Below are 144,179 nucleotides of genomic sequence, written 5' to 3' on the forward strand. Positions count from 1 at the left end.
GCACCTGGAGGAAACCCACACAGACACAGGGAGAATGTGCAAACTCTACACAGACAGTGAGCCAAGGGTGGAATTGAACCCAGATCCCTGGCACTGTAAGGCAGCAGTGCTAACCACTGTGCCACCATGCCACCCACATATTTCCACAGCCTTTTGACTATTAGTACAATACTCATTAACTTCCTCCCCTCAGAAAAATATTAACCATAATTTGAATTATTTTTATTCTCATTTTTTGAGGACATTTGAGTCAAGGGGCCGAATTTTACCATTGCGTCGCGCCCGCTTGGTAAAATCGGATGTGAGGCCATTAGCGCGATCCGTGCCTGCATCTGCGCAGATGCTCACTTTACCAAGGCCCAAAAAGGCGCAACAGCAATTTAAATGCATTTGCATGCATTTAAATTGAATTAATGGGCTCCCGCTCAACTTTACCAGCAATTCCCTCTTTACCATCACGTTCGCCCATCCAGATTCGATGCAAAATAGACATGCTCGGCAAAAGCCTGTTTTGGGCGCTCCAGTTTCTGAAGAGGTAAGTTCAGAGCCTCCAACGGCTCTCTCACTCAGATCAGTGGTGTGGAGGGGCGGGGGAGGAGGGAGGGGGAGGGAGGCGGGCCAGATCATACTCTGGTGGGGGGGGAGGAGGAGGCAGGTCAGATGTATCTCTGGTGGGAGGAGGAGGGAGCAGGGAGGCACGATCATTCTTGGTGAGGGGGGGGGGGGAGGAGGGAGGCCCAATCGTTCTCTGATGAGGGGGGGAGGGGCAGAGGGAGACCCGATCGTTCTCTGGTGGGGAGGGGAAGAGGGAGGCCAGATCGTTCTCTGGTTGGGGGGGTAGGCCCGATCATTCTTTGGTCAGGGAGAGGGAGGGAGGCCAGATCATTCTCTGGTTGGGGGTGGGGGGGAGGCCCGAACGCTCTCTGGTGGGGGCGGGGGAGGGAGGCCGGATGGATATCTGGTGGGGGGGGGGGCAGGGGGGGACTGCTGCCACTTTGTGGGCGATCAGTGGGGAGGATGGGGGGTCTGCTGCCACTCTGCGGGCAATCGGTGGAGGGGAAGTGGGGCAGAGGGTTGCAATCAGTCTGGGTAGCGAGGGGTGGGGTGGGTGGATAAGGGGGATAGTTATGTTGTGGGGGTGAGGCAATATCTGTGGGGGCCATCGCTCCCGCTTTTTGCTCCCAGGCTGCTTTATCCGCTTTTTGCGGCCCAGGAGTGATGTGACAGGGGCGCATTTTTCAATTTTATTTCTCACCGTGCATGCACAGTTCAAAGCTCCAATCGGAGCTGCAGCATTTCGGGCGCGATAAGCCCTGCTCACAGTGCAATTCAAGACACGTGATTTCTTTTTTCAGGCTAAGTGAGTATAGGGGCCCCTGAGAACAGTTTTCCAAGTAGGATCTGAATTGCGTCCAGATTCAGCACTTAGAATGAAAATAGTAAAATCAGGCCCAAGGTGTCCTGTATTTATTTTGAATGATTATGTAACATATACTTTATACATAAAATCAGATGCATATATTTATACAGGATACATAAATAGGATTCCCGTGCCGAAGTATTTGGATCCAGCAATGTTTCCTGTCCATTACTAAAGAAAAAATACTGAAACAAACATCCATTAGTGCTGTTCCAACCAAACTGATTTTCCAACATTTACATTTTTCATTTTGTGGGTCAGATGAAAATTGCTATTTGTATCCATTATAATGTCTTGCTAATTGTTAAAAAAATTAGCAAGAAATGTTCAATACGTTTGTGTTCAGCATTATTGTTATGAAAGGAGAGCTTAATTTTTGCCTCAGAATTTTTAATTAATTTTTGTGATACGTCCTTTATCAGAGCAATAGGTCTTTAAAACGGAGTTCCCTTTAATGGTGTTGAGATGGAGTTCTTTCATCCTGGTAATGAGAGAGATCAATTTGGTTTGGTGTTGTGCAAATGTGCAACTCTGGCTCATTAACTCTGTGTTTCCTATGGGGGGCCATTTGGCCTCGTCAGCTCCCCATATTATTATATCTATTCAGAATTGAATAACAAAAGGGAGCACCTTGCCTTTCCTGAATACCAACCTGCAGATTTATTTCACAGGTTCCCATTGATTGGGTGCCAAGAGCGAACAATTCCACAAGAACCTAAGCTTCAGCCGTTCACATTTTATGCGTGACTGCTATTATATGATATGTCTGGCCATTGTGAGGAGGCTGTCTGATCTACAGAGGGCAGCTGTCGTTGGAATCCCAGAAAAGGGTATAGGAACTGTGAGGTTTTTCTCGGATCTTCAGTTCCCTCCTACAAGTGCTTGTTCCAACAAAAGCATCCTGGAGGTGCTTTCGAGAGTTTTCACTGTGTGATGGTTTATTGAATTGAAAAGCTATTGAAAGTGGATTTCTAAGGACTGAAGACTCTTATTGTTTATGAGTCAGTTTTTGTACTGTGCCAGTATTGTGCTGCCGTTTTCTTACTGTGCATTTTTGCTCCTGTGTAATTATCTGCTGCAAATAATTAGCCTGGACAAAATACTTTAACCTTGTGATTAGCAATGTAGACTTTCATATAATACTGGATTTGGAATAATGGAAGGATTGCCTATGGTTCTTTATCTCACCAGCTCTCTCCCTCTCCATCTTTAAGTTGCACTTGAAAGCCCAGCTCTTTTGACAAAGCTGTTAGTCCCCCGATCTTACATCTCCTTCCTTGCTTTAGTGACATTTTTTGTCCAGTCATGCTCTTTTGAAACATCTTGAGAAACTTTACTCTGTTAAATGCCAGTATTGTTAGCTCACGAAGTTCACATTTTAGTCAAGATTTAGCCAAAGAGGGAAAGCCCTGAGTAGACATACCTGCTTTCCAAACCAAAACTCCCAATTATATTGATATCTGACCTTTGACATTATGTATATGTGCCGGGATTCTCCCAGCCCACTGCACTACTCAAGTAGCACAGCGGCCCAGGATTAACCGATCACAAGCCTCACAGGCCCTTTTTCTCAGAGTAATCAGCTCCGCGCCGGAAATTGGAGCAGAGCTGATTAGCATATTGAAATCTGAATTTCGTTATGATTACTGGGCCCAGGATTGCATTTTCTGGGCCCGCTAGCATCTCCACCCCGCCTGGAGAGTTTCCCACCAACAGGGTTTACCACTGCTCCTCATCAACAGGGAACAAGCCTGGCACCCTGGCACTGCCCAAGAGGCACACTGGCACTGTCCACCAGGCACCAAGTGTCAAGGGTGGGGCCAGAGGGGCTGGGGCATAATGGGAGTGGGGCCAATTGGGGACATTTGTTGGTGAGGGAGGACCTGCTGCTACTCTGCAATAGGATTGGTGGGAGTGGGAGAGAGGAGGGCAATCGAAGCTGGCCATCAGGGGCTAGGGGGTTAGGATGACCATTGAGAGGTAGACTGGGTCTGGTAGGGTGGGGAGTCGCGGAGGCTGGCCATCGGGGGGGTGGGGGAAGTGGTGTTGGGAGGCCAGCGATCGAGAGGGGGAGGCCAGCAATCAGGGTGGGGTTCAGGAATAGACAGGAGGCCAGCAATTAGGAGGTCACCGCACATGCGCCGATCTCCCCACTACAGTTCGGTGCATGTGCAGTAGCCTGCTCAGCACTATGCTGCCAGCCTCTTGAGTGGCATAAGACCCCGCCCCCTCCACTTAACGGCGCGAATCCCTCTGAGGCACTCTGTGATGCAGTGTCGGAGATTCATTAGGTAAGTATGCCCAAAAAAATGGATGGGAAATTCTCCCGTTTTCCCGCTCATTGAGCACTTAGGTTTTTTTTGGGGACAATTGCGGCCATGATGTGTGAAGAAAAGCAGAGAGGTTTTCCCTGTGTCCTGGCCAACATTTGTCCCTCGGCAAACACCCAGGGCTAGATTTTCATGTCAGAGATGGATTCAGGAGACAGGACCAATCACACATCCCATTCTCGTCTCCATCTTGAGACTGCCAGGATTTTCCAGGGGCCCATGTTCTAAGTGGCCTAGAGACTGACCTGCTGAGTCCAGCATAAATGGAGGCTGGTCGAGTCCGCCTCCATACCCAAACATCTCGGCCTATTTCTTCCAATGCAAATGGCAGCTCATCTGTATATGGTTGAAACCTCTGACCACTTTAAATTCTCCATCATCTCATCCCATCACCCCTCTCACACTCACCCTCCACAAACATTATCCACTGAATAGATGGAACTCACAAACCTAATTATAACAATTGGAAGCCATTGAATAGCCCATAACTCACCCCCAAGTAAACAACCTGTGTCTTCAAGCCAACTGTGTGAACAGAGCCAAACATTTGTAAAATGATCTGTCAGTTGGATTGCACCAATGCTGATAGTTCTCACAAGGTAAACAAATTAACTTCCGAACTGCTATCTCAACAGATATCTAGACTGAATACATAAAAGCAATGGGAAAAATATAAGCAATTAGACATTGAGTGGGATTTTATGGCGTCGCTCAGGCAAGACCAGAAATTCCCGCCCGAGGTCAGCGGACATTCCTGTTGTCCGCCACTTGCCTGCTCCGATTCCGTGGCGGGTGAGGGAGCAGAAGTTTGGCAGTGGTTGCCATACTAGGCTGCACTTTCAATACTGTAAAATGTACTCTAACATCTTATACATCTCATGAACATTTTTAGTTCATCTGAAAATATTTCTACATTTACAATGTTGATCTTGACAGCTCCCTAGTTGGCAGAAGTAACAATCTGGAAAACACACTGTTTAAGTGGTAATTGCAACTTCCAATCACTGTCATAACTCAGCTCAATGAACATAGGTACCATTCATGTTACAGCATTTTTTAATCCATCATCCACACCTCCAAGAAGCTGATATAAAACTGGACAGCTGCTAAAGTCCAGCTGCTTACCTGAAATTTTAAAAAATCTTACTGTGGACAGGTTCTCAATGAAGGGACTAAGACCTCATCTTGTACATTTTCATAAAAAATACATTGTTCTTCTCATGGCTATTTGTAACATTTGAAAAAAGTAGACAAAGACCTTTTTAAAATGGCAGAATCTATGACTATCTGTGACCCCTGGACAAAAGGTAATATGGTAGTATTTCAGAAACGTACACTCATTATCTCTGAAGAGACACTAATGACCCTATGTGGGCTGCAGAGACTAAATTCAAGAAGAGCTATACAAAGACAGCTGCATTTCACAAGCCAGGTTGGCTAATAATCTGCTAGGACAAATGGCTCTGCCACCTTGCTTTCAATTTGTAATAGTTGATACATTTAACCATCTTGGGGACCAGACGGGGGACACATACTCTTTGTCAAAGACACTGTAAAGAAGTGGTTGTCATGTGACATGGACCGCTTACTTTTAGTAACAGTTATATTGCTTTGCTGCCCCACAGCAAATTCAGTCTACCATTTTATATTTACAAGCAGCCTCACAGAAAAAAATCTCTACCCAGATTGAATATCTGGCCCCATCTATACTGTTTCCACTGGAACCACTGCCTAGAAGATTGATTTATCTCTCTGTGCCTACTTCATTGTGTGAAGTCAACTCACCAGAAAAGTGAATGATGCAGCATCAGTTTTCAGCCTGCTCACATCTGTGAAAGAATACCTTACTGGATTTTGATTCTGGAATCTGCGACCCACTACAACAATAATTATTTTTATCTGCAGTCTTTATCCTGTAAATCTTTACTTTCCCTATTCCTCTTTTACTGCATCAGTGCACAAGAGGCATCGTGATGGTCCTTCTCCAGTGGTTTGAGTGCGTGCAAATAAACTAACCCTTTGAGTTCATCCTATTTTGGGTTATTAATAGAAAATTAGATTATGCCAAAAGGGAGGGTTTGAGAAATATGTCACTGTTTATAAAGGGGAAAGCAAATCAAAACAACTGAAGCAACCTGTTCCAGGGCCCCCTCACACCCCACCTTTGAGAAAGTGGCCAAAAGTGGAAGGAAAAAGAGGCAGGATCTCTGGGTGTGCTACGCAATGTTCTTTTTTTTAAACCATCTCTCCTCCATTTGAATCTGATTGGGACCAGGAAAATCACACCCTTGAGACAGATTACCTGGCCATTTATCTCACTGTTGTTTAGGAGGTCTTGCTACGTGCAAACATTCTGCAGTTTTTGCTTGCATGACAATAGTGGCAATACTTTAAAAAGTAATTAATTAACCAGGAAGTCTGCTATGTATTTAAAGTGGTTGCATCTCTGCTGGTATAACATCATGTGACCTGTAGTGAGGTAGCAGAGAGATTTGTGGGCTTTTAGAGCTCTCCCCCCCTTGGACCTGGAACAAGCAACATTTCCTTACTAAACCTGCATCATGTTTAACCTTACCTTTCTCTTTGCTAATAATACCTGGTCAATATGTAGCAAAGAGGAAACTGGCGATGAGAATGTTATTTTAAAAAAATGACCAGACAAGAAAAATCAATCCAGCACTTTGAATTGAAAAGATATCTGAAGGCAAGGAAAAGAAACCTCTGATGCATTACAAAAAGGTTTAGAGGAAAAAGAAACAGGAGTAAGCAAGAAACAAAGGTTAAACTTACTTACCGTTAAGTAAAGTGGGTGTACTTCCAAGCTGCAGAGAGTGCGCACATGGCGAAGTGAAATGGGCTGCGGAATGGAGACTCAGAGAAACAAAAGGTCTGTGGGATCTTAAAGGGAAGCCACTATCTGGAAGAAAGGAAAAGTTTCAGGCAAAAGAAAACTGTTACATTATCGGATGGGGAGATATCTGTCTGGCATTGCACAAGGAAGAGGGGAAAACTGAAAAAAATCTGGGAGCCAGGAAATGAAAATGGCAGGAAAAGGCAGTGCCATGGATGTATTTGATGAGAATTGTGAGACTTGGAACTCATATGAAAGATTCCAATAGTATTCCCAAGTAAGCCAAGTACCAGATGACCTAAAGGTTGTAATATTTCTCGGTTTGGCAGGACATAAAACTTCTTTGTTACGACAAAGTCTGGTCCATCCAGCAAGACCAGGAGTTAAAACGTCCAAACAACTAAAAGGTTTTAGAAGAGCATTTCTCACCAAAACTGCCCATTATTGCAGAAAGATTTAGGTTTCACCATTGAAGCCAGGAGGAAGGTGAAAGCATTTTGCAGTTCATGGAGACTTTACGAGGGCTGGCTAAATATTGCAAATTTGCTGCAATGCTTGATGATACTCTTCATGATAGATTAGTTTGTGGACTCCAGAATGAAGCTATTTAGAGCAAGCTGCTTACTGATTGAAGACGTTTTTGCTGGACTATCTGGAGGCTATGAATTCAGTAAAATAGATCTATCACAATTATATTTAAACATGAATGTAGCTGCAACCATTACTCACTATTTTGACACACAAAGGTCTGTTTTGATACTGGAGACTGCTATTTGAAATAACATCCATACCTTCTCTACTCCAGACATCATGGATCAAATTCTAAGTGGGCTAAATAATTTACAATGTTATCTAGTCGATATTATTTTCACAGGTTCAAGTGAACAAGAGTATTTGGAGAATTTGAAAGCTACACTGGAACGTCTGCAAAACCATAGGCCAGAATTTTACCGCCCCGCCCACCACGGCAATCAGAGCAGGTGAGGGGTGGGCAATGGGAAGGTTCGTTGACCTCGAGCAGGATTTTATGGTTTTGGGATGAGCGAGGCCATAAAATCCTGCCCATAAGCTCCAAGTCAAGAAGGAAACGTGCAACCTTTTCAAAACATCCATAAACTACTTGGGTCACACCATTGATAAAGATGGCTTGCATAAGGAACAGAAAAGATGACAGTGATTTTAGAAGCACCATGACCTCAAAATGTGACACAACTGAGATCGTTTATAGAATTGATTAACTATTACGGTAAATTTTTAAAAAATTTAGCAATGCTATTGAAGCCATTGCGCACTTTGGGGCCGATTTTACCAAATCGGGACTAAATGCCGGGTCCGGTCGTCAAACGGATCCGAGCCCGGCAGCCGCGCTCCAGCGCGCTCATACGCCTTTTTTTGGCGCCGGTCTATTGGGCGGGGCTTAGCGCTGTTGGAGCAGCCGGAGCTCCAGCTGCACATGCGCAGTTCGGAACAGACCGTAGGCAGCGCGCCCGGGCGTGAAAGGCAAAGCAGCTCAGACAGCAGAGAGGATGAAAGGAATTCCCTTTGGAGGATAATGTCCACCTTATAATCACAGGGACTAAAACCCTGACAGTCCAAAATCTGGGACAATATTACAGGACAGGGATGGGGGGGATCTACATTTCGAAATATTGTCCCAGATTTTGGACTGTCAGGTTTTTAGTTCCTGTGATTATAAGGTGGACATTATCCTCCAAAGGGAATTCCTTTCATCCTCTCTGCTGTCTGTGCTGCTTTGCCTTTCCCGGGGGGGGTTGGGGGGGGGGGGGGGGGGGAACGGAGAAGGGGAGTGACGTGTCTCCCCTTGGGGGGGGGATGGAAAAGGGGAGTGACGTGTCTGCCCCTGGTGGGGGGGGGGGGGGGGGGGGGGGGAGAGGAGATCCCTCCTCCAATCCCTCCTCTGGTGGGGAGGAGGGATCGGCCGCAGACTGGAAGCGCCCCCCCGTCCCCGTCCCCGTCCCCCCACCCCAGGGGCAGACACATCACTCCCCTTCTCCATCCCCCCCCCAGGGGAAGACACGTCACTCCCCTTCTCCATCCCCCATCCCCCCCCTCCCCCCCCCAGGGGAAAGGCAGAGCAAGGCCAGGAATGTCCAGGAGGCTGTCGACGGACTGCAGATCGGAAGGATGGTGGAGGGAGACCAGCGATCAAGCTAGGTCGGGGGTGTGCCTCCCAGGGGGGTCCAATCCCGGGGGGGGGGGGGGGGGGGAGGTGGGCTGCCAGGCTGGTTCGCGGGGGGGGGGTCCGCGAAGGATGGTCGGGGTGGGATTGGCTTCAGCGGTTCCCCTGCTGAATTGGAGTCCCATTCGGACTTTTATTTAGCAGGTCGTTTAATGCGCAGACACAAAATGGGCCGCAACCTGGTAAAGTCTGATTCGTCGGTAAAGTTGGGCGCGAGCTTCATTAAGTCGATTTAAATGCATGCAAATGCATTTAAATCGTCGCGCCGGCCGATTCGGGCGCGCGCCAGACCCGCGCCCGGATCGGGGCTCGGTAAAGACGCGATCTGCCATGAGTCGGGTGCAGATCGCACTTTAGGCCCGACGCCCAACTTTACCGCGATTTCGCGCCCAAAAGCGGGCATGGAATTTTGGTAAAATCGGGCCCTTTATGTATCGAACAGGCATGGCACTGGACTGAAGAATGGCAAAGAGCATACGAAAAGGGAAGAGAAGCCTTAAAGAAGTTAGAGCTGTTGGTTCAGCTCATTCCCAAGTTTAAGTTGTGACACTCACTTTATAGGGTAGGTGCAGTCATCTCACACATCATGCCCTAGGGAGAAGAACGTATGATAGTCTTTGCTTCACAAACCGTTACCAGCACAGAAATGAATTGTGCTCAGCAGGAAAAAGAAGCTTTGAATAGTATATTCGGAATAAGGAGATTTCAGCACTACCATTATGGGTGTCATTTTACACTTTTGGCTGATGACTGACCCTTGATGACAATTTTTAGGCCATATAAAGATATTCTTTCTTTAGTTGCTAGTAGGTTACAGAGATGGTCTTTGATATTATCGGCACATAGCTGCAATATTAAATATTGTCAGTCAGAACAACATGCTGATGCTTTGTCGAGATTGCCTTTACAAATCAAGCAAGAACCTGAAGAAAAATTTGTCACCATCCTATATTTCTCACAAGTGGATAGTTGTACCAGTGACTTCATCTCAAATTCAGAGACAAAAGGGAACTGATTCAGTGATGGGGAAGTTTATGAATATGGTCCTTAAGGAACGATAACAGAAGAACATTGTAAAAACTTGGACCTCAAGCCTTACATCACAAGAAAGCTTGAGTTGACAGTCCATAGTGGAGTTCTTTTATGGGGAATCTGAGTGATTATTCCTCTATGCTTGCATGGTAGAATCCTTGAACAGCTGCACAAGGGTCATCCAGGTGTGGTAAGAATGAAGTAACCAGCACATCATTATTTTTGATGGCCAGGATTAGATGCACAAATCAAAGAGAAAGTGGGCAATGTCAGTCATAGAATAATAGAATCTCTACTGAGCAGAAGGAGGTCATTCGGCCCATCGAGTCTTCATCAAACAAAACAATCCCACCCAGGCCCTATCCTTGTAACCCCACGTAATCCCCCTGACACTCAGGGGCAATCCCACCCAGACTTGTTCCCCATAATACCAAATATTTACCCAGATAATTCCCCTAACCTACACATTTTGGGACATTAAGGGACAATTTAGCATGGCCAATCCACCTTACCTGCACATCTTTGGAGTATGGGAGGAAACCGGAGCACCCAGAGGAAACCCGCACAGACAAGGGGAGAATGTGCAAACTCCACACAGACAGTCACCTGAGGCCAGAAGTCAACGCAGGTCTCTGCGCTGTGAGGCAACAGTGCCAACCACTCTGCTGCCCTGACTGTGCAAAACTAAGAAATACTTCACCCCTACAACTCTTACATCCATGGGAACGGCCAAAACAGCCATGGCAGAGGGTACACATAGATTATGCTGGTCCAATAGTGGGATACATGCAGTAATTGTAGATGCACATTCTAAATAGCCGGAAGTAGCAATCATGAAATTCTCAACAGCAGAACAGATTATTGAGAAGCTGAATGAAATATTTGTGAGATTTGGTAGACCAGAGCAAATTGTAAGTGACGATGGGACACAGTTCACTTCAACAGAGTTCAAAGGCTACTTGAAAGGAAATGGCACATCAAGTCAGCTCTGTGGCATCCATCTACAAATGGATAAGCTGAACAATTCATACAGTCACTCAAACACTCAATCAAGGCATCAAAGGACCAATGTACATTGTCAAGACAAGTAAATAACTTTTTGATACCATACAAGAACACCACACACAAAATGACATAGAGTTCATCAGTAATGATGTTTTTGAAAAGAAAGCTAGGAACAGGAAAGTCAGGTCCTCTGAAACCACCTGACATTTCAGATGTGAAGATGCCGGTGTTGGGTGTGGGGTGAACAAGATGAGAGGTCACACAACACCAGGCTATAGTCCAACAGGCTTATTTGAAATCACTAGCTTTCGGAGTGTTGCTCCTTCATCGGGTAAAGAAGCATCGCTCCAAGAGCTTGTGATTTCAAATAAACCTATTGGACAATAACCTGGTGTCATGTGACCTCTCATCTGATATTTCAGAGATTACCAAATGACAACAGAAAGCATAGATTGCTAGGAAGGAACAAAACTCTAAAACAAGAGTATTCACTCAGGGAGAACGAATACTAGCAAGAAGCTACCAATGAAAAATAGGTACCTGCCATTATCCAAGCAAAAACAGGGTCCAATATCTTACACCATACAAAAGGATGATAAGAGAGTATAGTGACGTCATACTGACCAGATACTAGCCTCATAAAGTGAAATAATTGAAACTTCACAAGTAGCACTTCCATCGGAAATGCTAAGTAGTGATACCTCTGAGCAAAGACTAACCACAGAGACACTCCCGGATTCTGGTTCTGAAGAATCTTCCACATCAGTGAAAACTGATACCGAGATCATTTCACATGGAAGAATGATGAACAGAAGAAAAAGAGGACAATTCCATGGTCTTGAGAGCCAAATTCCAGAACACCGAGTACAACCCAAGAGAAATAGATGTCTGTCTGAGAGACTGTCTTACTAATTATATAAATGGGGTAGCAGGGTTGCACAGTGGTCAGCACTGCTGTCTCACAGTCCAGGGACCCGGGTTCAATTCTGGCCTCGGGTGACTGTGTGGAGTTTACATATTCTCCCCGTGTCTGCGTGTGTTTCCTCCCACAAAGATGCGCAGGCTGGATGGATTGGCCATGCTAAATTGCCCGTTAGTGTCAGGGAGACTAGCAGGGTAAATACATGGGGCTACAGGGATAGGGCCTTGGTGGGATTGTTGTTGGTGCAGGTTTTGATGGGCCAATTGGCTTCCTTCTGCACTGTAGGGATTCTATGATTCTGTGGGAAATAATGATGCAAAATAATGAATCTACTGTTTAATTGGGTCTGTCGTTGAAACTTTCAGAAAAGTTGTCATTTGGGACTAAAAAAAGTAAAGAGGGAGGGATGTTATGTATTTAAAGTGGTTGCATCTCTGCTGGTATAACATCACATGACCTGGAGTGACATAAGCAGAAAGATTTACAGACTTTCAGTCCACCTTGGACCTGGAACAAGCAAGATAGATATCTTTAATAAACCTGCATGGTGTTTAACTTTTACCCACAAGTGTGGCACCTAGTTATTTTCTCTTTGCTAATAACACCCAGTCAATACGTAGCAAAGGTTCACTAGATTGATTCCTGGGATGAGATATTTTCCTATAAGGAGAAATTGAGGAGAATAGGCTATATTCTTGGTAGTTTGGAAGAATGAGAGGTGAACCCACAAAAATAATCAGCCCTGATGAAGGGTCGTCTAGACTTGAAAAGTTGGCTCTATTTTCTCTGCACAGATGCTGACAGACCTGCTGAGATTTTCCAGCATTTTCTGTTTTTGTGTGCAAAAAAAATCTTCATGTGTTTTTTAATACCTGATTTAATTATCCTCGCTCTTTATTTTAATTCTTAGATCTCAGATCTCTACCTCAATACTTACCATTGATTGTGATCTTAGTTCCCTTGGGTTCTGCCACTCTTCGCTATCTGCACCAATATTGATGTCAGGAATTCATGTCCATGCTGAGTTACCCCGATCTTGTTCATCTTCATAAACTGGACGTGGGTCAGCTCTGCTGCTGTGCTTTATATCCCATTCTACTCATCCTCCTTCTGGTCTCTCAGCTTCCTCCTATTCTGGTTAACTTTCTCTGATTCGTGTACAAAGACAACACCAGTCCCTCTTAACACTAACATGTCTCAACGTCTCACCTTTTAAAAAAACTCTGATATTCTATTCTTCCAACTGAAGTAGCTAATCTCATATATAAACCTAAGTCTAGACCATATTATATTCTATCTGCCACGTTCTTGTCCATACACTCAATCAGTCTGTATCATTTTGCATCCTCCTTGCATCCTCCCACCTAACTTTGTATCATCAAATTTGAAAGTAGTAAACTCCCGCCATTCACACGGGGTTCCATTCCCATTAATTCTCGCGAAGTGTGAAATCACGAACAGTGAACTTGCGCATGCGTAGAGTGCACAATGCACATTTTCTGCGCAAGCATAGAGCCAGTGCATGTACAGAGTCAGTGCATGCTTTCTCCATGAGAACAACATAGGAAAGGTGAGAGTTCAACATTTTAAGTCATGGTGAGTGAAATTTTGGGGCCACGAAGCGCAATTGTGTGCGCAATTGCGCATTTGCACGGGGAAACAAATTTGCAATTGAGGGGGGGTGGGGGTGGTCACAACTGATGGGAGTTGACTGCATATTGCACTTGATCCTCTTATTTAAGTCATTGATACAGATTATACAGTGCTGAGGTCTAAGCATTGATTTTTGTGGCACCTTGCTAGTTCCAAATTGTCCACCTGTAAGTGGTCTGTTTATTCCTACTCCCTCTTCTCTGTATAGCCGATCCTTAATCCAGGCTGATATATTAACCTCAATCCTACCTTATCGAATGCTTTTTGAAAATACAAATATCCAATATCTATTTATGCCCCCTTATCAATCCTACTAGTTACAAACTCAATGACCTCTTAACTGACTTCCCAAACAATTTCCCTTTCATAAACCTGTTCTATACCAGGGCGACCGCACAAGGGAATTGATCACCTGGTTCTCCAATCACCCCTTGTGCATTCACCATGGCAACATCTTGACCAATCAGAGCCAACCTGCCAATCAATCAGTATGTCTTTTCTCATGTCGCATAGATTATTGGTCTCTTTGAAGTTTTGCATTTTTGTGTCTGTCCTGAGTACAAGATGAAAAGCTTCAAGTGCATGTATCCTTTCAGCAATATTGAAGTTCTGTACTGCCAAGCAACTATTTATGTATTAGAAACATATTATTCATGTTACTACAGATTCCAGCAGCTTATATAACTCTAATTATTCAGGAGTAAGTGACAGCTGGCTCCTGAAGCAAATACTTGCAAGTCACGTTACTCCAAATCAAAGCACAACAAATGCAATCCCCATGTGTACATCACATCTCCTACTCCTGCAGAACGCTCTCTCCTCTCATCCATTTGTGAAAACTTTAAATTCTTATCTCCGCTGCTGATAGCAGGTTATAAAGGAGTTTGATTGCCCAGTAGAAGAAAGCTGCATAAAGTATGATCTTTTGAGAAGGAGCTTGCTGCAGATAAGAATGCATGTTAATAACATATCTTAAAACATGACATTTTAATTCTGACACAACCAGTTGGAAAGCATTTTTGAATTACTTAGGTTTTCTTTATATCTTAAGATACCTTAACTCCCAAAAATGGATCATGTCAGAAGTTAAAATGCAAGAAATCCAAAACAGAAATCCAACTGACTTTGATCCTGTCCACTTTCAGTTTTAAGACAACTAGGATGAGGGGCAAGCGACCAATCTTCTCATAGGAAATGGGTAGATCATTTAGATATTATAATAAAGCTATATGCTCCTATTTTAGTCGTTACTCCATTTTCAATCATCGGCCTTAGGAAATCTGGTAGTCTATAGGAGATGAAAGAGTCTGAATTCATGAAGTTAGTGCTTTTACAGCATGGCTTGTGGGCCAGGAGAAGTAGGCATGTTTTCTTCAGGCCTAACAAAGTTACCCCCATCTTACCCCCATCTCCATTGGATGCCTCTCTCTGTTTTGGCCAACTAAGGACTGGCCCAACCCCACCATCTGTTCCGCATAACCATCAACTGCTCCCCAACTGCACCCAGATCAGCATCTGTTCCCCACAACTATTGACCTCTCCCAGATTACTGTGGTCTCTGGACCACACAACAACCTTTCACAAGACATACACTCCACCTACTTAATGCTGGCAGGAGACAGGATCAATTTTGATGGTCTAGCTTCCTTTGTATTGATTAGGTGAGCTAGAGGGCTACTAGAGTAACAAGGAGATGAAGTAATGGAACAGTTTAAATGCAGAAAATGTCAAAAAATAATAATAATAATAACCTAGTGTTACCAATTAAGCTAAGCTGATGCATCACAGCAGGCAAAATGAATAACTGGTAAACTGACTGGTGATCCTCCCAAAATGGTGACCTTACATTAAGGGTTTATTGTCATCTCTGTAGACAAAGGAAAAACAGTTGCCTTGTTAAAGCAGTAGAACTAGTCAAAGTCTGTAGTTTCTTTTGTTTTATTTGACGTTAAAATCAATGATTTTGAATTGAAATTTGGATACATAGAGGGGATGATTGGCTTACATACTGTATTGCTACTTATGTGTTAATGTGCTATATTTAAATGTGCTTCTTATGAATTTAATAAGATGCATTTACGTTATCCTTGTGAACTGAAACAGTTAAAAGGTCTAACATTACCTAGGTGACTATTCATTATATAGATTCCTCGTGGTAATAAAGCTGAATTAATTGGCTCAAATGCTAAGTGAAGGATTTGTTCTAACTGTGGAAATTTGGTTCAATTATTGAAATCATAAAAGGAGCAAGATAAAATTTGATGTGCAATCATTGAGCTTGTGATGTTTTTGAAATTCAAACCAGAGTTCGTATTAAAATCTAATTAAAATGTCCACTATAACCGGTCTTAGCATACAATAATTTCGCTGCCAACAATCTGATCAATGTTAACACATAGATAATTCATTCCATCCCTTCACAGGGAGAGTTAGAGAATAGCAATGTCACACAATACTACCTGTGTAAATAGAAGCTTGTTTGACCAAGGAAGAGGGGAGGTCAACAAAAGCTGCAGCAACAGCTGAGGATGCCGGAGTAGTTGAAGCTAGAAGAGCTTCAATAGCACATCACTTATGATTCACACCCACTGTGTGTGTAGACAGACAGCAGCTTGGACTCCGGGGGCTGGGGGTGGGGTAGGGAACAGGTCACGCAGTTGGTTGGATGGCCAGTGTGCCAACAGCCCAGGGTTTAGCGTCCATTCTGTCTGGTGTGCATTTAGGATCTGCCTCTTTGCCCTACCCATGCTGTGTCTGGTGTGCACCGTGGATCTGACCAGTCTTCAGGCAGTGAACTGAAGAAGATAGGTACAGAGTATGCTACCATTAGGTACATGCCCAATCATCCCGTAGAACTGCAGTCCTTCTAACCACCCTAAAGCCCTGCATTAGCTCAAAGGAGCAATCTCACTTCACTGTCGATTCTGTCCCACATTGCTTAGTATTATAGCATATCAACTCCTGATAGAATCTTAGTAAGTGCTCTGTTTGTGTCTTAATGGTTCAATTCCTGCTTCTGTGTTCTCTAGGTCTATTTTTAAAGTTATGTGGGAGTCTTGTGATAACTACTTCAGCAATGCCTGAAAGTATGTGCAAGAAGCACATACTTCCTCTGAGGAGGAATGTGGAGAATTATTGCTGCAGGTTTTTGGGTTAGGTACAGCTTAGAGCCAAAAACAGAAACGTGTAACCCCCTTCTCTCTGCGTATCTGTTCTACCCTAAACCAATTCTTATTCAGTCATTTTTAAACCCGTTGTGAAGAATGTTCTTATGGAGAAACATGTGGTCATGTTTTGAATTACAGGAGACAATTCCACCTAGATCACCAGTCAGTTCAAATTCACACCCACCTCCATACATTTGACCTGGTCTAGATTGAAGAATTGACCTGAATTGATTTAAGTATTTAGATAAACTAGAAAAATGCTGCACTGAGAATTACAGGCACTTACTTACATTTCAGAGTCACTTAAGATGGCAAACTTGAGCATCAATAAATGCATTAGTTTGGCGATAATTCTTAGTTGTGTCATGCAAATTAAATCTTAGGGGGAGGGAATGGCTACTCAGAAGAATAACTGACTGGGATTAGATCTGCCATCATGCACATTATCTTCACCTAAGCACAAATAATTTCCAGCATTGCGGTAGTATTCTTTGGCTTTGTCCTTTTGTTACCCTATCCGCTTTTATCTGCATCTGCTCTCTTTGCGCCTCTGCTTCTCCTGTGTAAGGAGAAGGTGTTGACAGGTTGGAGACAGCACAGCAGCAGCATCACTGCAGGTGACTGTTAAACTTGAAGAAGCTGCAGGAGAAAGAACCAATTGGTTTTTGGGGAAAGGGAAATGAAAGCAGGTAATTGCTAGAGATTGAAGGAGTGTGAGATAGGTACAGAGTCAATTGATGAGAAAGCTGGAGACTGAACTCACACTCTTTCTAGTTCATAGAGTTCAACCACTATCAATATTAAACGCAGATGCACAACAACCAAACAAAGCAGCATTTAACTTGAAGTGCTATAATCCTATCAATAAAATTCACAATTCTGAATTAGCTTCCTTTTGGGCAAAACTCAATCACAGTCTTTACAGCTGATTAAATCTGGTTGAAATATTTATTTATGCATCAACTGTGGTCCAGTTAGTAACATTCTTGATTCAAGTCAGAAGGTAGTGGGTTTAAATTCCGCTCCAAGAACTTCAGCACCAAAATCTGGACTAACACTCCAAAAAACTGTATTATCAGAGTGTTGGCCTTCAGCTGAGATGGTAAAGCCAGGACACATCAGCTCTCCTGAGTGAATGTAAAAGATCCAATGGCACCATTTGAAGAAGATCAGAGGAGTTAACCCCACAGGTACAGTAAGTCACAGTCCGCACAATGTGATAATCAATGTGTCCTCCCCCACACCAGATTAACCAGCAGTATTCATACGTTGAAAAGGCTGTTCAGCTGGTATGCAATGACCAAAAGGTCATAATTTCTGTCTGTGCAAGATATTGAGGAAACTGCTTTCATTCTGTCAAATCTCCCACAAATATTCACACCTCCAAGAAAAGTCAATGGATCATTCTTAGGAGTCAAGGTTGATGACATCTGTAAGGAGTCCAAGCACAGGGGAGGCCCAAACAAAACCTCATGGACATGAGCAAGCCACTGAGATGCTGAAGATGCAGCTCAGCTGCCTAGGCAGATCTCGGGGTGTCCTTCTACTTGCAACAGCCTGGGAGTCTGAGGTGATAGTGGTCTGCACTAATTTGCACAACGTTGCACAGAGGTTAGGACTGAGGGGCGGTATGGTGGCACAGTGGTTAGCACTGCTGCCTCACAGCATTAAGGACCCGGGTTCGATTCCTGGCTTGGGAATTGAACGGCATTACAATTAAATAAAGATAATTACAAAGACATGAGGGAGGAGCTAGCCAGAGTTGATTGGAAAGGGAGCCCAGCAGGGAAGACAGTGGAACAGCAATGGCAGGAGTTTTTGAGAGTTATTCGGGAGACACAACAGAAATTCATCCCAAGGAGGAGGAAACATGCCAAGGGGAGGACGAGGCATCCATGGCTGATGAGGGAAGTCAAGAACAGCATAAAAACAAATGAAAAAGTCTACAAAGTGGCAAGGATTAGTGGGAAGCCAGAGGATTGGAAAGCCTTTAAAAGTGAGCAGAGGACAACTAAAAAAACAATAAGGGGAGAGAAGATGAAATACGAGTGTAAGCTAGCTAGTAATATGAAAAAGATAGGAAGAGTTTTTTTTCAATATTTAATAGGTAAGAAAAGACAAAAATAGCCATTGGACCACTGGAAAATGAGGCTGAAGAAGTAATAATAGGAAACAAAGCAATGGCAGAGGAACTGAATAGTTATTTTGCATCAGTCTTCACAGTGGAAGACACCAGTGGGATGCCAGAGCTCCAGGAGAGTCAGAGGACACAGGTGAGTGTAATGGCCATCACTAAGGAGAAGGTTCTGGGGCAACTGAAAGGTCTGAAGGTGGATAAATCAGCTGGACCGGATGGACTACACCACAGGGTTCTAAAAGAGATAGCTGAGGAAATTGTGGAGGCATTGGTGATGACCTTTCAGGAATCACTGGAGGCAGGAAGGGTACCAGACTGGAAAGTAGCTAATGTAACACCACTGTTTAAGAAGGGAGGGAGGCAGCAGATGGGAAATTATAGGCTGCTAGCCTGATTTCGGTCATGGGCAAGATTTTAGATTCCATTATTAAAGATGAGATTGCAGAGTACTTGGAAGTGCATGATAAAGTAGGACTGAGTCAGCACGGTTTTGTCAAGGGAAGGTCATGTCTGACAAATCTGTTAGAGTTATTTGAGGAGGTAACAAGGAAGTTAAATAAAGGAGAGCCAGCAGACATGATATATTTAGATTTCCAGAAGGCCTTTGACAAGGTGCTGCATAGAAGATTACCAAGAAAGAAAGAACAATACAGCACAGGAACAGGCCCCTCGGCCCTCCAAGCCTACCCCGATCATGTGTTCCTAACTAGACCATCCGTTTGTATCCCTCTATTCCCAGTCTGTTCATGTGGCTATCTAGATAAGTCTTAAATGATCCTAGCATGTCTGCCTCAACCACCTTGCTTGGTAGTGTATTCCAGGCCCCCACCACCCTCTGTGTAAAATATGTCCCCCGCATATCTGTAGTGAATCTTGCCCCCCTAACCTTGAACTTGTGACCCCTTGTGTTTGTCATTTCTGACCTGGGAAAAAGCTTCCAACTGTTCACCCTATCTATGCCCTTCATAATTTTATAAACTTCTATTAGGTCGCCCCTCAACCTCCGTCTTTCCAGGGAGAACAACCCTAGTTTACTCAATCTCTCTTCATAGCCAATACCCTCCATACCAGGCAACATCCTGGTAAACATTTTCAGCACTCTCTCCAAACTCTCCACGTCCTTCTGGTAGTGAGGCTACCAGAACTGGACGCAGTATTCCAAATGTGGCCTAACCAACGTTCTACATAACTGCAACATCATATGCCAAGTTTTATACTCTATGCCCCATCCAATAAAGGCAAGCATGCCATATGCCTTCTTCACCACCTTTTCCACCTGTGCTGCCACCTTTAAGGATCTGCATACTTACACACCCAGATCCCTCTGTGTGTCTATACTCCTGATGGTTCTGCCATTTATTGTATAGCTCCCCCCTGCATTAGATCTACCAAAATGCATCACTTCGCATTTATCTGGATTAAATTCCATCTGCCATTTCTCCACCCAATTTTCCAGCCTATCTATATCCTGCTGTATTCTCTGACAATGTTCATCACTATCTGCAACTCCAGCAATCTTTGTGTCGTCCGCAAACTTACTAATCAGACCGGCTACATCTTCTTCCAAGTCATTTATATATATCACAAACAGCAGAGGTCCCAGTACAGAGCCCTGCGGAACACCACTAGTCACAGACCTCCAACCGGAAAAAGACCCCTCCACTGCTACCCTCTGTCTTCTATGGCCAAGCCAGTTCTGTACCCATCTAGCTAGTTCACCTTTGATCCCGTGAGGTTTAACTTTTTGCACCAGCCTGCCATGAGGGACCTCGTCAAATGCTTTACTAAAATCCATGTAGACGACATCCACGGCCCTTCCCTCGTCAATCGTTTTTGTCACCTCCTCAAAAAACTCAACCAAATTTGTGAGGCATGACCTCCCTCGTACAAAACCATGTTGTCTATCGCTAATGAGATTATTCAGTTCTAAATGTGTATAGATCCTATCTCTAAGAATCTTCTCCAACAACTTCCCTACCACGGACGTCAAGCTCACTGGCCTATAATTACCCGGGTTATCCTTGCTACCCTTCTTAAATAACGGGACCACGTTTGCTATCCTCCAATCCTCTGGGACCTCACCTGTGTCCAATGAAGAAACAAAGATTTCTGTTAGAGGCCCAGCAATTTCATCTCTTGTCTCTCTCAGTAATCTAAGATTGTTAAATAGGTTAAGAGCCCATGGTGTTGAGTGTAAGATCCTGGCATGGATAGAGGATTGGCTGACTGGCAGAAGGCAGAGAGTGGGGATAAAGGGGTCTTTTTCAGGATGGCAGCCGGTGACTAATGGTGCGCCTCAGGGGTCAGTACTGGGACCACAACTTTTCATACTCTACATTAACAATTTGGAGGGAGGAACTGAAGGCACTGTTGCTAGGTTTGCAGATGATACAAAGATATGTAGAGGGACAGGTAGTATTGAGGAAGCAGGGGGGCTGCAGAAGGACTTGGACAGGTTAGGAGAGTGGGCAAAGAAGTGGCAGATGGAATACAATGTGTAAAAGTGTGAGGTTATGCACTTTGGAAGAAGGAATGGAGGCATAGACTATTTTCTAAACGGGTAAATGCTTAGGAAATCAGAAATACAAAGGGACTTGGGAGTCATTGTTCAAGATTCTCTTAAGGTTAATGTGCAGGTTCAGTTGGCAGTTAAGAAGGCAAATGCAATGTTAGCATTCATGTCGAGAGGGCTGGAATACAAGCAGGGATGTACTTCTGAAGCTGTATAAGGCTCTTCGTCAGACCTCATTTGGAGTATTATGAGTAGTTTTGGGCCCCATATCTAAGGATGGATGTGCTGGCCTTGGAAAGGGTCCAGAGGAGGTTCACAAGAATGATCCCTAGAATGAAGAACTTGTTGTATGAGGAACGGTTGAGGACTCTGGGTCTGTACTCTTTGGAGTTTAGAAGGATAAGGGGGGATCTTATTGAAACTTACAGGATATTGCGAGGCCTGAATAGAGTGGGCGTGGAGAGGATGTTTCCACTAGTAGGAAAAGCTAGAACCAGAGGGCACAATCTCAGGCTAAAGGGACGATCCTTTAAAACAGAAATGAGGAGGAATTTCTTCAGCCAGAGAGTGGTGAATCTGTGGAACTCTTTGCCGCAGAAGGCTATGGAGGCCAGGTCATTGAGTGTCTTTAAGACAGAGATAGATAGGTTCTTGATTAATAAGGGGATCAGGAGTTATGGGGAAAAGGCAGGAGAATGGGGATGAGAAAAAAATCAGCCATGATTGAATCGCAGAGCAGACTCGATGGGCCGAGTGGACTAATTCTGCTCCTATGTCTTTTGGTCTTATGGGTCGCTGTCTGTGTGGAGTCTGCACATTCTCCCCGTGCCTGCGTGGGTTTCCTCCGAGTGCTCCGGTTTCCTCCCACAATCTGAATGATGTGCTGGTTAGGTGCATTGGCCATGCTAAATTGACCCTCAGTGTACCAAAACAGGTGCTGGAGTGTGTCGACTGGTAGATTTTCACAGTAACTTCCTTGCAGTGTTAATGTAAGCCTACTTGTGACTAATAAATAAACTTCTGAAGGTGAATGAGGTGAAAGTTGAAGACCATTCTAAGTCTGAGGAGGAGGTGGAGGGAGTGGAAGAGGAAGATGTGACAAGGGCATGTGCAACGACAAACAGCTGTTTGGGATGCACAGACATGGTTCTGCTGTCCTGAGACAGCTCAGCCATCTGGTACAGCAATTCTGAACCCAGTGCCTATTCCCAGCCCTCAGCACAAACAATTCCATAGTCAATAATCCATCCCTCTCATTGACACCTATTGCTGGTCATCTTCTCTTGTCATCTTCCTCAAGGTTGAAAATCACTTCACAGGCGAGAGGCAACAATGGAAATGATAGGACAACAGAGCTTCGGGCGCATAACATTGACAATAAAAGTAGCAATTTAACAAACTTTTAAACACCCAGGCATTTCCCTTCTCAAATTACAAAGTCATTCTCTTCTTTTTCCCATTATTCCTATGTGATGCAACTTCCATGGCTTCAGAAGACTTAGAGGTAGTTGTTCATTCGCCCGCTCTGACTGCTCAGGTGAATGTGGCTGACATCCTCTGGGTTTTGGATTTATGAGGGCCCCGGCAAGCACAAAAGCAGACCCGGCCATCAGGCATGTGAGGCTCTAGGGTGAGTGTGATGGGGGATGGGGTGGGGAGGAAGGAGTTGAAGACTTTGAGGTGTGTGTCCCCCACTTCTATATCCCTTTTCTCCATCTTCACACTCGAAGTCCAGCCACACTTCCCCCTGCTAGCCAAGGAGAGTGAGCAGAGGTGACACAGAGCAGAACAGACTGCTGCTGGAAAAAGGAGGAAAGGAGTGGTCAGGGGATCTCACCAGGGCACCCTTTCCACCCAGGGCATTTAAGGCACGATTCACAGACCTGAATCAAAGTGAAGAATGGTATTACAAATGATTTCATTTCACAAAGGATGTCCTCACTGAGATGTTCCCCCTGATGCAACTGGAAGTGCAACTTCAGAGTGGTATGAGGATCGTATTGCCAGTGGCTGTGAAAGTGATTATGGACATGAGCTTTCAATACACTGGCTCCTTTCAGGATGAGATCCACAACATCTCAGTTTGTCATCCCACTGCTGTGTAAGGCAGGTCGCTGAGGCTCTCAATTCCAAGAGAGCTGAATACATGTCAAATTCTATTGCCAGGGAGAAGCAGAGTGAACATGCTACTTCACAAAAATTGTAGGCTTCCTCATGTTGCAGGAAACCTTGACAGCAAACAGTTTCTGAACACTACATGTCAACTCTGGGATGTACAGCAAACAAAAGAGATCCCTCAACAGATACCTGGTGTTACACAATACAGACAATTCAAATTACACAATTCAATGCTCTAAATCCTGGGAGAAGTCATGATACCTTCATTCAGTTGCAGTCCACGCTGCTGTTGTCATATGAGCTATCACAACAAACCAATGGGCGGCCACAGGCCAACATGAAATATCCTTTGATAACATGCATCATAAACCCGGTGCACAACCCAGGCACAGGTGGGCAGCATGCATGAATGTAGAAGCATTAAAAGCACCAAATATGTATAGAACAGACCACAGGGCTGTTGAAACAAAGCTCCTGCTCTCTGGATCACTGCGAATGTATTCAGAGAAGTGGGTGCCAAGAGTCATGGTGGTCTGCTGCGGCCATGCAACCTGGCATCATGAGGCCACGACAGTGAGAAGATAAGCTGCAGGAAGAGGAAGAAAAAGTGGCAAGGGAAGGAGGAGGAGATAGAGAAAGAAAAGGAAGTGACAAAAGACTTTCCAGACAGGCTGTCTGCGTTTGACTCATCCGACTTGAAAACCCATGAACATAATCCTAGTCACCAACAATACCAAGTCTTCCTTCTGTCACGGACTATCACAGCATCTATTTGGCCACAATGCAAAAATTGGAATCACCTCAAAATAAATATTCATATGATCATAGAATCCCCACAGTGCGGAAGAGGCCATTCAACCCATCAAGTATGCATTGACTCTCTGACAGAGTATCTTACCCAAGCCCTCTCCCCGCCCTCTCCCTGTAACCCCAAACATTTATCATGGCTAGTCCCATCTATCCTGCACATCTTGGGACACTAAGGGGCAATTTAGCACCTGGAGGAATCCCACGCAGAAATGGGAAGAACATGCAAACTCCACACAGGCAGTTACCTAAGGCCAGAATTGAACCCGAGTCCTTGGAGCTGTGAGGCAGCGGTGCTAACCACTGTGCCACCGTGCCGCCCCAAACCAAATTTATAAATCAAATCATGCCAAATTGCATACAAATGGCAACTCAATCACCCTTGTGCATTTCTTTATTGCCTATCTTCTGTTTGTCTTTTCTTGTCCGAGTGTGCCCATGTGGTGTGACCCCAGTGGCTGCAGCAAGTCTAGTGGAAGATACTGAACTCTGACTGCAGAAGGCTGCAGCTGCCCTTAGAGGATGATCTCGAGCAGCTCTGGGACGAGAAGGCATGGCTTCAGACTGCACCATCACAGCATGGGAGGCAGCAATCTGGGCTGGTCGGCTCACAGGCAACAGCAAAGGTACTGGCAGAGTGGCACAGGTGAGAGGATGAATGCTGTCATCCTGAGGGACGACAGCAAGTGTGTGCTCCACAGAGACACTGCTATTTCCCTGGGGCAAGCCCTCAGCAATCCTGCTTGGGGATGGATTGCTTGACTGTTATATCTCTGAAGCTGCTTTGACCTTGGTATCTGCAATGAATATGACAGCAACTTGAACTTACATAGCAGCAAGATGAGCAGTATGACCGAGCATTTGATTGTGCATGCCCTTCAGCTTTCTTCTGGAGATTTACCCACTGAAGTCCTCATAGGAGTTCTCTGTGCAGAACTCACATTTGACTATGAACTCTGGCAAAATGGAAGGTGTGCTACACTTGCGCACTGCCCTGGCTATAATCACTCATGCTCAGTGACACAGTTCTCCAGCCCCTGCAGCAACAGCATCTCAAAGGCCCAAACAGGAATGGCACCAGGAGGCCTGACAGTAAGTCTGGGAACAGGAGGTAAAGGTAAATAGCAGGTGTCCCAGGGAGGGGAGGGTAGGGAAGGCTTGGGGGTTTTGGGGGAGGGTGGGGGACAATCGGGATTCCAGGTTAGGTTGGGGCAAGGGGGGAAGTTCAAAGGTAACTGGTCCTTTGTTGGGGGTGAGGTAGGGGTGTTGTCCCGCCCTGCATTCTCAATGATAGATTCCTGGCTATCTAGTTTCCCTATCTTATCAAAGATTCTCCAGAGGGCCGCTGGGCCCCCTCCAGATAAATCATGTTTTGCCACCTCTCCACCTCATGCACTGAGTCCTCCACTGCAGCATGGAGCAGCATTCAGCATCTTCGAGCATCCTTTCTACCATATTGTATCTCTCAATATTGAGTATTCCCCACGTATGCCAAAATCATTTTTAGGGTGGCACGGTTGCGCAGTGGTTAGCACTGCTGCCTCACAATGCCAGGAACCTGGGTTTGGTACTCCGCTTGGGTCACTGGCTGTGTGCAGTCTGCACGTTCTCCCCGTGTCTGCATGGGTTTCCTCTGGGTACTCCCACAATCTGAAAGACGTGCTGGCTAGGTGCATTGGCCATGCTAAATTGACCCTCAGTGTACCGAAACAGGTGCTGGAGTGTGGTGACTAGCAGATTTTCACAGTAACTTCATTGCAGTGTTAATGCAAGCCTACTTGTGACTAATAAATGCATTTTAACTTTAAACTTCCAGCATCTGGTTCAGCCACAATGTATGCTGCCTTTAAGTAGTGCAGGCGAGCTTTAATTATGCTTGCTTCTCACACTCTCCACAGACATACACACTCAACAGTGCACAAAGTGATGTCTGCACGCTGCAATCATTTAAATTAGGAGGCAGCATGAAGCTTATGTGCTGCCTGCACCAGAAGTAACAGATATGGGGTAATCCCCAAATCATTTCTGCGTCCATTTTCAGACGCTGTGCAATTTTGACTCATCCTGTTCAAAGCCAGCATCTTTCAGGCAGTTGTACACTGGAGTTCTGATAGCTAGGACAAACAATTAACACTCTCCGAATGTAATTAAGTATGATATATTAAGAGTTGCTAAGTATAATTATTTGGGGAGAGTCCTACCTCAGAGAGGATAAAGACCTGATGTATTGTCAGTATATGTGAACAGATCTGTTGAAAAGTTTGAGTTGAATTGGCCTTGAGACAACAAATCGCTCCATGGCCTCACCTTACCATCTGCAATTTCCCCCTGAATTCCCCATCAGCTCCGGCTTTTCATATGTCACTTCTCCGTCTATCCTGTTATCAGTGGTAGAACAATCAGGCTACTCGGCATGCTGATAGGCAATCCTTAGCCTAAATCTCCTCACTTCTTTGTTTCCCCCACCATCTTTAAAATGCTTCCTAATATCCATTCTTTCAATCAAGATTTTGGCCCCCCCCCAAATTCTCCCAAGCTGCCTCAGTGCCCATTCCTTTCTCCCCCTTTAGTTTAAATTTATTTATTAGTGTTATAAGTAGGCTTACATTAACACTGCAATGATGTTACTGTGAAAATTCCCGAGTCACCGCATGCCAGTGCCTGTTCGGGTACACTGAGGGAGAATTTAGCATGGCCAATGCATCTAACCTTCACGTCTTTTGAACTGTGGGAGGAAACCGCAGCACCCAGAGGAAACCCACGCAGACACGGGGAGAATGTGCAAACTCCACATAGACAGTGACCCAAGCCGGAATCGAACCCGGGTACCTGGAGCTGTGAGGTAGCACTCTGCCACCACTTAAAGAACATAGAACATAGAACAGTACAGCACAGAACAGGCCCTTCGGCCCACAATGTTGTGCCGAGCTTTATCTGAAATCAAGATCAAGCTATCCCACTCCCTATCATCCTGGTGTGCTCCATGTGCCTATCCAATAACCGCTTAAATGTTCCTAAAGTGTCTGACTCCACTATCACTGCAGGCAGTCCATTCCACACCCCAACCACTCTCTGCATAAAGAACCTACCTCTGATATCCTTCCTACATCTCCCACCACGAACCCTATAGTTATGCCCCCTTGTAATAGCTCCATCCACCCGAGGAAATAGTCTTTGAACGTTCACTCTATCTATCCCCTTCATCATTTTATAAACCTCTATTAAGTCTCCCCTCAGCCTCCTCCGCTCCAGAGAGAACAGCCCTAGCTCCCTAAACCTTTCCTCATAAGAACTACCCTCCAAACCAGGCAGCATCCTGGTAAATCTCCTCTGCACTCTTTCCAGCGCTCCCACACCCTTCTTATAGTGAGGTGACCAGAACTGCACACAATATTCCAAATGTGGTCTCACCAAGGTCCTGTACAGTTGCAGCATAACCCCACGGCTCTTAAACTCCAACCCCCTGTTAATAAAAGCTAACACACTATAGGCCTTCTTCACAGCTCAATCCACTTGAGTGGCAACCTTTAGAGATCTGTGGATATGGACCCCAAGATCTCTCTGTTCCTCCACAGTCTTCAGAACCCTACCTTTGACCCTGTAATCCACATTTAAATTAGTCCTACCAAAATGAATCACCTCACATTTATCAGGGTTAAACTCCATTTGCCATTTTTCAGCCCAGCTTTGCATCCTATCTATGTCTCTTTGCAGCCTACAACAGCCCTCCACCTCATCCACTACTCCACCAATCTTGGTGTCATCAGCAAGTTTACTGATCCACCCTTCAGCCCCCTCCTCTAAGTCATTAATAAAAATCACAAAGAGCAGAGGACCAAGCACTGATCCCTGTGGCACTCCGCTAGCAACCTGCCTCCAGTCCGAACATTTTCCATCCACCACCACCCTCTGCCTTCGATCAGATAGCCAGTTACCTATCCAATCGGCCAACTTTCCCTCGATCTCACACCTCCTTACTTTCATCATAAGCTGACCATGGGGGACCTTATCAAACGCCTTACTAAAATCCATGTATATGACATCAACTGCCCTACCTTTATCAACACACTTAGTTACCTCCTCAAGTGCTATCTAAAGGTGCTATCTAATTGCAAGACATTGTTGTTGAATTTTGCAGTGTGATCTAGTTAGTGTTTTTGTGAATCTCACCAGCTGCAACATTATGATATCATCAGCAACATGTTCTGATGCCCTTTGACTTCTAATATACATTTTTTTATGACTTTTCTCAGATTTATAATGAATGACTATTCACAGATAAAGAATCTCCATTACACTGTGCCTCCAAAGGGATGAAAACACTGGAAGCAGCTGGTTGGACTAGAATTTTTTTTCATTTTGGACTGAAGTCATTAATAATGCTACATAATATTGCAGTATGCCCCAGGAAGAACTGTCTACTTTATTCAAAAAATTCAACAGAAGAAAAACTAGTTCCTGCAGATGTACGTCTACAGTTCTTTTGTCTTAATGACATCCTCTGGGAAAAAATTCTGTTTCAAGCTATTGATAAAACTAAAATGTATCAATTACAGGGGACCAAGGCCAATTACTCATAAATATGCTATAGTGATTGATGTACAATAGATTCCTGATTACTGCTGCCCCAAGAAATGTTATTCTTGTTATGGCATGTGGTAATGGTATTACTGATTTTTAGAGGACTATTTTAAAGGTCACATTGCTTTAAATGGATTGGATGTCAACATGAACTCAGAAGAGATGATGTGACCTCTCTTGTGGATTCGACCATGGCCAGCCAGATAGTGGATCCAACTGTGCTTACATCAAGAGGATTCAGAAAAGACATTTAGAATTCAAAGTGTCCTCAGACGGATAATTGCTTTCCCTGGAAGTGTGAGCAGTTTCTCCCTATTTCAACAATTATGGAAGAATTGGGTCATTCAATTCAACGACTGGGACATTCATTGCCGTGGCTAAAAAGATAGAGGCCGGAATTCTCCAATGTCGTGCCACCTCTGCCAGCGACAATGGAGAATTTAGCACTCAGCCAAATCTCCATTCACAGCAGCAGGACCGGAGAATCCCAACCGTGGATCAGGTCGGAGAATCCCAGCCAATGGCTAAGATAATCCCAGACAAGGGCTAACCAGTTTCCTTATTTGGAAGTGTGATTCAATAGTTTGAGACAAGGCCATCTTGGCTTGCCTACCAAAGATATAAAAAAAAGCAGAGTAAGCAGAGACAGAACCATCTTGAAACATCTTCAGAGAAACATAACTACTTCGCAAAAGGGAGAGACTAAGAACGGCAGCCAGAAAACAGCCAAGGGTTCTCATGTAAGTAACAGGATAGTTTGAAAGTGCCATGCCTGCAGAACCTTCTCTCTTCCATGTATTCTACTGCATCTACTAAGCTTATCTGTGAAAGCAACTTCTGGCTATTGATCTATGGAAGTCATTGCAGCTGCTGAGACAATCCTAAAAGCTCAAAGTCTTCAATTCAGACAATGCAGCATTCCAACCAGGCCTGCATCGAACAATAGAGACTGAACTTGATTCATATTTGTAATCTTTAACTGTAACTAATCCTCCTATGTGTACCTATTGGTGAGCAAATTTCAAAGAAATTGTATTCAATAAACTAACATTTCTTTCTGTAAAAAGGCTTTGCTGGGGAGAGGCTGTGTTGTTTTAACTTGGATTAGTCACTTCAAGGCTAAAATATAGATACTCACATACAAATACATTGTTCATGAATGACTTTGGGGGGGGGGGGGACCTTTTAAAGCCTTAGTGACATACTCCAATCATGATGTGGAGTTGCTGGCATTGGACTGGGTGTGGTGAACCATCGTTGGTTCCCACCAGGTAGTACTGAGCCAGGGTCTGGCCAGTACTATGAGTCTGTATATATGTTGCTGTTGGGGTTAGGGTTGGGTTGTTCTACATGTTACTGTTGGGGTTAGGGTTGGGCTGTTCTACCTGTATTATAGTTATTATGGTACATCCCAGTCGGGCTCCGCCTCCTGGGAGAGGTATAAAGGTCACTGCTCTGTCTGGGACCCCTCAGTCTGGGATCGTGTATTATATATGGTAGCTCTATTGTAGTAGTCAATAAAAGCCTTTATTTCCTCGAGCATCTCTAGCCTCGTGAGTTATATCGCGCATCAATTTTATTGACTACTAATTGAACTCTCGTCGTTGAAAAAAAAACGATACAGAGAGCAAGGAGCAAATGCTTAAACCCGAACGTCTTACGCTGGACCCACGTGCGGCGGGCGCCTCCAACACCTTCGACCACTGGTTGAAATGTTTTCAGGATTACCTCGAAGCCTCCGCAGCGGTCACCACGGACGACGACAGACTCCGGGTCCTCCACGCGAGGGTAAGCGACGTTGTATATTTAGCGATCCGTGCGGCCACCGACTACAAAGGGGCCCTCGAGCTTCTTAAGAAGCGCTACATTAAACCGCCAAACGAGATGCATGCTCGATATCTCTTAGCCACTCGATGACGGCAGCCCGGCGAAACGACGGAACAGTACGCATGCGAGCTCCTACAGCTAGCCAGGGGCTGTAACTGCAAAGCAGTGTCGGCAGACCAAAACATGAACGACCTTGCTTGAGATGCGTTTGTGGCGGGAATCGGATCGTCTTATATCCGACTTCGACTGTTGGAGCAAGGTAATCTCGATCTCACTAAGTCTATAGAGCTAGCGGATACGCTAGAAACGGCCTCCAAAAGCCTGGCGGTGTATCCCGAAGACCACGTGGAGACAGCGTGGCAGGAGCAGTCACAGATCCCACTTCGTCCAGCGGGTCCGAAAAGCTGCGTGATGGCGTGCCCACCCTCGAGCCTGACGACGGCAGCAGCTCTAGGCGGCCCGCGGTGTTACTTCTGTGGGGGAGTGAAGCACACTCGGCAGCGATGTCCCACTAAAGCGGTGTTGTGCTCCGCCTGCGGCAAGAAGGGGCATTATTCGAAGGTATGTCGATCCAAACTTACTTCCAGGAACAGCAGTGCGGCGTGCGACTCCCCGGAGCCGGGTTCCTCGTCGTCGGCATCGTCAAGGGTTTCTTCCACGTGCGAGGCCAGGACGTCGCCATTCCAGACGACGGAGCCGCAAGAGACGCGCGACCACCAGGGGTCGCTGATTTTGGCGCCATCGCCCACGTGCGACCTATGGGAGCAGCCATTTTGGTTGGCACCGACCGCGAATGACCAGCAGGGGTCGTCATCATCCATCTCAGCTGCCTGCAGTGGCGCTCACGAACCAACGGTGGCGCGATCATCCTGGACCAGGCCAAGCCTCACAGACTCGACAAGTCCATGATGGACATGCAGGTAAACAAATGCACGATTTATTGTCTGTTTGACAGTGGGAGCACGGACAGCTTTATTCACCCAGACGCCGTGAAGCGGTGTGGCCTCCAAATCCAGCCTGTCAAGCAGACAATTTCAATGGCGTCAAGGTCCCGGTCTGTCACCGTGCTAGGGAGTTGCGTGGTAAATCTAACGGTGCAGGGCACGGTTTACGAGAGCTTCAAGCTCCTGGTGTTACCGCACCTTTACGCGCCAATACTCCTCGGACTAAATTTCATGGTCCACTTGAAGAGTGTAACCCTACAGTACGGTGGGCCACTCCCTCCGCTTTCAGTGGGAGAACTGCAGCCTCCAAATTGCCCAACGCGCTCCACCTGTAGCCTCTCGACGCTTAAGATTACCACAGCCTCCCTATTCCAGAATCTCGTGCCAGGCTGCAAGCCCATCGCGACTAAGAGTAGGCGTTACAGCGCTGAGGATCGGATCTTCATTCGATCTGAGGTTCAGCGGCTCCTCAAGGAAGGGATCATACAACCTAGCGCTAGTCCTTGGAGAGCGCAGGTCGTGGTGGTCAAGAGTGGGAACAAACCCTGGATGGTCATTGACTATAGTCAGACCATTAACAGATACACGCAGCTGGATGCGTATCCCCTCCCGCGCATTTCTGACATGGTCAACCAGATTGCGCAGTACCGGGTGTTCTCCACCATCGACCTAAAGTCTGCCTACCACCAGCTCCCCATTCACCCAGAGCACCGACAATACATGGCTTTTGAGGCGGATGGTCGCTTGTACCATTTTCTAAGGGTTCCTTTTGGGGTCACCAATGGGGTCTCGGTCTTCCAGCGTGCTATGGACCAAATGGTGGACCATAACGGACTGCGGGCTACCTTCCCGTACCTGGATAACGTCACTATCTGCGGCCATGACCAGCAGGACCACGATACCAACCTCCTTAGATTCCTACGCACTGCATCTCACCTGAATCTGACCTAAAACAGGGAGAAGTGTGTATTTCGCACGCGCCGCCTAGCTATCCTCGGGTACGTGGTGGAAAACGGGGTCATTGGCCCTGATCCAGACCGTATGTGTCCCCTCCTCGAACTTCCCCTGCCCACTTGCGCAAAAGCACTGAGAAGATGCTTCGGCTTCTTCTCTTACTACGCACAGTGGGTTCCCAATTACGCGGCCAAAGCCCGTCCGCTCATCAAGTCTACCTCTTTTCCCCAAGCACCAGAGGCTCGTTTGGCCTTTGAAAAACTAAAAGCCGACATCGCGAAAGCCACGATGCACGCTATCGATGAGTCCATCCCCTTCCAGGTGGAGAGCGATGCATCTGATTTCGCCCTGGCCGCCACACTTAACCAGGCGGGCAGGCCCGTCGCCTTTTTTTCTCGCACCCTCCAAGGCCCCGAAATTCGACATTCAGCGGTGGAAAAGGCGGCCCAGGAAATTGTGGAGGCCGTCCGGCATTGGCGCCATTACTTGGCAGGAAAACGGTTCACCCTGATCACGGACCAGCGGTCTGTGGCGTTCATGTTCAATAACACGTTACGGGGCAAGATCAAGAACGATAAGATCTTGAGGTGGAGAATCGAACTCTCCACCTATAATTACAACATCATGTATCGTCCAGGGAAACTCAACGAGCCCTCGGATGCCCTGTCGCGTGGAACATGCGCCAGTATGCAGGAGAATCGTTTGCAGGCTCTCCACAATGACCTCTGCCATCCAGGGGTCACTCGGCTCTACCACTTCGTAAAAGCCCGGAATCTACCCTACTCGGTGGAGGATGTCAGGTCCATGACTAGAAGCTGCCGGGTATGCGCGGAATGCAAACCGCACTTTTACCGACCTGACAGGCCACAACTCGTTAAGGCCACTTGTCCCTTCGAAAGACTGAGTGTGGACTTTAAGGGCCCCTCCCCTCGACAGATCGGAATATGTACTTCCTCAATATAATTGATGAGTACTCACGATTCCCTTTTGTCATTCCCTGTTCTGATACGTCCGCTGCCACGGTTATCAAGGCATTTTGTGATCTTTTCACCCTGTTCGGGTATCCCTGTTACATCCACAGCGATAGGGGCTCGTCGTTCGTGAGCGATGACTTGAGGCAATACCTGCTCGCATACAGGATTGCCTCTAGTAGAACCACGAGCTACAACCCTAGGGGTAACGGACAGGTGGAACGTGAGAATGCTACAGTCTGGAAGGCTGTCTTACTGGCGTTGAAGTCAAAAAGCCTTCCAGTCTCCCGTTGGCAAGAGGTGCTCCCTGATGCGCTCCACTCCATACGCTCACTCCTGTGTACGGCAACCAACGCTACTCCCCATGAGAGGCTGTTTTCATTCCCTCGGAAGTCTTCCTCTGGGACCTCATTACCATCTTGGTTGACGTACTCAGGACCTGTCCTCCTGCGGCGACATGTTAGGGCCCGCAAGTCCGACCCTTTGGTTGAACAGGTCCAGCTCCTCCACGCCAACCCTCAGTATGCCTATGTGGCATACCCTGACGGGCGAGAGGACACGGTCTCGATTCGAGACCTGGCGCCAGCAGGGGGCTTGGAAACTCCTGTCGCTCCCATACCTCCTGTTAGAGACCCCCCAACTATTGTTTCCCCTCCTGACACGGCGCGGGCAGCATCGGGACAATCACTTAACCCTTTTACTCCAGTGTACAGCTTGCCTGAGTCCAGGAGATGGTCGCCACTTCAAGGCGTGTCCGAGCTCAGTGGATTGTCACCACCTCGGGGTCAACCGGCCCGTGAGACATTGCAGGAACCGTTGGACACCGCCTTGGGGTGAACGCCACCGCGAGTGCCTACTCCGGTGTCATCGCCGGTGTTGAGGAGGTCACAACGACGGTGCGGTCCCCCCGACCGTCTGAACTTATAGACTGATGAGCAATTGTTCTGTGTTTTTTTTGTACCCCACCGGCCTTTGTCTTCAAAGGAGGGGTGAATGTGGTGAACCATCGTTGGTTCCCACCAGGTAGTACTGAGCCAGGGTCTGGCCAGTACTATGAGTCTGTATATATGTTGCTGTTGGGGTTAGGGTTGGGTTGTTCTACATGTTACTGTTGGGGTTAGGGTTGGGCTGTTCTACCTGTATTATAGTTATTATGGTACATCCCAGTCGGGCTCCGCCTCCTGGGAGAGGTATAAAGGTCACTGCTCTGTCTGGGACCCCTCAGTCTGGGATCGTGTATTATATATGGTAGCTCTATTGTAGTAGTCAATAAAAGCCTTTATTTCCTCGAGCATCTCTAGCCTCGTGAGTTCTATCGCGCATCACTGGGGTAGGCACAATAAGTAGTCTCACAACACCAGGTTAAGGTCCAACAGGTTTATTTGGTAGCACGAGCTTTCAGAGCGTTGTCCCTTCATCAGGGTGAGTGAAGAGTTCGGTTCACAAACAGGGCATATGTAGACACAAAACGGGTGTTTTTCTGGTTGGCGATCAGTGGCTAAAGTGAATAAAGTAGACAGTTCTTCCCGGGGTATACTGCAATATTATGTAGCATTATTAATGACTTCAGTCCAAAATGAAAAGAAATATTCCAGTCCAACCAGCTGCTTCCAGTGTTTTCATTCCTTTGGAGGCACAGTGTAATGGAGATTCTTTATCTGTGAATAGTCATTCATTATAAATCTGAGAAAAGTCATATAAAAATGTATATTAGAAGTCAAAGAGCATCAGAACATGTTGCTGATGATATCATAATGTTGCAGCTGGTGAGATTCACAAAAACACTAACTAGATCACACTGTAAAATTCAACAACAATGTCTTGCAATTATATAGCACCTTTAAGTGCCAACAAGGACACTGATTCTCCAACTTTTATCGCCACAACTCACTATTCAACACTTCCTTTTTTAGGAATGGTCCAAATTCACTTCTTGGATTGGTTATAGGATGCAAATCATCTTGTGTCACCCCACCTTTGTAACCCTTGCTTTGTGGGTCATAATTGGAAACGCAGCTTTATCAGTTACTTTCTCAGACCAAAGTGGTTTACATTCCATTACACATAAATGACATTTTTCTTTTTGATACCACACAGTCACACATTCTCTTGTCAACATATTTTTAACCCAAACCCCACATTAAGATCAACAACTAAGATCATTTCCTGTCATAATATCAGAGAATGAAGGTTCCCCTTCAGTACAGATCAATTAAATCAATCATGGTTTTCTTCAACACAAGGCATCATCTTAAATTCAATGCTATTAACTATCCCTTCAAAGCAGAAAACCCTTGAATTCAGACCTTGCGGCATCATTGGATTCATAAATTTGTCAAGTATAGCTTCTCACAAACAACTGCTTTCCTGTTCCCCTATTACCTTAATTGTCTTACCAACATTCCATCTGACTACTAACTTAAAAATTCAGAAACATTAGGCCAACCTGTACACAATCCCTAGAAATATTTTGCTGTTACCAAAATCTTACAGTGGGTCCTCGATCCTTCCGCACAGAGAGCTCAGATACTATCTGGGGGCAGGCCGGGGAAAGGGAAGGAAGTGAGTTATGCATTGAGGACATCGCTAATGACATGCCTCTGTGAATCTTATTATTCTGCCTGCATGGGTTCATTGCCCGAGAGGGTTCTGTCCCCAACAACCCTTGTGGACAACTTGCAGTGCATCAATCACATGTTACACAATCCAATGGGTTATTTGTAAGACTGGAAGCATGAGAAAGATACATAAAAACCAATAGCTCTCAACCCCATCTTTTCTCTTTGTGCAGGAGAAGTTGAGGCACAACAGGGAAGAAAGAGAGAGAAGACAGGAGGGGGCTGGCCTGACCTGAAGATCTTTCAGAGTTTAAGGAGTGGACAGCACAGCTGGCTGGGGAGGAACCAAACCGAGCTTGTGCAGATGCAGAGGTCCGCAGACAGTGTCAGTGCAGTAAGGATCCATGTATGACATTGACACATAGAAACCTAAGGGTCATGTGTACCTCCTTGGTGAAGGCTGCTAATGTAGTCACTCACTATCTGCCAGCAGGAAGAAGGGAAGGCCATGAGGGGAAGCTGGGTCCAGGAGTAACTCCAGCTCACAGAGGACTGAGGACATTGGGGAGGAGGAAGATGGTGTGCATGAGAGTCATCACAGCAGTCATCTGCTCCCTCCACCAGTGCAGAGACACACACCTAGTTGGGGACTGGATCTGGTTCAGGCAAGGTCTCACATTCTGGTGATCACCACACGACACGTCTTCACAGCATGAAGAGACAAGGTCAGCCACGCTCACCAGCACTCGGAGGGCTGCTGGGGAAGTGGCATCTGGAATCTCTGAGTCGGATGATGAGCTTCTGGAGTTGGCACTGCCAAAACGCTGGAGATGTTGCGAGAGGCATGGACAATCAGGCAGAGGTGGCAAAGGCCCTGAACTTAGTGGCACATGAGGCAAAAGAACCCTGCCTGTTCTCTGATGAAGCGGTTCTGACCTGTGCGCGCATAGAGGCTCTCATGGGAAGGATGGCAAATGCCATTAGGAATGTCATCCAACAGGATGCCAAGTTTCTGTCGGAGATACACACAGATCTACACTCCATCACTGTAGCCATGGGTGAGACCTAGCTGTGGCTGTGCGAGACGGGGATGGGGCACCTCAACCTCCCTCCAGATGCTCCTTCTCTGCAAGGAGTCAGACAGGGGTGCTCGGAGGAACAGCATTTGGACATCCTTGCGATCTCCACTCAGGACTCGCTGAGCGTGTCCGGCCTTTCAAATCCCCCTTGCCTGTACCCCCTCCAGCTTTGTCTTCTGTGATCACAGAGGGAGCAGCTGTCCTGCAGCAGGACAACCAAAGTCAGTCGGGGCCCTCCAGGCCTCAGGTCTCCAGAGAAGGCTGCCAAGATCATCCAAGACACAGGGCAAACAGGTCAGCAGGCTGCCTTCTGCCCTGCTGAGAATGTTGGGGGAGCACCTGGAAGGTGTGGTAGAGAATGCAAGATTAAGAAGGTATGATTTCACATGTGGGGTTGTACTATGATTTTTTAGGATTTTGGGTTTTGACTTAATGTCAGGATTAAATAGGGGTCACATGGGGAACAGTCACCCAGCAATGATTTTCCATGAATTAGTCAATTTATGGCAAGAGTGACGATTGAACATCGAATTAAATGTAGCAGGCAGACCCTCAAATCTGGAGAGCCAATAGGAGGAAGTATAGTTCAGAAGAAGCAGCAGCCTTCAATTCAGATAACATCGAGAGCGCAGTGCCTCCACCTTAGGGTGCCCTCTTTCCAACTATTCAATTTAATAAATGGCCTCAGTCGCCGGCCATCATTGTGGAGTGGGAACACTATTTTAAAAGGCCTTTAACTACTCTGATATAATATGAGGTCAGTATCTTAAATGCTAACTTTGTCTCTCCGCAAATGCTGTCAGACTCACTGAGTATTTCCAGCATTTTCTGTTTTTATTTCAGATTTCCAACATCCACAATATTTTGCTTTTGTTTTGCTCCTCTTCTGGCAGGTTGCTAGCCCTTCAACTGCTACTAATTGCACCTCTGCAAAAATAGCCAAAAGACAGGATGAGGATGTTTCCCACCTGCTTGCCTCCAAACTCTTCCCCATGGGCCAAATATTCAATACTTGAAATCTTCATCTTGCCAATCCGAAACAATAATTCATAACAATAAACTGAGGGCCTCACTATTAATTATTAAGTATAGCCAAAATCTACAACTGCAACAATCCAACTGACTTGCATGTCCCTAATGTTAAAGACACGAAACTCATAATCTTACTATCCCTGTCGAAAACATTAAGCTTTGAATAGAGTGACAATCAGAAAGACTCACTGGGAGATAAACTAACATCATTTAGTAGACAAATAATACACAATTTAAATCCCTTCATCTAATCCTGTGAGTATCATTGAGCTGCCTTAAAGCCGCAATAGTGACCCCTTGCCTTTAAGTTTCTACAAGTCCTTTCTCTTTAAACAGGTTCTAGTTGCATTCAACATAATGGGGACAAAGCCTCAGGTTGTCCCACTGACTTAGAATTATGATTCAATTGGACATGCATTCATGCACTGGATGGAAGAGGCTTGATGACCTCAGAAGCAGCAATATCACAGAAATTGCTTGACAATTCAATTCAGTGTGACTGCAATAACCCACGAGGTCCAAGGGCAATCCCTGATTGATCTCCCTGTGTGGCCCGTTGAGTATAAGTTCCCTGGTAACAAGCAGTGGCCTGCCCAGCTTGAACTCATCACCTGAGCCTTTTATAAGGCAGGCCCAGGACTGGGCCTGCTGAACTGTAGTCCTAGGCAGGGACTAGCGTTTGTATATCACCGTAGTCGTTTTACTTTCCATTCTGTAATAAACTATGTTCCTTTCCAGTTGGGCTTCCTAAGTCATTACACTTACTACATAGCATTGAATGTGTGCCTACCATTCTGATCTTACTGTCCTTCGCTAGTTGCCCTAAACAGGATGGTGCTGAACCATCTTTGTAATACTGTAATAGCGTCATATGATGGGATCGCCTACTAGGCCGCTTCACAAGGCAACTAAGAGGCGGGCACGTTGGAGTGTGGAGTTACATATAGGCCAGAGAAGGTAGGGACAATGGGTTTCCTTCCATCTAGAATTCTGACTATTCATCCTGTGGGCCTTCAAAAATATGGACAGGGCATTTCTGTTCCATGATTCAATCACTTTAATTTATGTAGAAAATTCTGGGATCAAAGAGTTATATGTAGGGGCCTGAAAAAAAAGGATAAATTGAAAGAAAAATGAAAAGAGTGTGTTTTCTTGAAATATGGGTAAATTTAATGAAAAAGACATTTATCATTGTTCTTTGTTTTCTTGTGAGTTTCAATATCCTGTTTACTGGGCCAAATACCGTGAACAGATACTGTTTGTTTGAGTGATGTAAGCTGAGCCAATCCGTTTTCTAGAGAGCTGCACTTTAAGCCAATCAGATCACTTAGGGGGAGGGAAAAAGAAAAACGGCGGGAGGCAGAGGAAGCTGCAGTGGGGAGACACACGTGGGGAAGAGGAGCTGTTTCCATGCGGTAAAAACCCAGTTTTAACGTCGAGGCAAATAATATTTGTAGACTAACATACTTCACAGCATGGGCACAAATATTACTCTGCAGTTAAAGCTCGTGTTTGTCGCAGTTTAGTAACTCATTTTTTCCAGTTTGAAGTGAAAGGCAGCAAGGTTTAGTCCTGTTTGTTATTTTCATTACTGTTGAGAAAAAGTGTAAAGCGCATCGTCTTGTACTCTCAAGCGTGGACGTTTCTGCTAGAAACTGCCGGTGAGGGACAGTCAGCTATAAACACCGGGCGTAGTTTTCACTGAGAAGACGGAGAGAACGAGGATTAGCTGAAGCTAACTTGCTAAGTAGCACTGCCGAGGAGGACAGACTTCAGCGCACTGGACCTGCGTCACTACACGGACAGCTTGCTGCATTTTTTTTCCTGCTGCATCATCTTCCCGCTCGCAGACCCTTCTGGACTGTGTGTGTCGTGGTTGTGTGAGTAACTGGAGACTATACTATCAGACACTGAACGGTATCAGCAGTGTGTTGTTGAGGGCGTGATTTCTTCATATGTGCACCAACGTATGGGCCCCAACGTTTATAAATCCAAGCGCTTGGTAATATTTGAACATTTCTCAGGGTTGAAACTGTTTAATTGAAAAATCTTTAGTTTGGGACTCTTTACCTGTTTTATGAGAGGCAACAATGCACGAAAATAAATTTATTTTTGTTATTCCTTTTGCATGGTTGTCCTGAACCTTTACTTATTATAAGGTTTACATACTTACCATTTTAGGAGGCACCGCGCTATTATCAATAGGTTATTACTCTAGATTGCAACTGCATACACTAATCCTTTTCATTCACACCTGTACTGACATTTATTGGTAAATAGGAAATTTAGCCGAGCTCAACACCAACCGCTAAGAACTCAGGATCCCGTTAATTGAACATTTACATAGTATCCCTTTATAACATCAAGCACATCCCAGGTACAGCTTTACTTAACTCAGCTGGTCAGAGCATATAGTTGTCAGCAGGGGGTTACTTATAGACCTACAGAAAATAGGAAAATAGTAGACTATTCGGCTGTCCAAACTGCTCCACCAGTCATTATGATCATGGCTGATCATCCAACACAATAGCCTGATCCCACCTTCCCCCCATTTCCTTTGATCGCTTTAACCCAAAATCTATCTGCTCGTTGAAAACTTACAATGTTTTGGTCTCAACTGCTTTCTGTGGTAAAGAATTCCATAGGTTTACCACTCTCTGGGCGAAAGAATTTCTTCTCATCTCACTCCTAAAAGGATATCTTATATCCTTAGACTATGGCCCCTGGTTCTGGACTCCCCCACCAACAAGAACATCCTTCCTGCATTCTCTCTGTCTATTCCTGTTGGAATTTTATAGGCTTCTATGGGATCCCCTCTCATTCGTCTGAACTCTAATGAATATAATCCTAACATACTCAATCTCTCATACATCAGTCCTGCCATCCCAGAAATCAAGTTTAAAGTTTATTTATTATTGTCACAAGTAGGGTTACACTCACACTGTAATGAAGTTACTGTGAAAATCCCCTAGTCGTCACACTCTGGCACCTGTTCGGGTATACTGAGGGAGAATTTAACATGGCCAATCCATCTAACCCGCACATCTTTGGACTGTGGGAGGAAACCGGAGCACCTGGAGGAAACCCATGCAGACACGGGGAGAATGTGCAAACTCCACATAGACAATGACCCAAGCCGGGAATTGAACCTGGGTCCCAGGTGCTGTGAGGCAGCAGTGCTAACCACTGTGCCACTGTGAATCAGTCTGGTGAACCTTCTCTGCACTCCCTCCATAGAAAGAACACCCTTACTCAGATAACGAGTCCAAAACTGCATGCAATATTCCAGATGTGGCTTTACCAAGGCCACATGATTGTGTATGATTGTCACAAGACATCCCTGCTCCTGTACTTGAATCCTCTCACTATGAAGGCCAACATTCCATTTGCTTTCTTTACCACCCACTGCACCTACATGCTTACCTTTAGTGATGAATATACGAAGACACCCGGGACTCACTGTACATTCCCCTCTCAATTTATAACCATTCAGCTAACAACCTGCCTTCCTGTTTTTGCTACCTAAATGGATAACCTCACATTTATCCACATTATACTGCAGCGAAATGCATTTGCCCACTCACTCAGCTTGTGAAAATCACACTGAAGCATCTCTGCATCCTCCTTACAGTTCATACTCCACCCAGCTTTGTAAATTTGGAGATATTACATTTAGTTCCCTCTTCCAAATCATATATGTTGTGAATAGCTGGGGTCCTAACACCAATCCCTGCGGTATCCCACTAGTCACTGCCTGCCATTTGGAAAAAGATCCATTTAATCCGACTCTTTGTTTCCTGTCTGACAACCAGTTTTCTATCCATCTCAATACACTACCCCCCAATCCCATGCCCTTTAACGTTACACACTAAATTCTTATATGAGATCTTGTCGAAAGCCTTCTGAAAGTCAAAATAAACCACATCCATTGGATTCCCCCTCATCAACTCTATTAGTCACATCCTCAAAAATTCCGGTAGATTTGTCAAGCATAATTTCCTTTTCATAAATCCAGGCTGACGATTCTACCACTGTTTTCCAAGTGCTCTGCCGTAAAATGTTTGATAATAGGGGGGGCGACTCTCCCATCCCACTGCACTAGAAAATTAGCGCAGCAGGCCGGGAGAATCATGCAGGGGGGGGGCGATTCACGAGGTATCTTGCAAACGTTCGCATCCTATTAGCATCTCTCAGCGCCGGATTTCCGACGTAGTCTGGTGCGTGCTGGAAACTAGCGGGAAGGCGGGGTTAGCGGTTAAGTGATAATCTAAATATCATTTCAATGCTATTAGCAGGCCCAGGAGTGAATTCTCTGGGCCCGCTAGCTTCTCCCACCCTACCAGTGGCCCAGGGGCGGAGCCTGATGGTCTGGGGCCTAGGGGGCGATTGGTGGGGGTGGGGGGTCCCACTGCCACTCTGCCATTACTATCAGTTGGGGCCAAGAGGGAGGCCAGCGATTGGGGCGGGCTAGGGGGTTATCTGCCAGGAGGGAGGGAAGGGATTTGTCGGGGGAAGTTCAGGGGTCTGCCTCTCCAGGGGATGTCTGCACTACGGGGGATAGAAACATAGAAACATAGAAAACTACAGCACAAAACAGGCCCTTCGGCCCCACAAGTTGTGCCGAACATATCCCTACCTTTTAGGCCTACCTATAACCCTCCATCCTATTAAGTCCCATGTACTCATTGTGGTGAACCATCGTTGGGTCCCACTGGATAGTACTGAGCCAGGGTCTGGCCAGTACTACAAGGATGTACATATGTTACTGTTGGGTTGTGCTACTTGTTGCTGTTGGGGTTAGGGTGGGGTTGTTACACCTTTGTACTGTAGTGTTGTGGTACATCCCAGTCGGGCTCCGCCTCCTGGGACAGGTATAAAGGTCCCTGCTCTGGCTGGGACTCCTCAGTCTGGGATCGTGTATATAATTATTGTCTGCTTCATTACAGTAAATAAAAGCCTTTATTTCCCGAGCATCTAGCCTCGTGTTTGATAACGCGCATCAATTTTATTTACTGTTGTTAAACTCTCGTCGAAGAAAAAAAAAGAGAGTATGGAGTAGATCCTGAAGCCAGAACGCCTTACACTAGATCCACGTGCGGTGGGCGCCTCTAACACCTTCGACCACTGGCTGAAGTGCTTCGAAGACTACCTGGCAGCCTCCGCAGCGGTCACCACAGATGATGACAGACTCCAGGTCCTCCATGCGAGGGTAAGCGACACTGTCTACCTCGCGATCCGTGCGGCCACCGATTACACAAAGGCCCTCGAGCTTCTGAAGAAGCGTTATATCAAACCGCCCAATGAAATACACGCTCGTTACTTCTTAGCCACTCGACAACGGCAGTCTGGCGAAACGATGGAGGAATATGCGAACGAGCTCCTACAGCTAGCCAGGGGCTGTGACTGCAAAGCTGTGTCGGCTGAGCAGAGCATGAACGACCTCGCCCGAGATGCGTTTGTGGCGGGAGTCGGATCGTCGTACATTTGACTTAAACTATTGGAGAAAGGTAACCTTGACCTTACCCAGGCAATCGAGCTAGCGGAGATGCTGGAGACGGCCTCCAAAAGCTTAGTATTGTATTCGGAAGACCACGTGGAGACAACGTGGCAGGAGCAGTCGCCTATCCCTCCTCGTCCCTCGGGTTCGAAATGCTGCGTAATGGCGTGCTCACACTCGGGCCAGATGACGGCAGCAGCTCTGGGCGGCCCGCGGTGTTACTTCTGTGGGGGAGCGAAGCATACTCGGCAACGGTGTCCCGCTAAGGCTGTGTTGTGCTCCGCCTGCGGTAAGAAAGGGCACTATTTGAAAGTGTGCTGATCGAAATCTAGGAATGGCAGTGCGGCCTGCGATTCTTCAGAGCTCGGCTCTTCGTCGTCGAAATCATCGAGGGGTTCGTCCACGTGCGAGGCCAGGACGACGCCATTACGGTCGATGGAGTCGGAGGTGTGTGACCACCAGGGGTCGCTGAGTTTGGCGCCATCACCCACGTGCGACCTATGGGAGCGGCCATGTTGGTCGGCACCGACCGCGAACGACCAGCAGGGGTCCTCCTCGTCGATTTCAGCTGCCTGCAGTGGCGCTCATGAACCAACGGTGGCGTCGATCATCCTGGACCAGGCCAAGCCTCATAGACTTGACAAATCTATGATGAACATCCAGGTAAATGACCACGTGATTTATTGTCTGTTTGACAGCGGGAGCACTGAGAGCTTTATCCACCCAGACACTGTGAAGCGGTGTGGACTCCGGATTCAACCTGCCAAACAGACAATCTCTATGGCATCGAGGTCCCGGTCTGTCACCGTGCTAGGGAGTTGTGTGGTAACTTTGACGGTGCAAGGCACAGTTTACGAGCGTTTCAAGCTCCTAGTGTTGCCGTACCTTTGCGCGCCAATACTTCTCAGACTAAACTTCATGGTCCACTTGAGGAGTGTATCCCTACAGTACGGTGGGCCACTCCCTTCACTGGCAGTGGGAGAACAGTAGCAGCCTCCAAATTGCCCAATGCGCCCCGCCTGTAGCCTCTCGACGCTGAAGATCACCATACCCTCCCTGTTCCAGAATCTTGTGCCAGGCTGCAAACCCATCGTGACTAAAAGTAGGCGTTACAGCGCTGAGGATCGGATCTTCATTAGATCTGAGGTTCAGCGGCTCCTCAAAGAAAGGATCATACAACCCAGTGCTAGTCCGTGGAGGGCGCAGGTCGTGGTGGTCAAGTGCGGGAACAAACCCCGGATGGTCATTGACTATAGTCAGACCATTAATCGATACACGCAGCTGGATGCGTATCCTCTCCCGCGCATATCTGATATGGTCAATCAGATTGCGCAGTACCGGGTGTTCTCCACCATAGACCTCAAGTCTGCCTACCACCAACTCCCCATTCACCCAGAGGACCGACAATACACGGCTTTTGAGGTGGATGGTCGCTTGTATCACTTTCTCAGAGTTCCCTTTGGTGTCACCAATGGGGTCTCGGTCTTCCAGCGTGCTATGGACCGAATGGTGGACCAGAACGGGCTGCGGGCTACCTTCCCGTACCTGGATAATGTCACCATCTGCGGCCATGACCAGCAGGACCACGACACGAATCTCCTGAATTTCCTACGCACTGCATCTCGCCTGAACCTGACCTACAACAGGGAGAAGTGCGCCGTTTAGCCATCCTAGGATACGTGGTGGAAAACGGGGTCATTGGCCCTGATCCAGACCGTATGCGCCCCCTTTCTGAACTTCCCTTGCCTGCTAGTGCAAAAGCACTGAGAAGATGCTTAGGCTTCTTCTCTTATTATGCACAGTGGGTTCCCAATTACGCGGACAAAGCCCGTCCGCTCATTAAGTCCACGACTTTTCCCCTAACGCCAGAGGCCCGATTGGCCTTCGATAAATTAAAAGCCGACATCGCGAAAGCTACGATGCACGCTGTTGACGAGTCCATCCCCTTTCAGGTGGAGAGCGATGCATCTGATTTCGCCCTGGCCGCCACACTTAACCAGGCGGGCAGGCCCGTCGCATTTTTTTCCCGCACCCTCCAAGGCCCCGAAATCCGGCATTCAGCGGTGGAAAAGGAGGCCCAGGCCATTGTGGAGGCCGTCAGGCACTGGCGCCATTACTTGGCGGGAAAACGGTTCACCCTGATCACGGACCAGCGGTCCGTGGCGTTCATATTTAATAACACGCAGAGGGGCAAGATCAAGAATGACAAGATCTTGCGGTGGAGAATTGAACTCTCCACCTATAACTACGACATCATGTACCGTCCAGGGAAACTCAATGAGCCCTCGGATGCCCTCTCGCGTGGAACATGCGCCAGTATACAGGAGGACCGTTTGCAGGCTCTCCATAATGACCTATGCCATCCTGGGGTCACTCGGCTCTACCACTTTATAAAAGCCCGCAACCTGCCCTACTCGGTGGAGGACGTCAGGTCCGTAACAAGAAGCTGTCGGGTTTGCGCGGAATGCAAACCGCACTTTTACCGACCTGACCGGGCACATTTAGTCAAGGCCACTCGTCCCTTCGAGAGACTGAGTGTCGATTTTAAGGGCCCCCTTCCCTCAACAGATCGGCATGTGTACTTTCTCAATATCATTGACGAGTACTCTAGGTTCCCTTTTGTTGTTCCCTGCTCTGATACATCCGCTGCCACGGTTATCAAGGCATTCCGTGATCTCTTTACCCTGTTCGGGTACCCCGGCTACATTCACAGCGACAGGGGCTCGTCGTTCATGAGCGATGACTTGAGGCAATTCCTGCTCTCATACGGGACCACGAGCTACAACCCTCGGGGTAACGGACAGGTGGAACGTGAGAATGCTACAGTCTGGAAGGCTGTCTTACTGGCGTTGAAGTCAAAAAGTCTTCCAGTCTCCCGTTGGCAAGAGGTGCTCCCTGATGCGCTCCATTCTATTCGCTCCCTCCTGTGTACGGCAACCAATGCTACTCCCCATGAGAGGATGTTTTCATTCCCTCGGAAGTCTTCCTCGGGGACCTCATTACCGTCTTGGTTGACGTACTCAGGACCCGTCCTCCTGCGGCGACATGTAAGGGCCGGCAAGTCTGACCCGTTGGTCGAACAGGTCCATCTCCTCCACGCCAACCCTCAGTATGCCTATGTGGCATACCCTGACGGGTGAGAGGACACGGTCTCGATCCGAGACCTGGCGCCAGCAGGGGACGTAGCAACCCCTGTCACTCCCATACCCCCTGTTACAAACCCCTTAACTCTTGTTTCTCCCCCGGACACGGCGCGGGCAGCATTGGGACCATTGCTTAACCCTTTTACTCCCGTGTACAGCTTGCCTGAGTCCAGAGGATGGTCGCCACTGCAGGGCGTGTCAGGACCCCATGGACTACCGTCACCTCAGGGTCAACTGGCCTGTGAGTCCGTGGAAGAACAGCTGGACGCCGCCTTGGGGAGAACGCCACCGCAAGTGCCTACTCCGGTGTCACCGCCAGTATTGAGGAGGTCACGACGACGGTGCGGTCCCCCTGACCATCTGAACTTATAGACTGATGACACTTTATTCTGTTTTTTTTGTACCCCGCCGGCCTTTGTTCTCAAAGAAGGGGTGAATGGGGTGAACCATCGTTGGTTCCCACTGGATAGTACTGAGCCAGGGTCTGGCCAGTACTACAAGGATGTACATATGTTACTGTTGGGTTGTGCTACTTGTTGCTGTTGGGGTTAGGGTGGGGTTGTTACACCTTTGTACTGTAGTGTTGTGGTACATCCCAGTCGGGCTCCGCCTCCTGGGAGAGATATAAAGGTCCCTGCTCTGGCTGGGACCCCTCAGTCTGGTATCGTGTATATAATTATTGGCTGCTTCATTACAGTAAATAAAAGCCTTTATTTCCCGAGCATCTAGCCTCGTGTTTGATAACGCGCATCACTCATCCAGGAGTCTCTTCAAAGACCCTACTGAGTTTGCCTCCACCACCACTGACGGCAGCTGATTCCACTCGCCCACCACCCTCTGTGTGAAAAACTTCCCCCTAACATTTCCCCTGTACCTACACCCCAGCACCTTAAACCTGTGTCCTCTCGTAGCAGCCATTTCCACCCTGGGAAAAAGCCTCTGAGAGTCCACCCGATCAATGCCTCTCAACATCTTGTATACCTCTATTAGGTCTCCTCTCACCCTACGTCTCTCCTAGGAGAAAAGACCGAGCTCCCTCAGCCTATCCTCATAAGGCATGCCACTCAATCCAGGCAACATCCTTGTAAATCGCCTCTGCACCCTTTCAATCTTTTCCACATCCTTCCTGTAATGAGGATGGGGGGGGTTGGCACTGCAAGGGGGGGAAGGCAATCCCTCTCACTAAATCCTGTGTCCCCCAACATTTCTGATATGTTATTTGTGTCCTCCTTTGTGAAGATAGAACAAAAGTATGTATTTAGTTGGTCAGCCATTTCTCCGTTCCCCATTATAAATTCCCCTATTTCTGACTGGAAGACATTTGTCTTCACCAATCTTATTCTCTTCATATACATATGAAAGGCTTGCCCACAAGCTTACTCTTGTATCTATTTTCCCCTTCTTAATCAATCCCTTGGTCCTCCTTTGCTGAATTCCAAACTGCTCCCAATCGTCAGGTCTGTTGGGTTTCTTTGGCCAATTTGTGTGCCTTTTCCTTGGATCTAATACTCTAATTTCTCTTGTATGTCATGGTTTGGCCACTTCTCCCATTTTACATTTGAAGGAATAAATAATTGTTGTAGTTTGCCCTTGCACTCTTTGAATGTTTATCATTGCCTATCCACCGTCATCCTTTTAAGTAATATTTCCCAAATCATCATAGCCAAAGCATCCCTCACATCATTATAGTTTCCTTTATTAAGATTGAGGACTCTCATCTCAGAATTAATTACATCACTCTCCATCTTGGTGAAAAATTCGATAATATTATGGTTAGTCATCCCCAAGGAGTCTCAGATAACTAGATTGCTAATTATTCCTTTCTCATGAGACAATACCCAGTCTAGAATGACCTGTTCTCTCATTGGTTCTTCAATATATTGGTCCAATAAACCATCCTGTATACACTCCAGGAATTCCTCCTCTACGATGTTGTGATTTATTGATTTGTCCAATCTATATGCAAAATAATGTCACCCATAATTACAGATGTTCCTTTATTGCCTGCATCTCTAATTTCCTGTTAATTACCATCCTCAACATCAAAACTACAGTTTAGGGGTCCATATACAACCCCCACTAATATTTTTTTCCCTTTGTATTTCTCAGCTCTACCTATACGGATTCCACATCACTGGAGCTTGTTACTATTGCATTAATTTCCTCTTTAACCAGCAATGCAACTCCACCGCCTTTTCCTTTTTGTCCTTCCTAAATACTGAACAGCCCTGGATGTGTCCTTCCTAAATACTGAACAGCCCTCAAATATGAAGGTAGGCTAGCCAGTAACATTAGGAATGATAGTAAAAGTTTCTTTAAATACATTAAAAACAAACGGGAGGCAAAAGTAGACATTGGGCCGCTCCAAAATGACGCTGGTAATCTAGTGATGGGAGACAAGGAAATAGCTGAGGAACTTAATAAGTACTTTGCGTCAGTCTTCACAGTAGAAGACATGAGTAATATCCCAACAATTCAGGAAAGTCAGGGGGCAGAGTTGAATATGGTTGCCATCACAAAGGAGAAAGTGCTAGAGAAACTAAAAGGTCTGAAAATTGATAAATCTCCGGGCCCAGATGGGCTACATCCTAGAGTTCTAAAGGAGATAGCTGAAGAAATAGTGGAGGCGTTAGTTATGATCTTTCAAAAGTCACTGGAGTCAGGGAAAGTCCCAGAGGATTGGAAAATCGCTGTTGTAACCCCACTGTTCAAGAAGGGAACAAGAAAAAAGATGGAAAATTATAGGCCAATTAGCCTAACCTCAGTTGTTGGCAAAATTCTAGAATCCATCGTTAAGGATGAGATTTCTAAATTCTTGGAAGTGCAGGGTCGGATTAAGACAAGTCAGCATGGATTTAGTAAGGGGAGGTCGTGCCTGACAAACCTGTTAGAGTTCTTTGAAGAGATAACAAATAGGTTAGACCAAGGAGAGCCAATGGATGTTATCTATCTTGACTTCCAAAAGGCCTTTGACAAGGTGCCTCACGGGAGACTGCTGAGTAAAATAAGGGCCCATGGTATTCGAGGCAAGGTACTAACATGCATTGACGATTGGCTGTCAGACAGAAGGCAGAGAGTTGGGATAAAAGGTTCTTTCTCAGAATGGCAACCGGTGACAAGTGGTGTCCCGCAGGGTTCAGTGTTGGGGCCACAGCTGTTCTCTTTATATATTAACGATCTAGATGACGGGACTGGGAGCATTCTGGCCAAGTTTGCCGATGATACAAAGATAGGTGGAGGGGCAGGTAGTATTGAGGAGGTGGGGAGGCTGCAGAAAGATTTAGACAGTTTAGGAGAGTGGTCCAAGAAGTGGCTGATGAAATTCAACGTGGGCAAGTGCAAGGTTGTACACTTTGGAAAAAAGAATAGAGGCATGGACTATTTTCTAAACGGTGACAAAATTCATAATGCTAAAGTGCAAAGGGACTTGGGAGTCCTAGTCCAGGATTCTCTAAAGGTAAACTTGCAGGTTGAGTCCGTAATTAAGAAAGCAAATGTAATGTTGTCATTTATCTCAAGAGGCTTGGAATACAAAAACAGGGATGTACTTCTGAGGCTTTATAAAGCACTGGTTAGGCCCCATTTGGAGTACTGTGAGCAATTTTGGGCCCCACACCTCAGGAAGGACATACTGGCACTGGAGCGGGTCCAGCGGAGATTCACACGGATGATCCCAGGAATGGTAGGCCTGACATACGATGAACGTCTGAGGATCGTGGGATTATATTCATTGGAGTTTAGGAGGTTGAGGGGAGATCTGATAGAAACTTACAAGATAATGAACGGCTTAGATAGGATGGACGTAGGGAAGTTGTTTCCATTAACAGGGGAGACTAGGACGCGGGGGCACAGCCTTAGAATAAAAGGGAGTCACTTTAGAACAGAGATGAGGAGAAATTTCTTCAGCCAGAGAGTGGTGGGTCTGTGGAATTCATTGCCACAGAGGGCTGTGGAGGCCGAGACGTTGAGCGTCTTCAAGACAGAAATTGATAAATTCTTGATTTCTCGAGGAATTAAGGGCTATGGGGAGAGAGCGGGTAAATGGAGTTGAAATCAACCATGATTGAATGGTGGAGTGGACTCGATGGGCCGAATGGCCTTACTTCCGCTCCTATGTCTTATGGTCTTATGGTCTTATGTTCAATTCCCATCCCATAGGCAGGAAACTGACAACTAACTCCTTAAAAGACTTTGACTATCAATGGGTTAGACTGCTGGAAGGGATTAAAAAAGGCAATAATAATGTGTTTTTCAGTATATTCATGATTTTAATTGGGCTGATATCCGTTTAATATAAATTGCACCATTCAAATAAGCCAGAATGAATGACTAATATTAACCACTATGCCTTTTTGTGTCGAACTGACATTCTCAAAAGGTATATTTTCCCCAAGGAATTAACTCAATAATAACAACATAGTGGTTAGCACTGCTGCCTTACAGCGCCAGGGACACGGGTTCGATTCCTGGCTTGGGTCACTGTCTGTGCAGAGTTTGCACGTTCTCCCATGTCTAGGTAGGTTTCCTCCAGGTGCTCCAGTTTCCTCCCACAGTCCAAAAGATGTGCTGGTTAGGTGCATTGGCCATGCTAAATCCTCCCTCAGTATACCCGAACAGGCGCCGGAGTGTGGCGACTAAGAGATTTTCGCAGTAAGTTCATTGCAGTGTTAATGTAAGCCCACTTGAGACACTCATAAATATACTTAAACTTTTGTAAATTTAAGGTTATTTTTATATCTTTACATATTGAAATTGAACCAAGCACTTTTCCTCAAATATAAGACCTGTGCCATAAATTGTAAAATTCCAACTGAGAAGAGGGGCTGTCAGGGTGTGGGAGTAGAAGAAGGAAATGTATTTGGACGTAATAAATGGTTTATAACTCAAAAACCTCTTAAAATATTCACAAAGTGCGAAATATCAAATTTGACCTTACTGAAAGAGATCATTATGCCTGTGCTAGTTCTCTGAAACAACTAACCTCTTAGCTTCATTTCCCCGCACTTCCCCGTAACCTTTTATTTTTAAAATATTTATAGACTTCTCTTTTAAAAGCTTTTTATGAATTCTTCTTTCACACTGTTTCTGGCAGGGCATTCCATATCTTAACAACCATCTGCACAAACACCAATTCCAAGACACTCCCTTTGTTTCTGATTGCAAAAACATCCTCAATTTACTGATATGCTGACAAGTGGAACTAGATTTTCTCTATCAAATATAATTTTAAACATTTTTAAAAGATCTTCTTAATTTACTCTGATGAAAGAAGTCCAAATTTCTCATTTCATCCCGTCTCAGTAAATCTTTTCCGTGCCCTTCGTCTGCCCTCATGTTGGATGCCCAAAAACAGAACATAACACAAAGGCTTGAATTTTGCCGTGGGTGTTGAAGGAACAGCTTTTGCTGTTCACATCTTGCACAGTTGCTAAGAGTCTTTCGCAGGCTTGTCAGCAGAGATTTTCTGGTCACTGGGCAATGTGACCAAATGCAGTTCCTTCTGCACAGTATCTGCAGCGTCGGTGAGCAGGTCAAACAGCAAGGAGTTTCCGTAACCATTCAGGTCGAAGAACTCTCATGGAGACATGCAGGGCCAGTTTTTTCTCCCCTCAAAAGGCAGGAATCGGGAAGTGATTTGATCCCGAGTTGCACACACTCCTCCACCGGGAAGCAGGTGCCGGGGCTTAATTGGCCTGGAGACGGCTCTGCTGTCCAATTAGACATTCCTGAGGCGGGAAGGGAGGTGGCTGACTCTGCAGTGAAAGGCATGTCTCTTTTCAGTCACAAATCCAGCCCTATATGTCTGTGGCTCCAAAATGCTGGGTACCAAACAGGAAAATTATATAGTCATTGATTTAGAGTGCAACTTTAAAAATTGGGGATGGGCATATCCTAGGAGGAAGAGAGAGCATATGTAATTCAACTACAAATTAATATGCAAAAAATGAAGCAAGAAGAAAATGATTCAAAGGACGGGATAGCCATTTTGTTTGACTTGAAGTGAAAATATATAGCTGAAGGCTATATAGACTCGAGTCACTGACACTATTTATTTTTCTGAGAACGAGATGCAGGGAGAATAAATTATAACTGCCCGGTTATCAAAATCGAGTGCAATACAGGCAGAATTAAAATTTAAAATTGTTACATTCAGAAAGGCTGTTTTTTTCAGAACTGGAACAGGGAGGATCTTAACACTACTTAACTCTTTGAGAACTGAATGGATGCTTTTGATGAGAACCGTAAAAAAGGAGAGTCAAAGGTTGAGGCTATTAGTTATTTAAGGATTATATGCAGTGAGTCAAAAGCCATTGCTATTTAACTGTGAATATGGTATGCAGATAAACTCCAGAGTAGAAACCCAATCTGGTAAACTCTTTGAAAACTATGAATGGTGGAAGAAGTACTTCTTCCACCGTTCATAGTTTTCAAAGATTTTACCAGATCAGGGGTTAAGGTTTTCTAAAATAGTGATCTGAAGCCAAAATAAACTAGATTTTGTTCTCAGTGCTGAGATATAAATTTATTGAACATGGTTATTCAATGACATTTCATTGAGAAAGTAAAAGTACAGATTTAAAGATCTAGGCATCCTTATCATGATATCTTTCAGAAATTGAATGCTGTACATGTTAATGCTGCATTTTACAAAATTAACATCTGTGGAAGTAGATAGCTTGACTGTTTGCAATTAACAGATACTTTTAAAATTCTTCCTGCTTCCATTGTATGGTTCTGTCCTCCATGCAACTGGTCCGATACCAGACAGGTGCTGAACTCTGATCATCCCTCTGAAAATAAAAGAACAAAATACCAGAGACCGTCACCTAATAACAGTGGGCTGTCCAATTGGGGCCAACAAAAAACTGGCCCACAGACTGTAAAGCAGCAAATAAAAATAAATTACATTTAAATCATTGTGCAGTAAACAAAATAAAGATTGAACAAAGAACTGATGTTAAGGGTCAGACATAAAATAGAAAAACGATGTTTTAAAAAGTTATTTTTAACTCTGCAACATGAATGCTTTTTTGAGGGAATGAGACACTACTTTTAAAATTTAACTTTTCAGGGCCAGAGAAGTCATTCAAGAGTAACTATCATTTACAACACCATTAAAATGCAGCAGTTTGAGAAGGTGATTCACCACTAACTTCTCAAGGGCATTTAGGGATTGGCAACAAATGCTGGTCTTGCCAGCAATACCCACATCCAATGAAATAAAAAAACAAACTGCTGCTCATGATTGTACAAGACTAAACATTTTAACCATCTAACACAACAGCAATTTACATTTATAAAGAACCTTTAACATAATAAAACACCAACAGTGCTTCAAGTTACAAGAAAGGTTCGATACTGTGTACATAGGGTGGTATTAGGGTAGATAAATAACAACTCTGTCAAAGAGGTAGGTTTTGAGGAATATCTTAAAGAACAAAAAGGGGGATTAAAGAGGGAGTATCAGAGCCTAGGGTGAGAGAACAATTGCCTAAAGTCTTGCCATAACAGTGATCACTGTGCCGATTCCATCAGTTGAAGAACGCAGAAATGTACAAGGAAAGATCAGGGTATAACTCACACTAGACCTTGGATTTCTGCATTTTAATGAACATGTGCAGAAGTCAGAAGTTACTATCAGAGTCACATAGATTCAAAACGTTAACTCTGTTTCTCTCTCAACAGAGGTTGCCAAACCTGTTGGACATGATCTTATCGGCCGTTCACGCCACACTCCCACTGCAGCGAGGTTGGAGAATTTGGTGGTAACATTCCAGCCGTTGAGTTTTTCCAGTACTTTCTGTTTTGAAGTCACAAGTTGCTGTTGGTTTTACACAATAATAACATGCTGATAGTCTTACCATTATTAGTACACTAAAATTCAAGCCCATAGTCCAGATTCAGCCCAATCAATGATTGGTATGAACTTTACTTTTTTCCTTCCATAATCTATATCCATATTTATAACAATGCTTCAATATTGTTTTTCTGATTTACAATGTGATAAAAGCAATTATTTTTGTCTATAGAAACATTCAGTTTCACTGATCTGAACAGGACGATTGATTTCTTGTCTATTAACCAGTGGCACTGTGTTTGCCTGAACTATAAAGCTAATGAAAGTATTTTCTTCAATAGTGAGTGTGAACATGTTTGAGCTACTGGTGTATACTGTTTAGCAAAAATGTTGGAATTCCAATCTTCCAATCCAATATTTAACATCGCAACCTCTGCCTCAGAATCCATTTGGGCTGGAGATGGAATTTTGCTGTAACAACTAAGCTGCAGAGGAAATATTTTAACCCCTTCCTTCTCCACTACCAGGAAACTATGTTAACCCAGGGATAGCTAGGCATCTCTGACACCCCATGGTGCTGCGACATAAGTTACAGGAAATACGTCAGATGGCCCACTTACAATAGTTCTGCTTATAAGTGATAGGGAGAGTGAAATAACTCCTTAGAGGCCAGTGCCCACTCCAAGGAGTGCTTCAGGTACAAAGTCAGAATCCTGTGGACCTGACACTTCCTATTATATACACAACTGAGACTCCCTGATTGGGCAGGCAATCATTACCTCAAATCATGGAGCTCGTACTCCTAGAGGCCCACCTCATGGACCTCGTTGAGGTCATTACAGACAGGAATTGGAAAGGTATTGTACGATGTCTGGCCTTCTTGCAGGAAATGGGGAGAATAAGAAATGCAAGCATGCTTCCAGTTCATTTCCAATCCCTTGCTCTCACCAGTTCAGGTTTCAATAAATGGTCAAATTGTGAGAGGCTGGAAACACAGCCTCAGCCGTGTTTGCATGTGAAGATCAGCATGGGAGAAATGTTGGAAGAGAAAGTAACTTATAAATATCTGCTGAGAAATGGCGACTGTGATCATACTATTTGACAGTTTTTTAAAAATGCCTTTACATACAAAGGTTTGAGAGGAAACATATTGCAATTCTGCCTGGTAGATGTTAGTTATGGCTCCAACCTCCAAACTCTCTGCAGAGTGCTCATGACTTAGATCATTCAAAAGCAAAACCCCTTCCTAAAGCGTTGCGTATCAAGGTCAGAGACATCACAACTGCTTTGTCTGAAAGATCATTCTTTCCAAGGAAACTGAAAAAAGCAGCATTCTGGTACATTGGCTTCTTGTGGGAGGAATTCCAATCTTTATGCATGAATAATGTATTGCATATTATTTTACCCGTGTTCCTTTGCTTTCATATAGCTTTTTGCTTTTAAAAATGACTGCAAGAGAATAAAGTATTTTTACAGCATCTTGAACTATCTTGGGGCACCCCAAAGTGCTCCACAGCCAATGAATTCGTTTTTGAAGTCTGGTTTCGCTGTGAGGTATGGAAATACGACAGACAATTTAAATTCAGCAAGGTTCCATAAACAGAAATGTAACAAATGGCCAAGTGAATGTTTTCCAATGGTGTTTGTTAAGGGGTAGTTGTTTACTGGACATCAGGAGAACTTTGAATAATGTCACCAGGTCTTTTATGTCAACCTGAGAGCTCAGATTAGATCTTAGTTTAACATCTTATACAGTCCTAGTCACAGAATCACAGAATTGTTACAACATTGAAAGAGATCATTCAACCCATCATGCCTGTACCAGCTCTCCAAATTTACAATGTACCTGGTGCCACTCCACTGATTTCTTCCTGTAACTCTGCACATACTTCCTTTTCAGATCATAATTGGACTCCCCTTGTGTCGTGCCTCAATTAAATCTACATCCATTCCACTCTCAGACGGTGCATTCCACATATTAACTGTTGGACCTGTGTACTTGTACGCCAAGATCTCTCATTATCTCTCTCACTACCCCTCTTAGTATAATTTGATTTATTGTGTACTCCCTATAACTGTTCTCCCTAAATGGATAACCTCACACTACTCTGTTTTAAAATCCATCTGCCACTTTACCGTCCACTCCACCAACTCATCGATATAGTTTTGGATATTATAGCTATCCTCTACACTATCCACTACTCGGCCAATCTTTGTGTCATCTGCAGCTTTCCCAATCGTGCGCCCACTCCATTCACGTTTAAATCATTAATGTATAACACAAACAGTAAGGGTCCAACACCAAGCCCTGTGGAAGACCACCTGAAACAATTTTCCATTCACAAGGGCATCCATCAGTCATTACCCTTTGTTTCCTGTTACTAAGCCAATTTTTAATTCGGTTTGCCACATTACCCTGAATCTCATGAGCTTTTACTTTTTTGACCAATCCGCCACGTGGGACCTTATCAAATGCCCTTCTAAAATCCATGTACACAACATCCACTGTACTACCTTCATCAACCCTTCTTGTCACTTTCTCAAAGAATTCAATCAAATTTTTGAGGCGAGACCTTCTTTAAAAATCCATGCTGACCATCCCCGAATAGTCTATGCCTTTCTATGTGACAGTTAATCCTATCTTTCAGGATTGATTCTACTAATTTGCTCACCAGCAATGTAAGACTAACTGGCCTATAATTATTTGGCATTTCCTTCAATCCCTTTTTAAACAATGGAACTACATTTGCATTTCTCCAGTCATCCAGTACCTCCCCTGTATCTAGTGAGGATTGGAAAATCATCCTCAGAACATCTGCTACCTCCTCCCTGACCTCCTTCAGCAGCCTTGGAAACAAACTATCTGGCCCTAGTGACTTATCAACTTTCACGGATTTTAACTCTTTGAGTACTTCCTCTCTCTTTATGACTATCCCATCCAATATCCCAGTGTTCCTCCTGGACTACTATATCTGCATCATCCCTTTCCTTTGTAAACACAGAGACAAAATATTCATTTAAAACCCTTCCAACAGCCTCTGCATCTACAAACAAGTTCCTTCCTTCATCTCTGATGGTCTCATTTTTTTCCTTAACTAATCTTTTTTCATTAATCCTTGGGTTTCTTTAAGTTTACTTGCTAATCATTTTTCATGCCCTCTCTTTGATTTCCTTATTTCCTTGGGTGGCACAGTGGTGAGCACTGCTGCCTCACAGCTCCAGGGACCTGGGTTCAATCCTCGGCTTGGGTGACAGTCTGTGTGGAGTTTGCATGTTCTCCCGTGTCTGCGTGGGTTTCCTCCGAGTGTTCCAGTTTCCTCCCACAGTCGAAAAATGTGTGGGTGAGGTGCATTGGCTGTGCTAAATTGCCCCTTAGTGTCCCGGGATGCATAGGCTAGAGGGATTAGCAGGGTAAATATGTGGGGTTACGGGGATAGGGCTTAGGTGGGATTGTTGTTGGTGCCGAGTCGATCGGCCGAATGGCCTCATCCTGCACTGTAGAGTTTCTATGATTTTTTACCTTGTCCCTGCACTTCCTATATTCATCTAGGTTATCTGCAGTGCTTAGTTCTTTATGACTCTCATATGCTTTCCATTTCTGTTTGATCTTCCCCTATATTCCTCGAGACAAGGGTCCAGAGTTGGCAATACCACTCTTATTTTTTGGAGGGAACATGTCTACTTTATATATTTAGGATCTCACTTTCTAGTGCTTCCCACTGGCTTTCCACTGATTTATCCCCAGCAGTGTTGTCCAGTCTACCTCAGCCAAGTTCCTTCTCATTCCTGAAAAAATTTGCCTTCCCCCAGTTCAAAACTTTTATTCATGCTTTATCTCTGTCCTTTTCCATGGTAATGCTAAATCTAACTGAATTGTGATCACTATCCCTGATATGGTCGCCAACTTTCACTTCACCCATTTGCCCTTCTTCGTTCCCCAAGACTAGGGGCCCGATTTTACCAATGTTTCGCACCCGAAAAAAGGCGCGAAATCGTGGTAAAGTTGGGCGTCGGGCCTAAAACGCGGTCCAGACCCGACCCAAGGCCAATCGCGCCTTTACCAACGGCCGATCCGGGCACCGATCCGGCGCGTGCCCGAATTGGCCAGCGGGCCGATTTAAAAGCATCTTGCGATCCTGGATCCTGGCATGCATTTAAATCAGCATAATGAAGCCCGCGCCCAACTTACCCAAGGATTCCCACTTTATGAGGATCCGATCGGCGCCTGCGCATTTACCGTGTTGCTGAATTCAAATCCGATAGGGCTTCAACTCAGCAACTGAACCACCGAATCGCCCCCGACCACCCTTCACGGACCGCCCCCGCGAACTACCCCGGCAGCCCATCTCCCCTACCCCCCCGATCGGACCACCCTGGGACGCATGCCCCACCAGCAGCCGCCCCCCCCCCCCACACCCAGGATCGGACCCCCCGGGCCCCTGACCTACCTTGATCGCTGGTGTCCGTCGAAAGCATCTTGCGATCCTGGATCCTGGCCTTGCTCCGGGGTTCCTGATGTGTAGGATGATGTCTCTTCACTGGGAGGGGGGGGGGGATGTGACATCTCTTCCCTGAGGGGGGGTAGGGGGGATGTGACGTCTCTTCCCTGAAGGGGGGGGGTAGGGGGGGATGTGATGTCTCTTCCCTGAGGGGGGGGGGGCGAAGGGGGGGTGATGTGACGTCCCTTCCCTGAGGCGGGAGGGGGCGGGTGGGGGGGGGGGGTAGGGGGGGATGTGACATGTCTTCCCTGAGGGGGGGGGGTGGGGGGGTCGGGTGGGATGTGACGCTCTTCCCTGAGGTGGGAGGGTAGGGGGGGATGTGACATCTCTTCTCTGAGGGGGGGGGATGTGACGTCTCTTCCCTGAGGTGGGGGGAGGGGGGCATGTGACATCTCTGCCCCTAGGGGGGGTGCGGAGACGTCACATCCCCCCCACCCCTCCCCCTCAGGGAAGAGACATCACATTCCCCCCCCACCCCCCCCTTCAGGGAAGAGACGTCAGATCCCCCCCTACCCCCTCCCCCCCTCAGGGACGAGATATCAGATCCCCACCCCTACTCCCCCCCCCCCCCCACTCAGGGTAGAGATGTCACATCCCCCCCTACCCCCCCCCCCCTCAGGGAAGAGACGTCAGAACCCCCCCTATTTCCCCAGTGAACAGACGTCACATCCCACCCCCCCAACACCGCCCCCCCCCCCCCCGCCCCCACCAGGGAAAGTCAACAGCAGTTCTGTCAGCGCTGCCTTTGACTTTTGCGCTCGGGCGCGCTGAGTGCTGTCGGCCCTGAACTGTGCATGCGCAGTTCGGTGCTCCGACAGATGCAAATGTGCTAGGCCCCGCCCACTGGACCTGCACCAAACAAAGACGTATGGGGGTGCTGGAGCGCGGCTGCCGGGCGCGGGTCTGATTTACGACCGTACCCGGCACTTAGAACCGATTTGGTAAAATGGGCCCCCAGCTGTAGAATTGTATCTCCTCTCTTTGGGTTTGTCACTCATTGGTAGAAAAGATTTTTCTGGGCACACTGCATGAATTTTCCTCACTCAGTGCCCCTTATATTGTTTGAATCCCAGTTGATACTGGGATAGTTAAAGTTTTTTATTATTAGTGCCCTCTTGTTCTTACAGGCAGAAATTTGCCTACATATTTGTTCTGCTTTCTCCCTTTCACTATTTGGGATCTGTAGTATACTCCCAGTAGTGCGACGGCCCCCTTTTTTGTTTTTAAGCTCAACCCATAAAACCTTGTTTCAATATGTCATCCCTTCTCACAGTTGGAATGATTATTTAACCATTAGTGCTACTCCCCCCTCCTTTTTTATCTCCTACTCTTTCATGTTTTAAGACTCTAATACCAGGGATATTGAGCTGCCAATTTTGCCCTTTAGCCAGGTTTCCATTATAGCAATGATATCATGCTGCCATGTGTCTACCTGCGTCCTTAAGTCATCTACCTTGCTTGTAATACTCCTTGCATTGAAGTATAAGCAGTTTAATCTCATCAATTTCCCTTGTTGGACATTTTTTAAACTTTGCTTCTCCCGTAATTCCAATTCTATCACTGCATCATCTACATCAGTAGCTAATGTTCTACCTCCATTTACATGATCTGAATCTGAACTTTCTGACCCTACTCCTGGGATCTTATTCCCCTGTCACACTAGCTTAAATACTCCCCAATGCCCATTCAGACCTCACTATCCCCCAATTCCCTTTCACATCTCAATACCCCCCACTAATGTCCCTTCACACCTCAATTTCCCCAATGCCCCATCACATTTCAACACGCCCATTTTGTCACACCTCAACACCTCCAATGGCCCTTCAGACCTCAACACCCCCTTCCAATTCATATGTGCACATAATGCACAACCCCCCCCCCCACCCCACAACACCTCCCCACAACCACTTGCAACCCACCCTCCTGCTCCATCCGATGCCTTGAAAGACTCCACTATTACCCTTTCCCCAGCACCCTCAACTGCCCATATGCCTCTCTAGGTCTGAATCCCGGCACCACCTTTCATTCCTCTCCTGTCTTCTTTCAAGCCCATCACTGAAAGATGGTCCAATCCTTTGGGGAAGTCCCTGGAGGATGGTCTAAAGTCTTGGCAAAGTTGCTGTGCTGAGAACAACCACCTTATGGGCACTGCTTCACATGGTTGAAGCTCAACCCACCCAGACCGGCACACGGTGCTCCAGAGTCCCATTCATAGAATCATAGAATCATAGAAACCCGACAGTGCAGAAGAAGGCCATTTGGCCCATTGAGTCTGCACTGACAACAATCCTACCTCGGGCTTATCCCTGTAACCCCAAATATTTATCCCGCTAATCCCTCTAACCTACACAATCCCGGGACACTAAGGCGCAATTTAGCATGGCCAATGCATCTGACCCGCACGCACATCTTAGGACTGTGGGAGGAAACCGGACCATCTGGAGGAAACCCATGCAAACACAAGGAGAATGTGCAAACTCCACACAGAAAGTGACCGAAGTTGGGAATCAAACCCAGGTCCGTGAGCTGTGAGGCAGCAGTGCTAACCACTGTGCCACCGTGCCACCCGTGGAGACCTCCAGCCAGGTCTCTGGGAGTTGCCCAAGGCCGGCACGGTAGCACAGTGGTTAGCACTGCTGCTTCACAGCTCCAGGGACATGGGTTTGATTCCCGGCTTGGGTCACTGTCTGTGTGGAGTTTGCACATTCTCCTCGTGTCTGCATGGGTTTCCTCCGGGTGCTCCGGGTTCCTCCCACAGTCCAAAGATGTGCGAGTTAGGTTGAGTGGCCGTGCTAAAATTGCCCATTAGTGTCCTGAGATGCGTAGGTTAGGGGGATTAGCGGATAAATGTGTGGGAATATGGAGGTAGGGCCTGGGTGGGATTGTGGTCGGTGGAGGCTCGATGGGCCAAATGGTCTCTTTCTGCACTGTAGGGTTTCTATGATTCATAATATAAGTCTCGATTGTTAAAAGCCATGTTGGTCCAGACATGCTCTAGACTGGTATGATTCCCCACTGGTGTCACTTAAGATCAGGCGCAGGTTTGCAGTTCCAGTTGGGTCTTGACCTGCTTCCCAGTAGTGGGACGCAAATCGGTTTCAGGCCAGTGTCTGGTGGGAACTATGGCCCACCATGGCGGGCTGTAGTGGAAGGTCCCATAGGCATTTCACGCTGGCATGAAACCAATTTTTGGACCTCACGTCGCCAGCTGCCTTTAAACTTGCCAATGGGGGAAGAGAAGAATTTCACCCCAAGTGTCAGCCTAGATTATGTGGTAATTTCATACAATCTCGACAGTGCAGAAGGAAGCTGTTCGGCCCATCGAGTCTGCACCAACAATAATCCCTCCCAGGCCCTATTCCCATAACCTCACATATTTACCCCGCTATTCAATGCATCCCAGGACACTAAGGGGCAATTTAACATGGCCAATCAACCTAACCTGTACATCTTTGGACTGTGGGAGGAAACCAGAGCACCCGAAGGAAACCCACGCAGACACGGGGAGAACATGCAAACTCCACACAGACAGTGATCCAAGTCGGGAATCGAACCCAGGTCCCTGGAGCTGTGAGGCAGCAGTGCTAACCACTGCGCCACCATGTCGCCCTATCGTGATTGTAGTTATATCTAGGTTATGATGATCCAAATGTGGCTAAAAACCGGGGCATCAGTTACAGTCGATACCCTCTGTTTACAAAAAACTATTGCCAAGTTATTTACATGATACCAAGTTCTGGAGTAAAATACCAAACTCAAACAAGCTGTGTTTGTCAGCACTTTTGGAAAATAGTCATAATCATCCAATAATTTAAAATTGTTAATTAAAACAAAGAATGTTTCTCCCCATGGGCTTGTCAAATGTACTGTGACCATTTTAATACAATTTACAATTAATATAAATGCCTCAAAGAGATTTCAAGGGAATTGTCCCGCTCATTTATTTATGTTGGTACTAGCTTTCCTCTCTGGTGAAACATTATACCATATTATACTGTCATTTAAATATGAATATCGCAGTGTAGCATTGCCTTTATTAACTTGTTGACATGTCAAAAAAAATTCAATTTTTTCCAGAGTGGCATCAACACTGGGGGAGGATGATTCTCTGACCTTGCCGAGTTGGCGCAGATCACGCGATCCTGGAGAATAACGTGTGGGCCTAAAAATCAGTTTTATGCCCAGCACCAACCAGTTTGCAATCCTTCCGGTCCCCTCGTAATGGCGCACACCGGAGCTGATTTTTAGGCCCACACGCTATTCTCCTGGATCAGCATGACCTGCGCCAATGCAACGTGGTCAGAGGATCGCCCCTGTAGTTTTACATCCATGTTCAGTGTTGATGTCACTCTGGGGAAAATAGCATAAAAATAGCACAAATAAAGTAGCATTTAAATATGCACACCCGTTCATATCCCACTGCACGGCATTCCCTGGCCATTGGGCATGGCACAAGAATGGCGAGAATCACCTGGCACGTCAACTGGTGGTGATCAATGGCCATCCTGGCTGAGGCCACCAGGCATCCCGGCAGTGACGGTTGGGCACCCAGGAGTGCCAATTGGGTACCACCAGGTTGCTGGAGCTGTGTCAAGGGATGGAGCCAGGGCTGGGGTTATGACAGGGGGGCTATGCAGGAGGGCAATGACTGGGGGAAGCTGTGCAGAGGGGCTCATGCAGGAGTGGATCATGTCAGAGGTTATGATGATAGGGTATGTCAGGGGTCATGATGGGGGGACATGTCGGGGGCCATAATGGAGGACACGTCAGGGGTCAGGCAGGGGGACATATCGGGAGGGCCCAGATGCCAGCATGTTGGAGAGGGAGCAGTAGAACATGCTGTCAGTGGGGTGGGGGGAGGGGGGGTCCTGAATGTCCATGGGAGAAGGGAAGGGGCACCTGTGCACTGTGAGGTCAGGGCATCATTGCAAAATGGCATCAGAGCTCGCTGAAGACAGACTTACCAGCGTGTTTAGCAATCCCCCCCCACCCCCACCCCCACCCCCGTACCGGCATAAAACTCCCAACTCTCCAGAAAAGTGACTGAGCGTTGGAGGATTGGAGTGCGGAGCATGCCTGAGAGACAGGCAGGGAAGGCTCCATTATTCTCGCTGTTATGACTCTTTTGGGAGAATTCTGCCCTAGATTTCAATTTTTTTTCCACCAACAATGCAACTGATGATAACGCAATTACGGATTTTCAAAACTTTAGCTAAGCTGTACAGAATGCACTCTCTTGTAGAATTCTGTCTGCTGCGAACATTGCAGAAGCTAAGCAGCTGGAGAAAAGCAAAAAGTCTAAAATAGTTAGCCCAGAGGAGTTTATGTTAAGAACTGCAGTTAAGAGGCAAAGTGCATCGGAATAATCTGCTGTTCATGGAGATAGATCAATGTGGCCACTTATAGCTAAAATGTTTTGGTGGAGTGCATTGAGATAGTCTTCCCTTGGAAGAGACATGAGACCTCAAATGATTGGCTTTTCTTGTTCATTCTGTACTAGGATACAGTATCACGTCTCATCAGTAATGCAGTTTACTTTTTGACAATCTTTGGCCGGAATCACCATTCACAGCGACGGGATTTTCCCATCCCACTGCAGTGAACAAAGATTTGGCTGGCTGCCAAATTCTCTGACCTTGCTGCAACGGGAGCGTGGCTTGAATGGCAGGTAAGATCACGCCCATTGTGTTCATTTGTAAGTCTTGTTTGAAAGTGTTTTGGGCCAGAGTTTCACACCGCCGCCATGATGTGTCTCCACCCAGTGGATGCGGCGTGCCATTCAAATTTCCATTTTCTTTAGCAGGATCCGAATATTCTGCTGGGTGACAGGGACTGTGAAATCCTGACCCTGATCTTTACAAATTGTGTTTGAGCACTTTGTTTTCTTTGCACAGAGAGTCAGAAGGGATCCAAGTCACTGACATGTTGCAAGCACATAAAGAAAGGTTAAGCAAACATTCTTCATGAAGTCGAGGCCTCATGAAGATTTCAGATAAAGAAACAGTATGAAGTTGTGATCAACATAAAGTTCCCAAAACCGGTCATTTCTTAACCCAGACTTCTACTCTTACTGGAAGTGTACTTGATGCGCGATAAATCATACGGGAGGCTGGATGTACCCGGGAAATAAAGGCTTTTATTACCAACAATAACGGAGCTACTATATACAATATACAATCCCAGACTAAAGGGTCACCAGGCAGAGCAGTGACCTTTATACCTCTCCCGGAAGGCGGAGCCAACTGGGGTGTACCATAGGACTATATTAACAGGGAGAACAGCCCAACCCTAACCCCAACAGTAACATATCTACAGACTCATAGTGCTGGCCAAACCATGGCTCAGCACTACCTGGTGGTAACAAACAATGGTTCACCACATTCACCCCTCCTTTAAAAACAAAGGCCGGTGGGGCACAAAAAAAAAAGAACAACTGTTCATCTGTCTATAAGTTCAATCGTTTTGGGGGACCGCACCGTCTCTGCGACTTCCTCAACACTGGCAATGACGCCGGTTCAGGCAATCGCGGTGACCTTCTCTCCAAGGCGGTGTCCAGTAGCTCCTCCAGTTCCTCACGGGCCGGTAGACCACGAGGTGGTGACAATCCGCTGGACTCGAGCACGCCTCGAGGTGGCGACAATCTCCTGGACTCAGGCAAGCTGTACACGGGAGTAAGAGGGTTAAGTGGTGGTCCCAATACTGCCCGCGCCGTGTCAGGAGAAGAGATAATGGTCGGGGGGTCCCTAACTGGGGATGTGGGAGCGACTGGGGTTTCCAAGCCCCCTGCAGGCGCCAGATCTTGAATCGAGACCGTGTCCTCTCGCCCGTCAGGATATGCCACATAGGCATATTGAGGGTTGGCGTGGAGGAGATGGACCTGTTCAACCAAAGGGTCGGACTTGCGGGTCCTAACATGCCGCCGCAGGAGGACAGGTCCTGAGTACGTCAATCAAGACGGTAATGAGGTCCCAGAGGAAGACTTCCTAGGGAATGAAAACAGTCTCTCATGAGGAGTAGCGTTGGTTGCCGTACACAGGAGTGAACGGATGGAATGGAGCGCATTAGGGAGTACCTCTTGCCAACGGGAGACTGGAAGACCTTTAGACCTCAACGCCAGTAAGACAGCCTTCCAGACTGTAGCATTCTCTCGTTCAACCTGCTCATTACCCCTAGGATTGTAGCTCGTGGTTCTACTAGAGGCAATCCCATATAAGAGCAGGTATTGCCTCAAGTCGTCGCTCATGAACGATGAGCCCCTATCACTGTGGATATAACAGGGGTAACCGAACAGAGTGAAAAGATCCCGTAATGCTTTGATAACCGTGGCAGCGGTCATATCAGAACAGGGAATGACAAAAGGGAATCGTGAGTACTCGTCAATCACATTGAGGAAGTACACGTTCCGATCTGTCGAGGGAAGGGGGCCCTTGAAGTCCACACTCAGTCTTTCGAAAGGACGAGAAGCCTTAATGAGGTGTGCCCTGTCAGGTCGGTAGAAGTGCGGTTTGCATTCAGCACATACCTGGCAGCTTCGAGTTATGGACCAGACATCCTCCACCGAGTAGGGTAGATTCCGGGCCTTTATAAAATGGAAGAGCCGAGTGACTCCCGGATGGCAGACGTCATTGTGGAGAGCCTGTAATCGATTCTCCTGCACACTAGCGCATGTTCCACGCGACAGGGCGTCCGAGGGCTCGTTGAGCTTCCCTGGACGGTACATGATATCATAATTGTAGGTGGAGAGTTCGATTCTCCACCTCAAGATTTTATCATTCTTGATCTTACCCCATAACGTGTTGTTGAACATGAACGCCACGGACCGCTGGTCCGTGAGAAGAGTGAACCGTTTTCCCGCCAAGTAATGGCGCCAATGCCAAACGGCCTCCACAATGGCCTGGGCCTCTTTTTCCACCACAGAATGCCAAAATTCAGGGCCTTGGAGAGTGCGAGAAAAAAAGGCGACGGGCCTGCCCGCCTGGTTAAGTGTGGCGGCCAGGGCGAAATCAGATGCATCACTCTCCACCTGGAAGGGGATGGACTCATCAATAGCGTGCATCGTGGCTTTCGCTATGTCGGCTTTTATTCCTGCAAAGGCTAAGCGAGCCTCTGTTGTTAGGGGAAAGGAGGTAGACTTGATGAGCGGACGGGCTTTGTCCGCGTAATTGGGAACCCACTGTGCATAGTATGAGAAGAAGCCTAAGCATCTTCTCAGTGCTTTGATGCTAGTGGGCAGGGGAAGTTCGAGGAGGGGACGCATACGGTCTGGATCAGGGCCGAGGACCCCGTTTTCCACCACGTATCCGAGGATAGCTAGGCGGCGCTTGCGAAACACACACTTCTCCCTGTTGTAGGTCAGATTCAGGCGAGATGCAGTGCATAAGAATCTAAGAACGTTGGCATCGCGGTCCTGCTGGTCGTGGCCGCAGATGGTGACGTTATCCAGGTACGGGAAGGTAGCCCGCAGCCCGTTCTGGTCCACCATTCGGTCCATAGCACGCTGGAAGACCGAGACCCCATTCGTGACACCAAAGGGAACCCTTAGAAAATGGTACAGACGACCATCCGCCTCAAAGGCAGTGTATTTTCGGTCCTCTGGGCGAATGGGGAACTGGTGGTAAGCAGACTTCAAGTCAATGGTGGAGAACACCCGGTACTGCGCAATCTGATTGACCATGTCAGATATGCGCGGATGGGGATACGCATCCAGCTGCGTGTATCTGTTAATGGTCTGACTATAGTCTATGACCATCCGGGGTTTGTTCCCATTCTTAACCACCACTACTTGCGCTCTCCATGGACTAGCGCTAGATTGGATGATCCCCTCCTTGAGGAGCCGCTGAACTTCAGATCGAATGAAGATCCGATCCTCAGCGCTGTAACACCTGCTCTTTGTTGCGATGGGCTTGCAGCCTGGCACGAGATTCTGGAATAGGGAGGGTGGGGTAATCCTGAGCGTCGAGAGGCTACATGTGGAGCGCGTTGGGCAATTTAGAGGCTGCAGTGCTCCCACTGAAAGCGGAGGGAGTGGTCCATCGTACTGCAGGGTTACACTCTTCAGGTGGACCATAAAATCTAGTCCTAGGAGTATCGGCGCGCAAAGGTGCGGTAACACAAGGAGCCTGAAGCTCTCGTAAACCGTGCCCTGCACCGTCAGGTTGACCACGCAGCTCCCTAGCATGGTGACAGACCGGGACCTTGACGCCATCGAAATTGTCTGCTTGACAGTCTGAATCCGGAGACCGCACCGCTTCACGGTGTCAGGGTGAATGAAGCTCTCCGTACTCCCACTGTCAAACAAACAATAAATCTGGCGTCCGTTTACCTGTATGTCCATCATGGACTTGTCGAGTCTGTGAGGCTTGGCCTGGTCCAGGATGATTGACGCCACCGTTGGATCGTGGGTGCAACTGCAGGCAGCTGAGCTGGTTGATGACGGCCCCTGCTGGTCATTCGCGGTTGGTGCCGACCAAAATGGCTGCCCCCATAGGTCGGACGTGGTCGATGACGCCAAAAATGGCGGCCCCTGCAGGTCGCACGTGTCTTGCGACTCCGTCGTTAGGAATGGCGACGCTCTGGAATCGCACGTGGTGGAAGACCTCGAAGACGCTGAAGACAGGGAGACCGGCTCCGGGGAATCACACACCGCACTGCTATGTTTGGAGGGTGGTTTGGTCCTGCAGACTTTGGAATAATGCCCCTTCTTGCCACAGGTGGAGCACAATACCGCTTTAGCTGGACATCGCTGCCGAGGGTGTTTCACCCCCCCACAGAAGTAACACCGCGGGCCTCCTGGAGCTGCTGCCGTCGTCAGGTCCGAGGCTGGAAACGCAATCGCGCAGTTTTTCGAAACCGCTGAATAAAGTGGAGCCTGCGGCTACACCTGCCACAATGTCCCCACGCGGTCGTCGGGGTACATCGCCAGACTTTTGGAGGCCGTTTCTAGAGCGTCAGCTAATTCTACGGTTTTAGTGAGGTCGAGGTTACCTTGCTCTAGCAGCCGAAGGCGAATGTACGACGAGCCGATTCCCGCCACGAACGCATCTCGAACTAGGTCGCTCATATACTGGGCCGCCGACACTGGCTTGCAGTTGCAGGCTCTGGCTAGCTGCTGAAGTTCACACAGGTACTGTTCCGTCATTTCGCCGGGCTGCCGCCGTCGAGTGGCTAGAAGGTGTCGAGCATGCATCTCATTCGGCAGTTTGTTGTATCGCTTTTTGAGAAGCTCGATGGCCCCTTTGTAGTCTTGGGCCTCACAGATCGCTAAGTATACAGTGTCGCTTACCCTCGCGTGGAGGACCGCAGACTGTCGGCGTCGTTTTGAACCGCTGTGGAGGCGTCGAGGTAATCTTGGAAACACTTCAACCAATGGTCGAAAGTGTTTGATGCTCCCGCCGCACGTGGATCCAACGTAAGCCGCTCGGGTTTCAGCATTTGCTCCATGGTTTTCTTTTGTTTTTTGTCAAAAAAAAAATTTTGTTGGTAATAAAATTGATGCGCGATAAATCACACGGGAGGCTGGATGTACCCGGGAAATAAAGGCTTTTATTACCAACAATAACGGAGCTACTATATACAATATACAATCCCAGACTAAAGGGTCACCAGGCAGAGCAGTGACCTTTATACCTCTCCCGGAAGGCGGAGCCAACTGGGGTGTACCATAGGACTATATTAACAGGGAGAACAGCCCAACCCTAACCCCAACAGTAACATATCTACAGACTCATAGTGCTGGCCAAACCATGGCTCAGCACTCCTGGTGGTAACCAACAATGGTTCACCACAATACTTATGCAACCCCATATCAATGAAGATGTAAGCTGATAATTCTCACAGTTCAGATCTGAATGGCTTCCATTTTTCATTGTCAAGAAGTAAAAAGACAAAGGAAACTACATATAAGCCATAACTGCCTGCATTATGCTAACCTGTTTTAGGCACATGGGCGTAATAGTCTTGTGAATTCCAAAAGCAATTCACTGCATGAAACATTCTGACATGTTTCAACTATATGATTAAATGTTAATATAACTCCAATATTTTTTTGCTCTCTATATTTCTATAATGTAATAAAATCTTAAACCTGTAATTTATTGTTCGGTTTCGATTCTTTTCTGCTCCTCTTATATTAGATGCTTTGTTGTCTGTATTTTAAAAAATTCCTTCCCAGACATAAACCGTGGCTCCCTCTCATCCCAAGAACGTTCTCATTACCCCTGATATTGAGGCAAATTTCTGAATGATGCGGCAGATGGCAATCTGAAAAGCTTTCTATTTGTCCGTTAAGCACTTGGATCTATTCTGTGTCTCCACAGGGGCTATCCTCTGATTTTGAAAAGCAGATTAACATCACAACATCACTCCTTGCTTTCGGGTTTCCGTGATCAAGCCAATTTCGTGAAGAAATGATGAATGAGTAAATATACGACAATAAACAGATTTATTGCACTTCTCACATCCTTTCCTCAAACTAAAGAATGATGAATGGTCACAGTCTATATGAAAAGCCATCCCTTTGTAACTAACACAAAGCACAAAAACAAAATACTGCAGATGCTGGAAATTTGAAATAAAAACAGAACATGCTGGAAATACTCAGTAGGTCAGGCAGCCTCTGTGGGGACAGCAACAGTTAACATTTCAGGTCAATGACCCTTCAGCACAATAGTGTGTGCAAATGTATTCATTGTATTTCTGTTGAATTGGAACAGAACATGAATTTTAACTAGAGCTAGTTTATAAAGCTATTGGGAGATCAATTTTGATTTCTTGCATTTTAGCATGTGAACTTAAAGCAGGAGTAAGTTCTGCACCTGCACAAGTCTCCACTTTGGATTAAGGCAGGTATTTGAAACTCTCAATCAAATTAGATGCAAATTTCGGTCTGGATTTTCGCCACTGTGGGGAACCTCTCCATTGTGGTCAAAATAGCTGACGATTCCAGAAATTGGAAGTCTCAACCCCCAGCGTGCCACTTCCTATTTTCATTGGGGCAGAATGAAGTTGGGCCAGGGTTTGCACATGCATGGTTTAAAACTTCAGCTGCTTCCAATGAAGTGAGATTTTGATAGGCCAGGAGTGTAAAGCCTGGAGTGTGCTGATTAGAGTAGCTAAGAGCTGCTCTGAACTTGATGGATTTATTTGAATAGCCAGGGTACCCCTTTGGAGAGGTAAGATGCTCCTTTGGCCCTAGTTCCGGAACACCTTTGTGGGAGGTCAGGTGCCCTTTGAAATTGTTTAAAGTAGGTATAAATATGTGTAAATGGTGCATAATCTCATTATTGTGAAACTCATTGAAATTGCCAACTGAACTGTCAAGATCAAAACTGTCAGAAGCACCATTCAAAGGCACCTATCAAGATGCTCTGTCAAAACTGTCAAGAGAACCTGTCAAAAACAAATCTGAGAAAGAGAACTGTCAAGGTATTTAAATACCCTGCCATTTAAACTTTTGAAACAACATGTCTGGTGCATTAAAATTAATGCTTGCTATGGGTGCAGGGGCACAGAGTGAGATGGAAGGTGCTTGGCGGTTTGGGAAATGTGGGTAGGGTAGTTGGGCATGAAGAGTATGAAGGATTTTGGGGGTTGGTACAGGGGTATAGGTTGGCATGGAGAGTATGGGGGTTATGCAGGTGGGTAAAGGACATAGGTTGGCAAGGAGGCTGTGGCAGGGCATGAAGAATGGTGTGGCTTGTGTGGCTTTTGCTACCAAATAAACCTGTTGGACTTTAACCTGGTGTTGTTAAACTTCTTAATGAAGAATGGGTACAGGGACCGGACGTGGCATGGGTTGGTATGGATGGGCATGGGGAGTGTGCTGGAGGCATGTTTCTGTTTTATTGTTTTTTGCTCAATCTTTCACACTTACTGGTGCACCAAGGCAGGTCTTCCAGTCAACCAGCCCGCCTGTGCCCCGGCAACCTCTGCACCTGATCCGGAGGCAGCAGGCCTGACTTCGAATTGATATCAAAAAATAATACCTCTTCAATTCATCTTGACTGACACCAGGAAATCAAGAAAGGAACAGAGTTAAACACCAAAAGAGATGGGGGAGATACTAAATGGTTTTTTTGCATCAGTATTTACTGAGGAAACGGGCATGGAGTCTACGGAAATAGGGCAAACAGGTAGGGAGGTCATGGAACCTTTACAGATTAAAGGGGAGGAGGTGCTCGCTGTCTTGAGGCAAATCAGAGTGGAAAAATCCCCAGGACCAGACAGGGTATTCCCACGGACCTTGTGGGAAGCTAGTGTTGAACTTGCAGGGGCCCTGGCAGACATATTTAAAATGTCAATATTCACGGGGGAGGTGCCGGATGATTGGAGGGTGGCTCATGTTGTTCCGTTGTTTAAAAAAGGTTCCAAAAGAAATCTGGGAAATTATAGGCCAGTAAGTTTGACGTTGGTGGTGGGCAAGTTATTGGAAGGTGTGATAAGGGATAGGATCTACAAATATTTGGATAGACAGGGACTTAGTAGGGAGAGTCAACATGGCTTTGTGCGTGGTAGGTCATGTTTGACCAATCTATTAGAGTTTTTCGAGGAGGTTACCAGGAAAGTGGATGAAGGGAAGGCGGTGGATGTTGTCTACCTGGATTTCAGCAAGGCCTTTGACAAGGTCCCTCATGGGAGGTCAGTTAGGGAGGTTCAGTCACTAGGTATACATGGGGAGGTAGTAAATTGGATTAGACACTGGCTCAATGGAAGAAGCCAGAGAGTGGTTGTGGAGGATTGCTTCTCTGAGTGGAGGCCTGTGACTAGTGGTGTGCTGCAGGGATCAGTGTTGGGTCCATTGTTGTTTGTCATCTATATCAATGATCTGGATGATAATGTGGTAAATTGGATCAGCAAGTTTGCTGATGATACAAAGATTGGAGGTGTAGTGGACAGTGAGGAAGGTTTTCAAAGCTTGCAGAGGGATTTGGACCAACTAGAAAAATGGCAAATGGAATTTAACGCAGACAAGTGTGAGATATTGCACATTGGAAGGACAAACCAAAGTAGAACGTACAGGGTAAATGGTAGGACTCTGAAGAGTGCAATTGAACAGAGGGATCTGGGAATACAGGTACAGAATTCCCTAAAAGTGACAGGTGGATAGGGTCGTAAAGAGTGCCTTTGGTACATTGGCCTTTATAAATCGGAGTATCGAGTATAAAAGTTGGAGTGTTATGGTAAGGTTATATAAGGCATTGGTGAGGCCGAATTTGGAGTATTGTGTACAGTTTTGGTCACCTAGTTACAGGAAGGATGTAAATAAGGTTGAAAGAGTGCAGAGAAGGTTCACAATGATGTTGCCGGGACTTGAGAAGCTGAGTTACAGAGAGAGATTGAAGAGGTTGGGACTTTATTCCCTGGAGCGTAGAAGATTGAGGGGAGATTTGATAGAGGTGTATAAGATTTTGATGGGTATAGATAGAGTGAATGCAAGCGGGCTTTTTCTGCTGAGGCTCGGGGAGAAAAAAACCAGAGGGCATGGGTTAAGGGTGAAAGGAGAAAAGTTTAAAGGGAATATTAGGGGGGGCTTCTTCACGCAGAGAGTGGTGGGAGTGTGGAATGAGCTGCTGGATAAAGTGGTAAATGCGGGGTCACTTTTAACATTTAAGAAAAACTTGGATGGGTTCATGGATGAGAGGGGTGTGGAGGGATATGGTCCAAGTGCAGGTCAGTGGGACTAGGCAAAAAATGGTTCGGCACAGACAAGAAGGGCCAAAAGGCCTGTTTCTGAACTGTAATTTTCTATGGTTCTATGTGTCTTCCTTGGTTAAAATGAACCAGAAATAAAATTTATCATGTTGGTATCCTTTTCAAAAAAAACTAGTAAAATTTAGAAAGCCTGAAATGTTAATGCACCCCAAGCATTAAACCCTTTGCGCTATATTTACAAGCTTGGCAAAAGGCATCACTAGCATGCCTGTTAATCACTGGGCCATTGCTTTGCTTACCTGTATCTGCCTTGACCCATGACAGGACCCACATTTTACAGATAACTGTTCCTATACTACCAATAAATATTTCTAATAATTCATATCATGTCACTTGCACACACTCTCCTCTCACTATCCGTACACAGTAAAGGTTACAGATATGTAATGCTCAATGACAGAGTAACTGACACCATGCTGCAGCCTGCCTGCCAGTTCAGCGATAATGATCAGAAATGTATTGATACAATCCTTTTCAAATGCACTATTGCCAGTTGAAATTCTTTTCAAGCCTGCAAAGCACCTATTCAAATGTCTCGAAAATCTTTAAATAAAGAGCCTGTAATTGATTCACTGTTGACACTCCATGCTTCCACACCAAAATGGAATGGATTATTTTCCCTTCTGATCGGCTGCAGATTTGATTTCATTCCCTTAAGTAATGCTGACAGAAACCAAGGACATTAATCACATTCAGTAATCGTCGAAGTTGTGACACTTTGATCTCTTTCAGCAGCCATTAAACATTCATAACCTCATTCCACTGCACTGATCTAACACATATTACCTGCATCTATTGAGCAAAAAATTTGAGAGAGGGAAATAAGGCATCTTCAGTGAGAGATGGGCCTGTGCAAAGTCATCCCAGGTGAATTACGATTGTGGATTAGGTGCTGTCAATTTTACTTCTTTCTCAATTAAAGGAACTTTCAGTCTTCGGATAACTCATAGGTAATGTGTGAATAGTGATAGCTGAGATGAACATAATATTAGCTTCATTAGGATTCACAACCAAGCAACCAGTCCATGCCTGATAGTTATTAGCTTTTTTCAACAGTAATGTCTTGTCAGCTTTTAGACATCTTACATGGTGATAGCAACTAATCGGTTTTTTTTATATAAAAGTACCCAAACATATATTTGAAGCCAGGGTAAGAAATTACATGGCCATCTGCAGACTCTGACTGAAATGTTATAATTTAAATTTGGTGGTGCATGTCAGTCCTAAATTGTCTCATTCCATTTTGAAGAAGGTTGGGACAGGACCCATATGGAGCTCACTCAGATCAGGTCATCAATCACATTGCCAAATGAGCAATCCCTGCCCCCACATCACTAAACAAACAAAACTAGTTGCATTATTGCAAAAATGGAAAAGCCAATTTTATATTTTTTCATCCTTTAAACAGCTATCATCAGTAATTAATTTGTAACAGAAGCAACAGGAAGCCAAAGGTCCTCCAGGTCGCTGAAGAACTGAAATAAATAATTGGATTGAATGGTCTAGTAAATAAAAGAAAAATGAGGCTGACAGGATTTTATTAAACATTTTCCTCATAAAAATTCTGCAAAATAATAGATTTATTCTCTAATAAACATCCCAGCATCACACACCCTCCCTTGCTCTCAAGTGATGAGACAAAATTCCACTAGTTCTCGAGAGCCTAAAGATTTATTACGATAGAGGGTACTGCACTTTTGGAGGAGATATCTGTTGGAAGTGTAGTAACAAGCCCGCTTTTCAGGGGTGAGGTATTGGGTCATACGACCCAATCAGGCCAAGGTGCGTGGGTTTCCCAATCAGTCTGAGACTGGAGTCAAATTAATCAGTAGCACATTTCTTGCACTCGATATATAGTTTATTTATTACAATAAATAGTTTATTTAGTTACTAAACTTGGTAGTCTCCAATCCTTTGAGATTATCGTTGAGAATCAATGGAAATGCCTGCAAATTGCCACAAAGAAAAGCAAAGCAGACTTTGTGTGCAAGTCAATCAAGCCTGGTTAATTCCAGAGTCAGCAAGTTACAACAATGCCTCTAATCAGAAAATTAGAGTCCTTTGACCCTAATTTGGAAGGTGAGTTCAATGAGTCAAACACTTGCAATATATTTTCAAGGGAAATAAAGTGGGGGGGAGGAGAAAAAGAAGGTAATACTGCTAACAGCTTCCGGTGTCCAAAGCTACAATTTAATAAGGAGCTTGACTTCTACAGACGTCCCTGACTATAAAACCTCTGAAGAGCTAGTCGAAATATTAAAAGGGCATTATCACCCAAAGCCCTTGGTAATCATGTGGAGATGTAACTTCAGCTCAACAGCAAGAGCCCCTGGGAAAGTGATAGCAGCTTTCATGCTGAGATTGAGGCAAACTGCTGAACAGTGTGAAATTGGGTCTGCCCGTAATGATATCCTGAGAGACCGTCTAGTGTATGGGGTAAATAAAACTGCCATACAAAAAATCTAGTGGCAGATGCATGGTGGCACAGTGGTTACCACTGCTGCCTCACAGCACTAGGGACCCGGGTTCAATTCCCAGCTTGTCTGTGCAGAGTTTGCATATTCTCCCCGTGTCTGCGTGGGTTTTCTCTGGGTGCTCCGGTTTCCTCCCACACTCCAAAAGATGTGCTGGTTAACCGCATTAGTCATGCTAAATTCTCCCTCACTGTACCCGAACAGGTGTCGGAGTGTAACTTCACTGCAGTGTTAATGTAAGCCTATTTGCGACATGAATAAATAAACTCTAAACTTAGAACTTTAAAGTAACCTGAAAGAAGGCACGAGAAATTGCCCTTGCCATGGAAAGTGCAGAAAATAGCATGATGGAACTTCATGGCAAAGAGGTCCGCCAGGTCTGGAGGGAACCTGCTAGTGGCAGCAGTGCCAAGGGCACGGGGTTTGATAAGCAAAGAAATGCAGAGCCTGAGAGAGTGCAGATGTACAAGAGATTCAGTCAACAAACCAAAATTAGTGAAGAGTGCTATTGATGTGCGGGAAACCATTCCAAGAAGAAATGTAGGTTTAAGGAAGCTGTGTCTTATGCCTGTAGCAGAAAGGGGCATGTAAGAAGCAGAGCCAGCCTGGTGCCAGCAGCATCAAGATTCTGGCTGCAGTGCACAGCATGGAGGATAATTCTGAAGGAGGACCAAATGTATATAAGTTGAATAGTATTAAGGTGGACAAAGTAGCCCCATCTCAATAATACTGATGGTCAATGGTCGTTCACTCAAAATGGAGGTAGACACAGGAGCCTCCGTCACAGTAGTGGGAGTGCAAACTTATCAATACCTACAGGGAGAGGGGTCCAACTCCTAACATTAAAAAAACACTGCAGTCAGGATGGCTATGTACACAGGTGAGGTTATACAGATCTTGGGAATAACACTTGCAAATTACAGACAGCAGTCTGTCCAATTGCCTTTAGTTGTAATTGTGGGCCACGGACCAATCTTAGGGGGGCTGAGATTTACTTCAGGAAATTAAATTGAATTTGCTAGAAATTTTTTATATTAATGAAGGCAGCCTACATGAAGTTCTCAGAAGATACCATGGGCGGAATTTTACGAGATTTATTCGAAGTGTCCAGCTAGTGTGAAAACAGGAGAATTGCTGATCCATTTTTCGGGTGAGTTTTCACTCCCAATTTTATGCACGGATTCTTTGAAAATATGGGCTAGACCATTTCTAGCCACTAGAGGCAGTGGGCGGGGCCTAATTCACCAGACAGCCAGCAGCTCAGATCGGAGCCACAAACTGCGTATGTGCAAGAAAACTGGAAGAAAACAACTCTGCTGACAGATCCCTCTCAGGACAAATACAACCTCCCCCTCCCCCCCATGGAGACCAGAGACCCCCCCCCCAACATTACCAACCCCCTTACCCCCCCATCCCACCCCCCACCCCCCCCCCCCCGGACTCACCCCCTTGCCAGACCCCCTGGCACATGGCCCCCTCATCACCCGCCCTGGCCCTGGTGGCTGACTGATATGACCCTCTCTCTCCCCTGCCCCCGATCATCATAGAGGCATAAATTCCACCCCCCCCCCCCCACCCCCCCCCGCCCCCACCTTCCGCCCTCCATCAGCACACCTGCAAGTGCTGACTTGGCTTCTCCTCCATAGTAACAAGTCAATCTGCATTAAACTGGAATGCTCTAACTGGCACATGACTCATCCAAAATGCCTACAGCTGACCTGCCCTAACAAAGGACAGCTCCATAAAAATCCCAAGGATGGACAGGCAGGCAGGCGGTGCAGAAATAAATGGCCTCCAGGAAGACAGTTCCCCATTTTTTGGATGCAGATCTTGCCAGGTTGCTAGGAGCAGTGGAGGCAAGGCGGGACACTCTCCTCCCTCCAGCAGGATGCTACCCCAGAGAAAGGAATGGCAATGCAGCTTGGGAGGCAGTAGCATCATGTGTTAGTGCCAGGACACTGGGCAGGAGAACATAGAAACCCTACAGTGCAGAAAGAGGCCATTCGACCCATCGTGTCTGCACCGACCACAATCCCACCCAGGCCCTACTCCCATATCCCTACACATTTACCCGCTAATCCCTCTAACCTACGCATCTCAGGACACTAAGGAGCAATTTTAGCATGGCCAATCAACCTAACCCGCACATCTTTGGACTGTGGGAGGAAACCGGAGGAAACCCACGCAGACACGAGGAGAATGTGCAAACTCCACACAGACAGTGACCCAAGCCGGGAATCGAACCCAGGTCCCTGGAGCTGTGAAGCAGCAGTGCTAACCACTGTGCTACCATGCCGCCCAACCGGGAAGCAATGCCGCAAAAAACCGAATGACCTCATCTGGGCAGCAAGGGTGAGTGTTTAACCTCATCTAGCACTTCCCCCTAAATGACCCCCAGATCCCCCCACCCCCAGCACCCTGTGTTCTTCCAGCCCCTAACCCCCAAGCACCTCCCTCCTCCCACCCAAGAGTATCACAACCCTTGCCCTCTGAGGGCCACCCCCTGAACCCTGCAGGACTCGTGCCATTAGATTTGACATGGCTCCTTATATCCCCACAGGAGAAGAATGCCCATAATACCGGGAGAAGGGGAAGACAGGGGGTGGTGCGCCCGAGATCTGGTTCCTCACCCTCTTTGAGGAGCGGACACTGGAGCTTGTGGGAGAGGAGGGCATGTGGACCATTAGTGATAGCATGGTCGGGCTGGAGCATAGAAGTGAGCACCTGCCAATCCTCCACTTGTTTGGAAAATCTCAAGTTGCATGCAGCCCAGATTCCACTCCCTCCCTTGCACTTGTTGCTGAGTTGCAGGAATAGACCTCAACATACCTGAGCCATCTAGCATCGCGGCCCCCACTGCGGCTCCTACCCATCCTGCTCCAGACAGCTTGGAAGACTCCTCGGAGGAAGCGGATGAAGGGACCTCCGAGGCTGGCATCAGTTTTGTGTCAGTTCCCACCTCGCAATGCACCATCCCAGAGACTCTCACATCGGTGGGTCAAGTTAGTGACGAGGCATCTAGGTCACTCTCTGGTGTGCACTACACATCTGCTGATGTACATCGGGTGGTCAAGGGAATGTTTGAGTCCTCAGCCTGAGGTGAGGACTCAGCTGGCCCCAGGCTACATGCTGAGCCTCTGAGATCACTTCTCCCTCAGCTGCTGGAGATGCAGCAACAGAGCCAGGGAATGCAGGAGAGGCTGACGGCCACACTGGACCAACTGGCTGTTGGGGGGAGTCCCAAAGCTTTCAGGCGGACTACCTAGTGCCTGTCTTGCATGGTTCCCAGGCCACCAATGCAAGGATAGCATCTGCGGTGGAAAGCCTGGGGCAGGAGACCTTCACTATGAATGGTAGGGTCCAAGCGATGGCCGGGTCACAGCAAGCCATGGTGGAGTCCCAGAGGGCCACAGCCGAGCCACAGAGGGCCACAGCTGAGGGCCCCAACAGGCTTCTCGAGATTCTGCAGCCCATGGCTGAGAGGCTCAAGAGCTTGCAGGGGACCCAGCGGGACAGCACTGAGACACAGCGGGGTACGGCTGCAGCCCTTGAGAATGTGGCCCAGTCACAGAGGGTCATGGCTGAGGGGCTGCAGAGCATGGCCCAGTCTCAGAGGGCACTTGCTGCTGCCATTGACAGGTGGCCCCCGACTCAGAGGGCTATTGCAGAGGGCTCGACCACCATGGGTAGGATGCAGGTGGTCCTCCAGTACTGGCAGGGTCAGGTGACACCGGAGCTTCTGGAGCTCACTGCAGAAGTGCCGCTGTCGCATGGAGTGACCCAGAGGCACACAGGAACTCCAAAGGAGGAGGAAGGGTTCAAGCTTGTGCCAGGGCCTTCCAGCCAGGAGACTGTGGCTGTGGCTACACCTTCTGACTACCCACTTCCTGACGCAGGGCTTCTCAGGGGCTGTAGGATGAAGAAGGTGTCATGGACACGTCCCTGACACCTGGAAGCTGGCCAGGGCCCTCAAGGTGCAGGCCCTCCAGAGGACGATCACCAAGGGCATCACAGGCCACGGGGCACAGTAGGCAGCTAGCCACCTCCACCTCCAATGTATATCCTGGGGAGAAACCGAGACGCAGTGGTTGGCCAGGTAAGGTTAAGAAGTTGTAGCAGCACTAAGATGGCATGGGTGAACGTCAACACTAGGTAGATAGAATATTTAGACACATTAATGTCTCATGTTCACATGTTTTTATGTTATCACTTATTTTGAAAGCACTATTATTGACAACAATAAATGTTATATCACCCCACACCTATGATTAACTTGTCTCTAATTAGCCTCTAACAGGGATGTACTTAGTGTGATGGTCACCAGACGAACCCTGCACATTGATGTCAGTGGGAGAGGCCCCTCAACGCACTGCTACTGAGAAAATCAAGGCGCTCAAATAATTCACTGGCTACAGTGGGTGGCATGCATTGGCAGCGACTTACAACATCTGTCATGGCATCCCCAGAACCCATGAGAGTGGCTCTGACAAAGGGTGATCTGGATTCAAAATGTTGGCTCCCTACAGATGCTGTCAGACCTGCTGAGATTTTCCAGCATTTTCTGTTTTTGTACATGATTCTTCATGGCTGGCATTATGATAGAATGTCTGAACAGCTGAAACCGTTTCAAACAAAGAAGGATGAACTGAGCTGTGAAGATGGTGTCTATCTGTGGGGGGTAAGAGTAGTCGTCCCCTTGCCTAGCAGGAAGTTGCTACTTGAGGATTACACAGCACTCATCCAGGTATGTTCAACATGCAAATATTGCATCCTGGCTATGGTTGGTGGCCTGAGATAGATGCAGACATAGAGAGCTTGGTTAAGCAGTGTGACCAATGCCAGGTGCAACAAAAATGACTATCCGCAGCCCCTAATTTCATCATTAGGAATGATCAGGTTGGCCATGGGTGAGATTTCCCACGGATTTTATAGGCCCATTTATGGCTACAGTGTTCCCGTTTACAGTGGATGCACACTCAAAATGGCTGAATATTTATGAAATGATGTCCATGATTTATTTGGTAACAGCAGGAACGTTAAGGCAAAGCTTTGTCACCCATGCATTGCCAGAGGTGCTGGTTTCACACAATGGGACAGCATTCACAAGCGAGGAGTTCCAACATTTCATGTCTTCATGTCATCAAACAGTATCAAGCATATATGTACCGCAACTTACTATCCCTCATCAAATAGACTTGCTGAGAAGGCAGTACTAACCGTTAAGGCATGAAAAAGCAACCACCAGCATCCCGGCAGACAAAATTAACACGTTTTCTCATTAACAAGAGGTCATCACACATGACCGCTGGAGTAACGCCTGCCAGGTTACTGATGGGAGGGCGTATGAGGATTTCCCAATTTGGTGGAGAAGGTGAAGGCAAAGCAAAGTGTTCAAAAGAAGAACCACAATTCAACAAAGATTCAAAGGACTGAGTTGGGTCCCAAGTGTTGCCATGGAAAAAAAGGGCCCAGTATCAGATGTGGTGGTTGCCCAATAGGCACTGCCTACTGGGCATCGGGTAGTGCCAAGATCATGGCGTCAGAGCGGGGTGGGGCCTAATGAGGGCTTCGCCTCTGGGGGTGATCGGTAGAGGTGGGGGGGTCCCACTGCCACTCTACACAAGCAGAGTGAGGGAGGCCAGCGATCAGGACTGGCCATCAGGGATGGGGGGAGAATCGGCCTGCTGGGAAGGTTGGGGCTGCAGGGGGGGGCATCAGGGCTGCCGGTGGGGTAGTGGGAGGGGATCAGGAGATTGAGGCGGGTCGGGGACAGAGAGGGGGGAGGGGGTCAAGGCTGGCCCAGACATTTTCGGGGAGCCAGCAATCGGGCCTTGCAGGGGTCGGAGGGGCCAGCGATGCGGGGTCGCGGGGCTGGCCAGCAATTGAGCTGGCCAGCGATCGGGTGGTTGGCAGTACAAGGCCACTGCGCATGCACCAATCTCAACGCTGACAGATTGGTGCATGCACAGTGGCCCGCTCAGCGCTATGCTGCTGGCCTCTCCTGCGGGAATAGGCCCTGTCCCCAGCTTTTTAATGAGATTCACACTAGTGCACTCTGCAGTGCACAGTGTGGGAGATGCATTTTGAAACTCCCGTTGGAAAAACAGTAGGATTTACTCCAATTTTCACACAAATTCGACACATAATCTTTTGGGAAGAATCTCCCCCGACATGTTACATCTTGCCAATGAGAAAAAGGCCCATTTATGCTGACCCTGTTAGGTAGCCAATCCTCTATTCATGCCAATAGGTTACCCAATGAGCTTTTATTTTTTTGTAATAACCTAGAAATAATCAAAATGTAAAAAAAAACCTCACATGTTCATTGAACTCACGGTGTCCCAAAGTGCTTTAAAGTCAATGAAATACTTTTGAAATGTCTTCACCGTTGTCGTATCGCACCCAAAACCTTAAATCAGTATTACTTATTACTTTTCAGAAGACAAATATCTGATGTTTCTGTGTTGCTGCAAACATTTCCCACTGAAATTGACAAGTAATATGGAGGTTTTAATGTGGATATTCATCATCAATTTTTCGATTGCTAAAAGCTTATATTCCCTGGAATTGATTGAAATTAGCTGAATTAAAAGAGCTATTGGGAATGTAAACACAAGAACAAAGAACTGTATGATGGCATGGTGGCACAGTGGTTAGCACTGCTGCCTCACAGCGCCAGGGATCCAGGTTCAATTCCAGCCTCGGATGACCATGTGGAGCCTGCACGTTCTTCCTGTGTCTGCGTTGGTTTCCTCCAGAATGAGCAGGTTAGGTTGACTGGCCATGCTAAATGGTCCCTTAGTGTCAGGGGGATTAGTAGGGTAAATATGTGGGGTAACGGGGTTAGGGCCTGGGTGGGACTGTTGTCAGTGCAGGCTCGATGGGTTGAATGGCCACCTCCTGCACTGTAGGAATTCTATGATTCATTATGCATGAATCTGAACATCTTCTATAGAATCATTGTTCCAAACTGTACACAATGTAGATACAGAACAATGGGAGAGCTGATTTTTGGTTAGTTCAAGAAATTATGCCAATTTCATTTGATGTCTCTAAAAGCACTAACTCTCAAGAAGATATATTTAGATAAAGAAGCATGCATTCATTCGCAGGAAGCACTCAAAATGGTTTGATGCAGAGGGTACATGCAGCTGATCCAAGTTTGATCTTTGGCACGAGTATCTGGCTCCCAGAAGAAAAATGAGAGTCTTTTTAAATCTGTACTCAATGACAAGAAAGCCTCTGAGGTCCAGGTTTGAATGTGGCCCAGAAATAATGAAAGGAAAGAAGACTCTCAGCTGTGAGGGTGTTAATTGATGTGATGACTATGTGCCTATTTCTACCTACCTCCCATTGAGCACAGCTTGCACCTTTTCATTTTTAGTGCTGATTTGGAAATCTTTGTGGTAGCCACATTGATGGCTGGTGTGAAACAATAAGAAATTCACACAGTGTAGTTTGCAGTATAATGGAGTGCAGTTCTTTGGGAGTAAGTTGGATATAGTTTAGCAGATCATTTAATGGTTTTTGCCTTAAATGGACTTGGGTTTGCACATTTAGATTTTTAAATTGCAGCTTTAGAGTAGTCCTGCTTGATAATCAAAACCATACTGTAAAATCTGAAAAACGCGCTGGTCAAGTGGATTGGCTATGCTAAATTCTCCCTCAGTGTACCCAAACAGGCACCAGAGTGTGGTGACTAGGGGATTTTCACAGTAACTTCATTGCAGTGTTAATGTAAGCCTACTTGTGACACTAATAAATAAACTTTTAAAAAAGTACAAACTGGTTACTGATTTGTGCCACTTTGGAATATTAATGAACTCTCGGCATCCAAATTGATAAATCTGTAACAACCACACATCATATCATTGTCTGAAGTTGCTGTGCTATTTCTTCATAAATAGCAGGGAATGCCATTAGCCTTACCATTCTTTTGACAGCAACTTCTGGCTTATGTTGATGCCCTGCATGTAATGCAGGTGGATTTTGAAACACTTTGGAGACTTATGGTTCACTGGCTGCTGGAACATGTATTGTTGCCACCTCCATCCAACTGTGTTGAGCCAGTGAACTGTAAAGGCATGCCTTCAGCCTGAACCATCCATCGCCTGCATTGTTTGTGGCTGTCATACCACGTCCATCCAGAGTTAGCTGATACACACATTGAAGGTGAGTATCTGTTATACATGCTTATATATTTTTTAAATACATATTGCAGATTTGGCACAATACAGCTTCCATCTCTCCATTGAGGTTGTGGGTGCGTCTCCATCATACATGATGTAGGATGTGATGTGCTGGAAATCCATCAATCTGATCTTTATGATTGAAATGAATTTGTTGCCAGTTCAGTAGAACTGTCAATGAACAATAGGGCAGCCACCACAATTGGAATGTTATGTAAAAATGAGATAAATAGCAAGATCGTCTGGGGTATGGGGAAAAAGCAGGGGAATGGCACTATGTCACAATGCTCATTTGGAGAGCTGGTGCATACATGATGGGCCAAATGGTCTCCTTCTGTGCCCTAACAATTCTCTGATTCTCCAGCAGAATAATTTTTAACCAAATTTATTGGTAATATAAACTTTCTTGCAACCAATCTGCTCCAGCACTTGCTCTCACTTTGTCTGAATCTGTTGAATCTTATCAGGGTATATTTTGTCACCATCTTTCCTAACAAGCCACTTTTCATGTGGGAGTCTCAACACTGACCATCAAAGGCTAAAACTGAACTCAGTCCTGTTCAACCAACATTCACACATTCCAGCAAAGGAAAGCAACTGTCCCATCAATGGGTCTAATTTGAACACCGGCCACACTCGCCACAAAACCAGAAAATCCCACCAGAGGTCAAAGGACCTTTCTATTGTCCACCCCTCACCAGCTACGATTCCCGTGATGAACAGAATGGGAAAATTCACCTCCACAACTGAAATTATGCTAACCTGGTATAGACCAGGAATTGATCTCAATATCCCCTGGTTTGTTTGACCTAATGTAATACTTACAAATGCTTTAATCCACGAAGGTCACTGAGAAACATCTGCTCAACCAAAAAGTGCTGAACAGCCACCTTCTTTGCTGTACAATTGTTTGAAGCTATGAATCAGGGAACTGCTGATAATGAAAAGCAAAGAATGTGATTGTCATTTGAAAAAGGCAAACAGTTTTATTTCATGCTTTAGTATTTTTTCTATCATTATTTCAACTTACAACCATTAAACCTTCTTTTCTGTGATGTTCTATGTGACATGATGCAGAAGCAAATCTATTCATTTATAGCATTTGGCGGAATGATCAAACACACTAGATTAGTTGCATAGACACATCAAACAGAATATCAATACATACCATAATACATTACAATTGGAAGTTTGCACAAGTTAAGGACTTGTAATGATAGAAGTTTGCCCAGAAATAATGGGAAGAATGCTTCCCGGATCCATTCCTCCCATTTATCATTTCAAAAAGAAAACAAAAGCAGTGGAAAGGCCCCAAGCACTCATTAAAAAATAATTTGAAGATGCATTTTATCTGTGTCGGTGTGGAAAAGAATAACGATGGTGGAGCATTCATAAACAATGCGCATTACATCAGCGTCTGTTGCAGAGACACACTGTTGTGAAACTTACATAAAAGCAATGCAGCAACTGCGGACTCTCTATGTGGGACGGTGTGAGTGATAGTGGGGCAGGAGAGATTTATCTCACTGGATATCTCCATTGTCTGCCAGAAGTTTGATGTTTAAAAGGTCAACAACCTACTTACACCAAATGCGGAAGTAGATTTCAACTTTGGGGTTGTGAAGCTAAATTGGTCAATTAATTTGCCATTATGTTCTACTTCTGTGTCGGAAATGTGCACAGCAGGATACATCATTAAAAACCTGGGGAATGTATCTGAGAATTCCAAGAACCATTTCCTTCCTTCATTCCTGATTTGATTGGAAAGGGATAAAGTAGGTGAAACCTGGTTTGACTGAACCAAAGGTGGACTGTCTAAAGCTGCCTTTAACCCAGACTTATGTTTATTAAGCCCAGGCACAGCTCCGTGGGAACTTGCCAACAAAGGCTTTGCCCCAACAAGCTGACAGTGCAATTGCATAGTGTAATGACTTCAATCAGGCCATTGAGGTTGGCCAATTGGAATATGAACCTCCTGATTAAGGAGTCAATTGATGAGCCAATCAGGGAGTTTTATCCTTGTATTTAACCGGGAGTGTCTGTTCTTTTGGCACTCTGGAAGGTAGACGGGTATCACTGTGTACTGCTGTTGGAATCGTAAATAAAGGGATTTTGGTGAAGAGACTTCTGCCTCTGAAGACTTCTTACACATGTTTGTCCAAGTTTGACCTTTTTTTTTACTTGTTCATGTAGTGTTGATTTATATTCACCCCTTTGAGAAGATGATTGAGATGCCTTCCTGAAAACAGAATGTCTGGCTCGGCATTTCCAAAGTGCACTTAAGAGTCAATCATGTTGCAGTGGCTCTGGACTCACACGTAGGCCAGGTGGGGTAAGGATGGTAGATTCCCTTCCCCGAAGGATATTAGTGAACAAGGTGGGTTTCAGGATAATTTAGAAGTTACATGATCACCATTACAAAGGCTAGTTTTTTATTCATCAATTTCAATGAATTTAAATTTCCCAGCTCCCACAGTGGAATTCAGCATTGTTAGCAAGGCAATTTTTGATTCATGATAGAGACAAGTGCAGAGACAGGCAAGTGTGAAAATTCATGCCAATGGCCAGCATGCCAGTTTGCTAGCACCATCATCCTGGAAATGCAATGGAGCAGCAGGCAACCAATTGTGAGTATTTAAAGATCCCTATTGTCATGAGACATTAGAGCCCTAGGCCAGATGCCTGATGGGAGCCTCCCAGCAACACAGTGAGTGTGGGCAGGGGGGTTAGTGTTCCCGACAGACTGAGTCTTAGAATCATAGAATCCCTACAGTGCAGAAAGAGGCCATTCAACCCATTGAGTCTGCATCGACAACAAATTCCACCCAGGCCAAATGCCGTAACCTCACATATTTACCCTGCTTATTCCCCTGACATTAAGGGGCAATTGAGCATGTCCAATCAACCTAACTCACACATCTACGGACTGTGGGAGGAAACCAGAGCACCCGGAGGAAACCCACGTGGAGAGCATGCAAATTCTACACAGTTATCCGAGGCTGGAATTGAACCCGGTCCCTGGTGCTGTAAGTCAGCATTTCCAACCACCAAGGCTTCCTTTCCATCCTGCCTGGCGTGCTGGCCTCAGGCATGTAAATAGTTTCCCTCCCACAGTGGAGACCAAGCTGCTGAGGGCATTTTTAAAATGTTTTAACAAGCTGAAGAGAAGGCGATTCAAAATGGAGACATCTTCTCTCTCTTACCTGAACTGCATGCTGCTGCTTCTTTTCTGGGCCTCCTATTCCTACTTCTGGCCACTAATTCACCAATTTTCGAGGAAAATCACTGCCGGATGATTCTTTTCCACAGTGTACAATGTTGTGACCCTTATTTGACCCCCAATATCACAATCCTTACACAAAGAGCAAAATTCTACCTAAGGTTCCAGATTATTAGTCCTAGATTTTGAATACTAATCCAGTAACATAAGCACTGTGCTACTGTTACATGTAAAACCAGGTTAGTGTCCACCATGGGCATTTCTTCATCCCCACTGGAGACACTGCAACAGCGTAGGAAGTTTATTCATTAATTTCCCTCCAAAAAACGCAGCATTATTAATTTCAACTGTATGATTCAAGCACATCCACACAATCCTCTGCCATTCATAGAACCTGATGTGGAGATGCCGGCGTGGGACTGTGGTAAACACAGTGAGAGTTTTAACAACACCAGGTTAAAGTCCAACAGGTTTATTTGGTAGCAAATGCCGTTAGCTTTCAGAGCGCTGCTCCTTCGTCAGATGGAGTGGAAATCTGCTCTCAAACAGGGCACAGAGACACAATATCAAGTTACAGAATACTGATTAGAATGCGAATCTCTCCAGCCAACCAGGTCTTAAAGGTAAAGACAATGTGAGTGGAGGGAGCATTAAGCACAGGTTAAAGAGATGTGTATTGTCTCCAGACAGGACAGCCAATGAGATTCTGCAAGTCCAGACAAGCTGTGGGGGTTACTGATAGTGTGACATAAACCCAACGTCCCGGTTTAGGCCGTCCTCATGTGTGTGGAACTTGGCTATCAGTTTCTGCTCAGCGACTCTGCGCTGCCGTGTGTCGTGAAGGTCGCCTTGGAGAACGCTTACCCGAAGATCAGAGGCTGAATGCCTGTGACCGCTGCAGTGAACCACACAGGAAGAGAACAGTCTTGCCTGGTGATTGTCGAGCGGTGTTCATTCACCCGTTGTCATAGCGTCTGCATAGTTTCCCCAATGTACCGTGCCTCGGGACATCCTTTCCTGCAGCGTATCAGGGAGACAACGTTGGCCGAGTTGCAAGAGTAGGGACCGTGTACCTGATAGATGGTGTTCTCACGTGAGATGATGGTATCCGTGTCGATGATCCAGCACGTCTTGCAGAGGTTGCTGTGGCAGGGTTGTGTGGTGTCGTGGTCACTGTTCTCCTGAAGGCTGGGTAGTTTGCTGCGGACCATGGTCTGTTTGAGGTTGTGCGGTTGTTTGAAGGCAAGAAGTGGGGGTGTGGGTATGGCCGTGGCGAGATGTTCGTCTTCATCAATGACATGTTGTAGGCTCCAGAGAAGATGTCGTAGCTTCTCCGCTCCGGGGAAGTACTGGACGACGAAGGGTTCATCTGTCCACCGTGTCCCATGTTTGTCTTCTGAGGAGGTCGGTGCGGTTTTTCGCTGTGGCGCGTCGGAACTGTCGATCGATGAGTCGAGCGCCATATCCTGTTCTTATGAGGGCATCTTTCAGCGTCTGGAGGTGTCTGTTGCGATCCTCCTCATCCGAGCAGATCCTGTGTATACGGAGGGCTTGTCCGTAGGGGATGGCTTCTTTAACGTGTTTAGGGTGGAAGCTGGAGAAGTGGAGCATCATGAGGTTATCCGTGGGCTTGCGGTACAGTGAGGTGCTGAGGTGACCGTCCTTAATGGAGATGCGTGTGTCCAAGAATGCAACCGATTCCGGGGTGTAGTCCATGGTGAGTCTGATGGTGGGATGGAACTTGTTGATATCATCATATAGTTGTTTCAGTGATTGTTCACCATGACTCCAAAAGAAGAAAATGTCATCGATGTATCTAGTGTATAGCTTCGGTTGAAGGTCCTGTGCGGTGAAGAAGTCTTGTTCGAACCTGTGCATGAAGATGTTGGCATATTGAGGTGCGAATTTGGTCCCCATGGCTGTTCCGTGTGTCTGGATGAAGAACTGGCTGTTGAAGGTGAAGACATTGTGGTCCAGGATAAAGCGGATGAGTTGTAAAATTGCATCTGGAAACTGGCAGTTTTTGGTGTTGAGTACTGAGGCTGTTGCAGCAATGCCATCATCGTGGGGGATGCTGGTGTAGAGTGCCAAGACATCCATTGTGACGAGGAGTGCTCCTGGTTCAATTGCTCCATGTGCATTAAGTTTCTGTAGGAAGTCCGTAATGTCATGACAAAAGCTGTGGGTTCTTTGCACGATGGGTTTCAGGATGCCCTGGACATAGCTGGAGAGGTTCTCACACAGGGTCCCATTGTCCGATACGATGGGACGGCCGGGTGTATTGGCCTTGTGTATCTTCGGGAGGCAGTAGAGATCTCCAATGCGGGGAGTACGTGGGATGAGAGCATGGAGGGTGCTCTGAAGGTCCGGGTCAAAGGTCTTGATCAGAGTGTTGAGTTGACGGGTGTGTTCTTTGGTCGGATCTGTGGGTAACTGTCTGTAGTGTTCCTCGTTGTTCAGTTGTCGGTACACTTCTTTGCGGTAATCCGTTCTGTTCAGTATGACGATGGCCCCTCTTTTGTCTGCTGGTTTGATGACAATGTTGCGGTTGGTCACCTCAGCACCTCACTATACCGCAAGCCCACGGATAGCCTCACGATGCTCCACTTCTCCAGCTTCCACCCTAAACACGTTAAAGAAGCCATCCCCTACGGACAAGCCCTCCGAATACACAGGATCTGCTCGGATGAGGAGGATCGCAACAGACACCTCCAGACGCTGAAAGATGCCCTCATAAGAACAGGATATGGCGCTCGACTCATCGATCAACAGTTCCGACGCGCCACAGCGAAAAACCGCACCGACCTCCTCAGAAGACAAACACGGGACACGGTGGACAGATGAACCCTTCGTCGTCCAGTACTTCCCCGGAGCGGAGAAGCTACGGCATCTCCTACGGAGCCTTCAACATGTCATTGATGAAGATGAACATCTCGCCAAGGCCATCCCCACACCCCCACTTCTTGCCTTCAAACAACCGCACAACCTCAAACAGACCATGGTCCGCAGCAAACTACCCAGCCTTCAGGAGAACAGTGACCACGACACCACACAACCCTGCCACAGCAACCTCTGCAAGACGTGCTGGATCATCGACACGGATACCATCATCTCACGTGAGAACACCATCTACCAGGTACACGGTACCTACTCTTGCAACTCGGCCAACGTTGTCTACCTGATACGCTGCAGGAAAGGATGTCCCGAGGCACGGTACATTGGGGAAACTATGCAGACACTATGACAACGGATGAATGAACATCGCTCGACAATCACCAGACAAGACTGTTCTCTTCCTGTGGGGGAGCACTTCAGCGGTCACGGGCATTCAGCCTCTGATCTTCGGGTAAGCGTTCTCCAAGGCGGCCTTCACAACACACGACAGCGCAGAGTCGCTGAGCAGAAATTGATAGCCAAGTTCCGCACACATGAGGACAGCCTAAACCGGGATGTTGGGTTTATGTCACACTATCAGTAACCCCCACAGCTTGTCTGGACTTGCAGAATCTCACTGGCTGTCCTGTCTGGAGCCAATAAACATCTCTTTAACCTGTGCTTAATGCTCCCTCCACTCACATTGTCTGTAGCTTTAAGACGTGGTTGGCTGTAGAGATTCGCATTCTAATCAGTATTCTGTAACTTGATTTTGTGTCTCTGTGCCCTCTTTGAGAGCAGATTTCCACTCCATCTGACGAAGGAGCAGCACTCCGAAAGCGAGCGGCATTTGTTACCAAATAAACCTGTTGGACTTTAACCTGGTGTTGTTAAAACTCTCACTATTCATAGAACCACCAAGCGTTCCACTTCAGCCAGGTGATCATGAGCCAGCAGAGGATCATGCAAATCAAGGCCCTCTTTCCAGATGTCAGTCTTAATCTGAGATTTAATTGTATCTGGCCTATTTGGAAAAGAAGGCAGACAAACAGAACATAAATTGTTGTATGTTGCGCTGATCCATGCGTTCCCTCCTGGAGTAGTGGTTTTGTTGAACAGTCATGTACAACTGTAACGTCATGAGTAGTGGCCTCCTCCAAAGGATACTCTCACTAATGACAGCAAGAAGCATTGTCTCTCAGATGGCATTACCTTTCATATACAGACCCTTCAGGCCTGAATCTCAACGCTTGGCAGCTGACGTCAGTTTGAAGTGGCAATAATAAAGTGTGCTTGGTAGCTATATGGCTATAGAATCATAGAATCAATCATAGAATCAGAATCAATCATAGAATCATACAGTGCAGAAGAGGCCCTTCAGCCCATTGAGTCTGCACTGACATATGAGAAAGACCTGATCTCCCACTTAATCCCCTCTACCAGCACTTGTGAATGTTATGATGTGGTAAGTGCTCCATCCGGGTACTGTTTAAAGAATGTGAGGTAACCTGCCTCTATACCACCCTCCCAGGCAGCATATTCCAGACCATCACCACCCTCTAGGTAAAAAAGTTTTTCCTCACATCTCCCCTTAAACCTATTGTCCCTCACCTTGAACCTATGTCCCCTCGTGACTGGCCCTTCAATTAAGGGGAACAGCTGCTCCCTATCCAGTCTGTCCAAGCCCCTCATAATCTTGTACACCTCGGTCAGGTCACCCCTCAGTCTTCTCTGCTCCAATGAAAACAACCCTAGCCTATCCAACCACTCTTCATAACTTAAAGGTTCCATCCCAGGCAGCATCCTGGTGACTCTCCTCGGCAACCCCTCCAATGCAATCACATCCTTCCTATAATGTGGCACCTTATCTGCCCATTTGACCATTCCATCTATATCTTATTGTAGCCCAAGACACTCCGCCTCACTGTTAACCACCCATCCAATCTTTGTGTCATCCACAAACTTACTAATCCTACCCCCCCCCCCCCCCCCCCCCACATAGTCATCAATGTCATTTACATAAATAACAAATAATTGGGGATCCAGCACAGATCCCTGTGGTATGCCACTGGACACTGGCTCCCAGTCACTAAAGCAGCCTCCTGTCATTGCCCTCTGTCTCCTACATCTGAGCCAATTTTGGATTCACTTTATCAAATTACCCCGTATCCCATGTGAATTTACCTTCTTTACATGTTTCCCATGTGGGACCTTGTCAAAGGCTTTGCTGAAATCCATATAAATTACATCAACTGCACTATCCTCATCTACAAACCTGGTCACCTCCTCAAAAAAGTCAATCAAATTGAAGCCATGTTAACTATCCCTGATCAAGTTTTACCTCTTCAACTGGAGATGGATGCTCTCCTTCAGAAGTTCCTCTAATAGTTTCCCTGCCACTGACGTGAGACTCACTGGTCTGCAGTTCCTTGGTTTATCTCTACAAAATAGTGGAATCACATTAGCTGTTCTCCAGTCATCTGGCCATAGCTTGAAAGGAACATGTTTGCGAGAGGTTATTTGGCAACTTCAGTGAGGAGAAAATAGTTGGAGGGATGGTTCTGGAGAGGGGATATATAGGCTTACAAAACAAAAGGATATGGCAGCATTACAAGGCAACTGTTTAAGTAATGATACCCAGAGTGTGATAATAAGTCAAGGACAAGGTGTACAAACATAAAAAAGCAACAAATAGGGACAAAAAGCATAAAAAATGGTAACAAGGCAAAATTAATGGCTCTTTACTAAAATGCACATGGTATTTGTCAGATAATAAATGATCTTATAGCCATTACAGAGATGTGGTTACAAGGAGATCAAAACTGGGAACTACATTTTCAGGACAATGAGACCTTTCATGGGGACAGGCAGGAACTAAAGGATGGTGAGGTAGCTTTGTTAGTATGAGATGGAATAAGTACAATAGCAAGAAATGATCATGGAGCGGAAGATGTAGAATTCATATGGGTAGAGGTAAGAAATAACAAGGGGAAGAAGATACTGATGGGAGTAGTCTATAGGCTCCTTAACAGTAGCTGTGCTGTAGGATGGAGAATAAATCATGAAATAATAAGAATATGCAAAAAAGACAGCACTTTAGTCATGGCTGACTTTGATCTTCATGTGGACTGGGGTTCGGGATGGGCTAGCTAGATGGATACAGAACTGGCTTGGTTATAGAGGACAGAGAGTGGCGGTGGAAGGGTGTTTTTCAGAATGGAGACTGGTAGCTAGTGGTCTTCCGCAGGGATCAGTGCTGGGATCTCTGGTGTTTATAGTATATATAAATGATCTGGAGGAAAATGTCTGTTGAGTAAGTTTGCGGATGACATGGAGATTGGTGGAGTTGCTGATAGTGCTAGGGATTGTCAGAGGATACAACAGGATATATATAGTGTTCTGGTTCAGGTCAGAAACTCCAAAGTGTTTTATGGAGCCTGCTTGGATCATAAGTTTTGCATTTTGAATTTGGCCAGGGTAAACATATGTTTTGCTTCAAGTATGATTCAAATGACCCACTAGGGAGCTTTTATCGAACAAATTTTGATTAAGAATATAGTTAACATGTATGGAAAGAAAATTAGCAATAACTTGTATCAATTACAAACAAAAAGAAAACAACTATGATAATGTATAACCCTTAACAGATATATCTAAGACGTTCCAATCAAACCAAAACCTTCCACAGACAAAACCCTTTAAACAAATTCAGCACAGCAAAGTTTTATGCTCATGTGATTCTGGAATTGAGTCCTTTGGTTAGAGAATTGAAAACCCTCATTCTTCTAAGTTCTCGTAGTCCTATTGACGCACCCAGAACAGTTTGAATTCAGAACAGCTTCCCAGAACCCCAGGTAGACTCTGGTCAAGCCACCAACAGCAGATTTTCTACTCCAGGAAGGCTTTCAGCTAACCCACAGAATTTCCAAAACCAGGGAGAGAGAGAGAGAGAGAGACTTCTTTTCAGATTGCTGTCCCTTCTAAAAACTTAACTGCAACTCAGAACTGTAAATGAAAGAGCTCCTGTCAGTTGACCTGCCAACATTCTTCCTCCTGACAACACAGAGTCATAAACATCCCAGTAAACATAAACAAACCCCCATTTAAGCAGCAATAAAAGGACATCAGCAGACAAGCCAGCAACAAATGACATCAGCTAAGGCTGTGAGCTGCAGAGAGCATGATTTATTTTTAAAATCTCTTAAAAGGTACACAATAGATTGGAGAATTTGTAGAATGGCAGATGGAGTTTATCCTGGACAAATGCAAGGTGATGCATTTTGGAGGATCAAATTTAGGTGTGAATTATTCTGTAAATGGCAGAACCTTTAGGAACATTAACATACAGAGGGATCTGGGCATGCAAGTCCACAGTTCCCTAAAAGTGATAACACAGGCATCCAAGGTGATTAAGAAGGCATATGGCATGCTTGCCTTCATCAGCCGGGGCACTGAGTACAAGAGTTGGGAAATCATGTTGCAGCTATATAAAACCTTGGTTAGGCCGCATTTAGAGAATTATGTGCAGCTCTGGTCACCAGAAGAACGTGGAAGCTTTGGAGAGAGTGGAAAGAAGATTCACCAGGATGTTGCCTGGTCTTGAGAGTGTTGGCTATGAGGAGAGATTGAATAAACTAGGATTGTTTTCACTGGAAAAACAGAGGCTGAGGGGAGACCTGATAGAGATCTACAAAATTATGAGAGGTATAATCAGGGTGGATAGTCAGAGGCTTTTTCCCAGGATGGAAGTGTCAATGACAAGGGGGTACAGGTTCAAGGTAAGAGGGGGGAAGTTTAAGGGAGATGTGCAGGAGAAATTTTTCACACAGAAAATGGTGGGTGCCTGGAATGCGCTGTCAGAGGGGGTGGTAGAAGCAGGCACATTAACAACATTTAAGAGGAATCTGGGTGGGTACATGAATAGGGAGGGATTAGAGAGATATGGACCAAGTAAGGGCCAAAGATATATTTTAGTTTAGTTAGGGCATCATGATCAACACAGGCTTGAAGGCCAAAGGGCCTGTTCGTGTGCTGTACTTTGTTCTTTGTCGAAAAACAATTTTCACTGTAGAAGAAGCAAATAATGTATCTGAAAATCCAAGGAAATTAACATATCAAAAACCGAAACTCGCTAAACAGGAAGAAATGCAGTGGAAAAACATAATTGCATCAAAGACAAATAAATCTTGAGAACCTGGTGGTTTCCACCTCAGGCTTTAACATTCATACATACATATGAATTAGGATGAGGAGTAGACCATTCTGCACCTCAAGCCTGCTCTAGCATTTGATAAAATCATGGCTGATCTGGTTGTGGCTTTAAATCCACTTTTCTGTCTACCTCTTGTACACTTTGGGTTCCTTGTCAATTAAGAATCAATATAATTCAAGCCATAAAAATATTCAGTGACCTTGCCTCCACTGCTCTCTGGGGACTAACGACCCTCAGAGAAAAATTATCTTCACCTTTGTCTAAATTGGGAGACCCGTTATTGTAAAACTACAGGCGAAAACTCTTTCAGCATATTACGGAACTCATGGACACAAGAGGACCTTTCCCCAACTAAGCTATCATACTTCTGTGTGTATGAATAAACTCTGGTGTTAGGCTCCCATCTCTTCACACAAAATAGTAAACAAGTGTGATTTCAATGGACGTGAATTCACATAATTCATGATTTTCACTATTCGGTCGAATGCTGCAGTTGATACAGGCGGCATTGTTTTGGCAACGAAGGCTTCACGGCACAGGATACAGCTGACCTTGATGTCAGGATTCTGTTTTCTCACCTTACTCATGAATCCTTTGACTTTTCCCATCATGGAAGCTGTTCCAGCAGTGCAGATGCTATTGCATTTGGTCCAGTTAAGGTTGTTTGCCTCCAGATAAGCAGTTGCAACATGAAAGATTTCCTTTCAGGTCGCGTCACCAGGCAATTCATAGCAAGACAAGAAAATCTTTTTGATAGAATCCCCATCAATATATCTGAAATTGGCTAAGAGCTGGCAGTATCTATTAATACCTGTGGAGTCATCGATCTGTGAGGCAAATTTTCCACTCATTTCTAATTTCGGTTGAAGCACCTGATTTCATCAATGCGCCATTTGATGCAACTATTAGAAAGATAAACTTTGGTGATTTCTTTAGCAGTATCTGGTCCCAACATTACACTCACAATGCTTTTACATGCCAGCAGAATTAGGGCTTCAGCAATGGTATGCAGCTTCTTTCACTATGAGCTCAGCCACTAAGGACAGAATTTTACTGGCACGTCCGCCCAAGGTTCACACAATCCCACCCGAAGCCAACGGAGAATGCTGTTTTCCGAGCCTCGCCCGCCCCCAGACTCGAGTCGGGAGTGCTGGTAAAATTCTGGCCTAGGTAACTCACCTCCTGCACATTGTCTCAAACCCACACACTCTCCATCGTACATTGATTTTGGTTCACGTTTTGTTCTCTCAGGTGCTTGACTGTATATTCTTGCCAGAGAGAAACGGTGTTTTGTATTGAAGTGGCGCTTCAACTTACCTGGTACCACTGCAGAGCTTGAGAGCTTCTCCCTGCAAATTAGGCATTCTGGGACAGGGCAAGAGACATCTCCAGTCCGTGAAAATCCAAAGGCCAATTAACAGTTGCTTTACTGTCCGTTAATGAACCTTGATTTTTCTCCTGAAGTTCCATTCTTTCGGCCACATTGAAATCAGAGCGAGATTCTTACGTTTTCTTCAAGAACCAATCCTTGACAAACTTGACATCACAACATACAATAAATGCCAACAAACATCAGCTTGCCAGCACAGTTTCAGCTCTTCGGCCATGCCAAGCTAAAAACTACTCCTCCAAACGTGCACCCTTGCCCCAACACCATACAGCACAGATTTACCAACCTTCAGTTGTCTTCTCGGATCTTCAGGATTTTTTGGGGGGTCTCTTCGACGACTAGGGTTTCTCCTGAGCCCACCTTGCTTAAAGTCGGCTCTTTGTAACCCTTTCTTTAATTGTGGCCTGTTTCTCTTTGTCTTATCATCATTTGTACTTATTTCGGACTGCTTCACATACTGGAAACATTGGAACTTTGAGATGTTACCCACAGAGCTGAAAAGGAAGATTAGATTTAGTTTATATATATTAATTTTTAATAATTTTAAATCTTATTTCATAGCACACTTGTGGAGCCTTCACAGCGCACTGGTGTTGGAAACCTCTACCTCAAGTAATACGATAGAGAGCTATACACCTGCAGTTGCCAATGGCATACAGTAGATTATGACAGAGCATAAAATTGATAGACTAGGTCAGTGGTTGAACTGTGGCAGATTTCATGCAGGTTAAGTATGAGGTCATCTATTCTGGGACAAATAGGGTAGATCAGAATATTATTTGAATTGTGAGAAATCAGGAACAGTGGTGATGCAAAGAGACTTAGGGGGTGTCCATGTAACCAATCACTAAAATATATTAGTCTGATACAAAAATTCATCAGAAAGGCACACACGGAATGTTATCCTTTATAGCTAGAGGGCCAAATATAAAGGGCAAAGCACTGGTGTACTTCTGGACACCAGACTTAGAGACAAATGAGTGCAGCACAGATTCACAAGATTGGTATCCAGCGTTCCAGTGGTTAAATTCTGAGGGGAGATGATATAAACTCGTGTTGTATTCCCCAGAATATAAAAGATTAAGGCATGATTTGATTCGGGTTTTAAGGATTTAAAAGGAATTGATTCACTGGTGGTGGAATCGAGGACAAGGGAATAAAACCTTAAATTCAGAGCCAAATTATTCAGGAAAAGTTAGGAAAGTCTCTTCACAGGAAGGGTGGTAGAAGTGTAGAACTCTCCCCCGCCACCAAAAAAAAGGAGATGCCTCTTAATTATTAAAATCTGAGATTGATAGATTTCTTTTGGCCAAGGTTATGAAAGGGTATACCACAAATTCAGATCGATACAATTAAGATACAACATCCAAAGCAATACCAACTTGTATTTATATGGTGCCTTAAACATCCCAGAATGGTGGATTCATGGTGAAGGAAAGTTGGCCAATGAGAGTTTGAGCAGGGGCCCCTGGACAACACAACTGAAGGGCAGGGGTCAGGATGCATCCTTCCAAGAAGCGACCTCCGGGTTGAAATGACTGTGGCCTCATGATGGTGAGGTGTAGAGTACACAGCAGACCATCACAAACTTGGAGACACTCTCTGACCTGTACTATAGATCACCCTGCAAGCAGTCCAGGTATCCAAAATGCTGCTTCACCACACTGATGGTCTGTTTCACAATGGTCTTGGTGGCTCCATGGCTTTCATTAACAGCATATTGCCCTCACAGGCTCAGGTGATGGAAGTGAGTCATAATCTATATGTGCTGGGATGGCGGGACTGACGTATGAGGAGGGATTGAATCAGTTAGGATTATTTTCGCTGGAGTTCAGATCTCATAGAAACCTATAAAATTCTAACAGGACTAGACAGGATAGATGCAGGAAGGATGTTCCTAATGATGGGGGTCAACCATTTAGGATTGAAATGAGGAGAAACTTCTTCACCTAGAGAGCGATGGGCCTGTGGAACTCGTTACCACAGAAAGCAGTTGAGGCCAAAACATTGCATGTTTTCAAGAAGATATTCGAAATAGCTCTTGGATTGAAAGAATGTGGGAGAAGGCAGGATTAGACTATTGAGTTGGATGATCAGCCATGATCACAATGAATGGCAAAGCAGACTTGAAAGACCGAATGGCCAACTCCTGCCCCTATCTTCTATGTTTCTTTGTGCAAGGCCTTTATACCTAAACAGACACCCTCTGGTTCCCAGTCAAGACAAAAAGGTGGCAGGAACACCAGACTGCTTTACAATAAAAGCATTTTGCACACTGCCAGCAAAGAATGCCTTCTCCAGCGCAATGTATTGTGCACATGGTCCCACATCAACTGTACAGTGACTGAGTGATAACTTTTGTAATGCTTCTAATTCTTCCCAATGATGTGGCAGGGTGGTGGGGGTGGAGGAGGGGAGGGGGGGGACGGTGCAGAGCCACATGTATGCAGCTGATGATGCAGGAATTTCTGCTACCCTGATAAAGCCCTCTCATCCTGCTACTCCCTGCTGGGGGTGAAATTCTAGGCATGATTTCCCTGCCTCGCTACACTGGTCGAGTGGCGTAGTGGGGTGGGAAATGTCAGCGGGAGGCCAAAACCGGGAATCGCGACCGGCATCCGGGCAGTCGTGATCTTCCCAGGCTGTTTTTTCTGGCGTAATCAGCCTCACGCTGGGGAACAGTGCAAAGCTGATTACAATATTCAACCCCTGATTTAAATCTATGTAGCGAGCCTGGGACAGTATTGTCCAGGGGGAGGGGGGGTTGGGGCCAGCAATCGGAAGGCATGTTAACCAATCTCCCGGTATACTGACAGATCGGGCATGCGCAGTGGCCCCCTCAGCATACTGATGCCGGCATCTTCAGCGGGATTAGGCCCCGCCCCCACTCACCTGTGCGAATCACCTGTGTTGCACAGAGTGCAAAATTCATTTCACTAAGCTCACCCAAAAAATGGGAGATATTCCCGCCCGTTGGCCATTATGGGGGATAATTGCGCCCATAGCCTCCATCACCTTCCCAATGCATCAGTGGGTGGCATACCGGGAGATGTTGGGTATGCCACTCACTCTGGCCTGGAAAGACTTGGATGCATAGTTCAATTGCTGCAGCAATATCCTTGCCCAGCTGTGCAACACCAAGTCGTGATGAAGAAGGTGACGCAGTTCTGTAACCGCCACCCTTCCCCCACCACCACCTCTTTGTTGAACCTAAGTCACCTCAGTCATTGCTCCTCAGTGAGGTGGAGGTAAGAGAAGAGCTTTCAAAAACCCCGGTGGATGGCACTGTCCATGGTGGGCCCTCCTCCTCCTCCTCCTCCTCCTGCCCAGAGCTTTCTTTCTCTGCAGCCTTTATTCCATTTCCAGGCCAAAGTTGCAGATCTAGATCCCACTGCAACAACAGCCCTCATAACATCTGTAGGATTGGATGAACAAATCCTATTGTCTCTGAATGGATGCAGCAGCTGAACACAAAACCTCCAAGCACAAGCCGCAGTGCCTCCACTAATTATTCCTCAGCAGAACCTCACCCGCAAGTTCGACGCATAGCACTATAAATAACATTAATGGAGTGTCCCTCATACTGGTGAATGTATGTTCAGTTGAGAGTGATTAGCACACGCGTTCAGTGCACAGAACAAATTTGTGAAACATACATAAAATGAGTCTCTCAAAATCAGATCTCCCCTCAAACTTACAGCACATGGGGCATGTGCAGGAAGTGCAGATGTGGCTGGCAGTACTCCCAAATCAGTTTATGGTATCGGGGCTTCAATAGTCTCAGTGACCAATGGCCCTTACAAGGAATAAAATCACAGCCCAGTTATTTTAACCCAACATAAGCACATCTTAAAATTAGATCTACTTCGCGTTCAGCTCAATTTTTGTAAGTGGACTGCAGGACAAACAATCAGGAAAACAAAGGAAATCTTCTCTTCTACTCTATCAGAAATGTGTCTGTTTAAAGCCTCCCATTGCCACCTGCTAGTAAACAGAAAGAATGTGCAATACAAACAATGGTTTGAATTCTCGGAACAATATTCTTCAAATGTGTGTCAAACATTCGGAAGAAAAGCAAAGGCATTTCTATATATGCAAATTTATTCAATGGGTGAAATTACGACCCAAACGTACAATTGCTCTTCCAACCTAAAACAGTTTACAGGCTCCCCTGAGCTCTATTATAGGAATTTTATTGCAACAGCACTTTTCCTGACACTTACATGATCCAGAACTCTACAGAATCTGTGCTTAGCAATATTTCAGTGCAACTGAATTCTTTTTGTAACAATTATATTTGACTGTACCTTCAGGTCAGAACAGATGCCTTCCTTTTGACCTGAGGGAAGCAGCTCCACTGGTATCCTACACACAGTGCTGTGGGTCTCAACCCAGAGCAAATCTCGGGAAAAGCAATCTGTCACCTACATTTCATGGCACAGATTAAAGGTACAGCATGACTGCAAATCAAAACGGTGAGACAGGACTTGTATTGTGCGAGTGCATTAAATGTCAACCTCTAAATAATAAAGCTTACATTTAAAGCTTGAAACACTATTTATATATAAAAGAAATGAGAGAATCATTGCTTATAATACAGCTGTATTGTTGAAAATAGCTAAGAGTATAGGTATGGATAAAGACTGTTCTTTTATCCCTCATAATCATCAGCTCTATTATCTTCACAGCCAGTTGTATCTTACACACTTCTTCCCTATGGGCTTCTACTGACCCCAAAATTCAATCTCACAGTATAATTTGTTTGAAAAGTCAAATGTGGATTCTCAGAGGATAGAATGCATTTCATAGGCAATTTATTTCACGAAGGAGTTTTGCAGACAATTGAAACAGGTGAACTGTAATTTGCACGATATCTGCTTTAATCATTGAGTGTTTTTTCGGCACTTCTTGAACTCTTTTTCATACAAAAATTATTAATTTTGAGAGGGTACTTGAACAGATGGGAGAAGGCTGCAGGAGCATACTGTGCGTTGGCTGTTGTCGAGGAACAACGCATGACATAAAATTAAAGAATCATTGACTCAATCGGGAATAGGTTAATGCATGTTGTGTGGAACAGCGTGTTGTAGCATACATATTTGAGTTTTCACAGTTGAAGGCAAGGCTGATAGGTGGTGTTTTTGCACTTATATTATTCCAGTTCTTGTCACACAGACAGCATGAGCATATCGTTCACATAAACTCTTAGAGAGCTAAACATTGCCATCCTGTGGTGACTATGGCATTCTGATATTATTGAACAATATTTCAATTGTGCCATTTATTTGCTCATACTTGTGCATTGTAGACTTCTCCTAGCCTGTTTCTCCCCCTCACTTTTATACTTGGTTTAATTTGCATTTTTTTTAAATTTTGAGATTTAATACGCAGCCTAATCCAGCTTGTTTTCATAACCAATGAATAACATGGAAATAATCAGATCAGATGGTTTTTCACCACAATTTGTGGGATATTGCCACGACAATGGCAGCCATTTTGATCTAGATAGCAGCAGGCACCGCATTTCCCAAAGGAACAGATTGTGTGACATACTTTGAGACATTTCAAAACAGTAAGGTGAAGTTCCAGTGAAATTGTTACTATCAATTAACACTAGTTGATTACAGTGATATTTACAGACCCCCTGTTTCTCAGGTGAAAAATGGATGACTGACTGAGTGGAATTTCTCTATCTCTGCCTCTTTCTCTCTGCCTGTCATAAATTATAGAATTTAGAATCTTTGGGTGGAATTTTCCCATCCTGCCCACCTTTATAAGAATCAATAAAACACACAATTATTTAATGGCTTCATAATTCAGCTGGTACTTTGAGAACTGAACTAAAATTAAATTGTGGGTGGGATTCTCCAATCTCATCTGTGCCCGCCCTGCACCAAAGTGAGTATAAAAATCTCGGAATCCAAACCAAAACTCCATTCATTTTCAGTGTTACTGGATAATCCCAGCCGCAAAAGAGGTCGGAGATTGTTGGCGAAAGACTTCTTGTGGGTGCTGTTAACCTCACCCCCAGATGCAGGAGAGATTGTTCATTTTTTTAAAAGTTCTTGTTTCAACAGAGACGGAAAAGAGCATGAATGCCGCATTCTCAGGATTTAGTGTTGGGCCACTCAAATTTTGAAAGAAGGCTGTGTGCCGCCATTGTAACTCAACTTTTATTTTTAACAGCTGTGGGCAGGGTTCCTGCTCTCAGGAATCAAGAAAAGGACAGAATCCATGAGGTAAATACCTTCACTGAATTGCTTGAGGGCAAGAGAAGCAAGGTGCTTCTGCCAGATCTCTGAGCTTAACTTATAAATAGCTTGCAATAGGACTACCCCCTGCGATTAGATGATTTCCCTTTGCTAATACTCTATTTAGCAGCCTGCAATATTAATTTCATGAAAACCTCCATGATGTTCAATTCAGCATCCACCCCCATAGCAATGTCTAAATCCCCTCACCAGCCTCCTTCCACGATGCCCTTTTCATCCTCTGCAGTGTCTGATTCCCCACAATTCCCACCCAGCGCCCCCACTAACCACCTGCCTGATGTCAGACTTACATAGCAATCAGATGCTTTCCAGCCTGACAAATGACCAGCTTGTGTTGTGATTTGATAGAAGGAAAGAGCTTAAACAGGGATTTAGGAGGGCAAATAGGGGCCATGAAATGTCCTTGGCAAGCAGGATGAAGGAGAATCCCAAGGCTTTTTATGCGTATATAAGGAAGAAAAGGGCAGCTAAGGAAATGGTGGGTCCACTCAAGGACAGTGGTGGGAATTTGTGTCTGGAGCCAGCTGAGGTGGGTGAGGTCCTTAAAGAGTACCTTGCATCAGTATTCACAAAGGAGAAGAATGTGGTGGATGGTGAGTGTAGAAAGAAGGATGTTGACATTCTAGGACATGTTGCAATAAATAGGGAGGAGGTATTGGAGATTTGAAAACATTAAGGTGTACAAGTCTCCAGGGCCAGATAGGGTCTATCCCAGAATACTGAGAGTGGCAAGGGAAGAAATTGCTGAGGCCTTGGACAAAATCTTTGTCTTCTTTAGCCACAGGCAAGGTACCAGAGGATTGGAGCGTAGCTAACATTGTTCCTCTGTTTAAGAAGGGCAGAAGAGACAATCCAGGAAATTATAGGCCTGTGAGCCTTACATCACTGGTGGGGAAATTATTGGAGAAGATTCTTAGGAACAGGAAGTACTCACATCTGGAACATAATAGGCTTATTAGCGATAGGCAGCATGGTTTTGTGAAGGGGAGGTCATGTCACACAAATTTGATTGAGTTCTTTGAAGAAGTGACAAGAAAAATAGGCCAGGGCAGGGCAGTGGATGTTGTATACAAGGTTCCTTATGGCAGGCTGATACAGAAGGTGAGGTCATATGGGATCTGAGGTGAGTTGGTAAGATGGATACAAAACTGGCTTGGGCATAGAAAGTAGAGAATAGCAGTGGAAGGGTACTTTTCTAACTGGAGGTCTGTGACATGCTGTTTTCACACGTATCAGTGCTGGGGCCTCTGTTGTTTGTAATATAAATGATTTGGATGAAAATGTAGGTGGTATGATTAGTAAATTTACAGATGATACAAAAATTGGGGGAGTAGCATATAGTGAGGAGGATAGTCAGAGGATACAGCAGGATATAAATTGGTGGAGACCTGGGCCATAAAATGGCAGATGGAATTTAACCCAGACAAATGTGAGGTGATGCGATTTGGAAGGCCTATTACATAAAGAAAGCATACAGTTAATGGTAGAGCCCTTAGAAATATTAACATACAGAAGAATCTCGGCATGCAGATCCACAGTTTCCTGGTTCAGGTGGACAAGGTGGTCAAGAATGAGTATGGCATGCTGGCCTTCATCAGTCAGGGCGTTGAGTATAGGAGTTGGAAAATCATTTTGCTTCTGTATAAGACTTTGAATAGACCACATTTGGAATATTGTATACAATTCTGGTCGCCACACTACTGGAAGGATGTTGATGCATTTGAAAGGGTGCAGAAGAGATTTACCAGCATGTTGCCTAGTTTGGGGGATATGGACTATGAAGAAAAGTTGAACAAACTTGGATTGGAGCGTTGGAGGATGAGGTGGGACCTCATAGAGGTTTACAAGATTATGACAGGCTTGGATAGAATGGATAGTCAGAGTCTTTTTCCCAGGATCGAAGGCTCAATTACTCAAAACATAGGTTGAAAGTAAGAGGCAGAATGTTTAAAAGAGATGTAAGGGGCAAGTTTTTCACGCAGAGGGTGGCGAATGCCTGGAACATGCCGCTGAAGGAGATAGTGGAAGCAGATTCTATACCAACATACACTTTCTGGGTAGGCTGGAAGGCTGCTCACTTTGCCTCTTCACAGCACTTTTTCAGCACAGAGCAGCAATTCAGGAGGTCTCACATGGCCATTCTCTAAACTCTCAACATTTCTTCTTAAGTATCTTTTTGCTATTTCATCTCCATTCCATTGCCCTTAGCCCTCCTTTAAAACTTAACTTTCATGTTCTCCTTCTCGCTCCACTTTTGGGTCAAATAAAATTTAATCATCTTGCCTTATTTATTTATGACTATTTCAAAGTTGTAAATCTTTTTACATCCCTTTGAAATTTAACAATTGAATGCAACAAACCTTCTCTATCGCCTCACGCAATTTTCACCCCATGGCTTATTTCCTTATAGAAAATTCATTTTGGCCATATTTACTTCAAGTGCCTGTTTTTCACATCTACAACCCTTTGATGTCCTAAACTTCATAGTTTTACACACACACGGACATACACACACAGACACACACATACACAGACATACACACACACACGCACACAGACACACACATATACAGACATACACACACACACGCACACAGACACACACATACACACAGACATACACACACACAAATACACACAGACATACACACACACATACTCACACGCGCACACACACACACACACTTGCTTTGCACAATAACTTTCATTCAACGCAGGTGTCACGAATATCTTAAGCATAACTAAGTTGGGTCAGAACTCACCTGGTTCCTTTTTTTAAGAACTCTGGAGTCTCTTAACTATAAACTTTCTCTCTCATTCTCTTCTCAGTTCTCAGCTTGGCTATCCCAGAAACCTAATTCATTGTTAGTCATGTCCTTCAGTTATTTTTTTTGTCTTAAAAAAACTTTTAGCCAGCATAAACAGAATTTTAACTGAATCCTGCTTGAAAGAAATGTCCCTGTAGCCAGCTTGTTTTTAAACCCATAACTGCTTGAATAGATAACCACACCAGGAACCTATTCAATTCTATAATTAACTTCCATTTGACTTTTTGTTCTATTGATTATCTCCCAGGCAGCTTGGTCACATGATCATATACTGAAAACCAGCTGTTTTTTTACAAGAAATATTTTTCAAAGAAACTGAGCTCTTCAAGGGCCTATCGCCCCAACATAAAATATAGCAATGCTCCCAAACCACATTTAGAACCATAGAACCATAGAAAATTACAGCTCTGAAACAGGCCTTTTGGCCCTTCTTGTCTGTGCCAAACCATTTTTTGCCTAGTCCCACTGACCTGCATTTGGACCATATCCCTCCACACCCCTCTCATCCATTTCCTTCACAAATTTAATTTGTTAAATCTATTTGAAGATTTAAAATCTTGCATTATTATTGCAAGACATTTCTTATGAGTCGCCTTACCCCTCCACCCCCAGCACCCTCCCACCCCCCCTCTCCCCACCCTCCAACCACCCCATTATTTCTTCATGTGTACTTTTTCTTTGTTTATCTACTGTTTGGCCTATAAACTGCTCACACAAGAGATTCTTGTTTTCACTTCTTGCTATTTTCTACCTCCATCCAAACTGATTTGATACCTTGCTCTTCTGAACCAAGGTGATCTTTCACTGTTACACTAATCTCACCCTTTAGTAACAGAGTTATCCCCTTCCTTTATCTTGTCCTTTTGTAATGACAAATGAATATTCAGGTCCCAGCCTTCGTCACCTTGCAACCACTTCTCTGTAATTGCTATCAGATTGTACTCGCTTATTTCTATTTTGTGCTATCAACTCATCTATTCAGTTAAGACTAGTGTATGCATTCAGATACAAAGTCTTTAATTCTGAAAACTGACCTCAACTCACCAATGAGTGATGCTAGAAGATCATTTCATATGACTGCTTAATTCCCGTCTCAGGTAACATTACACGACAGCCCATCAGAACAGTGGGCTGGATAATGCAGTCAGCAGGAATGCAATGATACTGACTGTTGACCACCCAACTCACTTGCAAGATGTCACAGGAGTGATTTATTCACTATCCTCATTGCTCACCATCCATTCTCATCCCCGTGGCCAGTTTACTATCCTAACCCCAGTTAGTAAAAGCTAACAACACTCAATGACACTCCCATTTACTCCATGGCCTAAGTGTCCATCCACTCCACTCAATGATATTGAACTCACTTTACATTCCACGGTTCAGGATTTGGTTGTCAGCCCACAGATTCTCCCCATTAGTGAAACATCTTCTGCTCCACCCTCGGTGGCTGAATGTCAAATGACTCACTGTGGCTGCTCTCTTCTCATTGGAGGGGTGGTAGTCTGTTTAATTGTGAAATTGTACTCCAAGCCTGGCCAGGGTATTGGGAGCTTCCATACGGTGAGAGAAAAGGTGATCCCTGCACCTGGCAAAAGGAAAGATTTTTTTCAAGAGAACAGCTCCTCCCCAGCTGAGAGACTTTGGGTCTGATTTTACCATCAAATTGCGCCCGTTTTTGGGTGCAGAAACTTGGTAAAGTTGGGCGTGAGGCGAGTAGCGTGATCCGCACCCACCTCCACACCGGTTCCCCCTTTACACCAAGGTCCAAAAATGGACGCGATGGGGACCGCGCCCGAAACGGACGCGACGGCCATTTAAATGCAGTTGCATGAATTTAAATTGAATTAATGGGCTGCACGCCCAACTTTTCCAGCACTTCCCCCTTTACCACTGCATTCGCCAATCCCAAATCGGCAAGAAACAGACATGCTCCATAAAAGTCTGATTCGGGCGCTCCATCAGTGAATGTCAGTGAGCGGGTTAGTGCATAGCATCTGACAGCTCTCTGCTGCTCACGGGTGTCCTGTTGTTGCAGCCATTTTCTGTCTCGGGTCGGTGGCGTCTCCGCGAGTGAGTTGGGGGGGTGGGGGCGGGGAGTTATTGCTCAGCAGGGTCTCCAATGTCCGACTTGCAGCACAGACCCAGGTCTCAGCACTGAACTCAGGTCTTGCAGTGCTGGGTCCTAGTGCACTCAGCTCTCTCCCAGCTGAAGGATGTGCACAAAGCCCTTGCAAATTGCACTGCTGAGCCTCTTAACTTCGCAAGGAGCTGTGATTGTGGGGAGCATGTGGCTGGGGGAATTGGGGGGCTGTGATTGTGGGGAGCATGTGGCTGGGGAATTGTTGGGGAGGGGGGAGCTGTGACTGTTGATGTGCCAGGGGCAAGCAGCTTTCCTTAACCTCTCCATGTGTTCCTCTCCATCTCCCCCGAACCCCACCTTCAGAGTGATGAGATAGATTTTGCAATGCAATCAATCGATCTTGTTGTTCTTTTGGTTTCTGCTGGAGCTGAGGAGGAGGAGCTGGAGGAAAGATTGTGGGCACAGGAGGCCCGGGCCTTACCACTTGCAGGACCAGAGGGAGATGACCACCAGAGGCAGGAGGTGGCCCACCATTCACCCAGAGAACGGGGGCGGTGGGGGTGGGGCGCAGGAGAAGGAGGGAGCAGAGACCCTGGCAGTTCCGTGCATGAGTGTCATTTGAACAGATGTCAGACACCATGTGCCACTGACGTCTCTGCCTCCGAAAAGAAACAGTGCAACACCTGTGCCACCTGTTGCAGAACCTGGCACCTCGAGACAGGGGGCACCCACTCTCGGTGGCTGTCAAATTGACGCCGCTCTGAACTTTTATGCGACTGGTTCCTTCCAGACCCCTAGCGGAGATGACTGTGGCATTTCCCAGTCAGCGTGCACACCTGTGTCAAGCAGGTCACTGGAGCCCTGTATGCCCGGGCTGGGCAGTACATCAAATTTAACCTGGACCAGGCCCATCAGGAAGCCCGGGCTGCAGGGTTTGCAGCCATTGGGGAGATGCCTAATGTTCAGGGGGCTGTCAACTGCACACATGTCGCCCACAAGCACCCCTCCCTACAGAATCATGGACATTGATCAACAGAAAGGGGTTCCACTCCCTGAATGTTCAATCGTGTGCCATCATAGCATGAACATTTTGCATGTCTGTGCAAGACATCAAGGCAGAGTGCACAACAGCTTCATTGTCAGGGGCTCGGAAATCCCGGAAGCATTTGAGGAGGAGCCCAGGCTGCAGGGGAGGCTTGTGGGTGATATGCGTCACCCGCTTCGGACATGGCTGATGACGCCTGTGCAGAGGCTTGCATCTGAGGCGGAGAGCTGTTATAATGAGGCCCAAGTAGCCACCCACGCGATAGTGGAAAGGTGCATTGAGCTCCTCAAAGTGCGATTCCGGTGCCTGGACTGATCTGGCAGGGCCCTCCAATAGAACCCAGTGATCTCTTCCGCATAGTGGTCGTATGCTGTACCTTGCATAATCTGGTTCTAGAGAGAGATGATCTATTGGAGGAGGAGGAGGATGTGGAGGCTGACCAGCCGGGCGTCGCTGGAGAGGATGACCAGCAGGAGGAGGAGGAAGATGCGGAAGACCATGCCAAGGAACACCAACCAGGCACTAGAGGGCTGGCAGCCCAAATGAGGCATTCAAGGGCAGCAAGAGAGTCCCTGATCACCAGGCGGTTCACTTGCTCTGGGCTTGTGTCTGTTGGTTCCATCGCCGTCTCCCCCTCCCAAATTCCTCCTATATCCCGCAACATTGTCACACCAGAGTGGTGGGTGTGAGTACTCTGCCTTCGCGAGTTTTTTGGCAAGCAGGAGGGTGATGACAACTCGCTAAGCACCATTATGATGATGCCCTGGTGCAAACTCCTATCTGAGATCCACATGCATGCTGGCACCTGGGCCCACGTCTATGTAGTGGGTAAGGGATCTGAAACCCCCATACGGTGCCCTGGGGCAGGTGGAGTGGAGGACAGGAGGGAATTGCTCATGGGGTCTGGGGAACCAATGGCTTCTTTTTCTCAGTGTCACAGCACTGAGGGGCCTCCCAACTGACATCAACATGAAGCATCCCTCCGGCGATCATCAATGGAAGCAGATTCCTGTTCGAGACAAATCTGAGACAAATTAGTCACAGGTGGATGGTGAAAAAACATTTAATTGCAATAAAGGTGTTTAAATAAGATGTTCTAATGTAAAAACTTGTGAACAGAAAATGTTACGGTGCTTAAATATCTTTCTAACTAGTCCACCCTTCACCCATGCCTTCTCAGTACAACTACGACTTCCTAACTTTACATGGCCTACCACTACATTTCAGTGACTCCCCAGAATGTACATCGGAGGTGAAAGGGGCCAGTTGCCTACCATAACCCATGGCCTGTGATGCGCGTGGCAGGCGTCCTTTGAGGACCTGGACCTTGAGGGCCCTGGCCTGCTTCCAAGTGTCTGGGATGTTTCCATGACACCCTCTTCATCCTGCTGCCCCTGAGATGTCAGGAAGGGGGGAGTCAGAAGGTGTTGCCATAGCCACTGTCTCCTGGCTGGAAGGCCCCGGCATGGGCTCGAGCCTTTCCTCCTCCCTTGGAGTTCCTGTGGGCTCCCGGGTCACTCCATGGAACGGCGGTGTTTCTGCAGTGAGCTCCAGAAGCTCCGGCATCACCTGGCACTGCCAGTCCTGGAGGACCACTTGCGTCCTACCCATGGTGGATGAGCTCTCTGCGATGGCCACATGAGTCGGGAGCCACCTCTCAAGGGCCACAGCAAGTGCCCTCTGAGACTGGGCCATGCACTGCAACCCCTCAGCCATGGCCTCTGAGACTGGGCCACATTCTCAAGGGTTGCTGCCGTTGCCCGCTGTGTCTCAGCACTGTCCCGCTGGGTCTCCTGCAAGCTCTCGAGCTCTCGGCCATAGGCCGCAGAATCTCAAGAAGCCTGTTCAGTCCCTCAGTTATGGCCTGCTGTGACTCGGCCTTCACTTGAAGCTTGCCACTTGTGGTGAGGACCCCCCGCTCCAAGCTTTCCACTGCAGATGCCACCCTTGCAGTGTTGGCCTGTGAACCACGTAAGACAGGCAACAGCTGGTCGGTCTGAAAGCTTTGGGACTCCTCCCAGCAGCCTTGCAGTTGGTCCAGTGTGGCCGTCAACTCTTCCTGCATTCCCTGGCTCTGTTGCTGCATCTCCAGCAGCTGAGGGAGAAGTGATCTCAGAGGCCCAGCATGTAGCCTGGCCCCCGCATGCCAGAGGTCTCAGACGTTCCCTTCTCCACCCAATGCACATTATCAGATGTGTCGTGCTCAGCAGAGAGTGTCCCAATAGCCTCACCACTAACTAGTCCCACCGATATGTAGTATCTGGGATGGTGAGTTGTGAGGTGGCAGCTGACGCCAAAACGGTGCCACCCTCAGAAGTCCCTTCACCCATATCCTCCGAGGACTCGTCCCAGCGGTCTGGACCAGGATGGGTGGGAGCTGCAGCCAGGGCCTGTAGACCAGAAGGCCCTGGGGCATCCAGATCTGTCCCTGCAACACAGGACACAGGCTTAAGTGCAAGGGAGGGAGAGGAATCCAGGATGCCAAGCATGTGATTCACATTTCTCCATTGAACATTGAACAAAGCATCAAGAGAATTACATCACAGGAACAGGCCCTTCGGCCCTCCAAGCTGTAGCGACCAGGCTGCCCATCTGACTTGTAACCCCCTACCTTTCTGAGGATCATATGCCTCTATTCCCATCCCATTCACATATCTATAAAGATGCCTCTTAAAGGTCACTATCGTATCTACGTCCGCAACCTCCCCTGCCAGCGATTTCCAGACACCCACTACCCTCTCTGTGCAAATAAACATGCCTCGTACATCTCCTTTAAACCTTGTCCCTCGCTCTCAAAACCCGTGCCCCCCAGAAGTTGCATCAAAGTGAATGGAGGAATGACAGGTGCTCACGTCTTGATGACAGCCCAACATGCTGTCGCTGACAGCCCGCATCTCCTCTTCTCTTGACAGCTCCAGTGCCCGCTCCTCAAAGGAGGTGAGGACCCGGAGGTGTGGCTCACCATCCCCTGTCTCTACCCTCTCACAGGTGTTAAGGTCGGTCTTCTCCTGCGGAGACTGAGGGAGCCATGAAAGAAATGGTGGCGTGACTCCCGCAGAGTATCAGGTGGTGGTCCTTAGAGGGCAAGCGCAATGGGGCTCTTGGAGGGATAGGAAGGAGCTGCTTGGAGTCAGGTTTTGAGAGCGAGGGACAAGGTTTAAAGGAGATGTACGAGGGATGTTTATTTGCACAGAGGGTAGTGGGTGTCTGGAAATCGCTGGCGGGGGAAACATGCAGGGTGCTGGGGATGGGAGGATCTGGGGGAGATTTGGAGTAAGATGCAAGATGGGGTTCAGCACTCATCCTTGCTGCACGGATGAGGTCATTGGCTTTTTTCTGGCACTGCTTCCCGGTTTGGGGGACCAGTGCCATGGCACTAACCGAGGCGCTGACTTCCTCCCAGGCCGCATTTCCATCAGAGCCCCTGGGTCTGCATCCACCTGGGGGGAAGAGAGTGTCCTGCCTCGCCTCTGCTGCATCCAGTAGCCTTCCCAGGTCGCTCTCAGTAAATCGGTGGGGCAGGTCGTGCACACATTTTGTGCAGGAATGCCTACCTGCCTGTTCATTCTTGAGTTTTTAACTGCCTGATATCAGGCAGTTTGGCAGAGCATTCCAGCAAGTTCCATGCAGTTTGCTTCTTAGCAATGAGGGGAAGGCAAGTGAGCATTTGCAGGTGTGCTGATGGGGGCAGGGGGGGGGGGGGGGGGATATGGGGGCTGGGGGGGGACAGTGCCTCAGTGATTGGGAACAGGGGAGAGAGAGGGAGGTGTTACACAGCCATCGGAGTCCGGAGGAGATGGGGGCCTTGTGCGGAAGGGTTCGGGCTGGGGTGAGGGGGATCACTCTGCCTGATATCTGTAGGGTGGAAGGGGGAGGGTGGATCTCTCTGCCTGAGATCAATGCAGGATTTTGGGTGCGTTAAGCCCCGCCCACCGGCTTGTGCAGCGCGAGTCGGAATCGATTATATATTTTCAGGCAGAATGCGTGTGGGGGGCGCCTGAGAACGGGTCTAAAAGTCAGATCTGAAACACTCCCAGTTTCAAGTCCACCCAGCACTTAGAATCAAAATGGTAAAATAGGGCCCTTTATCAACCTCCCGTATGACATGGCTTCCTTGCTTTTCTCATCATCCCAATGCTTTTTTCCCCTCACCCTCTCCTCTGTTCACATCTTCCTCCTCTTGCCATGCCCCCACACCCTGTCTCTCCTGTTACCCTATGTCTGTCTTTTATATTCATTCAAACAAATGAGGAAAAGAAGGAGTGTTTTGAGGAGGAGAGAGAAAGATAATAAAATACTAAGCCGTAAGCATTTTACACACTGATGAAGAAGAAACAAAGAAAAAGTGTGAATTGTAAAAATGAAAGACGAGGAACCATGCTCTGGGTTCCAATCTATTCACGAGAAATGCCAAGGCTATCTACCAGTTTATTTTGATCTTAATTGTTTCTTAATATCCTATTCAGGGCTGCTAACTACAGCTGCGTGTGTCTTGGTCCAATTTCTTTGAATGAGGCCTGGCAGAAATCCACGCTATGTTTCTTCCATTGATTGTGATCATTTGATTAGCTGAATGCAATACTTTGTCATTTCACAAAAGAATGGTGCAATGCATCTTTCTACCCATAATAATGCCTACAGTTCATACTATTCCCTTGTAACAGGCAACGAACTAAGGCGAGAGATTATTGCAGTTCAAACTGTGTGGCACAATAGCATTTCAGTTCACATCACGTGGCCCGATTGCCTTAGTGTTGTCATTTATCATTCCCTGCCAGCTCAGTTCCCAGTAAAGGAAAAGCCTGCTGGAAACAGAACAAAACTGGCACCACTGAACCACTGCCGTGTATATTTTGCAAGCAAGCAAAAGCCGGAATGTCCTTCAAGGACATTTCATATCAAACAGTTCACGTGAAGATAAATAGCTTTTGTTTTGTAAAATCCTCCATTCATATTTCAATTTGAATTGCTTTACGTGTCCTATAACACAATCCAACCTAGTTTTGAACTGTAAATAATAATTTATTAAATTAGGATGCTAATATTTATCACTCTCCCAAGAATGTAAAGATCATTCGCGTGCACAGAGTGGTGATGTGAGGTTGGCCTTCTGACTCCTGACTGCTTTAAAGCAAGAAACATAAGTGCACTTCTGGTAGGGAGATAGAAATTCCTCAGAGTATATAGCAAGAATAAAAGTTATTCCAGGCAAGTTCAAGGTACAGTGTCAAAGTGCCCATACAGTCCATGGGAGTTCCTGAGAACTTTATTAACTTATCATTCAATGGCTTTGATGTTATGAGAAAGCTGTCACTCTTACCCACTCTCCCCAGATATTAACTTTAACCATTGGAAGCAAAGCTCCGTGTGCACAGCTCAGGGTGATCCACTACACGGGTCAACCAACAATTAATCTTGGGCTGCATTACATAAACTTGCACTGTACAAATTCCAGCATAGACACAGCAAGCAGTAGGAACTGTCAGCATGACACTCATTTGGGAAGTACAAGACGGTTAAACAATGGACTCGAACTCCTGGACTAGCTGGGTGAAGCCTCGATTAAAAATATGAGCAATACATTGCAGACATCCCACATGCAGTCAATGCAGTTGAAATCAAATTGCAGGTAGATTAATTTGGCATCAGTAGCCGATCAGAAAAAAATTGTCAACATAATCAAGATCAGAAGGTATCATAAGTTTGTCATTTTGTCAAACTGGTTGAAAAATATTGCATACCATCAACTGCCCGAAACTATAACAACAGCAATTTGTTTACACAGTGCTTTTAACATTATAAAATGCCCCAAGTATCTTCACAGGAATATTCTAAAGAAAATATGACACTGAGACACATAAGGAGATGTTAGAGCAGATGACCATAAACTTGGTCAAAGAGGTAGGTTTTAAGGAGTAAATAAAGATCCAAAGCAATGTAAAATGTGATGAGGTTTGGGAAGGTATTCCAGAGCTATACACCTTGGAAGCAGAATGAAGGGCTATTAGAGCAATTAAAACTGAGGATGCTTAAAGGGCCCAATGTAACTTGCACTGGCTGGAATAACCTTTTAAGCCTACTGTCTACCCCAAGGAATCATTCCACCTACTAGAGGTGCATTTCCATTTTGATTGTATAGCAATGGTTTTCGGTTTTACACCATTCTGGGTGGACATTAGTAGTTAATTAAATGACTGAAACTGGCTTCTAACACCAAAATCCTTTATTATCTGAAGACTCATAAACCTAGACAGTCTGCAAAGAACAATACAAGACAAAGCAGCTACAGGGAAAGACTGTGTCATCTTTGCCTTGAAGAACCTGGAGGCTGTAAAATGTCAGAAAGCCTCTCTGACTGATTTCTGACTGATTTCTGAAGTCAAGTCCACCTGTGAAGAAAGGGAAGATCCTTATTTGAAAATCAGAGTGCCGAGCTTCATCACCTACTGAACATTATCCCTTCAAGGGAATTCTGCAACAATCCTGATATCCAACTTCAACTATTTGAACTCATCTCTTTTACAATTCAAGGGTGGAGAAGATTATGTTCTTTACCATACCTGCAACTCTTCTTCTCCTACAATCAGCCAGACAATTGAAATAGGAACTATTCTTTTGTTAATATATTGTAATAGTATTCTCCCCAACTGTATTTTTCTTAAGTATGTTGTATGTGTGAACGCAGAGTGATTTTTATAGCATTTAAACTTCAGGGATAAATGTGAATAAATAACCTGCTTTATTTAAACCCACAAAAGCTTGCTGCGGTTGCTTAAATTGATCGCAAACTCCAGGGGCTAAGAAACGGACACATGTTCCTCTCCAAAAAACAACACTATTTACAGACAGTAAAGGAAAACTACAAGGGTGTCAGTTCACTCCCAACCCTGTTCATAACAAACATCTCTATCTGGAGCACTGGTCTGTCTTAATATCAAGATTATTATTTTATGGTTAATAAATTAACCACAATGTCTAATTTGATACATAGCCTTAAAGAGCTAAACTCTACAGTGTACTGTAAATATTAGTTTGACATTGAAGGCTAAGTTTCCCTGCATGATCCTGTCCAACTTTAGGTGGATCCATGATAGAAAATGATGTTAAATTCAGTGGCAAGGCTTAATGCTCTGGGGCAGATTTCATTCCAACTTTACTGGCACTTAATCCCAAGGCCATCATAAAGATGGAGGTGGTAGGCACAAAAAACAGTAGTAACAACTCTAGTTCTCCCTGTGGAGGAAAAGGACAATGGAATGGTGTCTTTTCCCTTCATTCCGGCTCCTACTTACTGTTGTGTTGAGAAGACGACCACATGCTAATCTACGGGTAACTTTATTAACACCTCCCCAACAGAGAGGGCAGCAGAGAGTGCAGTTTGACAAAATGCTCGGCTATTGCAATATGTTATCCTCCCGAGCCATTTAAAAAAACTATTCATCAAAATTTAAAATGGTACAAGCACATAATTTCACAGAAATCAATATGATTAAAATCAATATCAACAATAACTGAAATGTAAAAGGTTGAGTTGTAAATTTGTTGCTACTGTAATCAAAACTTAAAAATATGTGACCAATATTTCCAGAAGATACTATGGGTGAAATTTTGAGACTACATCCGCCATAAACAATACGTGGTCACAAAATCCTGCGAATGTCAGGAAATGAGATTCTCGCTGGCGAGATCTTGCGTCCTGATTTTCCCCACGCCTCACCAGTGACATAATGGGATATTTTAATATGAATTAAATGGGCCTCCCCAGCACATGATCCCCCTGAGTGAATAATCCAACAGCTTTACAAGAACAGGATTCAGTCGTGGGAGATTCTGCCAGAGGTACCAAGGTAAATATAACCCCCGGTGGGGGGGAGAGCAGGGCATGACCAGCACTGCCCCCGGCACAGATTGGCACTGCCAACCTGACAGAACCAACCTGTGCCGAGGCGGGACCTCTGGGGAGACCCATTGGGGGAGTTCCCCTTATGTGTGGGGGCAGAAAGAGAGCCCCCAATACCGTCATGGTCGGGGGGAACATGTCACCCCAATGCTCATTTGGGCGGATACTCCATGTCCCATGTCCGTGGTGGAGGGATGTGGGGGAGTTTAATTCCAGCACTGATTGAGGCACCCTTTAAAATGGTGCCCCAATCTCTGTGGACCTTCCCAGCTCTAACAGGCCCTGCCCTGCTGGAGTGATACCATAAACCATGGCCCCATTTTTATTTCCACCACGTGCCTGAAAATCTGGTTTGAAACCACGGCTGTGCATCTGGATAGAAACACGTCGATTTTCAGTCAGATCCTAACACTGACAAATTACAGTAAAATTCCACTCAACATGTGAAAAATAAGTGGTTTTTTTCCGTTACACCAGTGTGTCTTCAGCAAAAATATAATTATTTGATAAGAAATAATGTCAAGTCAATGTCCTCCCCCTTCCTCCCTACATACTTTCAATTAACCTTTCTGGCATCTTTCTCTTTCTACCGGTATCTTTTCCATTAGCTTGACTCTCATTCTCTCAGCACCTCTGTGTTAAGCCTGAATTCTGACTTTGACTGCCAACTCCACTTCATTGTTGGCACTGTAATGTGTCTCAATCAAAAGCTTGACTTACATTTCCCCGATGTGGAGATGCCGGCGTTGGTGTTGTTAAACTTCTTATTACATTTCCCCACCAGTGAATTCTGTCATTCTGACAAACTTACAGTTTCTTTTTGACCTTCACTTGCTTTCTAACTTTGACTTTGGACTGTGGAAGGAATGCGGACGTCAAGAAGTTTCTCCCAGTCTCCCTTTGTCCAATCAAATGATCCCTGTGACCTCATGGGGTCTCTTTCAAATCTTCAACTGATATGTGAATGTACATCGTCCCTTTACAACAACTCCAAACATGTACTTCTCCTTATCACCCCAGTGTTCTTTTCAGTATGACTTTCTGGTCAGCATTGAACTTTTGGGCAGAATTCGCCCAAAAAATTCGAAGTGTTGAATTTGTGTGAAAACTGGAGTAATTCACGCTGTTTGTTTTCATTGGGAGTTCACATTAGAATCTCCCACACTCTGTGCAATGCAGAGGCCACCAGCATGAATTCAATGGACGGGGCCTATTCCCACCTGGGAGGCTGAAACCAGCGCTCCTCTGCGCATGCACAGTGGCCCCGAACTGTCAGCCTCCCGCTTGCTGGCCAGCTCGATCGCTGGCCAGCCCGGGACCCCCACAATGCTGCCCCTCCACGCACCCACATGGCCCGACCATGGATCCCCCAACCATTCCTGGGCCAGGGCTCGACCCTCCCCCATCCCAGACCCCCCGATATCCAGCTCCCTCCCCCACAGTGCCAATCCCCCCACCAGCAAACCCACCACAGCAGACCCCCACCACTGGCAGACCCCCACCCCACTGCAGAAACTCCACCCCCCCAGCAGATTCCCCACCCTAGCCCACCCTGATCGCTGATCACCCTCCCCACCCCCATCAATCCCAATGCAGAGTGGCAGCGGGACTCCCCACCCCCACCGGTCGCCCCCTAGGCCCTGCCCCCAAATAGACCCGATGGGCAGTGCAAAGGTGCCCCCTGGACATGGGCACTTTGCCCCTTTGACCAGTGCCAGGGGGCTCAGGCTGGTATTATCAGGATGCCCACGTCCAAGGGGCACTACCACCCAGCATCCAACCCCTTCACTCCAGTGGGACCATCCCACTAGTTCCTCAAAAGTGGTGAGTTAGTGGAATCCCCACGAGAGTGAAACACCCTGGCGGTGGAAGAGGCTAGCAGGCCCAAAGAATTCAGTCCCGGGCCTGCTAATAGCATTTAAATGATATGCAAAATAGCAATTAAATGCTAGCCCCGCCTCCCCACCGATTTCCAGCGCAGAGCAGATTGTGCTAGAAATCCAGCGTTGGGAGACACTACCGGGGCTTGAACTGTCACAGGAATCCCACAAATCGCCTCCCACGTGATTCTCCTGGCCTGCTGCGCTAGAAAATTAGAGCATCAGGATGTGAGAATCACCCCCTCTAAGTTTCATGCCTAATAGATCATGATTCATCATCACTTTGTTTTGCTTTTCTTTTACTTTGCTATTGACATCAAGTTTAAGAAAACTGAATCTTTTCCAAGGAACATAGGAGCAGGAGTAGGCCATTCAGCCTATCAAGCCTGCACCACCATTTAATATGATCATGGCTGATCACCACTTCAGTGCCTTTTTCTCACACCAGCCCCATATCCTTTTATGTCACTGGAGTTTAGAAATCTGTCAATCTCTACTTTAAACATACTCAATGATTGATCTTGCACAGTAATCTTGTGCACAGAATTACAAAGATTCACAACCCTCTAAAGTAAACAAATTTCTCTTCATCTTGGTCCTAAATAGTTTTTTGCTAACTTTGAAAATGTGTGCACTGGTCCTAGATTCCCCAATCAAGGGAAATATCTTACCTGCATTTACCCTGTTTATCCCTTTAAGTATTTTCCAGGTTTCAATGTGTTCACATCTTATTCTTCGAATCTCTAGAGAGTACAGGCATAGGGGCATGTTGAAACATTAACATGTAAGATGAGCCATCTATTGTAGATTGTGTGGTTATTCCAGAGGAGAACATAAAATTATCTAGCCTATATTGAAGGGAAACATGCAAGTTACTGCCTTGGTTGTCACCAGCAATACTTCTGCAAAGGCATCTTCACACTCTGTACACTTCTTTCTGCAGCATCATTTGATGCTGGGTGACACGGTGGGTATTAGAGTGTGCTTGACCCTATTCTGATTCAGAAATATTTCAAACTGTGGGCTATTATCTAACACCAACATCTCTGCCAACCCATTTTTCCAAAGAAATCCTGAGTATCCAACGGGCGGGAAAACGGGAGATTTTCCTGCCCGTTTTTCGGGCAAGCTTAGTGAAATTAATTTACGGCACTCTCTGTAACACAGGGTCCATCAGGGGATTCATGCCAGTGGGGGATGGGTGGGCCCTAAAACGGCCTGGGTGGGTGGGCCCTAATACCGCCAGAGAGGCCGGCATCAGACTGCTCAGGGGTATGTGCCAATCTCTCAGTGTACTGTATAGAGTATACTGGGAGATAGGTTGACTTGCCCACACACCTCCCCCCCCCCCCCCCCCCCCACCCTGGACATCGTGGACCTCCTGACTCCCATCCTCCTGATCGCTGGCTCTGACCTCACCCCCACCATACATTGCTGGCCTCCTGATTGCTGGCCCAGATGTGAATTCCCACCGCCCCCCCCCCCTCCCACCCCCTCCCCGCAACCCCTGAGAAATTGTCAGCCTCCTGATCACTGGCCCGATACCCTCCCAATCACCAGCCTCCTGATGGCTAGCCCCAACCTCCAATCGCTGGCCCCACATCAGCCTCCACTGATGCAGAGTTCACTCCTTCCCTCCCTTCCTGCCTGCCCCTGTGAGGCCTTGCCCCCTCAGGGCTCGCCCTATTGCAAATGCTTGTTGGGCATGGCCTGGTGCCCGGTGGGCACTGCCAGTGTGCCAGGCTGGCAGTGACAGGGTGCCAGGTGGGCACTGCCAGTATGCCCAGCTGACACTGCCAGGGTGCCAGGCTGGCAATACCACTGGTGCGGACCTCCACCGACGCAGTCGGAAACGTAATTGAGCCCGGACAATACTTACCCGGGCTCACCAAAGGAATTTAAATCAGGTAATGAATATTTAAATTGGCTTTGCTCCGTTCCCCGGCGCAGGCTGATCACATCATAAATAATGGTCTGGCCAGTTACGATTCCCGTTTTTGGCCTCCTGCTTAAATTTCCCAACTACTCGATCAGCTCAGCGGGCCAGGAAAATCGTGCCCCAGATCACCCCAATCCCTTCAATATTTTTTGAATTTTTTTAAGTTTCAGCCGGTTTTGACCTTTATTTAATTTCGTACCTGTGTTCACAATTATAGCTGTAATTTATCATAATTGTACATGGCCAGCAACATTGGTATCTTGGAAGAAGGTAATCTCTCTAATGAGTACCTTTGGAATTAGTAGCTTCAGGAGTTCTTTGACTGGCCCCAATCAGAGGAAATCATTTATTGCTGACACCGCACTTCTGGGACTGCGAAGATTGTTGCTGTTTTTATGTACCAGCGTATAATGACAGTAATATATGTTTCAACATACATGACGACAATTGCTGAGAATACATATTTATGGCCTAAACTGTTTGAGCAAGGCCAAAGCCTTTTTAATTGTAACAAATTGAGAAACTCAAAAATTAGCCCAAACTGAATTTGAATGGCACTGCAGCAAACCACTCTCACATTGAGTGCAGACATTTCACTGTATTATTCACATCAAAATGTCGAAGCCATCAAATCAGTCAGAGTGTAGTTTTCCTGTTGTGTCGAGGGGTTTTGCCAGATAATTTTCCTCTATCTCTCAGTTTTTATGTCAACTGAAGACCCTGTTACCCATCCATTTTGTCAGTGTTTACTCCTGCCACCAGCAGCACTTTGGATTGCAAGAGTGTCTGCTTTTCTCTCCCATTTTGGACAATATCTTAAAGCTAATGAAGAGCTTTGAGAGAGTAAATAAGGAGAAACTTGCAGGAGGGGCAGAAACCAGAGGTAATTTTCAGGAAAGTGGCAGAGCAAATTGTTATGATCTGGAATGTACTCACTGAAAGACTGGTGGAAGTGGATTGAGTAACAGTTTTTGAAATCAAATTGGATATTAACAAGAAAAAGGAACAATCTGTAGGAACATGGTAAAAAGAACAGGGGAAAGGGGCTAATTGAACAGCTGTAAAGATTCAGCATAAGCAAGTTGGGCCGAATGGCCTCCGTATCATTTTGTGATGTTGGTGCTCCAAGTTTTTGCCCTTAGGCTACTGACTCCCTCTGATGGCTGATTTAAAAATTATTCTGTTCATGCACTGTAGCAATGAATCAATATTATAATAAAAATCAGCTCAGCATTTCCAAATTAAACAGCATTGCTAAAATAAAATAAGTTCTATTATCGATGTGGTGCCAGCCTGAGGTGTTCTCTTGTGCCTATAGCTTGTCAGGAAGAGCTTTATTACTGCAATATCAACCCGATGCACTGGCTTCAAAGGCCAGGTTTTCTGGGCCGGTAAGCACAAATATTAACATATTGTATCTGTGAAAGAAGCAGGTCATTCTCCAATGTAGATTTTACAAGTCAAATATTAAATGCTATAGCAGGGGCAGTTTATCAGTAACAAATGCAGGATAATCATTTCCCAGGAAGAAATCATTTATTCTCTGTGCAGAGAGGGTTAGACCCCTGGTGTGACTGTAACTGTGCTTCAGGGGTGTGCAACACACTGACAGACCTTGTCCACACTCACAGCTAAGGCTGACACAGAAGTTACGAATGTGACATCCATCAACGACTGTCATGTTGTCATCTCCTTTTCGCCACATTTTTAGGTGTTAGTCATTTCCCCTTGGGGTAATGTTCACTGTTTAGCACACACAGCACAGATTTTTGATTTCTGCATTGCCGCAGAAAATTGATAAATATTAAAGTGGGGGAGCTGCAAATATTGGGCAAATGCTCTGTGCTGCTGTCACCAGCTGTCATTCCGAGTTGGGATTGCAAAGATCTACCCTCACCTCTACCCATGTCGAGAAATCTGACATTGACTTCCGATCAAAAGTTGCGTTTTTCAATATTAGCTCACCAGATAATCATATCAACAGCCAGTCCAGCATTCATTACCCAATCCCATTTGCCCTTAATATTTTGTGGTGGATTTTCTGTTTGAGTCATGGCAGCCTGCACATTATGGGTGTTCCCACAAAGCTGTTAGGTAAGAAGGTCTAGGATTTTGGCTCAGAGATGACAATGGAATGGCAATTCATTTCTGATTTTTGATTTGCTTTATTATTGTCACATGTATTAGTATACAGTGAAAAGCATTGTTTCGTGTGCACTATGCAGACAAAGCAGACCGTGCATAGAGAAAGAAAAGAGAAAGTGGAGAATGACATGTTATACTCATAGCTAGGGTGTAGAGAAAGATCAACTTAATGCGAGGTAGGTCCATTCAAAAGTCTGATGGCAGCAGGGAAGAAGCTGTTTTTGAGTCGGTTGGTACGTGTCTGAGACTTTTGTATCTTTTTCCCAACAGAAGAAGGTGGAAGAGAGAATGTCCGGGGTGCGTGGGGTCCTTGATTATGTTGGCTGCTTTTCCGAGGCAGCGGGAAGTACAGACAGAGTCAATGGATGGGAGGCTGGTTTGAGGCTGGTTTGGGCTTCATTCATGACCCTTTGTAGTTTCTTGCGATTTTGGACAGAGCAGGAGTCACACCAAGCTGTGATACAACCAGAAAGAATGCTTATCATGTCTCTTAGGGAATGATTTTTCCATGCACCTACTGCCCTTTTCTTTCCAGGTCCAGGGAATTGCAGGTTTAGAGGGTGCTGCCAAAGAAGCATGCCAGACCTCTAAGCTGACAACAAAGCTATAGGCACGAGAGAACACCTAAGGCTGGCACCACATCAATAATAGAATTTATTTTTATTTCAGCAATGCTGTTTAATTTAGAAATGCTGTTAAACTTAACCAAAGAAAATGCAACTGGAAATTGAAGTTCCAAAAAGAAGAAATGTTGGTATACAACATGGAATCTATTGGGTGCCTCCTGTAACTTGTCTTCTCCTGTGGATGCCAATGGATCCCTACTATCTCTACAACATGATGCTTCTTTCTGTCTGCTAGGTTCCTTGCTAAAACAAGTGTCTCTTCTGGACCAGTTGTCTTGTTGCAAGTGTGATTCCCTCAGATTGTATTCATGTGCTCTGCTCCACATTAAACTACTTCATTCCTGATTGGTGTCAGAAAGTTTTACTGGTTGTCATAGTCGAAAAGATTTGTTTGGTCTTTCCTGAGTAGGTGATTGCATGTCAGCTTAAACTCTGAGGATAATTGCTTCATCCTTGACTGAAGTAATTGTTGATTATTTTTTACAAAGTTTGCAATGGAATATGTCAATATTTTTGATTTCACACAGAAACATATAAGCGATGCTCTACATGTGACAAATCGTGCATTTTACAATGCATTAAGTTTGAGACAATCTTTTTGCCTTTTAATTCCAAAACTTAGCACAATTTATGCAGTCAATGTAGTTTGGATTTCTTGCTTTCAATCTATGACCTCCAATGCTCTACCAGCTGCACCCACAACATTTGTTTTAATGTTAATAGCTTTGTTCCTGTTATATATAAGATTTTCACTTGAAAATTGTGGCTCAGAATTTCCTGGAACTGTGTGCCAAATGGCATATTTACATAGCAGGGACCACTCTATGACGCAGAGTCACAGGAAATTATGCCATAAGGAACCTAATTTTCTGGGATATTTGCATCACTCCAGTGTCTCACCTCGTGAAAACAAAGAACAGTTCATTCTAATAACTTTGTGTACCCTTAAGATCACAGATGATCATGAATTGTTGAATAAAGACCACATTAATCATCACTACTACATAGATTGTTACACAAGGTGTTGAGTGCCTTTGATGATTTGGAAGCAGTGAAGGTTAACAGAGTCAAGATTGCTATGCATTGCACCTGTTTGTCAGTCGTAAAATATGCACAAAGTGCATCAACTTAGTAGCATGCCCGCTCTGCATGGATGGAGCTGACGTGTTCTGTTCTGTGGTCTCACTGCTAAACTTTGTAGAATTATCAGAAAGCCACAAAACAATCTCTATTAAGAAATGTATTACCAGTAAGCGGGGTAGGCATCAGGCAGGTCCCAGATTTTTCAGGGACTCCAGCTTGAAAGATAAATTACCTTTTTACTTCTTTGAAGTATATTCTTGTAGAGCTGGAAGTACTCACTGACTCCACAGGAGTTGCCATCCTTGAGCCTTGTGATTTGAGTGGGCATAGTCACCAAAATCAGGCCCAGACTAGACTAGAATCTAACATGTTTCACTATATAAAAAAACAAAGCAAATTCATCGCATCATTTGCAATCAGATCTAAATATATAGGCGGAAGTGAAACTGGTCTAAGCCAGCTGTGCAAAACTGTGTGAGAGCAAAATAATGATGACATCATTGCTTTACATGAAAAGCTAATAATGGACAGCTGATGCGGAAAACCATTGGTAATTTGCAAGTTGATAGTAATATGTCTTAACATTAATAAAATAGTACTGGATCCATTGTTTAGTGGTACAATCACTATGAAGCAACTTAAAGTTCAAATTATAGTGAACCAGAACCTCTCAAGTTAATAAAACCTACTGTATTCGCTGTTCCCAATGCAATCTCCTCGACACTGGGGAGACTAAACACAGACTGGGTGACCACTTTATGGAACACATTCGCTCAATCCGCAAGCATGATCCCAACCTTTTAGCTGCTTGCCACTTCAACTCATACGTTAGGAACAAACGAGTTGTCAGGGAGAAAATCGGACCTCTCAGGGACAAAGGAGGGGAATTATGCTTAGAACCCAAGGGAATAGGGGAGATCCTAAATGAATACTTTGCATCGGTATTCACGAAGGAGAGGGGCGTGTTGACCGGGAGTGTCTCGGAGGGAGGTGTTGACCCGTTAGAGAAAATCTCCATTACAAGAGAGGAAGTGTTAGGTTTTTTAGGGAACATTAAAACTGACAAAGCCCCAGGGCCTGATGGCATCTATCCTCGACTGCTCAGGGAGATGCGAGGTGAAATTGCTGGGCCTCTGACGGAAATCTTTGTCGCTTCTTTGGACACGGGTGAGGTCCCTGAGGATTGGAGGATAGCGAATGTGGTCCCGTTGTTTAAGAAGGGTAGCAGGGATAACCCAGGAAATTATAGGCCGGTGAGCTTGACGTCCGTGGTAGGGAAGTTGTTGGAGAGGATTCTTAGAGACAGGATGTATGTGCATTTAGAACGAAACAATCTCATTAGTGACAGACAGCATGGTTTTGTAAGAGGGAGGTTGTGCCTTACAAATTTGGTGGAGTTTTTTGAGGAAGTGACAAAAACGGTTGATGAAGGAAGGGGCGTGGATGTCGTCTATATGGATTTCAGTAAGGCATTTGACAAAGTCCCACATGGCAGTTTGGTTAAGAAGGTTAAGGCTCATGGGATACAAGGAGAAGTGGCTAGATGGGTGGAGAACTGGCTTGGCCATAGGAGACAGAGGGTAGTGGTCGAAGGGTCTTTTTCCGACTGGAGGTCTGTGACCAGTGGTGTTCCGCAGGGCTCTGTACTGGGACCTCTGCTATTTGTGATATATATAAATGATTTGGAAGAAGGTGTAACTGGTGTAATCAGCAAGTTTGCGGATGACACGAAGATGGCTGGAATTGCGGATAGCGAAGAGCATTGTCGGGCAATACAGCAGGATATAGATAGGCTGGAAAATTGGGCGGAGAGGTGGCAGATGGAGTTTAATCCGGATAAATGCGAAGTGATGCATTTTGGAAGAAATAATGTAGGGAGGAGTTATACAATAAATGGCAGAGTCATCAGGAGTATAGAAACACAGAGGGACATAGGTGTGCAAGTCCACAAATCCTTGAAGGTGGCAACACAGGTGGAGAAGGTGGTGAAGAAGGCATATGGTATGCTTGCCTTTATAGGACGGGGTATAGAGTATAAAAGCTGGAGTCTGATGATGCAGCTGTATAGAACGCTGGTTAGGCCACATTTGGAGTACTGCGTCCAGTTCTGGTCGCCGCACTACCAGAAGGACGTGGAGGCATTGGAGAGAGTGCAGAGAAGGTTTACCAGGATGTTGCCTGGTATGGAGGGTCTTAGCTATGAGGAGAGATTGGGTAGACTGGGGTTGTTCTCCTTGGAAAGACGGAGAATGAGGGGAGATCTAATAGAGGTATACAAGATTATGAAGGGTATAGATAGGGTGAACAGTGGGAAGCTTTTTCCCAGGTCGGAGGTGACGATCACGAGGGGTCACGGGCTCAAGGTGAGAGGGGCGAAGTATAACTCAGACATCAGAGGGACGTTTTTTACACAGAGGGTGGTGGGGGCCTGGAATGCGCTGCCAAGTAGGGTGGTGGAGGCAGGCACGCTGACATCGTTTAAGACTTACCTGGATAGTCACATGAGCAGCCTGGGAATGGAGGGATACAAACGATTGGTCTAGTTGGACCAAGGAGCGGCACAGGCTTGGAGGGCCGAAGGGCCTGTTTCCTGTGCTGTACTGTTCTTTGTACTGTTCTTTCATGCCTACATGTCCATCCTTGGCTTGTTGCAATGCTCCAATGATGCCCAACACAAACTGGAAGAATATCACCTCATCTTCCAATTCTGCACGTTACAGCCCTCTGGACTCAATATTGAGTTCAATAACTTTAGGCTGTGAGCTTTCCTCTCCATTTTGACCCCCCCCCCCCCCCCCCCCCACCTGTCCTTTTTGTTTTTTTGTTTTTCATTTCCCTTGTTTTGCCCCAACACAAACTCATCCCTCCCCCACATGTGCACCTGTCCCTTGTTGTTCGGGTTTGCTTCCACTGACCTTTGTTCTCCTGTTAACACATTCTGCTATCTTACCTTTTGCCAATACAAGCACTTCTTCAGTCCTTAATGACACCATTAACAACCTCTTTTGCCTTCTGTCCATTACACTTTTGTTAATGTCTCCTCTGTTTTGACCTACCCCTGTCCTTCTATTCTGCAGTAAGGAGAACCGCAAACTGCCGGCTGCAAGTGGAGAGGATCTCCAAGAAGATCGCGCATATCGACGCAGACATCAAGTTTCTACACAGATGCACTCCTTACTGTGTTTACCCCAGTCCAACGCCGACATTTCCACATCACTTCTATTCTGCCCCACTCTCTCCACCTGCCTTTCAAACTATATAAGCCATCACATCTCTACTCCTCTTCAGTTCTGTATGGGCTTGAAATGTTAACTCTGTTTCCCTCTCCGCAGTTGCTGCCAGACCTGCTGAATTTATCCAGCATTTTCTATTTTTATTTCCTTTCAATTGTTAGGTAGAGTTAATGTAAAGTAGATAGCTAAAATAATTCAGCATACATAAGGCTTTGCAATATTGGCATACTTTATTAATCGGATATGGGCATCTAGCTATAACTGTAATCTTTATGGACCAATAAACCGTTGCATTATGTCAGGGCAGTTTCCAATTTGTGAAATTATTATTCTTCAAACAGCATACAACAGTAATATTGACAGCATGGAAGTGTCTCAGTCAAAGCAACAAAATACCGACCAGACTTATTATGAATTAGAAAAATGATTTGATTTAATTTGATTTATTATTGTCACATGTCTTGGTATACAGTGAAAAGTATTGTTTCTTGGGCGCTATACTGACAAAGCATACCATACATAGAGAAAGAATGGAGAGAGTGCAGAATGTAGTGTTACAGTCATAGCTAGGATGTAGAGAAAGGTCAACTCAGTACGAGGTAGGTCCATTCAGAAGTCTGATGGCAGCAGGGAATGAAGCTGTTCTTGAGTCAATTGGTACGTGACTTCAGACTTTTGTATCTTTTTTCCAATGGAAGAAGGTGGAAGAGGATATGTCTGGGGTGTGTTGCCGTCTTTAATTATGCTGGCTGCTTTTCCGAGGCAGTGGGAAGTGTAGACAGAGTCAATGGATGGGGGGTTGGTTTGCGTGATGGACTGGACTTCATTCACGAGCTTTCAATGAGTTATGTGCGCAGATAGAATGCCCTCTGAAGCAGAGATATCTTCTTTCTCTGCAGCTTCTGAATGGCTAATATCCTCATTCTTTCAGATTCAAATCAGCTTTCTAGTAAATTTTGGGGTAACTTTGCCCCTGGAAGAAGGGGGAATACAGTAGTCTACAGTAGTCCATACTCATCAGCAACATGTCATCACAGGAAATTATTTTTCCTGCTGATCCTTTTTACACTCAATTGTCTTCAGCCCACATCTGTATCTCATTAGAAGTTTGAAGCATCATTGCTTATGGCAATTATAACACAACATACATTAGTTATGCATATAAAACTCCTTGATCCATTTGAGGCTTGAAAACTGTTTTAAAGCATTCTTCACCGGTAGATCCAATATTATTTCCCAACTTTCTCTCACTTTGCTTCTTACCTGTTATTTTGAGGAGAATATTCACATTCCACGTCTTCAGCCCAAATAAAATCACTGTTGTTGAGCCCAGTAACCTAGATTAGAAAATTAAAGGAAATATATTGATGACAAGGATTTTGAGAGGATAGATAGGAAGAGACTCTCACTGGCAGCAGTGTTGGTAGTCAGGAAACAAGGATAAAGCTATGTTAAAAAAAAAACTAAATTAACCTTAGTTTGAAGTTTGGACATTGAGAACTGGAGTTCTTGATGAACCTTGGGTTTCCCGTCTAAGTGCCAGCCTGGAATTGGCTGAGCATGCAGAGTCTGAATATTCTATGTTTCTCAGGTCAGGGACCAGCCCTGTGCACCTGCACAGAAGAAAAGAAGAATAAAGGCGCAATAAAGCAGGTCAGATGACCTGGTACAGAATGCTATCATCAATTAAGTATTCCATGGAACAGAACATAGGAAGACAGGGAGAGATCCCAAAAAAGAAAGTCCTGGGTAAGGGACAAAGATAGGGAACAGAAGTAGGCCCCATTAAGTGAAAGGAAAGGAGCAGAGTAATATGCTCCAAGTTAAAGAAAGAGTAGCAGGGAACAGACTGGCCAAAGATTTGTGCTTGGAAGGTGAAGCCCGAGTCTACCCAGAAACCAGGGGAAAGGAATCTTGAAAGGCAAAATTGAAACCCTGCAAGGTGGATCATTGTTGAAGCCATCTGCATGGGAGTGAACTTGAGAGAATTCCAAGGCAAGATCTTCAAATGTGGATACTGGAAACCCTTGTATGATTCAGTGAGATTGGTTGGCTCACAAAGTAATAAACGTCTGGGTGGGTTGTTGAGAAATCTATGGAATTGGGTTTGGTCACATCTTTCATCTAATGTGTAGTATGATGTGTCTGACCACAGTTCACCTATTAATTCACAAACACCTCATACTTTCACTGAATGTTAGAGCATAAGATTCATATTGCAAATTGTTTTATCTTTCTTAACTTGCACAGTAACATGTAGTTTTGTTTGTTCCAAACCCATGGAATCTTGTGTCTTTAATCACTGAGTAAATATCTTGACTTTCAAACGTGATCTACTTTAAGCAAAATGTTACTGGTCCCTCACTGGATCTCCCTTCACAAACCAGAGTCTGGCCAAGGATCATAACAGAAAATTGGCAAAAAAGCCAGGAGGTGATGAGAGAATTTTTTAACTCAATGAGTTGTTGGGGTCTAAAGTGGTGGTGAATTCAATCATAAATTTCAAAGGGGAAAAGTAAACATTTGCATAGTTAAGGGAAAAGAATGGGGCTGCAGACCTAATTGGCGGCTGAGAGCTGACACAGGCATCATGGACCAAATGGCTTCTTCCTTTTGATATTATTTGCCACATTTGAGTCTGTTTTTTTTTGTGAATGAGTTCCTCACCTGAAATATCAGCTTCCTGCCTGTGCATTTACCTTTGCAGTGCACTATCTACTTCCAACACGGTCAATTTGGAACCCAAATACTGTTGTTGCACAATTAACAGTGAATTTCAAAGCATCGTAATCTTGTCCTCTGGGACAAACTTAAGTTTGTTACGAGATGTCAAATTGTTAAAGACAGCATCCATCACATGCGGTTATATTCAAAAACGTTGAGATGATAAGATGATGGTATCAGCGCAGAATGGCAGAAAGATAATTCAGGAGCCAGGGAATTAATGGATCGCCTGAAGCAATTTCATCTTATGACACCAGGTAGGAGGTTGTGAGGATGATGATATTAAGAAATGGGAATGATAAGGATGATGAATGTGACTGAATGATACACCAGTGAGTGCTGGAATGGGGAAGTAATTTCTCAAGTGCTGCAGAAACAGCATTCTCTCTGAATTTCTCCCAACTTGTCATTGTTGTCTCTCTTTCAGAATAAAATGTCTCACTTGAGGAAGAGGTCAAATTGACAAGACCCTGAGGTCAGGTATTTCCTACTAATTCTGTGATTTGGGATATTCCAGTTCTTAATAGTATGAATGACATTTGCTGCATAATTATAGAGTTTGTGGAGGTTTAGACACATAAGGGCACAGACCAAGTGCTGGAAAATGGGATTAGAATAGATAGGTTTTTGATGGCCGGTGCAGACACAATGGGCCAAAGCGCTTCTTTCTATGCTGTATAACTCCATAACTCTCATCACCATTTTCATATCAATGATTAAGAACAGCCAAAATGCACCTCCTGTTTAAGAGGTGTGGGCTGCCGTTAAATGGCATCACTGATGCCCAATTTCTCCCCCTCCAATCCGCAAGCTGTCACTAAGCAACAAGAGCAATGCTGACAACTGGCCAATCAAAGGGGACACGTCTGCTGATGCCGCTGAGAATGCAGAGCAGTCATTTTTATGCCCATTATGCAACCATTTTCATTAAAATTAAATTTCTCCCCGGTGTGTTCAAACCACCTTTCATGGCAGATTGATTACAAGTGCTCCCCAGTGTCTGTCTTTCTATCTATCTCTCTCTGCCTCCTCCTCCTTCTCCTCTTCCCTCTCTCTCCTGCACTCTCTCTCTCTCTCTCTCTCCCCCCCTCCTGCTCTCTCTCTCATTCACTTTCTCTCTCTCTCTCTCTCTTTGTTTTGCTCTCTCGCTCCTGCTCTCCATCTCTCTCTCTCTCACCCCTCTCTCTGGAGCTTACAGTTTGAACTTTTTAGCATCTGGTAATTAAAATAATAGTTTTAAAGCTCTTCCACCAGAAGCTGTTAATTACAATCAAAGCAGATATTGACATGGAAGGGCGATGGAGAAACAATTTTACCAAAACGGTTTATCATTTTGGTTTCATTTCTTGTAAATTGAAGCCGTTGTCATAAGATCTCTTCATGAACAACGGCACATTGAAAGTTACATTGCTGGGCGACCTCAAACTACTCAACAGGTCAACATCAGAAGATTCTTGCATCGATTCTCATTAAAATAAATTAATGTGCACAGAAGAATAATTCTGACAGCTGGGATTTATTCTTCTGATGCACATAAGAGCATTAAACTAACACAAGGGAACTGAGTCCACTTGTGGCGGTGATTCTTAAAGTTATTATCATAGAAATCATAGAAATCATAGAAACCCTACAGTGCAGAAGGAGGCCATTCGGCCCATCGAGTCTGCACCGACCACAATCCCACCCAGGCCCTACCCCCACATATTTACCCGCTAATCCCTCTAACCTACGCATCTCAGGACTCTAAGGGGCAATTTTTAACCTGGCCAATCAACCTAACCCGCACATCTTTGGACTGTGGGAGGAAACCGGAGCACCCGGAGGAAACCCACGCAGACACGAGGAGAAAATGCAAACTCCACACAGACAGTGACCCAAGCCGGGAATCGAACCCAGGTCCCTGGAGCTGTGAAACAGCAGTGCTAACCACTGTGCTACCGTGCCGCCCCAAATGGTTATTTGATGCTCAGGCTGGAAAGACAGCGGCTGGGATTTTCCGACTGTTCACGCCCTGTCGCTGCTGCCAGCGAAAGCATCGAACTTGGTGCTGAGCCGAATCTCCGTTCGCTGCAGTGGGACCAGAGAATGAGGTCAGAGGATCCTGCCCAGTAGGTGGAATCTTAGGAGAATCTGGCAGTGTGTCAGTTCTGGTGAGAAAACATGTGATTGAGGTTTGAAAATTAAGTGAGGGGGGGATCATGTAGCAGGGGTGGTGGTTGTGGGGGGGGGGATCATGTAGCAGGGGTGGTGGTTGGGGGGGATCGTGTAGCAGGGGTGGTGGTTGTGGGGGGGGGGATCACATAGCAGGGGTGGTGGTTGGGGGGGATCGTGTAGCAGGGGTGGTGGTTGTGGGGGGGGGGATCACATAGAAGGGGTGGTGGTTGGGGGGGATCATGTAGCAGGGGTGGTGGTTGTGGGGGGGAGGGATCATGTAGCAGGGGTGGTGGTTGGGGGGGATCATGTAGCAGGGGTGGTGGTTGGGGGGGATCATGTAGCAGGGGTGGTGGTTGTGGGGGGGGGATCACGTAGCAGGGGTGGTGGTTGTGGGGGGGGGATCACGTAGCAGGGGTGGTGGTTGTGGGGGGGGGATCATGTAGCAGGGGTGGTGGTTGTGGGGGGGGGGATCATGTAGCAGGGGTGGTGGTTGTGGGGGGGGATCGTGTAGCTGGGGTGGTGGTTGGGGGGGGGGGGGGGCGGGGGTATTTGGGGTAATTCAATTAAAATGTTTTCAAAACCATTTAAATGACGTTCCTAACCACTTCACCATTCTCTCTGATGGTGAACATGGGCTGAAAATCACTGCCATAAGTTAATCAAAAACTAAAGAGACAAAGGAATCGCAAAATTGCCTAGAATTCCTACAATGCAGAAGGAGGCCATTCAGCCCTTTGAGCCTGCACCAACTCTCTGACAGAGCATCTTACCAGGCCCTATCCCCGTAACCCCTAATTTTACCATGGCTAATCCCCCTAACCTACACATCTTGGAACACTAAGGGACAATTTAGCATGGCCAACCCACCTACCCTGCACATCTTTGGGCTGTGAGAGGAAACCAGAGCATCCGGAGGAAACCCACACAGACACAGATAGAATCCATACAGACAGTCACCCAAGACCAGAATCGAACCCGGGTCCCTAGCACTGTGAGGCAGCAATGCTCACCACTGTGCCACCATGTTGCCCATAAAATATACACGAAACAATCACAGGCAAGTGTTGGCGTGTCTGTAAATAGGATGGATGTTGGTTTTAAAATGAATGTGTGAACGGAGTCATTGGCAAAAAGCATTAATAGGTTTCTAAATGTTAGTCTTGAATTTAACTGGCTGAGATCTGTGGGGAAAAAGCAGTTTCTGGGTTTAATTAATGTACGTGTCTTGGTCCGGATGTTAAAACATATTAGAAGCCCAGCCTTCAACACACTTTGAAATTTGATGAATATGATTGGGATTTGTCAAGAACTAAAGACCAGAGATTAATTTGTGATACAGTGGACTGTGAGAGAAACTCATTGACTGGACTAAAGTAAGTAGAAGAAAATCTTGGTTATAATCAGCTCTTCTTATCACATTAACATTTGCATTATTTATAGGCGCATTAAGTCTCGGGTTTGTAACAATGAAGAATGTGCTGGCCTTGGAGGAGGTCCAGAGGAGGTTCACAAGAATGATCCCAGGAATGAAGGGTTTGTCATATGAGGAGTGGTTGAGGAGTCTGGGCCTGTACTCGATGGAGTTTAAAAGAATGAGGGGGGATCTAAGTGAAAATTACAGAATACTGAGAGATAGAGTGGATGTGGAGAGGATGTTTCCGCTAGTGGGAGAGACTGGAAATCGAGGGTACAACCTCAGAATGAAGGGATGATCCTTTAAAACTGAGATGAGGAGGAATTTCTTTAGCCAGAGGGTGGTGAATCTATGGAACTCATTGCCACAGAGCACTGCGGAGGCCAGGTCATTGAATGTATTTAAGAGATAGATAGGTTCTTGATCAATAAGGGGATCAAGGGTTACAGGAAGAAGGCAGGAAAATGGAGATGAGAATCATATCAGCCATGATTGAATGGCAGAGCAGACTCGATAGGCCGAATGGCCTAATTCTGCTCCTATATCTTATGGTCTTAAGGAAACATTTTTAAAGAATATGCAGTTTTGATTAACACCCTAAGGAACAACTGAAAGAAGCAATAGCTGGCATTCAATATTCATATGCACCCATAAGTCATTTACACAATGGAGAAGATCTTTGTAGTCAGCAGTAGTAAATGTGTGCAGTATATTGGAGCTGTGACATGCTGTGCTGTGCAGAGGACATAAATCCATGCCTACTGAACTGTTCAGCTTGACTATACTACTTTCAGGAAACCCAGGACTAGCTTCCTACAGGTTTTCTATCCGGGTCATATACAGCCTTTATCAGAACCAGATTATAAAGGGGTGAAGAGTCTGTCCTGTTGTTCATGACGATCAGTTCATGTGGAGAAGAATGAAAAAAACAAACAAAAATATTGTAATGACTTATTATCAACCTGAAAAGTAAACGAGCACTAAACTTTATTGTACCACTTCAACTGAATATTGATTGCAATATCATAACTAAGGAACAGTGTGATTTTTCATTTGTGGGATGTCAGCATCAATGGCAAGGCCAGCATTTGTTATCTATCCCTAATTGTCCTTGAGAATCAGATGGTAAGCCTCCTTTGTGAACCGCTACAGTCCACCTGATGTACATACATCCGTAATGTTGTTTGGTGGGGGGAGTTCCAGGTTTTTGACTCAGCAACAGTAAAAGACTGTAATATGGTTCCAAGTCAGGATGGTGTGTAACTTGGAGGGGAATTACAGTTGTGGTATTCCTATGCAACTGCTGTTCTCATTCTTCTAGATGGTAGATGTTGCAGGTGCACACTGCTGCCACTTTGTGTCGGTGTTGGGCGGAGTGAATATTAAACATGGTTAATGGGATGCAAATCAAACGGACTGGATGGTGTTGAGCTTCTTGAGTGTTGCTAGAGCATTAATCATCCAGGAAAGTGGAGAGTAAACTCCTGACTTGTAGATGTTGGACAAGCTTTGCAAAGTCAAAAGATAAGTTACTCACCACAGAATTCCCAATCTCTGACCTGCTCTTGTAGCCACAGTATTTATGGGATTTTTCAATTAGGTTTTTGGTCAATGGTGACTCTCAAGATGATGATAGTGAGAGATTCAGTGGTATTAATGCCAAGAAATGTTGTGAGGAGATGGTTAGATTTCATCCTGTTCGAGATTATCATTGCCTGGCAATTGTGTGATGTAAATGCATCACTTATCAGTACAGGCACTGGACTGCTTCATTTGCGAATGGTACTTCACATTGCAATCCCCAGCAAACATTGCCATTTCTCATCTTATCATTGATGGAAAGTGATTGATAAAGTGGATGTAGGTGGTTGGGCCCATGGCCCTCTAGAATTCCTGCACCCAACATCTTCCTTTGTACTAAGTGTGTCTCCAATTAGTAGAGAGTCTCCCCTCCCATCATCCCACACCCCGCCCAATCCCGATTCCCTTTGACTTCACTCTTTGACTCCACACTCAAGCAAATGCTGTCTTGATGTCAAGAGCAGTCACTTTCACTTCATCTCTGCAATTGAGTTCTTCTGTCCATGTTTGGGTCCATGTTCTGAAGCGGGCTGGAATCAGTGGTCCTGATGTAACCCAAACTGAGCATCATTAAGCAAGGTTATTGCTTCGTAAGTGCCATTTGGTAGCATTGTCAACAACACATTGCATCACTTTGCTGATGATTGAGAATGGACCGATGGGAGTGGGGGCGGGTGGAGGGGGGTGGGGGGGGGGGGGGGGGCGGGGGGGCGGTGGGGAGGTGCAACTAGTCAGATTAGACTCATCCTGCTTTTTCTGGACAGGATACCCATGCCTAATTTTTCCACTAAGGTAAAAGCAAAATACTGTAGATGCTGGAATCTGAAACGAAAACAGAAAATGCTGGAAAATCTCAGAAGCTCTGACAGCATTGGTGAAGAGAGAATAGAGCAAACATTTCGAGTCTGGATGACCCTTCGTCAGAGCCTAATTTTTGCACATTAGCGGGTAGATGTCAGGATTGTTGCTGTACTTGAGCAGTTTGCCTAGAGCTACAGCTAGTTCTGGACACAAGTCTTCAGTAACACAAAAGGATATTGCCAGGGCCCATAGCCTTTGCTGCATCCAATACAGCCGGTTCTTGATATCGCATGGAGTGAATCAAGCTGGCTGTATACTAATATTTAACATTCAGGAGGAAGCATTCCTCACTTTTATTCTTTTTGTACCTGGGCAGATTGGATCATTTGGCACAGTATAAAGTGAGAAAATCAGGCAGAGAATATTACATCTCATAAGGGAGCTCAGATGATTTCCCATTCATTCATTTTCTAACTCCTGGTCCAATTACATTGACATATTTTCTATAAAGAAACCAGGTAATATTTCATATACTGCAACAAGGTACTTCTTTAATGGCCTTTAAACCAAGCCATATAGGTTTGAGTTTTACTAGCCTGAAGTCATGGCTCTTATAATTGGATTCATTCTTGTTGCTCTTCTCTACACCCTCTCTGAGACTTGCTCAACTCTAGAATGATGACCAGGACTGTACATGGTCAGGTAAATTCATTGATCATATGCACCCAGGAGGGAGCTGCACTCAATGGGTAGATCTTGACTTTATGAAATAATGTAAGAAGTAGTGTAGTGGCTTTAGCTTGCTGTCACCCATTTTACTCTGGCACACAAACTCAGCATCAGCCCCAATGGGTGTACATAACTACAATACTTCTACTAAACCTTCATTGCATCTCTCCACTGAGAACATGAGACCAATAAATTTTACTCAGGTACTCCAAGTGGTCTGACCTGTGCATAAATGGATAAGTTTGTTGATTATGTATTGCAATCAAAGGGAATGTTGGTCAAGGATACTCAGCCCTTCCTACAAGTCAAACACACCTTTCACTTCCAATATCCCATCTTTAAGATACCTACCTTTGAGTTATCTGAGTAAAATTGTCATTTATTTATGTGACACGTTCGCACTAAAAGCTTTTATTTTGTGATAAATTGAAAGACATGTCCCTTTTATCTTTATTGTGGCTCTTCTGCATGGGACTCAAGTACATCATCAATCTGAAGTGGTTAAACTGGAGTGAAGGAACCAATCCAGATTTTCAAATAACTATTGTGTTGCTTCGAGGAGCTAAAGAAAGGATGGCTGGATTGGCCTCAAGTCCATGTCATATGATCCCCACAGTGATGTTCTTTGGTCCTAGGTCAAAGACTCTCCTTTCCAATCTCCTTGGCAGCTCTCCTATTAGGACATCATAAATTTGCAGCTCAGTAACTACAGGGAAGAGCAGGCCACCTGCTGGTAATTCTGCTTGGAATAAACAATACATTTAATTGGCTTCACAGCGACCAATTAGTTCATTCTGGAAGCATGGTTGGTACTCACTTAGCTCTAACCAGGGAATCATCTGTATGAGGTATGGGAGTTATTATCTAATAAAATGATTCTTATAACAAATGCTGACCCAAATGCACAATTAAGCAGTTTTCCTCATCCAGTTAAGAATTTTTGCCTTTTAACCTTCAAAAGCTAATAAAGTGGAATTATCATCTACTTAGCACTGAGAGGTTACTGAGGTGAATAGGAACTTCTGAGGAAGGATATATTGTATTGAACCACATTGAAAAGTGGCACAAGCCAAAGGTAAGATAACCTCTCCAGTTCAGAAGGTTTGGTGCTGAGTCTTTTTTGGATTTTGGAATGTTCTGAACTATGACCTTAAAGTGCCGAACAACAAGGGTGCAAATTCAAAAACACCATAGATATAAATATTTACTTGAAACGGTAATAATACATTATAAAGTTGTAACAGAAATTGTTTTATTTATCTAAGTATCATTTATCTTTTTGGAGCCCTTACCATGTTGCAACACCTGAACAATCGAGGGACAAATCCAAGGGTTGGTGGGGTCTGATCAAAAGAACAACTGGTGTCTCGCAATAATAGATTTCTGGACTGGAGCGATATAGCAAATGGTAATTCATTTCACACAATTATCTTAGATACAAGTATAGGTGATCTGTTGACAACAGATTATATGATAATAAGATCTATTTTAATGTTTGATAGTTACTTTTCTTTATTTTGTCCTTTGAAGATGTAACAATCTCTGGATGCAGTATTTCACTGCATTTAATATTCGATATCAGGTGACATTATTTCCCAAAGGAATGGTGTTGTAGTATTTTCAGGTACAAAGGTTGCGTCAACACCTAGGGGTTAAGACTGCCCAGAAAATTAACTGGACTAGTCATATAAATACTGTGGCTACAAGAGCAGGTCAGAGGCTGGGAGTCCTGAAGTGAGTAACTCACCTCCTGACTCTCCAAAGCCTGTCAACCATCTACAAGGCACAGGTCAGGAATGTGATGAAATACTTACTCTCCACTTACCTGGATGAATGCAGCTCCAACAACATTCAGGAAGCTTAACACCATCCAGAAGAAAGCAGCCTGCTTGATTGGCACGCCATCCACAAGCATTCACTCCTTCCACAACCAACGCATTATAGCAGCTGTGTGTACTATCTACAAGATGCATTGCAGGAACCCACTGAGGCTCCTTAGGCATCACCTTTCAAACCCACAACTACCATCATCTAGAAGGACAAGGACAGCAGACACATGGGAACCATACCACCTGGACGTTCCTCTCCAAACCACTTGCCATTCTGACTTAAAAATCATGGTTCCTTCATTGTCGCTGGGTCAAAATCCTGGAACTCCTTCCCTAACAGCACTGTGGGTGTACCTACTCCATATTGACTGTAACAGTTCAAGAAAGCAGTTCACCACCACCTTCTCAAGGGTAAGTAGGGATAGGCCATAAATGCTGGCCTAGCCAGCGACACCTGCATCACTTAACTGAGTAAAAAATTTAGTTCATTACTTATGAATTGTAAACAAATCAAATTGAAGCTGATCTAGTTGAAAAACCTACTCTCCTGTGGTGAATTCGATTCTTTTGGTAAGTACCCACAGCGCGTAAGTGGAATTTATTTAGAAAACGTTCCAGGTTACCTTTTGTATGAGCTTCAATCAAGCAAAAGACTAGTCAGGAAACAACTGACTAATTTCAGCCAGTTGCTTTGCAAGGGCCTTGAACATCTCTCAGCATCTCAAGCTGTGTTTAGCTGCCTTTCAGTTAAGCTCACAAGTGCCTTCATGTTAGACTGGGCTTGATCCTCGTGATAGTTCTGTATCTAGCAAAAGCAGGATGCAAAGCATGGGATTCGACTGACAATCTTACATTTACAAGGCTTGATCATCCAGACAGTCCTTTGTTGCTCACATTTAATTAATATTACATGAATAACGTGTCTTAATCTTGATTTAAAACTACAGCTGAGGCAAAAGAAGTACCAAGGGTCACCAAAGTACAACTATTTCCATCAGCGATATCAATCAATGTCTTATCTTAAATCCCATTAATAATGAAGCCATCAGAAATTATGACAGCATTTTATCCAATGTAACCCACTGCTATATATTGTGACGTTAGGAACTGTAATGTTGGACTATTAACACAGAATATAATGTTTCTGCATTTTACAATCACTCCATTTCAAAGAGCAGCTCACTGCATATAGAGCTTTAAGACATCTGGATGTGAGAGAAATTATGCCAGTATTAGACATATTACTGGTAGATTTCCTCTGACATTGTTTGGGATAGTCGGAAAGACATTTTCATAAAGCATGCCAAACAGCAAACATCCTAACGATTCACAACAAAGGCTGAAATAGTCCAGCCACTGCCCACCCGTCCCTCTTCTGTGGCAACATGGTTTTATCCTTTTCTCTTAACTGTGCTCAAAAAAGTTGCTCTCCTCTCTCAACAGTGTTCCCACCTCAAAGTTGCTCTCCTCTCTCAACAGTGTTCCCTCCCTATCTTCATAACAAAGCATATCTGTCGATGTCAGCATGGGAGTGTGTGCTTACTGTAATGTAATGTGTTATGGTTCAGATCAGAAATTCCAAAGTGGTATATGGAGCCCATCTGAATCATAAGTTTTGCATTTTGAATTTGGCTATGATAAGCATGATAGGTTTCACTTCAGGTATATTTTGAATGAGCTTTTATCAAACAAAGTTTATTTAAGAATATAGTTAGCATGTATAGTAAGAAAATTAGCAAGGACTTTTATCAATTATAAACAAGAAAAAAGACAATCACTATAATGTATAGTCCTTTATGGATATGGCTAAGATGTTCCAATCAAAACCAAAACCTTCCATAGACAAAATCCTTGAAACCAGTTCAATACAGAAAAGTCTTATGTTCATATGGAAATTGCATCCTTTGGTTGAAGTCTGCAGTTCTCTGGATTCACTCTGAACAGTTTGAAGTCAAAACAGCTTCTCAGAACCCCAGGGAGAGACTCTCTGGTCAAGCCAACAACCGCAGAATCTTTACTGCAGGAAGGCAAGACCTTGCTTTCAGATAACCGGCAGAATTTCCAAAATAAACAGGGAGAGAGAAAATACTACTTTTTCGCTGTTGTCTCTTCAAAAAAATTAAACTGTAGCTCAGAACTGAAAATGAAAGAACTTCTGTCACCTGACCTGCCAACCAGTTTCCTTTTCCTCCTCGCAATGCAGTTATAAAAGAGATCCCCAAAGTAAAAGCAAACAACTACCATCCAAGTTACTTAAGAAGCAATAAAAGGACATTGACAGTCAAGCCAGCATCATAATGACATCAGCTAAGGCTGTGAGCTGAGAAAACACTGAAACTGGGAGAGCGGCAGAAATCATGTTTTTTTTAAAAAAAAACTTTCTTAAAGGTATACTAACGTCATAAATGCATTATGAGTGTTGCCTTAACTTTAAACTTAAGTTATCGATAAACCATTAAGGCAAAACTGCTTGTAGTTGTCCAAGAAAATTGCACAAACATTCCAGATATGTAGAAAAGGTATATGTTGGGGATTTACTCTTGGGTTCTCCCAGACGGCTGACATAATTTTGGCAGAGGACTAGTGAAATTGGCAAATCCCCATGATTCAAATCCACCAACAATCTGTGAAGTGAACCAAGTGCAACAGATTTTATTTTAATGATAAAAATATTAATGAATGTCTACTGACCAGGGCGGCATAGTGACACAGTGGTTAGCACTGCTGACTCACGGTGCCAGGGTCCTGGGTTCGAATCCTGGCTTGGGTCACTGTCTGTGTGGAGTTTGCACATTCTCTCCGTGTCTGCGTGGGTTTCCTCCGGGTGCTCTGATTTCCTCCCACTGTCCAAAGATGTGTGGGTTAGATGAATTGGCCATGCTAAATTGCCCCTTAGTGTCGGGGGTGGGGGTAGCTAGGGTAAATGCATGGGGTTATGGGGATAGGGCCTGGGTGGGATTGTGGTTAGTGTAGACTTGATGGGCCGAATGGCGTCCTTCTGCGTGGCAGGATTCTATGATTCTATGACCACCATCTACTACAAAAGGCTGAGCAGACTTCTTTTAAAATTATTTTCATTGTTTCTGAGTTATGGATCTTGGTGACAATGTTCATGATAATGTAACGGTGGCCTTCTCCTTGAACTTCAGCAGTCCATGTGTTGAAGGCACTCCATATGCTGCTAGGTAGGAAGTTCTGGAGTTTTACCCAGTTTGAGGGGAATTTGACAGTGTTTGCAGTGATGGGGTTCCCATGCACTTGCTGCCTTTGACTTTCTCAGTGACAGAGGTCTCCAAGAGAAGAAAAATGAGTGCTTTCACCCACCTACCTGCAAATTGCCCAATTTCCCATACGCTGGCTGTCAGTAACAGATGCAATCATCTCAAGGTCACATTTGCTACTGAAGCTGTAAAGACTCACTGCAAAGGGAATTGGAACTGACTGAACGAACCGAGGAGGTCAAAAATGAAAACATAAACGAGAAACATTTTTACAAAAAAAAAGCTCCACCCTCATGGGAATTAGAATACATTATATTTACATTTATTTTTAAAAATCTGGAACTTCCTGCAAAGGAAAGAAATGAGCATATCTCCTTAAATGTTCTTTAAACTTGAAATTCACCCTCGCCTGTGGAGATGCTCCTGTGTAGCTCCATCTTCTGAAGCAGTGCAATATTGCAGCTTTCAAGGTCACACAGAAAAGAGCACAGTGATTACTGTCAGTGTTGGGCTTAGTGGCAAAGTAACAAATATATCATAATGACCAGCAAACCTGAGGCTGCTGTGTAGTGTTTAGCTGCTGGCCGTGTGATAACTGTTGTGAATAGAATCGTAGTGTGAGTGCAACAGCGTAAATAATCAATCGGAGATGGCAGAGAAGTGCATACGTCGCAGCAGTAATCAATTATTCATTGCAGCAGAAGCTGACATTTGGAAACTGGGTCTTTCAGTTCAAAGTGAGATTCCATGAAGTTTTCTTTCACTTGCCAGTGTTTTACATATGATGGAGGCTCCATTCATAGTGTTTCTAGCACTATATTTCAGAGGGGGGTCAGCCAGAGCACTGAAGACCCATACATGATGTTTATGATGAGTAAGGCATATGATCATGTCTCACTGTAATACTACACAGTGGCCTGAGTCTTATGCTTGCCAGGCACACACGGTCAGTGGGCTCGGATGTGGCTCTGTTTTGTGTTACCATCCATGATGGTCAATGAATGGGCAATATCTGCTGGCCTAGTCAGCAATGCCCACATCTCATGAATGAATAAAAGAAAAGTCCAGTCTCGGACTATCCAGAGACTGGAAGGCCCTGGGCCGTGAATGTTGTAAATGTTCACTATTTAATTACATTTCTGTAAGTCTTCATTGTAAGAAGTGTAACAACACCAGGTTAAAGTCCAACAGGTTTATTTGGTAGCAAATGCCACTCGCTTTCGGAGCGCTGCCCCTTCGTCAGGTGGAGTGGGAGATCTGCTCACAAACAGGGCATACAGAGACACAAACTCAATTTACAGAATGATGATTGGAATGCGAGTCTTTACAGCTAATCAAGTCTTAAAGGTACAGACAATGTGAGTGGAGAGAAGGTTAAGCACAGGTTAAAGAGATGTGTACTGTCTCCAGGCAGGACAGCTAGTGAGATTTTGCAAGTTCAGGCAAGTTGTGGGGGTTACAGATAGTGTGACATGAACCCAAGATCCCGGTTGAGGCCGTCGTCATGTGTGCGGAATTTGGCTATCAGTTTCTGCTCAGCGACTCTACGTTGTGTGTCGTGAAGGCCACCTTGGAGAATGCTTACCC

This window comes from Mustelus asterias, chromosome 3 (assembly GCF_964213995.1).
Source record: "Mustelus asterias chromosome 3, sMusAst1.hap1.1, whole genome shotgun sequence".
Taxonomy (NCBI): Eukaryota; Metazoa; Chordata; class Chondrichthyes; order Carcharhiniformes; family Triakidae; genus Mustelus; species Mustelus asterias.